The sequence below is a fragment of the Lampetra fluviatilis genome, chromosome 10 (genome assembly GCF_964198595.1).
Source record: "Lampetra fluviatilis chromosome 10, kcLamFluv1.1, whole genome shotgun sequence".
Taxonomy (NCBI): domain Eukaryota; kingdom Metazoa; phylum Chordata; class Hyperoartia; order Petromyzontiformes; family Petromyzontidae; genus Lampetra; species Lampetra fluviatilis.
Window position 1 is genome coordinate 15,185,702 of NC_136284.1, and position 119,361 is coordinate 15,305,062.

Consider the following 119,361-nt stretch of genomic DNA (forward strand, 5'->3'; position numbering starts at 1 on the left):
CGTGGATGATTGCAGCTTTCTCTGTCGCCTATTCTCTGCGATCATTGCCACAGGCCCTTTGCCAATCAATCTCTGAACATAGGCCTCCCTATGCCATCGTGGTCGTCAGCACTGATTGGCCATAATGATTAGCAACGCTGGTCAATTTTTCGATTTAAAGCTTTCGTGACTGCAGGGATTCATCTTCTTGGTTCTTTCGGTGAAGTCACGTAGAATGGAAATAATAAAATAATAAAAATAAAACATAATAAAATAATTCTCGACAGACCTGTTCTTCACCTGAGGACGGCTACTTGCGTTGTGGCCGAAACGTCGTGAGAATTATTTTATTATGTTTTATTTTTATTATTTTATTATTTCCATTCTACGTGACTTTACCGAAAGAACCAAGAAAACGCTGGTCAATGTCTCCTTGTGAAGTAGTTGGGGGCCAGGCCTGGTTCAGATGCCACTCGTGTGGGCCACGGCCAGATGACGGCACGACCTCTGGGAAGAAGCCAGCGTTGCCGGCGCGCACTGCGATTCTTGATCGTGACTCCCGTGTGGGTTCTCCCGCATTCACCCTGATCCACGGTTCTATTGAGTGTATAATCCAGGAGCACAGCACGTACCCAAGTGGGTGATAAAATAACCCCCTGCTAAGCATTGATCCTGAGCTCAAATCACTTTATTTCTCTCCTTGTAGGTGGACAAAAAGCCTGATTCACATTGCACAAGGTTATCCAACAACTCAAAGAAAGTTAATTTAGCCCTTCTCTCTCGACACAATCTAACGCTCTCTTGAAGTCCACGAAACAAATCCCAAGCTCCCGCCCTTAAACCCGGTGGCTCTGCCAGTGCCTCGTCGCACATCCATGCCCATTCCGAGCACTCGCGCCATGCTCCGGCTGCAACGGGACAGGGAAGCGAAGCTTCTGGACCGCGGTCCACTCGGCATAGCAGTGCATAGCAGCCAAAATACTGCACACATTATATGCATCGTGATACCGTACACACGATAACAGGTAGTGATGGGTTTTCCGTTTTGAGAGCTGTACTTGACAGTGGATGTTGTATGTAGGCTTTTCTTATCACACCCACAAAGAGAGAGAGAACAAAGGGAATTGTAAATGAGGTTTGTTGTCGATGCCAATGTCACCCTCTGATTTCACTGAGCAAAGGCCTCCCCCATTCTTCCCTCTTCTCTCCCATGTCTCTCTTTCCTCGACTGCTACTGTCCAGTAGTTCCCTCTGAACTGTCTTCCTCGGCTTCTCTCCCCCTTCGCTGGGTCTCCACTCCGCAGTTAACTTTGTCTCTCATCTCTCTGATGGCGGTTCTCATGACGTGCTCTGCCCACTTAATTTCCTTTTCATCGCTGACTCCTGTTCTTTTTCTCACGAGGATAATAAAAAAAGGTTTAATGTCACGTAAATCCACTTTCTGTCGGTGAGTCTTCCCCAACTTCTACTTTCCTACCCAACTCCAGCCTTCTTATCTAGAATAGGAGATAAGAAACTTTGTGATAGATTCGTGTTGTTTGTAAGTGAAACGGGTTGATTGATACCTGTCTGCAGGTGATTCTCAGAGATAAAAATGGCTGCACATTTTATGGATCACACGGTGGTGGGAGAGCAAATTCATTGGGCTTGAGTCATTGATGAGATAGCTCGTGTTATCCTAATTGATGAGACAGCGAGTGTTACCCTGATACAGCGTGCGGAATCGTTGGAGCCCCATTCGGAATAAATTCAATACAGCCACGGAGTTTATATATTCTTAGTTCTTTCGGTAAAGTCACGTAGAAGGGAAACACTATTTTTACTATTGTATTGTTTCCCTTCTACATGCCTTTACCGAAAGAACCAAGAATATGAATCCCTGCAGTCATGAAAGCTTTAAATCAAAAAGCCACGGAGTAGGTTGGGAAATGCCGATGGGAATCAGGTCTGCGCATGTAGTGGATTGATTTGCCCCTGTCATAGGAATGTGGAATTTCCACCACTAATGCAGAGCCGCTATTGGGATGAACAACACCCCATGCGTTTTATAGCAAGGAGGCACGTTGACATGTGACTCATTGTATTTGTATCTCAAGTACCGTATTTTCCCGCATATAACCCGCAGGGTAGACCACTTTTGACAAACAAAACAAGACCCTGCGGGGTATATGGAGGTGCGGGTTATCCCAAAAATATTATAACTCGTTTAATTTTTTCATGGTAGGACTATCCACCATGCAACACTTACCTTTGACTAAAGCACTGCTGAAAAAACACTCACACTAAAATTGCACATGTTATCACATTTTAAATGATTTTAATTGTTTGTACAATGAAACGACAATGTGTGAAGTGGGCGCACTTTGTTTACCGTAATACTTTCAGTGGCTGTAGGGCTGTCCGAAAGTTTGAGCTGAGGCTCTGGATTGCACAATGGGAAGGGCCTTAACAAGCGTCTACCAGACGCGGAATCATAATTGCCGAGTCCTTAGGCCGCTGCTATTGGCTGAGCACTATACAGTCGCGACCATGAGCTTTGTTTCAAACTTCCAATGGCTTTGTTGCCAGGAGGCAATGGCGTTACCGTAGTGCCGCTATTGTCTGCGCAGCGCGCAATCTACCAGTGCTAAAACTACAGGGGTAACTACCGGTCCAGTAGCTGTAATATGATGAGGTCGCATGCTGGTAAGCCTAACAGTACGCTTACTTACTTGTCTACCAGTTATGTGTTACTTATTTATTGGATATTTACTTTTGTTACTTATTTACTGTTTTAAGTTCATTCGTTTCCGGTTAGTTGGTTTTCTTTGTGCACGTTGTGATTGTAATGTTAACAATTGATAGTGGCATGTATTACAAATGTAAATATTATATTTATATGATGAAATTAAGCTGCGGTAACGACGTTAAAGATATGAATGCATGCGGGGTATATGACGATGCGGACTATCTGAAATTTGTTTTAGGGGCCGTCCATAAATGACGTCATGCGATTTTGGACGATTTTTGACCCCCCCCCCCTCGTCACACGGCGTCATAAAAAGTCAAACCCCCCTCAAATATGACGTCACAAAGCTCTGCCTCCCCCCAAAACCATATTTTCATTTTGAAAATAAAACATGCTTCAAATCGCTTTAAACTATTGTCATTGTAGTGCGTATTTAATGTGGCGCTGCACTCTGATGTTGTAGGAGTGTTGTTTTAACAATTAGTGTTGTTATAACAATTCTATATTTATTGAAAGTTTGCGCATATTGATGTGACGTCACATTTCTCCCCCCCCCCCCTCGTCACACATCGTCACAAAAATCTGATCCCCCCCTCTAGGTGCGTGACGTCATTTATGGACGACCCCTTACACAAAACGCAATTTTTGCGGGTTATATGCGTCTGCGGGTTATATGCGTATGCGGGCTATATGCGGAAAAATGCGGTAGTATTTGTTCAAATAAAACAACCACAATTTATAACGGACTCTTGCGTTATAGTACGTAAATTTCATGGGCCTTCATAAAAAAAATGATGTTCCAATCTGCATTCTCCCCATTGTTTCAATCATAGATCGATAACAAAGCTCAGCCTGATGTTTCTTATCTCACGAGCAAGTGTATGATTCAAACACTGGGAACGTTGTATCAGCTTCCAATGTATTTACTTTGACAGCGATGCAAGATATGCGTTGTTTATTTATTTAGCTTAACAGAGCTGTTTTCTATTGTAGAATAGTATTAGCTACATCTAAACCTGTGGCCTCCCCATACGACTCGATGTGCTGCTGTATAATCTCGATGCCATGCGCGATATGTAATAAGGCCACACGTTGTTCCCACTAGTGTAATTTACTTTAGCACACAACTTTATTTAGGTTTTGCAGGGATTGCAGAACAACATTGCTAGACACTGGGTGCGTTTACTGGGAGGGAAATCTGCAGAGAAAGTCTGTTTGGATTTTAAATCCTGGCATTGTTTTTATAGACTTTGTTGTTTTAAAGCCCAATGACCTCGACTCTGTCACTTCTCATTGTGGCGCTGCATTATGGGAAGGACCACGAGACAATAATACTGGGACATATTTATCGATCCACGCATCAATGTACAGTTCATAAATGTAACTCACGTGTTTTATGTGTTGCACAGAACCCATTCTCTGTTAATATTTGTCGGAACTGCGCACGGATGGGAAAATATCGTGGGTCATTAAAGGTCACCTTAATAGAATAGTACAGAACCCGGAGCTGCCTGGTTTGAATGTGATTATAATGTACAGTGGACACTATGTTCCAGTTAGTCGCGTCTGTGCTGGTGCTATTCTGCTGTACTCTGCAAGGTGACATGGAATCATGTTCCCAATACATCGCTATGTAACACATCATGCACAAAACCTGTCTAAATTCAACACAATGGTTAAATTCACATTACGTACACACCTTTTCGTGAATAATCAAAAATAAACACGACTCATTTGACGTAAAATTTTGGAATGTCAATTAATCGAATACTGTTAAATCACTGTTACATTTATTTTAAAAATAATAATTTAAGTATTTTTTTTTCTTCAAAATATACTCTTGCATTATTTAAAGCGTACACGTGTTTCTTTCTCTCTGTAATAAAACCAAGACGTCTTTTTAAAAATGCAAGCCCAGCTGGGTCTTGACCTTGTGACCTTTACTACAGCGAGAGCAGGGATCCTCAAACACGGATTCGCTACGGGCCATCGGCAGAACAGCAGAAGATTGTCGATTGCTTGAGCAGAGAAGCGCTTTCCGAGAAGGCCATGAGCCCGTGCAGCGTTTGCGTGAAGGGGCCCAACAGCCTGAGATCTTCGACACCAGGTAGTGCTGCACCGCAAGGCCGTAGCCATGGAGTCAACATTGAAGGGAGGACAAAATCTTCCAGGGGGTCTAGGGGTCCCCCCCCCCCCATAAAAAAAAATCTAAATTTGAAAACGAATTTCCTGCCTAAAATATAAAAAAATTCACTAACACGTGAGATTGACTTTTCATTATTATTTTTTACAATAATGTTTAATAGTGTATTGTATTACATTGCTCTGTTTTTTCTTTTTTTACCTTTTCTTGTTTCATTGTATGTAATGGCAGAGATTAGGGATTAATAAAGTACAACCATAACCACAATCATATAGACAGAAATCTATGCATTGTTATATGAAGACAAGTCCAGATATTGTGGCCAAGGTTTAGCAAATTGTTTACATAGCATAGCAATTTTTTTTAATATTGTTTTAGCAATTTATTGGGAGGGACATTTGAATATTGGATGTCCCCCCCAATATATATTATAATCACGGCCTTGCTTGCTGCTGGCGTTCTACATGGAAATGCATTCATCATCGCACGATGCTCATCGTGCCCTTGCAGTATGATATGCAGAAAAGCACCTCAAATGGGAAACAGGAGTAATTAAACTATTAAAATCTGTATATGAAATATGGATGTACTGATACCTGTCAAAGGAATGTGGGATTCCTGACATTGGCTCAAAACCATCATCAAAGATGAACAGCACCCAACGCTTAATTGAAAAAAGAGAAAGGATGTACTCTTTTACGGTTGCCAGGGCGGGTTCAGATCTAATTTGTCACTAATGTTGGCCGTTGCTAGGAATCCATCCCAGGTTGCCGGGTTCACAGTGACGTGTGCTAACCGATCACAACCACTGCTTCACCCCAGAAGCGTATAATAACAAGGGTATTTAATTAACGTCGTAGTTTTTTGTAATTTTCTTTTAACCTATCTACGTGGCCTTACCGAAAGACCCAAAGAATATGAATTCCTGCAGTCACGAAAGCTTTAAGTCAAGACTTACTTAAACTTCAATATTTGGAACACGGGAGCCTAACGCCGTGTTTAAACGTGAAGAGCGAATGAGGAGGTCACCCGACTGTGCCTCGGACAGCCTTGGACAAAGAACTGCAGAACGTGTGCACATGAATGCCCTCGTCATCCCTGGGTAGATTTGCAGAGGTATTACAGCATTTCACATACTCGAGACCAATAACGAAAAAAAATCATGAATGTTCATTAAATGTCCATATTTCCAATCATTCAATTATATATATTTTTTCGTTGGTGGATGTATCAACTTCTTTGACCAAGGCATTTGCAAATGATGCAGCAGCTTTGAACGCGCACGTCCACAAAGCCGCGTGGCCATCTGCTCATTGCCGCAGCAGTCAGTCTCCGGCAAAGTCAAGAACCCAAAATGTAAGAAGGACGATGACTCGCTGGAGGCACGGCGATCCAGAAGCGAGCACAAGGGCCGTGTAAACACGCACAGACGCACCGCTGGTCGTGAATGCAAACCCCGACACGACAGCGCTCCGTCGTTATCCCCGCCGCGTCTGGCTCGCCCATATCGCCGCTCCTCGCACAGCCACAAAGAGCCCCCGTACAGCCTTCACAGACTGAATGGTGCAAGTGATGTTAGCGAACACCCCGAACGGCACACGAGGGGGTGGTGGTGGGGGGGTAAACACCCCGCCCGTCCGCCTTTGTGCCCGTAGTCACGATGTTTACGCATCGCACCCAGCGACTCAATTGAGGCTGAGTCGACCTAGGGGAGGAGGCCCAGGACCGCTTCAAAAAATCGTCACCGGTGTTGGCCGTGACCGGTAATCGAACCCGGGTTTTGCCGGGTTCGGAGCACAGCGCTCATGTCCCCGTGCACAGCGCGCACAGGAGCAGCGCGCTGCTGGAGGATGCAACCCCCGAGTGGAGCGCGCGCGCGCTCCACTCGCCCCCCCCCACCCCCCAACCCCCCTCCGCTCTCCCTACTCCCCCGCATCCGTTTCCCTATGGAAACCGCGCTGCCATGGCAACCGGGTAGCCATGGTGATAGACGGAGCAGCGGTGCTGCGGGTTTGGGCGTCGCTCGACCAGTCGCATCTCCGGCACGGGGCAAGGCGGTGAGCGGCGGTGCCTCCTCGCTGCTCCGCTCCGGCACTCGAGCGAAGCGGCCCGGGAAGAGAAACACCCCCAAACCACCACCCCCCATCCCCCCAGCGAGAGGGCTGCTGCGTCGTCTGCTCGGCGAGCGAGGAAGAGAGAGAGTGTGAGAGAGAAGGGGAGAAGCGGAGAGAGGAGCGTAAGGACGGGAAGAGCGGAGGAGGAGAGCGCTCGGGCAGCAGCATCAGCAGCAGCCTGTGGCGAGCGAGTGCGCCCTACCAGAGGTGGGTGGTGAGAGGCGGAGGATCTTTGTGCGGCCGGGATAATTTTCGGGGGGTTTTTTGTTCGTCTTTTGATACGAAAGAACGATCCTTCAAAATACGCGGGGCTTATTTTTGTTTTCCTGTTGTCTCACTGTTAACATACCTGGACCTGCTCTGAAGTATTACGGTGAGGATTTTAACTGTACGGTCGTGTCATTGCAGTGTACGGAACCTGGCGTTTTATTTCCCTACATTTCGCTGTCGTCGTTATTGTTGTTGTTGTGTCGTTGTTGTTGTTGTTGTGTCGCATGCAAAGCGATGTCGTTCATTAAAACAAAAACCAGCGGGGATCGTCGTCGCGACCCGAATCCGCGCTGCGCCGCATCGCGGACGGGAGGCCGAGCGCACGACGCAAAATGGGACCGGCGGTGCCGAGGCACCTCCGTGCATGCTAAGCAGCCGTCGCCTTTGAAAACAAATGAACTCTGGCCATTAACACACACACATAAACAGCCTATTCATCATAGAGCTCGCCAGCTAAGCTCCGCAAGACATGCGCCCTGGAGGCATTAATGTGTCGAAGCTCACGTGCAGCAGATATGAAACCAACTACTGCTTTCGTGTGTGTACGTGCCAGAAATGTAAAGGAAAACTTGACAATTAATGAATGCTATGTGTGCATATATGCAGTAGATATTAAACGTGGTGTCTTGAAGTGTAAAATACGAGCACGCTGTGTGCTTGCTGTGTCGCTCAAATTGCTGACATTGCTTGATGCTGGCGATATTTCTTAACAATATTCACACATGCACACACAGCTTATTATATATTGTCCAGTAACATCGTCGATTAGTCGGTGTGATACGACGAGTTCACATTTAACACATGGTTAATTTCAGCAGCCCACATATGGTTTCTATTTGATCAATCAAATAAATGTGTTAAAATAAATATGTAGGGTAATCACAAGGTATAAAGATGGAAATATGTCTTGGAAATTTTCCATGCTTGCAGTGAGAGCTCATTTTCCATTTAAGAGATTCTGCTGCCCGAAGCTTTAACCCAATCTAGGCGAGCAGACAATAAATCACCCAGTGGTGTGACCGATTCAGCTGGCTCTCCTGTGTTCCACATCTCTCGCACTTCGCACTCGATCTTAATGCATTACATTTGCTTCTTAATGATTCCTCAACATTGTTTTCCTGTGGTTGCTTTACAACGTCACATGGAGGGAGAGAAAAAAAAAATAAGCACCGAATTATTCGTGGTGTTGTGTCGTCAATTAGGCTCAAAGGCGATTGGTGTAAATTATTGCGTGCAATGCACCTTACAACACTCAAAGTTATTCCGTGGTAAATACAGAAATATCAGCTTCAAAACTGATGGCACAACAGTTAAGAGATAACCATCTGTAAAGGCCAACTCTGTGCAATACTCTTAAGCGTGTGATTTAAGCTTGGTTTGTGAATCCTATGCTTAAGTATTTTTCACTAGGCAGCAACATTTACAGGAATGACGCACTGCATATTCGTCTCGCCCATGTTGCTGGCTGTAAGAGCCTGGTGCGAGAATCACACATGGGAGCCATTAACTCATAAGATAAATTCTTACCAGATTCATTCCCTTTGTCTGCTCCCCTCCCCGAACAATCCCCGTTAGCACGTGCCACTTAACGTTTCCATCGCAGCAAACGAAACACCGAGAAGCCTTTCATACCAACCAACGGTTGGCAATACGAACAGCAGTCCACGTATTTAATCTGCTATGTTTAATACAAAAAAGCGAATGTACAAAACAGGAGTGTGTGTCTGAAAATGAAATTTGTCACGGTGTCATAAGGCAGACGCTCACACCAGGGCCGCTGCTGCGTACAGGAGGTGCTGAAGCATCTAAATGTGGGGGCTCTGTGCCCTGCCAGCCACCAAGAGGCCCAGCACTGGCCACTGAACAAACGCAATGCAGATCCCTTTAATTGAGAAAAGCCTGTGAGAAATCTACTGCAATTCAACCGCGCACGCATCGGAAGCCATGAATTTGGCCGGTTTATGGCAGGAAGGAGCTCTCGACTCTCTAGTTGCTGCATTGAGTTTCACCACCCGCTGTTTGCTGTTGAGCGCATTTTCCCTAAAACGGTGAAGTGGTCTATCGGGTATTTATTTTTTCATTTCTGTGGAGGTTCAAAATTTTCCCATTTACTTTTTGTAGAAAAAAATGAGAGCGATTGCACAGTTCATTTTTATTTCTGTAATTTTTTAAGGTAACGCCAGCCATGAAGTATGTTGTGTTGAGGGTTGTGCAAGACTGATGATATTACGTTGTATCAAGAATATATTTCATTACATAATTTTCTGTATACCGCCACTAGAAATAAAATGCAATATTTGTGTTGTATATTGTAATAGCAAGTACGTAGTGTTTTTTTTTTAATAAAGCAACTAGATCGACTTTTGTAGCTTTCAAATATATATAAGTGCTAACATTTACAATTAGTTTCAAGCATGCAGATATTATTTGTAGCTTATTGGATTTGGATATTTCACATTTAAAATGTATTTGATTTTTTTAAAATATATCTGTGGAAAAGGCAAATGTTATATTTTAAGGCAAAAAAAATTAAATACCCGTGAAAGCAAAATATCACTTAACCAACAATGATGCAATAAAAATACAATGTAATGAATATAAAATAATGAAAATGCCATATCCAAAGAAACGAAATCAGTAACTGTATATTTTGGTATGTCCATCCACCAGTAGTTTAACATTACATTAAACAAATCAAGTGTATTTAAATTTAGATATGCATTAATTCTAATTTTGCAAAGTCGATCAGCAGACGAGACAGCAGATGTACAATGCATTTGCTCAGCATCCAAATCGTGACTGCTTACCATATCTTAGCTTCAACAATGTGTGGAGACCATGTTCTGAGAAAATATTGTTTTGAATATATTGTGACTAATTTAAGTATACCTCTGAAACAACTAAATTCTCCTGTATGGATGCTTAATAATGGATACAAAAAAATCAAAACACAGTTCATACAATTTACCAGACATGTTCTATTTGTATGATTATTCATGCAATGAAATTCGAAAGCCGAAAAATTATGGATGAGGACAAGAGTTGGTGTGTGATGCTTGCAAGCCCACGGCTTAGCAGGAGGCATTGATGAGTAGCCGAGTGACGGGAGGCCGTCGAGACGAACGACAGTGCTTCACCACAGCAGCAGAGTCGACACAATCACTCTCCCTGCTCGAATGAGCAAAAGGGCTCATTCACTTACATGCAGTGTAGAACACGTTTACAAAATAACTGTACATATCATCTACCTGATTATATCAGTCTCTGCTGACTTGTGTTTGCTCTAGTGTCTTAGCCTGCATCCTCCGCGTTTTATTCTTAGGAGCCATCCAATCCTTTATTTTTAAGGTTCTTGCATTTTACACATCTTATTTTGTTAGAACGTTTGCCCATTTTTGTATTTATTGTTTTCACTGTTGGACCGAGCACATCTCTGCTGGTATCTCGAACACTGCTGTTTAATATCCTTCCCATCGTGGTTCTGGGTCTGCTTCAAATATATTTTGGACTGCAAGAATGCATTTTCTGAAGTTGCTGTAGTGATTTGGCATTTTGTCAAATTCGATTGGTCAACATACCCAGACTCCTCTCATTCACCACTCAGCTTGATTCGGACTGCCGTAATAATAACTGGGCTGCGATCTGAGCCTAATTTCTGCAGCCTTTAATATGTTCATCTTTAAACAGACAGAGCGTGCTCTTGAAGAAGTTACTATTTCATCTTTCTTACCATCTGGTGGTGCAGTTTGCGTGCCTTTTCTGGTGGAAATGTATAAACGAATCTATTATCACTGCACACCTAATGCAGCCTTGTTGGGATATAAATCGTGGTTATATTCCATACTGGTCTTTTTGCTCAGGGCGTTGTAAGAATATAGCTTTATAACTACTTAAGGATAAAAAAAATACATTGAAACAGAACATTCAGTCGACTGTGAAGTCATGAAGGTTTAATGGCTTGTGAACGGGAGGATCTGCATGACCAAACGCAATCTCGCTGATAACTCTTTCCTACTGCACATTCGAGCCTTGCTACGGCTTGGCCGAACCATCTGGGCACAGCTCAGGAGGTGCCAGGTTGTATTTCCACTGCAGAACCCAAGCCATGCCACCGATGTTACAAGCAAGGATTATCCTGATTAACCCCCGCCCCTTGGTCTGGCTTGGCTGGGAGGCCGATTCAGATGTCTCGTGAGGCCGGAATTGGCTCTGGCTCGGCTCTGGAAATATCCAGTGGAAAAAAAACACCTGTATCACACCTGTATCGCGAGTCCCCCATACTTGCGTGGCTAGGATGTGCCAGTGGAACAAGTGGGCGGTGGTGAGAAGTTAACTCCCTCGCATGAAATACAAGAGGTCGTGGGTTCGATCCAGACCCTGATGCCTATATATTTGGAGTTTGCGTGTTCTCCCCATGGTCGTGTGGATTTCTCCCCGGGTCCTTTGGTTTCTTCCTCCACATTTAGAAACGTGTGTGTAGAGTGTTTGGCTGCTAACAAATGTCCACGTGACAAGCTGCTTCGTTGAGCTATCATTTGTGGCCAGGTGGCTTCTGGAAAAGAACTATATAGCTCAGTGGGTCTTACCTGGAAAAAAAAAATGTTTAGTATGAGAGGCATCAAGCAGCAGTGGACGAATAATTATCTGCAAATGGCAAAGAATACTGACGAGCTGGAGAAAAAAGTAACTCTGTTTGAGGTTAAAAAACTGCAGCAAAACAGCTGAATCTTCGTAAGGGAGCAGATTTAATAATGTGGAATTGCTGCTAATGTTTTTTTTATGTAGCCAACATATGGTAGAAGAACTGCACAAGATAATGTAAGCTGCATGGAGCCGTGTACAGTTGTCAAAGGACTTGGACAACTTCATATCATTACATAAGAAAATCATTAAAGGATTAAAAGGAAGATCATGGTAATGAATGGGTTTAACAAACATACCAAAGTGTAATTAAATGAAAGCCAGTGTAGGTATTCAGCAGGGAGAGGTTTATAACAATGGCATTGTATTGTTGGAGAGATGAGCTGGGATTATCTGAATGGCCTTTACATTTTTATCATAGACTTGAATCATATGATTTTCTCCAAACAGAACATTCGGCTTGCTTTGATTAGCCTTGTCCAAACCACGAGCTCGTGTAGTGCAATGTAATGGTCACATGACATGTATTCCATGCGCTTTGAGAATTGTGCCTTCCTGCTGTTTTTGAGCATCACACCTTTGCATGCTATTTGTTTCCAGCCTGCACGCATTCCCCTATTGTGATGGGTTTTCTCATCATTTGCAGACAGTGTTGCTTTTGAAGGATTCAGCACAAATAATACATAATATAGAGGGTATTATATGTGCTGGGTTGAAAGAAGGTAAGAAGGCCAACACCTGTACGCTATTGCATTAGTAGCATGTGTTTTGATTGTATCTCTGTTGGTCGTTTTGAGTCGGTGGTAGAAAGTCCATACTTCCATTTCAGTTCCTGCACAGGATAACTACAGTGGTACTGAGTTTTATCCCCCACGGGTGGATGATGAGATCAGTTGAAACCCGAATTTGGAAATCACAACCTTTTCATTTGCAATGTAAGCATTCCGTGGAAATTACCATCTGGATCCATACATTATTGCACGAGCAATGCTGTAGAAAGAGCAATCGTATATATATTATACCATTTCTAAACAATGTAACTTATGAAAGTACGGTGATTTCAAAGTGCCAATGGCATTCCTTGACAGGGACTCGTACATGGCCGTGTTACCACGTAGCCTGAACACAACGTGCATCAATCCACGTATACCCTGTGAGGACGGGTGAAAGAATGGCGCGGGTTATCTCCGTGCACCAATCATCAAATGGGTGCCCCGCGTAATAACACGATATGCATACCGAACGGAGGAGACGAAATCAAAGTGGAAATATGAACTGTGTGGCAGGAGCGAGAGAGATATGGCGTTCGAGAAATCCTGCTTTCGATTTTGGCTGGGATGGCAACAAAACAGGCGGCAGCCGCTGTTATGATAACGTGACAGCAACACAACATTCATCTGATGAAATGAAATTCGTGGAAGCACAGAAATCGTGTTGCTTTGGAGATGACACGAACGGCACGTTAGAATTTCGCAAATCGTTTTCACGATAAATCCTTTCCAAGCCGGCCGCCACATGCACGTCACTGCAGAGCCATTCAGCAGAATATCAGAGTCGTTTATCTTTCAACTTGTCTGAATTACGAAAACACATTCACGTGGATGCTGAGATTGCTTGTTCTTTTTTCATTTGGCTATGGCCCAATCTCGATTATGTTGATTAAAATTGTCAAGTTTGTAGAATATTTGGACCATTGTGAATTAAACAAAAAACGTCTTTATGTATTCATAATGTATCTCTTGCTTGTAAATAGCAACGCTGTGTTTAAGTCGACATCTTAAGTGCCGAATTGTTAATTCTGAAGATCTTTTATTAAAACTGCATAAAGTAGGCAACACAAAACTATACAGTACTGTATGTTTATTGGACCAAATATCTTCGTGCTCATCATCATCATGTTTATTATGGAGTCACTTTCATGGCAAGTCCAACCAGATACTGTATACATTTGTATTCGCTAGAGCACAGTACCAGAAAATATAGTCTGAAAAGCTAATGTTGTGTTTGATGCGTTTTATGATGTAGAAAGCCTTTGTGCTGAGATGGGGAAGGTGATTCATTGGTTCTGCTTCCGACAGTGCCATGGCTGCATGTGCACAATGCGCCTTTAATATACAGCACGTAGACGCTATCAAAATACCTGTTTACCACAATACGCCTTACAAAGACATAACCATTGCCGTGCATTACCATATAAATAGATTAGGTATGTTTTGGAAACTCCTTTAAAATGAACTTGCCTTCCCACACCGAATCCCATGGACATTCTCCACAAAACACTTTCAAATGTTCATCCCAATCCTCACGTTTGTTGAATCGAGGCAAACATCCCTGTCTGCAGTCGCGGGCACACGCTCCTGCAATCGCCACGCTCCAGTCGCGATCGCATCACGCGCAACTGACGCCTCCCGGAGGGGTCGGCAAAGGTCAATCGTCGGCGACGGCCCGCGGACGAGTCCCAGAATGAGAGCCGAGCCGCCGCCACCGCCGCACATTTGCGCAGAGACTCGCGTCGTAACATTTCGTGTAGCTCAGAAGCGTGGCGAACGGGGGGGGGGGGCTTCTGGCGAACTCACCCCCCCCTCCAACCACACCACACCGGTGCCGCTGTCTGGGCCGGATTGAACGGATTCCGCGAGCAGCCCCAGGCCCGCACGGATGGCGACGCAGCTGGGGCAGGCGCGGCGCTCTCCGTCTGCAGTCGCCGCTCGCTGCTGCTGCTGCTGCGCGTGCGGGGATCATGGCACGCGGGGTGGCGCCAGGCTCAGTGCACCCTCGCAGGAGGAGGGGGGTGGGGGGGCATCAGTGCAAATATACATTGATGTGTCCAGCCGCCGTGATTTGAATATTTACCGGAACGTTTAACGTATAATTAGCGTACGTTGAGAAAGGTCATCTGAGCAATTGAGCGAAATTGAACATTTAAATAATGCACGTTTAATAATATACTGTATATATAAATGTTGGAAATAACGTAACGTGCAAAGTCTAAATTAGTATATATGGAAATGAACATAATAGTTAAGATTGTTTTAAGGATTTAATACAACAGCATTACGAGCTTAATCCTGTGTTGAGACGCCATTGGCACGATCGGGATTTTGTTGAAGAAATCTTGAAAACAAATCTCACAAACACAAGTGCTGATCACTGCTCACGACCAGAGCTACTCGCAGCGTGCCCAGTGCTGGTTGAACGTTGGCCACGTTCCACTTGAGGGATGGACACCAGATGGATGCGCAGGTATTGCTAAAGAACAGCGCAGCAGAAGAGGGACCCAGCCATTGCCTGCAGTGGACCACTTCGCTCTGTCCCAGTGTGCCTGGCTAGGATTCACATCGTTCTGCCTAATCATGCCGTCCGTTGTAAAGGCTATTGTGCTGAAACGGTAATGATCCTCGATGCAGTTATTAGGTGTCCATCATTAAAACAAGGAGTTTATGTTTAGATTATTCCTGCTGTAGTCATACGTGTGTAATACAGTTGTTTCATTTGCCCGTTGAGTATGCACCATTAGAGGGCCGTGCATGTGCGCGTCCTGTGAGGAGTCCACAGAGATTTCGCATCCTGCATGTTTATGTCCAATCTGCACAACTGAAGTGAATCAGTGTGCGAATCGCCACGGGAGCGCGAGGGAGCAGTCCAGATAGGGGGGCTCTAGCCCGCTACACGGCCCCAAACAATGGACGGAGATACACCGCCTGACGATGTGGGTCAAGGCGAGAGCCATGGGAGATGGTGCGACAGCGTTCACGAGTAAGTGGCTGTGAGCTGTTGAAGACGGTGGGAATGTAAATATTCACTGTTAAAGCCTCATGACCACATGACCCACAATGATCCAAGCTTGTCAGGTCTCTGAAGCTAAGCAGTGCTCAGCATGGATTTTGCTTGCATGAGGAACTGCCATGCACACGAGGTTGTTATAGGCTGCTGCGGAGCTATATTGTGGGAAACAGAAGGCTGTGCAGATAATGACGTCGTTGTTACTGCACTACTATGCACACACAACACACACTGACCAGTGTGGTGAAGTATGGTCAAATAACTCCTCTGACACAGTGGCGAGATGTTAACTCCCTCGCCTGGTATACAGGAGGTCGTGGGTTCGATCCCGACCCTGACGCCTGTATATTTGGAGTTTGCATGCTCTCATCGTGATCACGTGGATTTGTCTCTGGGTCCTCCGATTTTTCCTTCCACATTTAGAATCAACACCACGCGTTTAGAATATTTGATTGCTTTAAATGTCCACGTGATAAGCCACTTCGTTGAGCTATCATTTGTGATAGCCAGGTCGGTTCTGAAAAAGAGCTGCAGTTATAGCTCATTGGGCCTTTACCTGATAACATTCAAGAATATAGTTTAAAGGTTCTAGTTTAACACTTGTTATGCTAGCAAAGGCGCATTCGGCACCAAGTAGCTGTGAGCAGCTGGTCCTCAATGTAGCTGAATGTGAACGTCGCCAGGGATGGCTGAGTGCTGGTGGTGGTGGTCGATGACAGATTGGGAGACTACTGCAGTGTCGACAATTTGTTTTGATGGAAACAAGTTCGCGACAATGCCAGCTTCATCCCGACATTTTGTATGATGAGAAATAAGTTGCTGCATGCATTTATATATTGCCAGAAGATGACGACATGATGTGCCACTTTCTCATCCTGTCGATAGCACTCAGTGAAGGCCACTCAGTGAAGCCATTTGTGGCTGAGGCTTGTAAGTGCTGGTAAAGACAAATACTCGAATTACTTGATGTACAAACTCCATATAGCATCTTAGTATCAAGATGTTTTACAAATGTTATGCTAGACTGTTCAGAATCAGTCGGCATAGGATTGTGGAGTTTCCACCACTGGTACAGTACCGGAGTCCCGAACGAGATGAGAGGCACCCAACGTTCACACGGACTTGGGAACACTTTCACTTTTTAACATTTCTACTTTTTGAAAATCGCACTTTGCTATGCGACTCCAGCACCGTTACGTAACCGAATAGGCATTAAAAGCTGAAATCCATTGGATGTGGTTGCTCGCCTAGGTGAATGATGCCCCTGAGAGAGAGCAGCCGTCTCGGATCGCTGAACTGGCACTGCTGAGGTCCTTGCATTGAATGAGGTGAGCAGGCGACTAATGTCCTCTAACACGAGTTCTCGTGAGTACCTTGAGCTTCATGGTCTCAGTCCTTCTTGCCAATGGCTGAACAAAACACAACTCAGAAAAGTTTTCCAAGTAGATTAATTCGAGGGGTGATTGAGCATGCCTCAAATGCGGCAGTTGGGATGTGCAGTTTTGGTGGATTGTACAGACATCGTTGCATGTGTAAAAAACGTCTCCGTCATAGTCCCTGTGCCACTGACCCTAACTATATCGGTACCACACCAGGGTCGCAGATGCTAAGAGTGATTCATATTCTTGGTTCTTTCGTGAGTTGCTTTGAAGCAGGCTGTCTTTAGATCACAATTATGTGCGAGAGTCACTGTGGTAGTTTTGGATGAGACATTTTTCATGAACGAGTACATTTAATAGAGAATATTGGATTTAAAACATTTAATATGAAACGTTAGTGCTAAAATGCATCGAGTAAATATCGGAGAGTATCTTGTGATATGGCAGTACAAGCACATCTTGCCGTGTGCACTGGCAGCGTACGTAAATGTGTCTATCCGTGAGCTGCTTTCGTTATTACTTGGCACACGAGTGTTTGTCTGCGAGAATATCTTGTGAATGACTTAACGAGGTTTGAAATGTTGTTTACTCTTGCATGGCATGGGAGACATCTTGGCAGCGGTCACTTTCTTGTGACGATACGTTGAAGTTACATTGAAGGCGTATTTATGTTTGAGAGCGAACGGGTTCGGTTCCTCAGTAACAAAAGCTACGTAAATAGAGGTCTCATGAATACATCTGTACTATGAGCAAGAGTTACATTCATTATTAAAATTGTATTTGAGAAACTATTCTTGGTATAAATAATACCATCCGTCAATGTTTTAGCAGAACGAACATTCGTTATTGCACAAGAGTGAAATTGCCCAAAGAAAGTGGAAACATCACTTCAGGGATTGCAGATTGTTTATGGCTGGGGACATAGTACCAACTGCTATTGCTTTTAATTATCAATGATACTCAAGTGTTCGAGTTGTAAGTTGTGCCTAATGTAGGAGTTCAATAATATTTGTGTACGTTTTTGATGCATGCGCACGTCGCCTCATCTATTGTAATGGGGTCACCAACATAATTCACTCTCTTTTGCATCTTTGACAAGCCATTTATATTATCTTGTCAATTCTTCTCCCTCTACTGTGCATATTAAACCCTTTAAACTGCAGACTGCAAGGACATCATGCACCGATGTCTGATTCATGCACCGATGTCTGATTCATGCATCGATGTCTGATTCATGCATCGATGTCTGATCCATGCATCGATCTCTGATTCATGCACTGCTCTCTGATTCATGCACCAATGTCCGATTCATGCACCAATGTCTGATTTATGCACGATCTCTGATTCATGCACCAATCTCTGATTCATGCACGATGTCTGATTCATGCACCAATGTCTGATTCATGCATTAATGTCTGATTTATGCACGATGTCTGATTCATGCATTGATGTCTGATTCATGCATCGATGTCTGATTCATGCACGATGTCTGATTCATGCATCGATGTCTGACTCATGCATTGATGTCTGATTCATGCATTGATGTCTGATTCATGCACAATGTCTGATTCATGCACGATGTCTGATTCATGCATTGATGTCTGATTCATGCATTGATGTCTGATTCATGCATTGATGTCTGATTCATGCATCGATGTCTGATTCATGCACGATGTCTGATTCATGCATCGATGTCTGATTCATGCACGATGTCTGATTCATGCATTGATGTCTGATTCATGCACAATGTCTGATTCATGCACGATGTCTGATTCATACATTGATGTCTGATTCATGCACCAATCTCTGATTTATACACGCACCACCTTTGTTAATGACGGCACCCCTCCTGCTCTCATCCGTCACCCAGTGCGTGATGCAAGGAGGGATGTGACAATATAGTTATGTTCGCCTAGGTTATGAGTTTTGCGTCCGTGCAATAGATAATTTCGAGTGAAAATTGGACATATTTCTTCTGGAGTAGATTTTGAAATCCAGTTGAATTGTTTGACCCAAGTGAGCCCTGAGTCACGTGAGTGATCTGATAACGCTTTGTGGGCATAATGCGTCTACATTTTTCTGCATTAGCAATACATTCCGTTATGTTGTTTGAGTGATTCAAAATAGTAATAATTAATTTTAAAAAAATGGTATTGGCACTTTTGTTATGATAGCGCAACGCTATCACGAAGGCCCTGTGTTTCCCAGACACGGTCTGTCGGAGTCTCACTTTCGGTAGCGATGTTGCTGTGTGTGCTCTCAATTGAGTAATTCGCAGGTAAATTGTATAATTTCCACTATGACTCCAGCACACAATGGCCTCCTCTTTTTAAATGACATCACGGGATCTTTAACACTCACTGTAGGGCAGACGGTGCATATTGTCCAGGTAATACACCGGCAGAAATCATTAATCAGGGCGGCCTCTCGGATTTGTACCCCGAACATCTGCAACAAACAAATAGTGAATGTTCTACTGCCGGGTTGCGCCATCATATAAACCTAAACCAGCAAAGTACCATCGATAGGAAGTGGTTCCTACAATGACTCTCCACATGTCCAAGACATTTCAAGAGGTTACATATCGTACAATTAAACTGACACTATAAACCAGTTTTTCATCTGCCACTACTCTCATTGGCTCCAAACAAGGACCATTGCCCAAACATTTTATTGCTCAGTTTTAAGTTATTAGGCAAAACTAATTGCAACCATGGTGTAATTTATTGATTACCCTGTGCTTACGTCTATAAAGTGTATTCCTCAGCACGTAATTAGTTACATGCTCGAGGAAGAGCACGAGTTGACAGACGAGTGACACTGAGCCCCGGAATATATCGTTGTGTGTATGATGAGTTCCTTTGGCAACAAGAGCATGATAATTATTTGTTATCCGTCTGCGTTTCACACAGCTGCACACGGAATTATAATTAGTAGCCTGAGGCAGTGCTGATGATAGCCTTGCCCCGTAACGCGGGGCCTGATTGGATTTTGGGTGATGGAGGTCAGGCTGACTGCTACGGTGATTCCCATGGTCTCTGGAGTTTGGAGTAATTACCATCTCAATTCAGCCAAGCGTTAAAATGCCCAATGTCACTTCCACACCTGTGTGTGGCAGGCTGACAGATAGGAGGGAAACCCAAATGCCAAATAAACTCCCGGATCCACAGGAATTTGCTGCGCCTCAGTGCCAAAACAGTGTTAGATGTTTTCTCTTTCATCACGCTGGTGCACTCGTTAGTGTTACGAATGAAAAGACTGCAATCGTCTTTCCAGTGAATATGTAGTAGATATGTGTAAGCTTTTCCATGCAGGTACGTTATATGAACCTTATGGCGGCACCCCGGGGTACCATAGTACCCCGGCTCTCGCACAATGTCCGTGATGCAGTCATTGTTAGTCTGTCGATGGTCGGCGATGCGGCAATCGACTCATCTCGACGAGCTGTACTCACGATGCACCACTACGGTGCGTACCGCGAGCGTTCGGGGTTTCAGCGCAATCGTCCTCGCTGCGTTTCGACATCGCGACGTAGCACCGATTTCGGATTGATTGGTACCCCAGTCGCAGAGTGAAGTACACCCCTGCAAAAAATAGTGTCCCAGAAATACAATATTTAATTGCCTCGGCCATTTTGTATTGTTTGGTTCCCGGGGTACCGCCATGAGGATCATTTGTGGGTGTTGCCATGGTGCGGCGCTAAGCGCACTGCACTATGAACCCGGTTATCGCAGTTCAGTCACAGGCCACGGATAATACTGTCACTAGTGGCAAGTGATATCTTTACCAACGCTGGGCCCCCGCCTTCACCAACTCACACTAACCAGCAGGGTGAAGTATGGTCAAACAACCCTCATGGAAAGGGTTTTTGACATTGCATTATATGTACATAATTCATCACCGTCATCAGTGAGTGACTCTCCACTGCAGGATGAAGGCACCCAACACTCCGGCTGCCATTTCCTCACAAGTCTATCCTCTGCTTTTTTTACCCGATCAAGGCAATGTTAGTGATGAATTAGTTGCGTTTTTGTTATGCATTACGTATGATTATTGAAGTAGAATGACATCATGCTACAGTTTTAGGGACCATAATTTTGACGAATTTTCCATGTCGAATGCATTTTTCCTGGGACTGTTTAAACGAGAATCTGGGTGAAATCTGATTGAGATGCTAATTGGATTTGTATGTTTTTTGCAGGATTCAAGAGCTGTCACCCTCGTTCGTCAGCGGGTGAGTTGTGAGCAAAAGTTGCAAACGGCTTACACCCCGGTGGGCGTCGTGTATGAGTGTACTTATTTCGTGCATCAGCCACACGGCAACCCTGCGGAATGATGTGCACACATTGCACAAGACGAGCTTCTAAACTATGTTAGTTTTGCTTTAATTTACAGTCTGTAAGGTTCATCTTCACAGGTGAGATTCCATTGAAAGTTATTTTTACGCACGTGAGCTGAATGCCGGTAAAAAAAATTGGATAAGTAATTAAAACATCGTACAAAACCCCCTGAAATGCAAAGATCGTCACATGTATATGATACAAAATATAGCACGACAATAAGCATGATTTCAATATATCTGTGGTATAAAATGAACGTATAAACAAATATTCCACTTTATAGCATTCGTATTTTCCCGTTTGTTAAACGAGGGTATCATCTTTTCCCTCTGCGCATTTTTTTATTGGAATTCTCCAGTTCTGTCCAAAATCCCAATCATTTGGAAAGGGACTGTAGCTCAGGGGTGAGGAAACTGGCCCCGCACTCCAGAGACCTGTGTTCAAATCCACGTTTCAACCACCCCTGAGCGAGTTCACAGTCCCAGCCGGTAGACAATGCCTTCACAAACCCATCACATTCAACTGGACTTTTCACCTAACTTGGAATACATTCCAGCCCTGTCATGCAATGCACATCTCTATGTCGGCAGAGCGTGTGTAAAAGTGTGCCCTCCACGATTGTGCAAAGAAAGGCGACGTGAATAGATTTCGGACAAAGTCCTGTGAGACAGAAATACATCTGCTTTTGCAAGAGTTTCCGAAAGCCTTCTTTGGCTCATGACGTGCCGCCGACAGCACAATTGCCAATTCAATTTGAAGGGCAAAACAAGGTGCAACCTCCCAATCCTCGTCATGGGACTGGGTTAAAGTCATGGGTGAGTGTAATGTGAAAATGGTCTAGGTTGGTGAGACCCATAGCGCAGTAAAACTACTAAAAGGCAGAGGGGTCTCCGAAGGGCCAATGGACTTAACAGCAGGAGAGTGGGATCATGGGTAATCATAGCAAGACCAACAGAGGAGCTTCGCTCTAGGCAAACGTGTCTAACTTTAGCGGCAGGGAGGTCATCGCTCAACGTGCTATCAGCCACTAAATCATGACGTTGCAATGGCTGTGATTGTGTCTTGATCGTTTCTGAGCCTACTTTAATTTGAAAAAGCATAGGAAGTGAAGCTGAAGTATCATTCTCTTATTCCTTAGAGGTTGACAGTTTTTTAAATGGCCCTCACTCGGTTCAGGATTGGGGTAGTTTATAATATTGAGTATTGTGGAAGTGAACTATGTTTTGTTTTATAATGTTGTACACAGTACAGGTATAGGCTTCTGTGGCATGCTTAAACCAGCACGAGTTCAAGTGCTAATTGACGGTTCAAGATGACAAGGATGAAAGGAGATATTTTCTCCTGAGTCTAAAGAAAATGCTCGACTGTTGCTTGTCACAGTTAAGTAGAGGGTGCCACAGTTAAATGTGTATAATCTTTAAATGTGGGGGCACAAGATGGAGGGAAAAAATCTATTGTCGATGTTTTGCTCCTAATAATAAGAATTTTGTATTGTGCAGCAAGCACTGTTTTACTTTAAATTCTTTGGTCAAATTAACTATACATTCCATACATTGCATTCACAAATACATTATTGCATTCATATAAAGTAACACTGGGTGTGTTGTACTCCGAATGTATAGTCGATGGTGAAGTATTTTTATTTTTGTTAACAATGCTGCCCAAGCATTCCCTGACAAACGTATTGAACGTGATGAATCGTCAACAATTCTAGAGAGAAGTTGAACGTGTCGTGCCGGCATCGGGTCCGTTATTCTGTCGCGTGAATGATCTTTGTAGGGCAGGGTAGCGTGTGAGGTAGGTGTGTGTGTGTTTGATTCGCAGCCTCATTTTTTTGTTATGCTGCCACCATGGCGGTGTGCTCTGTGCGGCTCCTGGCATGGAAGCTTCTCGAACTCGTAAGGGACGCAACGTCCAGACCCTCACACAGGCTCACCAAGCAACGTGGCCCCATTCACAGTCTATGGATGGCTGATTGCAAGGTTTCTGGAGTGGATCGTAGAATCGATTATTGATTTATGAATAGATGGAATCAATTTTTATTTAAATCTCCCCCCCACCCACCTTCCAAAAAAGAACCGGCTATGATCCTTTTGTTGTAGAATGCATGCACAGTGTAGTGTTATAGCATACATTGTTGTAGAATGTATTGTTGTAGACGACATTGTTTTTGGATTAATACAGCATGGACAGTTCAATAATTAACTGATGAAAACTAACTACTGTGCATACAGAAACAGAATATTTCGGGTACCTACATATACATGTATTTGAAAAAATAACAAAATATTAGAATAATAACCAATAAATAATCACAATTCATACAAAAATAGCTACTTTATTACAAAAAAACTAACCAGTAAATGGTAGTAATTTAAACTTGTTTTCCCTAACCAAAAATTATCATAATTTATGCGATCATTATTTTAATACAAACAACCTCACACAATTGTATCTCCTTCCACTCCAGACTGTAGAGTCACGTTGACTGCTTCCTTGAGTCGTGAGGGTCTCTTTGAACAACAAGGGGAATTTATCACAACTGCTTAATTAAATTAGGGATTTTTAACTAATAAAACAAACTGTTTAATTTCGATTAAATAATTGGGAATCGATCCTGAGGTTTGGAGTCAACTCCATTCATTCCCAAAATTAGAATTGATCCCACACTTTCCTTCCACGGTATCGTCAGTCGTGGCGTCTTGCCGAGGTGCTGGCTGGAACGGCGCGACAATGGCGCCACTGACCAACCCCATCCCCATCCTCCCACCATGCCGAGCGAGGCTGCTGCTGCAGTAACAGCAGCAGCAGTGGAACACGGATTGCCTGGGAATTGCTTCATTTTCTCCATGATCGGCTAATTGGCATTTTTTTTTCAAAAGCTATGTCGATCTGCTGCGGCAAATACATTCATCTGTTTACGTAAAATGACTCACGGACACCTGCCAGAGGGCATCAGCCAGCGCTTTGCACGTGTAGACGCATGACTCGTTTGATTCGTGTCATAAGAATGTCTACAAAAGCATTGTTTTGAGAGTATGCATATGTAATTTGCATAAAAGGCTGAGGGCCAAACCAGCAGCCCTGCCAATAGCTGGCTCGAAGCCCTGCTGGCAGAACAGCCTTAACTAGAGGGAGCTCTAGACAGCCTCTCTGGAGGGTATTTAGTCCGAATCTGCCATACTGCCCCCAAGTCTTGGAAGACGTGAGAGTGTGCTGAGCAACTAGCAGAGATATTACATTATATTGGTCACGTGAGTTCGTGTAAAGGGTTAAAAGCCTGTTGTAGAATAATGTGAGCTTGTGGAACTGTAAGGTGGGTCTGAGTGAAGAAGGGTAGTAGACATTGCGTGCCACGTGCGTTGCTTGGAAATGGCTGGAATCGTCAATGACAGGCGTCGGGACAAATTGCTTATTAGAGATGCCAAATGTAGACGCTATGCAGTTTTATTGTTGTTGCCGATGCATGCATTGTTATTTCAGGCACGCGGTTGTGCAGCTCCCCCATCAAAATGCCGAATTTAATTTCCGTTAGCTATTCCCGACACCCAACTCTTTATTACGGCTTAAGATCCGCATGCGTCGCTGCGTAACAAATGGAAACGTGCACTGCATTGCTAGCTAACTCACACGTCACTCCGGTGTGTGAGATGACAACATCGCCAGCCTGTTTGTGACAACTTCTCACTTGACAGGATGAGTGGGCCAGGGCGGCTAGAATCGAGCACCGCTTGAACGTTTATATAGAATGTTTTATATAAGAATGTTTATATAAGGACTGCTCTCCCTGTTGCATGTCTAATTGTATTCAAGGATTATTTCGTTCCATGGTAAACTAATTTGATGTTCGTGAATGCATGTTATATATGTAGACGATTTGAAATAATTTTCTAGAACATAACTCGATATAGAATTTAAACATTTAATTTGTCTTAGTGCTGTTGCGCTTTCTGTCAAAAGCAACATTTGAGTGGTAACAATACATGACGTCAAATAGGTGCTTTTTAATGTTTTATTCTGGAAGAAATTAGGGATATCACAAGGTTAAGTAACCCTCTCGTGCATGAAATAGTAAAAGCAAAACAGCGTGTTGAAATATGTTGATATTATTTTTTACATTTGCATTCGCAAAATTGCGATCAAGTCCGCGACAGTTGTCACAGAAGGAGGTCATGCACAGTAAATCTACGACCTTCATGTCACACAATCACCTGGTGGACGAGGGCTCCCCCGTTATTTGCAGGTTGTAGATTGTTAACCGCGCTTCACCACCCTGGCCAGTGCACGTCGGTGCAGAACACCAACGGGGTTTTTGGTTTGCTCAGTCACCCCAAGTGCTAATGAGGCTGAACCTGCTGCGGTTCGAGTTCTGATTAAACCGGGCACATTGCGGGTGATTTGGCCGCATGCTGCCAAAAATAGTTTCGGCCTTTTCAGCACAGTATTGTAACGATCTGTATACAGGAAGGGAACAAATGATTGCATTCGCATTTGGACCACTAAACGTCTCATATGTCAAAACTGCTCCAAGCTTGCTTTTCTTAAACAAATGTTAATTGTACGCATTGAAATTTATTGGCCCATAGGCTGGTGGATTAAATTGTATTTGTTTACATCACATTAGCATTTTTGGCATGTAAAACAAAAAACCCTTTCCAACATTTATTTTTGTGCATTCATTTTGCAGAAGCGTAAAAACGTTGTGTCTTATACAAGTTCATGAACACATTTGCCAAGTGCGGTGGCACAAGCGTGCCTGCCATCCAGTGCTTTGGACACACGGAATTTGTGATGGCCACGTGGAGCTTTTGTCGACTCGTTGGAGTGTGTGAAGTCACCGGTGTGAAGTCATTTGGTTCACTAGCATGTCCTTGAGTTGCTATTCTTCCTTATATTCATGGGTTGTTTCATTCTGGGTACACTGAGTAACGATGAAACGTACGAAACTTTCCCAACGCAGGAGTAGCCCAAAGTGTCCGTGTCGTATCACGACAGCAGTCTCACACAGAACCGTCAACAATTGCGCCACAGCTGGCCACGGCATGCAGCACACACTGCTGGAGAGCGCTCTTGACTCTCACAATCGGGAGACTTTTTCAAATCCCAGTTTTAGTTCCAATTCACTAACCATGATTGTCATGTGAAGAGCATTGCTCCTGCCATGGCAATATGACATGACCATCTGAATACGTCTAGCAAACAGAAACTGTAATGGGATCAGCCTAAATATGACTTTATGTTGTAATAAGATGCAAAGGTGAAGCCCTTCAATAGCTTGCTCACGTCGCTGATGACGGAGGAGCCTCCGCTAGAGGGAGCCCTAGAAAGCCCCCTAGATGGTATTTGGCCTACTCTTCCACGCTGGCCAGATGTCATTGAATAGGTGGAAGTGCGCAGACTTGACCCCACTTGCCAATCGACTGACTGTGGTGGACAGAGGTGGAGGGGAAGACTTCAGAAACGTGCCCCAACGTTTCAGCTGCCACATGGAGAAGTTGAATCGGCGACCTCTGGATTGCAAGTTTGCTGTGCTTGCCCGTTCGAATGCTGTGGCAGCATCCCGTCTTCATAGCAAGGCCGTAATTATAATATGTATTGGGGGGGACACATCCCCCCCAATATTCAAATATGCTCAAAATGTTCCCCCCAATATATTGCTATAAAAACATTTATTGCTATGTTATGTAAATAAAAACAACAATTTGCTAAATCTTCTTCTTGGTTCTTTTGGTAAAATCACATAGAAGGGAAATAATAAAATAATAACAATGAAACATAATAAAATACAATTCTCACGACGTTTCGGCCACAACGCAAGCAGCCGTCCTCAGGTGAAGAACAGGTCTGTCGGAAAGACAGTGTCTGAATGTTGCTGTCTTTCCGACAGACCTGTTCTTCACATGAGGACGGCTGCTTGCGTTGTGGCCGAAACGTCGTGAGAATTGTATTTTATTATGTTTTATTTTTATTATTTTATTATTTCCCTTCTACGTGACTTTACCGAAAGAACCAAGAAGATGAATCCCTGCAGTCACGAAAGCATTAAATTGCCAAACCTTGGCCACAATATCTGGACTTGTCTTCGTATAAATCAATGCATAGATTTCTGTTCATATGATTGTGGTTATAGTTGTACTTTGTTAATCCCTAATCTCTGCCATTATTTACAATGAAACAAGAAATGGTAAAAAAGTAAAAACATAGCAATGTAATACAATACACTATTCGACATCATCGTAAACAAAAAAGTCCATCCCACGTGTTGGTGAATTTTTTAATATTTTAGGCAGGAAATGAGTTTTAAAATGTAGATATTTTTCTGGGTTGGGACCCCCAGACACCCTGGAAGATTTGGTCCCCCCCAATGTTAACTCCATGGCTACGGCCTTGCTTCATACAACAGAGTTATATAAGTCTCTAGTGTTATTGGGCAATGCTCCTGTGAAACATTCAACGGCAATGTGCCTGTACTTGGCAATGCTAAGGGATAATTAAATAGGATGGTCTGCTGCATCATAACTTGATAACCCAAAATCAAGTCTCGTTTTTTTTTCTGATGTCGCTATTTTTCATTTGCCCAATTCGCATGGAGAATTTGAAGGAAATAAAACGTCCGCGGGATAAACTGAATCGTACTGGCCCTGCTAGTTATTACCCTCTGGCATGCGTCAACAGCAGATCATTGTTATCTCTCGCCCAGGTAGATGATAAAAGGTCGCATTGTTACGCGTACGTCTCCTGGCCGGAGATAACGCCCTTCCTCGTGGCAGCGGTGTGAGATTTATTTCCCTCCGGTGTAAAAAGTGAACGTGTTTCCCGATGCGCAGTGTCCTTGTGGAGAGTAGAACACGTACCTACTCTGGATAATGTTACACGTAAAAACCACACACCTGAATGGACAAAAGAAAGAGATTTGGTAATTAACTATGTGTCGGGATTTTATATTTGTGATAGCGCATCGATCTTCCTAGACGCATCCAATCGCAGTCGTGGAATTGAAACATGTCGTGTACCGTCACGTTTCCTGCTACATTCCCAATGTACGTTGACAGTATTTTAAATAGCCTTAATGTGCATCATTTTCCAGCCTTCTTATTCCATGAGGGTTAGAGAGATGTGCGAGCGAGAAAGGAAAGCATACGCAGCAACGACCCGCTGGAGTTTGTTTCTTCCCAATCTGATGTCTGTCGAAGGAGAGGATTACCAGACACACTGTGCCCTTGCAATTCTGATCTTTTTTGCCACTGACAATTATCCTCACACGTGCTGCTATGGCGACCGGTGACGCACCTTGCACTAATCGGACAATCTCATCTTGCTCTGTGTCGCAGTGGCGTCATTTATTTTGGGAGAAAGGCGGTTCGGTCCTAACCGTCTCTTCTTAACCTCCCCAGGGATGCATCGCACTCTCATGGCACACACACACGCACGGGCAGTTCTGCAGACTCAACCGCTTCATGTGTGCGGCATAAACGTAAACACAAAAAGTGTAACAATACAAAGACACGCAATTCGTACAAGACGAAAGAGTTGAGTTTGTGTGTGGCCAAACATCGGGAATGTATTGCACATTCTGTCTTGTTTTTTCCCATGACCCTTGGTGAGAGTCGCTCCTCCATAGCAATGCCTTTTGGTTTGCATATCGCCATAGCAACTCATCTATCGCAACGTGCATGCAGGGCAGCTGTTAGCGACAGCACAGATTGCACCCTGGCTGGAAAAGCTTCGGATGTTTCTGGGATTCGTAGTCCAGACAGGGAGAGCGTTGCTAATTTACGCTTCACATTACACAACAGCAAAGTTGCAACCAGCCCGTGTGCAAACTGAATCGGTAATGGTTATAAATTGAGTGCCTGTGCAGTAGCAACACTTTTAAAAAGACATTAATTCACAAGCCAACGTGATTAATTGGGACATTACTCTAATTCTACTTTTAAAGTTCTAAAACGACTATACATTGTTGTACAGAGATTTAAAGGTGACTTTAGGCATCATGTCCAAACCTCTCAAGGGCCAAATGAAATGGCATCTGCCCACCGAGCCACGTGCTCTTAAGGGCAAATAATGCAAATAATGCAATACAAAGTACAATACAGGACTAAATGGAGGGACTGACGCAATGTAAACAACAATAAGAATGGTACATAAAAAAAAATGACATACATTATAATGAACTCAAATGATAATAAAATGCATAATGAACACGTGATGAAAAAATATCCTAAATATAAAACTAGCATGTGGTCACTTGTCTGGATTGCAAAACTGAAACGTGGGGATTGTACCATCAGCTGGCCGTACTAACTGCAAGGCGAGAGGTGCTGCTAGTTGCCTTCTAATTTGTGATCACCTGGGAGATGAGTCCCACTCGAATTCACAGGTCGGGCCATCGATTTTCCTGCCCGTTTTTATATTCATCGTATTTTTGGTAACAGATGACAGGTCACCTCTGCAGCATACGCTTTTTATTTTAACTTGAGTTGAAGGCGTTATTTTTTAAATGTATATATGCATAAATGTCACGAGCTATTGAATGTCAAACTGCAGCTATTGCCGAGAACAGGCCCCCCACACACCGCAGCTGTTAAGAGCATCCTGTCACAAAGTACCACTTCGAGAATAAGAGTTTAAACAATATGGCGTATTTTTTTTTATTTAAAGCTTTCGTGACTGCAGGGATTCATATTCTTGGTTCTTTCGGTAAAGTCACGTAGAAGGGAAATAATAAAATAAAAAAGATATAAAACAATAAAAATGTTTTATATTTTTATTGTTTTATTATTTCCCTTCTACGTGACTTTACCGAAAGAACCAATAATATGGCGTATCTTTATTTATCAGCCATACATATACTGAGTATGTTTATAGATGTGTGTGTGTGCGCATTGTTTTAGCATTGCAGTACTGCACACAAGCGGGGCACAATTCGATAAGCATTTTTGGTATGAGTGTTAAATCACGTATGAAAAGTTATCATCTAATTAGCTAGCCCATGAGGTGATCCAGCGTACTGCATTCATCACAATCATGTAAACAATGACATTACCTGTTTGATGCTTCGTCCTGTATCCAGATGCCTGCTTAAGTCACTCACTTGGCTCAGGCTGCAGGTGACGTCGCGAGTAGCCAAGGTCACAGGGGAACGTGCCAGTCGACAAAGCCCCCACGAGAAGATGCCAGCGACGGCAGCGTTGGTCTCCGTGGAATGTTCACAGCCGAGGATCTTTCCAGTTCAGGTCACAACGATGCTAATCCTCAGTTTAACACGCAGTAGGCTTTTGCGACCAATATTATTCATGATAGATCAGGCTATCCGCCTGATGATGCTAGTTGTACTGGAATGGTCAATGTTGTGGGTTTACTCTCCAACGCGCCGGTGTGCTGAACTAGTTACGAATTAGCATCTTTTGTTTTCGTGCCAAACCTTACAAACTGGCCGTGTCGGGTGGTGGCGGGTTTCACGACACATTCTTATTTACGCGATATGACCCAATAACCTCTATCGTGGATGATAATTCTCGTCAAACATCCTGAGAAGCAATAGTCCTGCGTGTTTGTCTCATGCACGAGTTCCTCTACCAAGTACGACGAGTGTGTGGTTGGTACATCTACTTTATTTCGACTGAATGATGAAATGTCTTGGAGTGAATCATTCTTGGTTGTGAGATCTTCATTATAAGTGTTTAGCAATTATTACCGAGGACACCACGTGACAGACCAGTTTGATTTAAGGGCGTCTGTAATACGTGCAGATGCTCACCACGTCAACAGCCTCGTCTGCTGCCGTGGTGCAGGCAGGCTGAGTGTTATTCTGTCACCTGTAAACACCTGAGGTCTAATTAATGCGCTGGTGGAAATATTTCTACAGTCAGCAACCCGACAAATATTTGCGGGAACTGTCTCTTTGAAAACAAATGGATTCGTCCCGCGGTCTTTTCGTTTCATCTGTGACAATTAAACCACCGGCATGGCAATACTGTATACACCACGTGGGCAACGAGCCAACGGAGCCACGTGTGTGTGTGCACAGAGAAACATGTCTGGAAAATCTTGGTGGGTCTGATGAAAAAAAAATTATGTTCACGATGATGGTTTAGGTTACTTCCTAGAACCAACGCAAGCGAGTGAATAGTGCATTTATCGCGATAAGTCAATGGTGAAAACATCTGAAAATACATTATAGAGTTATTGAAGGCTAACCTACACACCCATTGACAGACTTAAGATACAAATAAAGTTAAACAAGGTAGTAACATAGCAGTTGCCGAATACTACAGTATCAGCCGAGCTCATTTGCATTTCGTAAACAATATCTTTTGGAATTAAAATGACACTGTCCAGTGTGTAAAGGTCTTCTGAAGGTTATAATCTTGGTGGACTGTCAGCCTCACAACTCGCCACTGAATCCACTCCGTCATTGCTAGACCTGTGCCTCGTTGCGCCAGACTGCAGAGTTGCTCCGCAGTGCAGTCAATCCCCCAGTCGAGGGTTTGGGATTAGTCGAGATGTTGGGATTAGTCAATCCGATGTCGGAAAAATGAAACTATTCATGTCCCCCCCCCCCGAAATAGTAAATAATATATTTTCTTAAAATTGAATACAATTTTACTATAGTTAACCTTTAATCCATGACAATACAAATGCTACGTTGGATTTTTTTCCTTAGCCCTCAAACCATCGCACGCAGTGCTACCGTCAGACCCCTGCAGTTTTATTTCAATCAAATATCTCTCATCACATTCGGAGGCAACCACAGCGTGCCTTGTCTGGGTATGCCAGCCTTTGCCTTACCACAGTCCCTGAGCTGCGGGCCCACTGTAGCTTACGGTGCCAGGAATTTTGTCACGTCTTCAAAAGGATGATAAGCATAACGTGGAAAAATGTACTTCTTAATAGACCATACAACTTAACTAATCCGAGAGAAATAAAAAAAGTCTAAAGTGACGTTCTGCTCAATATGGGCATTGAGCTGGGCTTACCTCCCGCTTACAGCCATATGCCACTGGTCGAAATTTCACATTCGTAAGGCAAGGGAAAGTTTATTCATAGGACAACAACCGTTGACTTCTCCGCACAGCAATTCAAATTTTATCGGCCCCAGAGGGATGATGGGCTGAGTCAACCGCCAACCAAACTTTGAGCCGGGGACCTTGTGATTGCACGGAGCTCGCTGTACCACCGAGTCAGCGGGCAGGTCAAGGCCGGCGAGACGAATAGCGAGGAGATGATGACGGTTCCTCTGCTGGAGTGAGCATGACACCCTTTGACCTCAGCCTTAGCATTACCATAAAACAACAGCACAGGGAATTGACCACCCTGCAATTTCATGCGGTCTGGCATACAGATATTCCATCCGTTCACACAGCATATTCCGTCTTGTGAAGTGGAAGGTATTCAGTGTTGCGAGCTACATCGCCCCATATTTGTGTTCAAACGTATGTCAAATTTCATTAAACCTCTGGACATCAGATTGTCACATTTTATTACACCATGGGATGTATGTAATTAGGTTTCATGTTCTTTCATAAAACAAAAGCTCTTCCAAAATCATTTCAGATCCAATTTTCCCCTGAGACGTCCCTCGTGTTGATGCATTTATGAGGCAACCTCATGCTCTACCTTTCATACTTGTAAAGTTATCTCTCCTGCAGCAGGCTTTTAGCTTATTGCCGATCAATATTGCACCAATATTGCATCAATATTGCACCAATATTGCACCACCTATTACATTATCACACGGCCTAAATGGAAACCATGTGTGTGTGGGCAGGATGAGAAATATGCAACATATTTCATTTCACGGATAGTCGGGCATTCTCAATGCAGCAACTGAAAGGGGGCACTCGTTTGTGTGTGAATAAATATAGAAATATAATATTTGAGTGATGGATAGAAGTCCACTTTCCACACCTTAATTCAGCTGAGCACTGCCTTGCTTGGCATGGCTCTGGCTAACCGCACACTGTACGTAAAATGTACTTCATTCCTGCGTTTTTAGCAGCGATTGTAAAGGCGGTACACCAAAATTCACGTGTGTATCGTTGAAAGGTGCAACCTTAAAAAATAAATTATTGTTAATTAATAGTTTTTGCAACATGAAATACTGGATTACCATACGTTGGTCGTATAATAGAATGGGTTTTTCTTTTCAAATACTTTATGCTCTACATTACACAGTCATAAAATGATCCACTACAAGTTCTACCAATTCACTAATTGGTAAATCATCGTTAATAATTAAAAGGACAATGCTCCTTGATAGGAAGTGGCAGCTATTGTTTGATGTTCAGACTAAATCATTGTAGTTTAATCTAAAAAGTTTGAGTGGGTGGAATATATTTAACATTGGGATGTGTCCAGCTGTCTAGGAGCATTGTGAGTCATAAAAAAGAACCATGAATAAATTAAGTAAAGTGACGGCTTTGGAGCTTGCCTTCAGATAGCAATATATTTAACAATATATTTTTCTCCACTCACATTCGCTCAGAAAAACGGCCAAGGCCCATTCTGGAATGGGGAAGTTTGTGGATGTATGGTCCACAGGTAATCGAGTATGCACACATTGGAATGGATGTTTTCCGGCCTCAAAAGAAATGAGATTGGCATTGCCATTTCCACGTAGTCTTTCGCGACCAATATCATCCATAATAGAGGGGGGGGGGGGGGTTACCCACGATCTAACCCAAAAAAACAAACTCTATTATGGATTGCTGTTTCCATCGGCTTTTCTTCCCAACAACACTTTAAATAATTCCTAAATAACGTTTTTTTTTCTTCCTTTATTTTTGTCCGCAAAGCACTGTACAGTAGTCGTGCTTTTTACTTTTGCGTTTTCGACCGGTCCGCTCTTCCTGCGACATGTGAAGCACCGTACGTATGGTTCTCGCTGTTTTTGAACGGTGATTGTGCCGCTAAGATCTGTGCCATGTAACATCGCTACCGTCGCCAGACACCCATGAAATAGAGCTGAGCAGCTCGTTGGGTCTTTCCTGCTGAACCTATCTGAATGTTAGGATGAACTATGTCTGTGTTGAGTTGCCAGTAAACTCCTAGACATCTTATACGTGAGCACTATTGTTGGGAAACCAAATTGGTAGATTTATGAAGACTATATTGGCCCCCACCATAAAAATGTGTAATTTCCATGAATAACATCCAAATGAAATCAAACTTTACATATATAACACAATTTGTGCATTAAATGAAATACAAAGTGATTTACAAGACAAATTAAAAGGGAGTGACACAATTTAAACAACAATAAGATGAATACGTTAAAAAGATGTAACATTATAATGAACTAAAAGTATAAATAAAAGCACAATAAGCACACAATCAGGGCATCCTAATTAAAAGGCAATCTAAAAAGTGATGTTTTAAGATGTCGTTTAAAAACAACGCGCATGAGCACTGCGCAGTGTTCTGGTCAGCTGCCCCGGTCGTCTGGAACTTCCTCATCTCAGAAATCCGCGTTCTCAAGTTGCTGTTCCTCTGCTCACCTGCCTACGCCTCTTCTCTTGAATGCGGTGATGCGGCACGTCTCATTCGTCTCTACACCACTACGAGATGCGACTGCATTTGGACACTTTATGAATGGTGATTTATTACAGAGGGTTTGACCTGAAATAAGCAACATCCATTTCATTATATAACGTAAAAATCTCCCATTCATTTAAAATACAATATTACGTCAGGATGCTGCCATGGTGAAATGGGTTAGCACGCTTGCAATTCAGAGGTCAACCCATTTGATCTTCCAATGTGGCAATTGAAACGATGGGAAAGTTTCTGAACTGTCCCTGCTCCCATTACCACCCAGCTCCAGAGCATCTTCTTGTCACATATGGAGACAGTGCTCAGGATACGGAGTAATGGGTATGGACGCAGCCGTGGGAGGTGTTGGAGCATTACCGTGTCGTTTGCCAGGGTCTTCTCCTCGACACTAGGCCACTCTCCTTTCAAACCAAATGTGGAAAATAAAATGATCTGGTGCCTTCGTGTGTTTATAGTTCTTAATATAAATTAAATACTTTTGTACCTCATAAAATACGTTCTCTGTGATGTGATGCCAAAAATATAACTGTAGAATTTTGGGGCTTATTTCGTGTTTTCACCATTTGACATTTAATCTCATATGGGAACAAATGCATGCATAACAAAACCAATGTCAAAAGAGAATGCTATGCTTGTCTTTGCACAAAATACAGCAATTTAACGTCAAAAGATGAGATGGCATGCCTCTCATCGACGTACGGACTGGTTTGGGTCCTTTTAACAATTTTACAGCACATGGAAATTTCATTCGTACATCGCCGATGGTCCATAATAGGGAAATATAACATTGAACATGTTTTTAATTAACATTTTAATAACATGGGGCTGCTGGAAGCCTGTGGCATACAGTACACTGTTGTTTGTTTGAATAACTGAGTTTGTCAGTTTCAATTATCAATACGACAAAGTGGACGTCATATGCACACATCACGACCAAACTGTCTACCTTTTTCCTGTTTATTCTTTAAAATATATGGATAAAAGTTGGGGATATATGGTTTTTGAAAATAATTTGCTATCATATTTACTCAAGTAATTAAAAGATCATCCTCCACTCATTTTGCAATGTCAGGGATGTGACAAATAAACTATGAATAAGTAAAAAGGTCGCTTTTTTCTCGACATGTAGCTGCTAAAGGTTTTACAAGACCTGTAGCCATCACGCGTGTCTGTGCGTCGCCGCGGTACCAGGAGGACACTCTCTGTCTCCGGTCTTGCCTCGAGTTCCTCTTGGGGTGCCGTCTGTCTGGGTTTCCCCATCACAACCTCGGGTTTATGTTGTAGCAGAATGTGTCCATGCGCCTACACGGCGTGCCCTACTTTTGAATGCCGTGGTCTGGAAGTTAAAGTGCTGCGGGAGAACGGCACGGTCCCACCCGGGGAAAGGGGGATCACATGTCGAGCCAGGGTCGTGACGTTGCACAGGCGGTCACCGTTATGCCTGTAATAAAAACTGACAGAGATTTGACGTTGACAATTAGGTCCAGTGTTGTAATTGGGCCAATTAAATTGCCGTTCGTGCAATGGCTTTGCTGTGATACATTTTCAGCAGATTTTGCAGCATTTTGCTCCCCTTCTAAATGTTTTTGTAAGTTCAGTCTAGGGTACACACTTGGAAGGTTCTGGAAAATTACCAGTTTTTTAGTCATTTGATTTGTATAAATGACTCACTCTAATCAATGCATGGTATTCATAATTTACACCTATCCATCTGCTCTATATTTATGTACAATTGCCTTGTATCGGTAAATTATTTCACATTTGTTTTTTAGTTTTACTCCTTGGCAACGTGTCCATTTGTTCTTCATGGTGTGCCTAAAATACGTGCAGCAGCAGCAGAGGTGGACGCTAAAGTGGGCCCAATGGTCTGTGCACACGGCTTGGCAAGCCACCGTGCAGCCCACGGATCGTAATCTGCTTCCAAATATAGAGTGGTGCATGGTGGCGCCTTCTCGGAACATTAAAGGCTGCTACATTAATCCATTGAATGATGAGAAAACCTGGCACTGAAACGCTGTGTTGAGATTTAATGTGGGCCTAGTTTTGTATTGGAATGCCAGCAGGTACGACTGTTAAACGGCACGATGAATATTCCAAACGGTGAATGTGTAAATTGCGCAGCAATATTCATTGTCAATACCACATTGTGTTTTTTATTACAAGTAATGCAATTTGTATACAGCGCATGGATTATTTATTCATTGAAAGTATTAAATGTGCAAATATCATTAATTTTTTCATTTGGAATGTGAAAAAAAAATCGGGAATACTCTTCTATAAGATAATTGCAAAGTTATCTGTGCTTGAAAGAAGTAACCACTGGCAGTTAGAAAAGTATTGCCTTTTCGTATGCTAGTGTTTTCGCTGGGTACTCTAGTAGGCTACACAAACATATGCCATCATTCCATATTTGGAATCAGATTACGGCCACACATCAGAGGCAGGATCCTCCCTAAAATATGTCGTGATTCCGTGAGGCATTTATGAGTTAATAATCCTTCCATCTGGTTTGGCCGGACATAAAACAGCATGCGCTACACACCTTTCCCACAATGCCCTGCACGAGCAGAAGAAATCCATTTTGCCATAAGCTTTCACAAGGACACCCAAAGTCAAAGCTTGTTGAAAACAAGCCGGTGGTTATGGTATTTTGCAACAACACAAATCAATACCTAAGGCTTCAGCTAAATCCCTTGCAGTCAACAGCCTCTGAAGAATGGGGACAGGTAAAGGACTGTGGAGGACACCTTTGTATTCCCCCACATTGTCGAGAAGACATCTTAATTCCTGTGTCCTTGACCAACACTTTTGTCAGGAAGTCATCTTGCGGCCAGCTTAATATATGTGCCGCCATTCTATATTCGCATCATCAATCACTGCCCATCAAGAACCGACGTGATTCATCAACTTATGACCAATGCCATTACACGGATAAGTAACCTAGAAATATATTTATTAAATATATATTTAAACAATTCCCGTTTAAAAATCAAGTGCTTATTTCCGCAGCACGCCACACGGCAGAAGAGACAGACTTGTGTCTATCGCAGGGACGTGCCGTAGCTCGGGCTACTCATTTACAAAACTCGAGACGGAGTTCCAGCCTTCCCGAACTGGAGCCACTGCATATTCCTGGTAAATTGGCTGTTCTACAACGAGAGTTTCTTACAGATATAAGGACCCCCAATGTTTGTCGGCAGCTCCACAGCAAATACTCTGCTTCTCATGAATAATAGATTAGTTTACTAGAATTGCTTCTTGCACTAATGTTGCAAGCGTCGAATAAGCCGTGTAAGGAATACTAATTTCCAATATGTCTGCTTTACGTAATTGGTTGATGAAAGGCCCGTGACCTCTGTGCATTCTACATTGACTGGCAAAAAAAGACGAGTCGTGAATTGAATCATGAACCTGAATCGTGACAATTCATGGACTTGCTGAGAAAATAAATGATTACATGGCTTCTTGTTAAACATCCGTGGAGCTCCCTTGTCACGTGACGGATTCTGATTGATGGCACCGCTTGCCATGCGCCTCAGTGCTTGTAGCGCAGGGAAGGCAGCCTGGGAGAGGAGGAGTGTTTATCCGAAATAGGACAGTGCTATTTTTAAGCGGGCCATAAGAAATGGCTCTGGTTAATTCTTTGACAGCAATGGGAATCGAACTATCATCTGGCACAATGGCAATCTCCACGAACTGGAGCAATGGCAATGTTCACAAACTGGAGCAATGGCAAGTTTATTTAACCGCTGGGCTATGTGTGTGCCTCTGTCTTCACCGTGAACATCACCGTCAAAATCTGATGAGAGCCACCTTATCGTTTAAGTCTTGCGTGTTCACATGTCTGTCATTTGATTTCATATTACGATTGAAAGACAAGGTTAAGAAGCAATGCCCTACTATATTAGAGCATTTACTTTGGCTGGCTAGCGTCCTGGCCGGTGCACCAGCCTGGCTGTGACGTCACTGCGCACATCTGCGTGATGACGTCACCCACATCCCACCCACCCTCCGCCCTGGCCGTGCATTCAGTGCAAATGTGCAGTCAGTGCTGGTTTATAATAAACATCAATACCATTGGAACCTCCTTTGCCAGTAGCAAAATATGATAATTGTTTTTTTACCCTTTTATCTGGCAACAGCATCTTAAAATTTAGCCCATTTCTTTTTGTATTTAATGTCAGGGAACAGAGGACAGATCTATTGCTTTGTTTCACAATGTCATTCCCATTGTGCTACCATGCCACGAGACGACTCGCCTGTACAGTGTTCACACAGCAGTGCACCACCCCACGTGTTAGAGAATGGCCTCTGAAGGAGACGTCAAAGAACTACTTCCGATTGCGTGACATTCCTTCAAGCAACCTCTTTTATGCAGACACGAGAGAGAGCACTTTTCCACATGCCCTGCGATTGTCAGAAATGTTTGTGACATGGCAAACTGATATAAATATTGATATTTTAATACTCAAAGGTAGAATTTAGTACGATTAAGTAATATGTTGTTGGCAATCTCTACCCAACAAATGGTTGTCCACCAACTTTCCGGCATCTTCTCATGAGAGAATTGTGATGAAAGCACTGCACTGTTGCCAGGGAGATGTGGCAGAATGAAAAATATCAAAGCTCTGTCTTGTAAAAGTTTTTCATTCTCATCAGCTGATTGCTTAATAAAATAATGTTTTTTTTAAGACTTTGCTCTTAACTTGTGTTTTTAGAACATCGTAGGTTGTCTGGAGGCTGGATTTAAACTAAGCTTTCAATATCACAAATAACTGCAATATAAATAAATATTTTGTCTAACTTTTACACAGAGTTCGGAAACTTTGCTGCAAACAGAAAGTTGAGGGATGCAGAAGCGCTTATATTTTTTAACTCTCCTCACATTCGGAATACTAATCGTAATTCAGTTTGTATTCTCTCCCAAGTCCTGCATACAGAAGATAGCAAAAGCATTTAGCAACGCCTACGCATGTGTCCTTGACCTCTGATTATCACAAAACACAGTTTTTCCAATATTACTTAAAAATAGTGCACTCGCTGAAAATCAATTATACCCTTATAGCCATGGAATTAAGGTAAAGATGTGGAATTAGCCCAATTTAGAGATAAACACATTTTTTTAAAGTGTGATCACGATAACATAAATCAGAGGGGTTTCATCATTTCCTCTGGGATTTTGTTTTAAACAGCTTTACTTCTATAAGGTATTGGTTTACATGGCATTATTTGTATTTAAAACAGAAGCAAATTGTCAAATAATTAATATTGATTACACTTCCAATCTTTCACCGTGTGTATGAAATTTATTTGTAATAATGTTTTCCCCATAGTTTGCATTTACTCAATAATATTGGACATCTGCCAATTACAAACAGTAGCTGATAAAGAACGGGCAGCCCTGTGATGTTCCAGCCACAGGCTCTGTAATTAAGGATGCATAACAACCTGTAATTTCGGGCAGGGTGTTTATTGCTGGAACTGTACCGTGCATTGGAAAACTTGAGAAAAATAAAAACCCAGCCTGCAGCTGGAATGCATCACTTGGTGTAAAACAGTTGATCCCCATTTGCATAGAGTCTAGTTAAAGAAGGCCCACGGCCTATGTCAGACAGTCGAAAGTCCATTTGTCTCCTGATGTGTCCAAGTGTCCGAAATGCCACACAGCCACACTTCAGCGATCGCAGCAGGGTGTGTTGGATCTTAGATAGGCATGCCCCAATTCGAAACAAAAATCCCCCGTAAAAGCCTTTAACATACCTGTTTGGTGCAAGTGCTGTTTGTGAGCACTTACTAAGAGTCCATCCATATAGTACGTACGCATTGGCCTTTAAATGAGTTAGTTAGTCCGGCGGTGGACTATCTGTTTGCTTAGACACGTTAATATTATTAATCCTTGATCGTTTCTGCGTGGATTAAATATCGGCCGTTCTATAGGATTGGGGGGGGGGGGGGGTGCGTCAAGCGTAAGTACACAGGTAGGGGGGGGGTGTAAAAAGTCCGCGTGCGTGCAGGGAGGGGGGGGTCAAGTTTTTACAGATTTTGGCGTACCTACTCAATGCATGGCCCCTAAGGACGACACTGCACACGAGACAGTGGGTGGCCAGCACCATACCCGACCGCCTCTGTCTCCGCAGTGCTGATGCTTACACACCGCCCCAGGTACTCATTTCAGGCTGAATTGACCTAGGGGAGGCCAAGGACCAGTTCAGATATTCGTCACTACTGTCAGTCTTGAGCTGGAATCAAACTTGGGTCGCTGGGTTCATAGCGCAGTGCGCTAACCGCTCCCCTACAGCTCGTGCTCCGAAATACGCATATGTCTGTTGTTGCACTTACAGGTACACAGCCTCAAATGTGTACATACCCGGCCATGCATACACATAGCATTGCCATTGTCATCAGTGGCTTCGTCTGGCTGAAAATCGTATGATCTTAAAAACAGAAAAGGAGACATTACTGCAAGGCATATAAGACAATTAACATTGAGTGCAATGCTGTGTTTACTCAATAAATATCTTGTATATGAATTCCTATATTTTATTATTATTCAAATTCTACGGGATTGGATTCCAATAGAATTGTGTGCCCACTTGATGTGGGCCGCGTCTTACGGCGGCTTAATTTGTTCCATGTTTATTTCCTGGTAGCGTACAGAATGCTTTTGACATGAATTTGACTGGGGAAAGGGGACAGGGAAATGTGTTTTGGGAAACGTCTCAGAGTTATATTGTAGAGGAGCGGTGTGAGTAACCATGAGGGGGCGAACAGGAGGAGGTGCGAGCGGGTTGACAGCCAAGGATGACGCAACGTCACGGGTGGTGCAAGGGGGACCTTCGGGAACAAAGGCGGGTCCGAGCTGGGGGGAGGAGCCGCCCGAGGGGTTCTTAAGGGGGACCCCGTGACGAGGGGGTGGTCGTTGTGGGGAGCCAGGGCAAGGATCGGCTGTAGAGAGAGAGTCTCTCCCTCCTCGTCGTGGAGCGGTGTTGGCTGAACCCCCGCTCCGGCCAGACGAGTGGGAGAGCCAAGGGGATAGCCGAGGGTCGGGTCCCGTTGTATTCAGTAAGGGTCGGCTAGGAGAGGGTTCCTCTCTCCTCGTCGCGGAGCGGTGTTGGCTGAACCCCCGCTTCGGGCAGACGAGTGGGAGAGCCCCAAAGGATAGCCGAGGACAGGACCCAGATAGTATTCAGTGTCCTGGGTAAAGGACCGAGATCGAGAGCACCTACCCCTGGTGTGAGCAGCGTAGAGTGCTGAGTGTAAAAGTGTTTCATTACGGCAACAGCCCTGTTAGTGTTCCTCGTCTACGCGTGGTTCTACTGCACAACAATATTATAAGTGCCAGGAATAGGATTTGTTTAACCTCTTTCTATCGTCTTTAACGTTACACTCCACAGGAGGCAAATCACTTGGTCCATTGATGATGGTGGCCATACACATTTTAAGTGTTTAGAACTTTACGCTGAACCTGCCCTCTGAGCGAAACGAATCAACCTCTGAGCAGTATTTTTTGGGGGCGAAATTGGAAATGTTGAATAATTATTCTAGTCGGAGGCATAGAATCGACTACATTTGTTCCAAATTTCGACGTTCTGGCTCTTCTGGAGCATTATTAAAGTTGACATCAGTCACTCGGGCACAGCCATCTACATGTATTTGATAGCAGTGGTGAGTGACAAAACACAGAATCTTAAATTAAAGTTTCTTCAAATTTTCATACATTTAGACAAAAAGCCAAGGGCAATGTTGAGTTTTGTTTTTATGAAGCCAGCCACAGAATTAGTCCTAAGTTGGTTTGTGCTTTATTGTTTTATATTTTGCTTTAAAATGCCACGTACAAACAAAATACAGGGTATATTTATAATTTATATAACGACTGGGTGTGCTCTGTGCCGGATTTAATTGTTGTTTTTCACCAGGGTCACAAATTAAGAGACTTTGCACCGTTGACACAATGGCGGAGCCAGGATTTTCAGGTAGGGGGGGCAACCCCTCCAGCAATGAAAAATGATAGAGGAGTTGTTAGTAAGTCAGGAGTTGTTAGTAAGTGAGGAATTGTCCCTTGCTTTTTATTCGACGCGTATGCGGCGATGGCACAGCCATCGATCCAGGGTCGAATTCCAACCGCGTGTGATCGGCATCGCGCTCGCTGAAGGTGAATGCCTTCAGGGAAGTCGTGTCCTGTATACGCAACTGCGCACAATTCTGAGTCACTTATAACCGCTTTGCCGTTACTTATTGCCAATTATGGACAAGACTATTGTCCTATCATCTCATAGAGTCCCTGGCACATAATAATATGCTACACAGTGGCAGTGTGGGTTGCAAAATACCGATTTATTATTAATAAACCCCAATCATCCGATCGAAATTAAGGATTTCGATCGGATCATTAGGGGGGCAAGTGCCACCCCCCCCACTGGCTCTGCCAGTGCATTGACAAATTCTGCTGACTGTTATCAAAAATAAAATTGATTTGCAAAAAAATTACTGAGCTGCGGGAACAGATATTACTGAGTTAAGTTTACTGATAGGTTACACCAGATGCCTTGGGGGCTTCGTAATAAATTGCATGCAAGTTGCGTTCATTATCCGGCAATGACGGCAACCAATAGAGTAAGAAGATCACTCGTGGTGCCCCGCATGCAAGCCATGTTCGCTATGCAGCTTTATGTACTTGTAAATGTTTTCCCCATTTTCTTTGTCAATATCCATGTTGTTGCTGATACATATATCATCATCATCATCGTCATCAGCAGCAGTAGCCATAGTCATTCCACTGCTGGATGAAGGCTTCCCTTTGTTGCAGCAGCTGGTCCTGCTTCTTTGACGATGTCCACGGGCATTCCATCAAGTCCAGGAGCTTAATAAATGTTTATACAGTCGTTTTGTTTACTTCCTGGGATGGGATTGTTCATCTCCAATGGTCACATCACCCGGAATGCGTCCGATTTTGTCAGATGTCAGGAGCCGAGCAGGGTTCGGCCTGGATTGTGCGTGGATAAGAAACCACCTCGCACAATGGCTGTTTTTGGCTGCAGGGCTACATTACACTGTGCGGCACTTCTGTAGTGAGTTCAACTGAGTTGCAGACATAGACTTGGAGGCAACACATTTATTAAACTCCAACACACGCGGTAACTTCCCCTTCACAGAATAACAACCTGTGGTGGTGACCACCAGGATGACCGAGACCAACAACTCGGGTCCAGGTCCACGTGTTGGAGACTCGGAGCACGTAGAACGTAGACGAAGGTTTATTCCAGGATGCACAACAACCCCGGTCGCTCTCGGGACCCGGCTTATATTCTCTGCGGCGTGGCCGGCTCTGCCCTTGGCCTACGACCACCTTCCAGAATCCTCGGCAAGGATCTGGGTCCCAATAACGTGACCACCCCTAGCCCCCACCTGGGGCCCCTTTGTAGACTTAACTGGTCACGTGTCCTCCCAGGTCAACCAGAGTGCGATGACATGTAGTAACCTCATCCACGGCCGGCACTCACGCACCCTGTCCTGTAGGGCTGATACTGCACGCCAAGCGTGGTGCCATCCAGCGCTATAAATCAGCGATCACCGGGCCCCTCTAGGGCCAGTACTACACCCACATCATCGTGGTGTCCGCGATGTCGTTACACCGCACGCCGTGCATCTCTCGGGCCGCGATGTCACTCCACTTCTATACTCCCACGTCCGTGCTCCCTGCCTTCAGCATGCCGCGCTGGCCAGCGCGCTGTGAAGTAAATACTCATAAAGAAAGGTCTTTGGATGTATTGTGTAAATTACTATGCTAATCCCCACAATAAGAAATGAATATGGAAATGTCTGTTGCAAGCCCCTGCATGGATAAATGTTGCACCTGCTTTAGGTTTTGATACCCTGATCATCACAAATCGCCGATAATGCCTTACCCGAATCGCTTTTCACACAGTAGAACAGTGCAGCAATTGTAAGTATTTTATTCATCTTAGCATTAAATTTAATAGTAATTTGCCATCTCACCTAAATGTTAAATTATATTCCAACTTACGTCACGGTATTTGATGGTCTATTATATTTTTGCTATTAATTACAGTTTGTTTAAAAGTGACATTTTTATTATTCCTTTTTATTATGTTGATTCTGTCTTAATTTAGTCAAATATATTTATTATCGTTTACGTCCTAATATTTAGGACGTATCATTCTTTTAATGTTGATATAATTTGGGTGGTTCAGATGTTTAACGTTGATTTGTTGCACTCAACCCAGCTTGTACTGGGTTTTTTATGTTTCATCTTTTCAGTTTTTGCACTCAAACTATTTTCAGTTATTCATCCTTGGGTTACTCTTTAAAATTAGACTTTTGGTCCCATTATCCATTTAAAGTTAATTATCTGCTTCGTATATAGGAGTAATTTTCCTTTAAACTGTTAAAATCCTTTTATTAGCCACGCATGTCACAAGGATATTAAGAAATGGGAAGCACTTTCCAAATTGGGATTAGACCTCTCAGTAAAAATCACATGCTCATCAATCACATGTAGCAGCTGATTGTGCGTGATACGTAGTAAAAATTTCGCTAATTGAGCTAAATATGCAACATTGCACATACTTAATTAATTACGCTGCCATGGAAATGCTTTCAGTACCTGTATGCTTATGTTGAAACCGGAATAACTGGAGACATATATAGTACATTATTAAATGCTTACACATTTCCCATGTACCATATCGTATCTTGAATGTCAATAACCAATCAATAACAAAGAACAGACTCGATATGATCAGTCACAACACATGTTGAGATACCTTGAAGTCCAACGGTCAGCTGCTGGCGCGGTATTGCCATGGAGAATATGAAGAGCAATAATATCCATACTAGAACAATACTATATCAGCTACTAACGGTTGGGATGAAATTACAAATTTGGCAAAGAGTTGTGGCTTACACAATAAAGTGAATGACATACATTCTGTATGTCTGCTTTATCTGCTGGTTGACAAATTTAAACGGTCCCAGCAACGCCCGAACTCACGCGCCAATTATGCGAACCCACTGCTTGCTCTCATCCGGCTCAGCGACACGCCTCGTCGTGCCACCGCCGCCACACGCTGCGGGATCAGAGCAGAGGGCGCTGTGAAGCCTCTCCTCGGGTCACTCAAAGCATGGCAAGACAAAGCATCCTCTTTGACGATGAATGGAATGAAATATTGCTGCACGAGACTATGATCCCGGTTCTCATTTCACTTTTGCAAACCGAATCAGATGTGATTTTAAGTCACGTCACTTGGTTATCCGACTCAATTATTCAGTGATAATCCAAGTTTAAACAGTTAAGCAAGTTACAAAACTGAAATAAAGTGGTATAGATGGTGCAATATCGAAAATATAGGCTCTGTAAAATTTAGTTGTACATTTATTTAGAATTTGAGCTCAAAAGTGGATTAAAAATATACACGTCAAAAAGCTGTTCTAGTATTTTTACATTGCAAGAAAAAAAACTGCAAATTTTAAACACTGTTATTTAGGTTCCTATTCAAGCTGCTCAACACCAATTAAACTAAATTACAGCTGACGAAAGCTTCCACTTTAATTCTAAGGCGCACAGCAGCCGCCTGGAGTGGTGGGAATCCTCCCGGGAGGGTGGAGGGCTCCGTCGTGACGGCTGGCGGCCCGACAGCCTGGCACTGGCACCCTGCTGCACCCTCATGCACCCTCCTGCACCCTGCTGCACCCTCCTGCACCCTGCTGCACCCTCATGCACAATCCTGCACCCTCCTACACCCCCTGCGCCCTCTTACATCCTCCTGCACCCTCCTCCACTCCGTACAACCTGCTGCACCCTGCTGCACCCTGCTGCACCCTCATGCACCATCCTGCACCCTCCTACACCATCCTGCACCCTCCTGCACCCACCTGCACCCCTCTGCACCCTCCCGCACGACATGGCCCCGGTTCAAATTTGTGCCTCGCCAGTTCCGACCACGTGCGTCCACTGCCCTGCGACGCTGCCCACCGACAGCCCCGGCGTTGGCAACGCGCACGCGCGTGCACACATCCATTCTTCGACGCTCACGACGGACGCAATTCTCAGAGGGCATTGCGCGTTTGCCCGCTGTTTCTGCGACGCGAAAGTCCGACAGAAGTACCCGAGATTGATCAATTCCATCTGACGTCGCACTCTGCTAATTCCATGCCTCCACCGCGCCGTTGTGTTCATTCCAAAGTAATATTGAAAACGAAAAGCGTGGCGCCTCAAGCCTGCCAGATCCCGTGAGCCTCGCCCCAGTCTCCCTTGAGAATTAAATGAAGAATGAAATTGAAGACGTTGAAAGGTGCACCCATTGATTTAGTTTTAATTAATGTAGCAAGCACAGCATTGTGATGACATCAATTGTGTGCTTGCTGACCCCTGTGATAATAATCATTGACGCGTTTCCTTCCGATGCTAGGTAGCCACTGGAACTATGCACTTTTAGATCTAGATTGAAATCTCAATCTTGATTTGAAGCTTTCGTGACTGCAGGAATTCATACTCTTTGGTTCTTTCGGTAAAGTCACGTAGGTAGAAAAATAAATAATAGATCACGCGTTTCGATCGCAACAACAATCAACTGTCTTCAGGTGATGGTTGCTTGTTGTTGCGATCGAAACGTCGTGATCTATTATTTATTTTTCTATCTACATGACTTTACCGAAAGAACCATAGAGTATTGAAAACTAATTTCTTTAGAAGTTCGTTTGTGTTTAGTTTGTTGGTGAGTAGGCAAAAATGACCTCTACACAGGCTCTCCAGAGTCCCCTTTACTGAAGGTCCTTTTGTCAGCGGTGGCATGAACGAGTAATTGCAGGGCTGCACCTTAACCTTTTTGTGGTTAGTTCGTTCTCCTCCCCCCACACCTCCGACTAGCGCGGCTGGCTACGCACATTGCGAAAAGGAGTTCAACATCCATGCAAAACGTACGAGCGCGCTCTCCGTAACTCGCCGTGACTGAAGTGAACATTTCGTGCGTGCACCTGGTGGTCCTCGCCGTTCTGCCGTGAGTTGTCTAAATATTTGTCTCCTTGTCTAAACTGTTTGGCAACCGTTCCCGATGCGTGTCCCATTTACTACCTTGTGTAATGAACTTTCGGGCTGTAAAGCTCATATTCTTTTCTGGCGGTCTCTGAGTTTACAGAGAGAGCGCCTGTTGTGTATAAAAGTCATGGGCAAAGTTATGGCAGCAGGCCAAAATGGGTTATAGGGTAGCAATGATCAACAACATAGATGGAAGTGGCAAGCAACTCCTGCACTGTTGTAAAATGTCAAGGTGCAGCCCAGAAATGTTTTGCTCATGCCACTGCTAGCGGAGCGGCTTCTACGAGAGGGAGCGTATTTGGCCTACTCTACCACGCGAGCCATACGCCTCGGAAGAGATGGACATATAACAACAATTTTAATCGTTCATCACAGATAGTCAGCGAAGGAACTTTGCGCCAAACGTGTTACCTCTTGCGACAGCATTAGCGTAAACTGCTCTTGCTGCCATACCCGGTGCGTGCCTCCCAGCAATGCGCCCAATCTTGTCAGATTCCGGACGGTCAGCGGGGTTGAGCCTCGATGGTGCTCGGAGAGGCAACCACCGTGCACAACAGCTGTTGTAGGATGCTGTGGGGCTGCGTTGTCGGGAGGAGGCAGTGCGTCCAATAGCAATTGTTGTGCTGTTCAATGCTCGAATGTCTACACTGCCTGCCTATCGTAGAGTCCCTGCACTCCAATGAGCACTCCACATTTAGAATCATGCGTTTAGAGTATTTGGCTGCTATAAATTACCACATGATAAGCCACTTCATTGGGCTATCATTTGTGGCCAGGTCGCTTCTGAGAAAGAGCTAAATAGCTCAGTGGGCCTTTCCTGGTAAAAAAAAAAGTCTGCATGGGATGGTGGTGGCACTGTGAATTCCAACAGGAGAGCATTGAACAGCAAATGCAAAGCAAATTCATAACTAAACGTGGGTTCCTGTTGTTTACAATAGTAACATTTTGAAAAGTTTTAACAACGAAACACGCGTCTCAGCTTGTCACCTTGAACAGAAACGGCTTTGTACAAAGTTCGACCCTCCCAAACATGTGCAGAGTCTTGGTTATGTTCGGTATTAATACAACAGCCACGACCGGCCTTCCATTATCATTACGGTCCTTTATGTCGCAGGAATGTGTGAGCTCCAGATTGCGGCCTCCTTGTATTGTACCTGGCTCTCATTCATCCCAAGGGCGTGACCTACAAGCAGCCATCGTAGATTGTTTCTTTCTCAATAATCAAAAACGATTCAGCGTACATGCTTAATGGACTCGGGTACAGACACACACAACCCCTGTGGCTTCGTCTGGGATATGGACACAAGACAAAAGAGATGTGATATTTGGGCCACTTTTTTTTCAAGTACAATTCAGAACAATTATTATAATAATGGTGGCGTTTGTGAATAATTGATTTGGCCAATATCAAATAAAATGTGTTTACACACTTTAATAATGTGATACAGTAGGACCGTGAGGAATGACCATACTGTTGGGAGGCCTTCGTCCAGTAGTGGATAGAAGATGGCTGCTGTTGATGATTGTAATGTAACATTCCAGCACACTCATTCAATGTTGTATTTCAACGCATTCTCTGGCGGCGACGAGCGAAGTGGCACTGCTGCACACTGTACAGTGACATGTGCACTATCGTAAACAACAGGAACCCACGTTTAGTTATGAATTTGCTTTGCATTTGCTGTTCAATGCTCTCCTGCTGCAATTCACAATACCACCACCATCCCACGCAGCCTTTTTTGTAAGTCACTCGTTTCCTTTGAAGCAAGACGTAAAAGATGTTTCATGGATGTTCTCGCGAATGATCTCCATCGGGAACAAGCTGGCACAGCGCGGTTCAGAGCGTACGCAATTCTCGTTTGCGTGAATGCGGCCCATAGCATCGTCGCTACGGTGTTCTTTTTTTCGTCGAAATCAACTGCCGCGGCCACAGTGAAAATGCCCTTGAAAGTGGCTATTTTTGCTGCGATACCAATACTCAAATTCCTGTTGCTGCTTCGAACAGTGTCGCAGTCTCCTTAACCATAGACTACAGCATCATTGCAGTGTCAGCTAGAGCAGCAATTTTACGCGGATGCCGATTAAAATAAAATTGCTTTGAACTGGTAACGGTTGACAGCTGTGGTTGTATTGGGGCTGATTTTGATTTGGCTTGGGTAATAGGAAGAGTGGGTTGAACGAGAGAAGATCTGAGGAGTTTCACGGGATATATAATCCGATACAAGACATAAGATAAATAACTTAATGTATTATTTGCAGCCCTTTGTCAAAACACTGCTGGATGAAGGCCTCCCCGTGCCGTATCAGTCGAGGGGTTTGTTTTTGACATACTTCACCACTCTGGTCAGTGCAGGTTTCTGATTGGGAAGGCCCAGAATGGGTTTAGATATTGCTCACCACTGATGTTGGCCATTGCTGGGTCTTGAAACCAGGTCACCAGGTTCAGAGCGCAGTGCAAATTTGATATTTTTTTACATTTTGGAGTGGTCGGCGCTTCCCAGATGCAACTAATTCAAGTGCACAGCTTTGATCGTCTATGGAGGTGAAGCGGTTCTGCTCAATGTAGCTGCTCGAGAGAGAGAGGGAGAGCTGTTCAACAACATGGTGCAGAATCAGCCCCTTTGTTAGTCCAAGTAATCTGAACGACGACTGCAACGAAATGCATCGTCAAGCACGCCCCAACTCGCGGCGTGAGTTTATGGTGGAACAGGGCGTCAATGGAAGAGGACATTTTGGCACAAATTACGTGGCAATGTTGACAACAATTGACACGAAAATGTAACGTTTCACCACCCGCAATTGGACAATTAACTGATATTACACTTACAGAGCCATATATACACGAGGCATGGTCTTCATATTATATATGGTCTATAACTCTATATATTCATATATTTCAGTATAAATATCCAGTTGCAGTTGTTCACGTTCTGCGTTATGGACCCGAGTTCGATTCCCAGCCGAGGCTTGCGTCAGCGGCGGGCGACATCTGAACCAGTCCTCTGCCTGCCGAGTCTTCGGCAACTTGCGCTGACCAGCGCGGTGAAGTATGGCCAAACAGCACAGCGGCGTGGGAAGACCTTCATACAGCAGTGGATTGACAAAGAGCGGCATTAAAAATACTGTCGTCCCAGCGCAGACAACAATACAAAGGACGTGCACAAGGGATATCAGAGCCATGCATGACTGTGCACAGTGGGTTAAGCACGGAGAGGTCCAACAGTGATTGCTGGTACATTGAGACACTCTTAACGTGCGCAGGATTGTAGATGTCGGTAGCAGCTCGTGCCTCCAGTGTTGGGAGTGCAACAAACCCCCGCGTTTAAAATTTTCCAGTTGATCGATTTGAATGCAGAGCTAATTATCACTCTGTGCCAAGTGCCGTTCCGGTTCCAATGGAAAGTGGCACGGGTTTACTGCACTGGAAAATACGAAACAAAGGTTTGCTCCCACCTGACAATTGCAATCAAAGGTCTCCTGACAGTGTGATCCGCAAGAAGCAAGACAATGCTCATGTGCCGTCATCTGGTGAACCTGTAACCCCACAGGAATCACGGGGGAGAACATTTTCACGTGAAGAAAAAGTGTGCTCCTCAGTGTGTTCATAAACAGCATACGTAGCACGCTTGGCTACGTATGGTGTGAAAGAAGCTCAACATACACATTCGTGCATACAAAATTCCTGCATAACGTAAGTTTGTTGGAAGAATAGCATCAAGGCCTCATTAAAGACCATTACGGCCAACTCCGATAGCGTATTCTGCCAAAACTCATGAGGGGCACTTTGAGAGGCATTATTATTTATTTGCTGTATAAATGCAAATCAAAATTCCTCATAATAAATTCCTGGGTCATTGGCTCCAATTTGAGAGGTAAGGCCCCTCTCTCAATTCCTAAATGTGGTGATAAATGACCTCTCTAAAGATATGCAAGCCCTTGATTTTATATTGCATGGGCGTACGGTAATGTGTAATTTGGCTTATGGAGAGCAAAGCTGAAGTAGTTGTTTGGTAGGTGACGCTAATACAACGGCGAATGAAGTATTATTTTAAAGATTGTATTCTAATTGTTCTCTTGGCATCATGTCATGGGATAAAAAGGCCATCGCTACTGCCTCCTGTGTGAGAGAAGAGGCCGCTGAAGGAGATATCGTAGAACTGCTTCTGAGAAGCATTCAGGTGACAACGTTTCATCCTCACGCTCAGGGACACACTTCCCCACACCCTGCGATGAGGCAAGGTTGGACTTCTGATGAGACAACTGCATGTTAAACCGGTTGAGAGTTTGCTTGTACTGAAGAAGGCTGTGGGGCTGACGGGTTTTTTACATGGAGAGACAGATAGATAATGGAGACATTGTCTGCTTCTCTACCCTGTTGTACACAAAAGATTATCCGAGGGCAGCCAAACTGTATATATGTATTCTCTAATAGCTGGAATGTACCTGAATTAAGTGTAAAACCAAATTGAATGTGATGGGGTTTTTTTTGTATGAAGTAATTGGTGACCGGGCTGAGGTGATCTACACTTGAGGATTAGTTGAACGCAGGTGGCTGACACTCGGATTCAATCCGGTGTCTCAAGAGCCACCACCTTGTTCTGACCCACGAGCAACCCAGAAAACTTTACAATTGTTTCCATAAATGTGTAATGTTCCACTTATTCACGGCTTTTGGGAAATGTCGACTGGCTTTAGTGCTAACTCGGCAAGAGTTCAGACACACAGAGCGGAATAGTGAACGGCCTCTGCCGAACAATAATAGGAATCAGATGTGTATGTTTTGTTAGCAACATCAGAGATTGTTGTGTTAACTTTATATTCTAGTAAAATGTGACTTATTCTGAAAACAGTTAAGTCAAAATACAAATAAACCCCCAATTTTTCGATTTAAAGCTTTCGTGACTACAGGGATTCATATTCTTGGTTCTTTCGGTAAAGTCACATAGAAGGGAAATAATAAAATAATAAAAATAAAACATAATAAAATTGGCTATAAACCCCCAATGTTCGCCCATCTCTGAGTTGACGTGTGGTCCTCCCAAATATGTGTATGTCAATATATCATCATAATCATCATCATACATGATTAGTTCCAACTTCATTACCAGATGAAGACTTCGCCATGATGATTAACATGCAAAGAAAACTCACATTCGTCAATAAGAAAATAAACAAATATAAGAGGTGACATAGCTCAAAAATCAATCTTGATTTGAAGTTTTCGTGACTGCAGGAATCCATACTCTTTGGTTCTTTCGGTAAAGTCACGTGGGTAGAAAAAATGAATAATAATTACTCGTAAATCATGTAAAGGCAGTGTTGTTGATTAATTGTGCTTTCTAGTAGATTGTTCTTGTGCACTACTGCCCACACAGCATCCCCAAATAATGTTTTGTTTTAACAGCATATGGTCTGCACGTAATCTCTCTCATTTTCACAAGTGCCCTCATCTTGTTGTTCCACTTTAACTCTGGGTCCCCTTTTGACCGTACATAATGTTTTTACTCATACATTATATCCACATAACATATTACATCTAGATAATATATAATATCTTCATAATATATTATATCTTTAACCTGTGACCCTGCCCCTGGTTCATTGTGTGGCATCCTCTTTGCAATCCTCATCTCCACTGGTAATGTTTTGCATCGTTGTACTTGAATCCCTTAATTTATCTTCATCTCTTAGAGTTACGGGAATCCCAAAGGGACATTGTTTGCCTGCAGCATATATTACATATTTGGAGCATTTAATAATGTGTATAATGATTTAATTACCGTTTCACTTGTTTTGATACGCATCACAATGGTGTTATCAGCCTTGTGGCTGATGGGGTCATTTGACTTGATTTAGCCATGCTGCTTAGTTTGGGTTGGTGAAGTTAGGGGGCAGAACTGGGTCAGATATCACTCACCCAGTGATGTTGGGAATCGCGAACCCAGCAAACTGGGTTCATAGTGCAGCGTGATAACCACTGCCCTACTGCTCCACTCCCAAAGCTAAATTACCTCTGAGCACATTGGATCTGTGACTGGTACATAAATGTGTGCACATGTGTGTTCATTCGTCTCTGTGTCTGTTGCGTATCAAAAAGAGTCAATCTTCATGCGACTGTTTATAATTTCCTGTCGCTTTTTTATCACTTTTTTAACCGAATGATTACATCAAGTACAACTTTATATAGCCTGAGAACAAATCACTTAGAATGTACCGATATAACCAGCCCGCACTGAACATCGCGATGAAGTATGGTCACGTAACTCCGGTGGCCCGTACAGCGTGCGGAGGCATTCATGAAGCATCGGATGGACAAAGGGGCCATGTGCGTAGCCGTCGTATGATGATGTCCATAGACTGCGTAACACGCACACTGTCAATTGACACGCAATCATGAAATACTAAATTAAAAATATGGACTGGGTGTCTACCTAGAATGTAAACCGTATGCTATTGTTTCGTTCTTGTTAATTTTGTTCATGGGATGCATGTCCCTTTGTCTCCTGCGTTGTTGGCGTGTTCACGGTGGCTTTGTAGAGGAAGCGCATCTCGCAGCTTGGTGGTGAGCACACGAGTCAGGGAGGACGCGAGGTCACCGCCCGGCGGTCCGCAATAAAATACCCAACTGGAATGACGCAATAATCATTCAACTGCTGTCACGCACCTGCCTTGGAAATACATTGACACGCTAGTTTCTCCAGCTCAGAATGAAATGTAGTGCAGAATATATCTCCTCTAACGTGTAACCCTCATACCCCCGACTCCTATAAACTGCAGGAGCTGTAGGGTCCATGAACACTCCTATTACCTGCTGCCCCAATTCTTCGTATAAACCAGGATGATCAGATAAGTGGAGTGAAATCTTGGGGAACCCTGTGGATGACAGGACACACGATGCCGATCCCCCTACGGATAATCAGTGTGTCGAGTCTCAGCCAATATCGACATTAATAATATTCAGGTGTAGTTCTTAGTGGAACGATTCTTGCACAGTAGGGGAGGCTGCTTTCATTAATAACTATCACCATTCGTATGCAGTGGCTTAATCACAAACATGTATATGAACTACTAGCTTTACTACCTGGGACTTGGATTCACCACGCCCGGCCGCCTTTGTCTCCCCTAATGGCGATGTTCACACACCACACCAGTTACTCGTTTTAGGCTGAGTCGACCTAAGGGAGGCCCAGGACCGGTTGAAATAATCGTCACAGCTCACTTGCCGTACAAAAACTATATGCATTATTGAGATCCACCCCCCCCCCCCCCCAAAAAAAGTGTATTTTCATAATTTTTGCATGGTGTACAGTCTGGAAAGTACCGACATGGAAAATTTCAAGTTTGTTGCATGTCGGGAAGTACGCTAAACATTTTGAACAGACACATTCACAACTTTGCCTTTTATATATATGGAGATAAACCGTAGCTAGGATTTGTGATGAGTCCGATTGAGCGTGATTTTTTTGTGATGTTTGCCTTTGTAGTCGAGAAAAAATAAAACGTGTACACTACGTACAGTACGCGTTTAAAGTTGTCTTTTGAAATGCATTAAATATAAGTATGCAACCTTTCAATGATCGGAACATTCGCTCTGCATTATGCATGTGCACGCTGCTCAGACTGCCACTGAATCTCATCACCAGCCTAGGCTGGCAGTTGGCACAATCTTCTGCCATCAGAAATAAATCATTGCCCACCCCTGCTGGGTTCATCGACCCGAACGCCTCGACTAAGTGTGCATGGAGAGATCTTTCTTCTGCTATTCATAAAAAAAATGAATATCGGGGTAAAAGGAAAACATTTGCTCAGTGTGAGGTCGGTAATGAGTGCAAGCTGTGGTGAAAACAAAGACAAGGCGAATCAAGACCAGGCCTGACTCCAGCTCCTCTCGGATATGGCGGGGGGGGGGGCAGTGCATCTGTTGTGGGGGGCCACCACAGCGGTGGTCCACCCCTACGCAGAGAGAACTTGGGTCGTGCCAAGTGAACATTGGTGGTGCAGGTCCCACACCAGTACCCCCCGCGAGTGCCAGCTCTGGTGGAGACTTTAAAGGCATTGGCCCTGAGACCTGGCTCTTTAAGGGAGCAAGCACGGCTGGATGTATGTTGAACTTCTTTTGCACCGTACGTAGCCAACTCTGGTAATCGGGATGGACAACAATCTAAACACAAAAAGGGTTGGATGGGGCCCATATTTCCACCAAGCTATCAAGGTTGAGGGAGGAGAGAGTACATTTAGGACTCATCTTTATATCATCTCAGTCAGTGTCAGCTTTCTGCAGGCCTACTGAGGATCTTGCAGTCTCTGTTAACATTGGCGGTTCCTTGATAAATCATGGTGTTTGAAACAAGATCCGTTGGTAAATTCTGACTTTATTCATCTTTATGCGTTGATGTAAATGATGTACACCTACAGCATAAATTACGGATGATATTTGCACACCTCCAGAGAGCAAATTACCATTACAGAAACATTACTCCTGCACCTTCAAATCATAGTGTGAGCCTCTTGTCAAACTATCACTGACGTACATAATTCAAAAGAATGCAGTCGAAATAAAACTAGAGATATTCTCTTCAAACACAATTTTCCTTTGTATTCTGATTTCTCATTCAAGTGTTTATTTTGTTCTTATTGAACGTTGTTCATTCTATAAATGGGGTGCTGTAGGTAGGCTAAGGCGTTGATTCGGAAGGACGATTTCGATCTCGAGCTTTTGTCAATTACATTTCAAATTATTTCATTTGTACCAGGTCGACATTGAAAAACGTAACGAACGTCTCCCATCGTCGTGGACTCTCAGTCGCATTTGCTCAATCCTCTGGGAGGGGATCTGCTTTGTAATGAAGGCTCAATGCCCCGAGGCATTGATATGGTCTGTGCCTTAATCAAGTCTGGGATTTTATGAGTCAGGTCAGCAGAGCCTTTTCTCATTTGAGGTTATGCCCATAAAAGGGCCTGCTGACCATCAATCATTGTGAGCCGTGGCAATGCAGTTTGAGCTTCCACTGTTTGGCGTCGACATCGCCACAGGGTCACGCTTTATCACGATGGCCTCTGAGGCCATTCGCTCATGACAGCCCCTGTTCCCTCGCAACTGCCCATGACCTCAGCTAAAAATGGAATATTCCGTCGGCTTAGGACAAAATGTGCGTTGCATCTTTGTCTTGCTCGAGTGTGAATGCTGTGAGTAGATTGTCCCTTGCAGAAATTGTTGAGAATGTTGAGACTCCCTTTGCTGTTTCTTTCCACTCACTCCATTACCCTCGTGCTCTCCTTATTAACACATTGACGCTCGTGACACTTGAAACCTGGCCGCCGGGAACCGGGAATGCCAAATTAATGGAAGATGAATCATGTTATTGAGAATTACTGCCCCATATTATTCATGAGCTGTCCGCCCATTTTAATGCTAACGAATGTAAATTACTAGCTGTTCCAAAATATAGGGTTTTAAATAAAAACATCGATATGTGTTTTCTTTAAAATACTGTACATGCCTTACATTGAGTGGGTATTTTTGAGAAGTTAAATATTGGTTCCTGGGTTAGCCGCTTGCCACAAAACCATTTTTTTTTTATCTGCATGGAGTTATAGTGGTGTCGGCCTTTCCTGTGCTTGGTAACATCGCACACGTGATGCACTACAATCTTCATATTGCTGGAAGATAGTTAGAATTGTTTTCGTCTTTAAACACCATTGACCACTATATAGCATCATCAGCATCATTATCAATGTCTTGCTCCAGATGGATTGATGAAATTAAAAGCAGAACATCTATTCATCCTGGAGAAATCCGATGAGCGATGAAGCTATTGTCCAGAGCGTGTTTTACTGTAGACGGACTGACCACGTCAATGGAACTTGTAATTTTCACACCTGCCACACAGGATATACACATTAACACGTGCTCCATCAAGAAGGAAACCAATTTTGTTTATTTTACAGTCGGAGTTATGAAATGTAGTCTTATCTACTCCGTTTCAGCCAAATGGAGAGTTTATACATTAATGAATTTATCAACATTATTACAGTCAAATTAACTTCAGAGTGGTACCAATATCTTGTTCTTTGCTAAGACTGCCACAGCTTGGGACAGGTTTGTTGGGATATTGTAGACACTGAGCCACGCGTTTGGTGTTGTTTGTCAAGAGACTCCAAGTAGGTGAATAAAATAAACAAGGCCTTCAAAGTAGTAGCAGGTAAATTCAGAGCCTCCCATAACAGCAGAAATTGTGTGCACACAGTTGCAATATATCTTTACAAACGATAATCTTCTGCTTGTAAAATATTCAAAATGTAGACGTTGAAATATTATTTAAATTTTCCAATATATTTTGAAACGTGTATTCCGATCCATTCACGAGAATATCCATGTATGTGTACACGTGAATATTGTACATGAAGTAGGGGAAGGCAGCACTGTAGATGGAAATACATTACACGAATCATACTTTCATGTGACGGCATTTAAAGTAAACTCTTGCCCGAGATTAAGCAGGTTACAGACGCTGAGATATAATGATACCCAAATCGGAAACCTCACTTTCTTACGTTTATTACATTCATCTGCATATAGATTGGTTTATTTTAATTACCGCCACGTTATCTGTGTATGCCTGGATAGTATAACGCTGTTACCTAAATCAAATTAATCCTTTACAGGCTTTATCGACCCACTGCTGAATGAAGGCCTTCCCAGCCCCGTTGACTGAAGCCCCAGACGAGATTGGATATCACTCGCCACCGATGTTGCTGTAGTTGGGAATCAAACTCAGGCCGCCTGATCCAGAGTGCGGTGCAATAACCATTGAGCCACCGCCCTCCACCGGGTAATTACACGTGGTTGCTCATGACGTCTGGATTGCCGTGGGGTTAGTGCATTGGTTCTGTTACCTAAAGAATTTTGGGTCACCCCACGATGGCCAAGCCATTGATTTTGTGTGCATATTCCATTCATGCTTTGAAGATCTAGACTTTAGTCCTTTATGATGTATTTCCACAATAGTTGATTCGCAGTTATGATTAGTAACGTGACCTTAACATCCATTAATGTGCCACGATAAATCAAGCATCGTTATCTTTACAAGACGCACCTCAAAGAGCTACAACTAAAGAGGTTATCGTCATCACAGTCCACGATCTATTCACTCGTGGATGAAATCCCCTCCCCAAGTCTCCCCATCCCTCACGGACCCCACGGTCTCGCGATGCAACAATGCCCACGATCTTATCGCTCCGTCTCCACGGGGGTCGGTCTCACGTGGGGGGGGGGGGGGGTCCCGACCTTCAGGTGGTGGCACCTCATCATTAATATCGACCGCCACTGGGCTGGTGGGACGATGGTTGACCCAAGGCCACTTGCCTTTCCTGGCAGCGTGATGAAGACATATTTTTTAATGCAAACTTGACAATTTTCGGCATTATTTGGCCAAATAATCTAGATTTCAAAGTACACTTTTATAGCAATAGATTCATTATTATGTAAACAAGGTACCGCATCAACTATTTGTGTGGTTTTCTAAATAAAAGTCCAAAACGCTAAGGCTCAATATAAGAACAACCGAATGGTCCATTCATAGACTCAGTGCATCTGAGGCCTACTTCGGAAATAGGATGTTGATGAAAAGAGGCAACTGTAATGCGCTATTAAATGAGCATTGTTACAGTTTTGTATTTTTTGCAGTTAGGACAATAACAACTTTCTAAAAAACACAACATACTTATCATGGCATTATCTGCTGTATTGGACGCACTGGCAATATAACAGAGTTGAAACTTGACATAATACATCGATGCCATTTAGTCAATGTCATTTCAGTAATCAAACACACACAGTGAAACATTTTCGTGATGTGTCATATGTGAAACATATTACATTCAATAGTTATTGGGGTAGAGCAGTACTTAGAACACTGCGTCATGAACCAAGAATATTTCATTCCATCTTGATCTTGGATCATGTCAGTTGGCGGGTGACATGTAAAGCAGTCCTGGGCTCGCCCCCTTCCCCAAGCTGCATTGACTAGTGTGGTGAAGTATGGTCAAAACATTCCCATGGAGGGGCCTTCATCCATCAAAGTACTGGCAAATAGCTAGAACACAAGTTCTTTTAGTTTTTATGGTGGCATTTTAGGAGTTACTTTCAAATGTGGTGGGAATGCTAAAACATAGTAATATATCGCATATTATTTTCTGATTTTGTTTATGTAACTCTATTCAGCATATGACCTCAAATATATTACTCATTAGACTATAGTTTCAACATAATTATGGACACTTTCCATCATTATTCATGGCCATAGCCAATGTTTAAGAAACATCTGCTCAGTCATTTTTTTTCTTCCCCATAGCATGGAAAGAGTGAATTAACGAAGCGATTGTGGTCACTGACTGGAGAATATGTAGCCAAGCCACACTAAACAAGGACTATAAACATTGCAGTGGGAATGATTCTCGTGCCCTTGATTTTCAGTCAAGATCGTGCCACATTCTCAAATCGAGTGCGATATTATCACCTACAGATGGGAGAATGTCGTTTTTTGATGTGGGCTGGCAACCAGGCAGTGCGTCCAGAACGTAAACAACACCTTTGCCCGTTTTAATCCGCTGTGTGCTTTTTTCAGTTAGATAACACGGCCATTGTTCGCCGTCCATCTAATTTGCATGCGGCCCAGGCTAAATAACGCCTCTCGGTTGGCCATTGTTCTTTGACAAAGTAAACTTTAATGAAGCTCCATCACGGCGGTGAGCAGACGAGAGGCGCAGCTGCCGCTCGACGTGCCCTCCGCTGCGTCCTTGCGCTCCGCCGCCGTCTCCTCGCATCGTCGCCTTTCCCATTTCGCCCGTCACACACAGACAATTTAGAACTCACTCCCCCAGAGGGGGAAAAAAAACATTCCTCGGCTTAAGCCGCTCGCCCAGCTTTGCCCGTAATCCTTGTTTAAAAAAAGACAAATAGCAAAGCGCTTGAGCCGCCTCTCTTCACGCCGCCGCTCGTTTATTGTAGTCCGCTGCGAAATACAGAACCACCGCAGTCTATGGATTCTAATTTAAAGAAGCACTTATCTTTGATGATTGCACCCAATGGATTCTATACCTATTAACATTTTAAGAGATACGTCTTATTAACCTTCACGGCAGGTGTATTACGGCTTTAATATATATTGCTTGGTGATGTGACTTGAATATACATTGTTCAGTTTTTATTTAAATATATATGTCAGGCAGGATAGAGATATGTTGGATGAGTGCACAAGATACCGATTAAGTGCGTATGAGGAGTTAGATACATTTTAAAATCACAGGATATGTTTGCATTAATCTCGACACTCGAGAGAGATTGGACATACACTATAAAGTGATGTATTAAGCAAAACACGTTTTGAAATTGCTGTATTTCAAAATCAAGTGAGAATGAATGTAAGAGGAAAATAAATGTGAAGAAGTAATGCACTTTCACCATAACTGAGACACTGTTATGGTACTATCTTAACATTCTTAATTTAGGAGCTTTCGTGACTGCAGGAATTATTATTTGGTTCTTTTCGGTTAAGTCACGTCTAAAAATAAAATAATAAATTAAAATAACATATTACGACGTTTCGATTGCAACACAAGCAATCATCATCAGGTATAAAAGAAATAGCAACAAAAATCTAACTAGAAAACTATAGACAGACATACAAGCAGACAGACATCACAACGGCACACAGCAAGAGGACACACATCGGCACAAAGAGAGGGGTCGTTTCTGTGACGGTCCCTTAAATATAGAGAGGGGGGGCGGGGATGGAGAGAGGGAGGGGGCAGAGAGAATTAGCAAATCAATGAGTGTACGGCCACGTACTCCTGTTGCAAGTAAGATGACAATGTGGAAGGGGCACGCAAAATTGAAAATTAGGAGACAGGCACACGAAAATTAAATAACCTAGCAAAATATCGAAATGTGATGAATTTTCGTGTGCCTGTCTCCTAATTTTCAATTTTGCGTGCCCCTTCCACATTGTCATCTTACTTGCAACAGGAGTACGTGGCCGTACACTCATTGATTTGCTAATTCTCTCTGCCCCCTCCCTCTCTCCATCCCCGCCCCCCCTCTCTATATTTAAGGGACCGTCACAGAAACGACCCCTCTCTTTGTGCCGATGTGTGTCCTCTTGCTGTGTGCCGTTGTGATGTCTGTCTGCTTGTATGTCTGTCTATAGTTTTCTAGTTAGATTTTTGTTGCTATTTCTTTTATACCTGATGATGATTGCTTGTGTTGCAATCGAAACGTCGTAATATGTTATTTTAATTTATTATTTTATTTTTAGACGTGACTTAACCGAAAAGAACCAAATAATAATTCCTGCAGTCACGAAAGCTCCTAAATTAAGATTGAACCACTTCTACGGGGAAGTTTTAAGCTTATCCTTTTTCTTTCTGGCTATTTGTTCTCTCTGCCCGTGTCCTCTCTTCGGAATTTTCACACTTAAAATTCTAACTTAGCAAATTTTGAAACACGTAATCAACCAGGTTATGCGTTAATTGTGTGTTAACCGACTCTCTGTGTTGTATTACATCACATTTCGATATTTTGCTAGGTTATTTAATTTTCGTGTGCCTGTCTCCTAATTTTCAATTTTGCGTGCCCCTTCCACATTGTCATCTTACTTGCAACAGGAGTACGTGGCCGTACACTCATTGATTTGCTAATTCTCTCTGCCTCCTCCCTCTCTCCATCCCCGCCCCCCCTCTCTATATTTAAGGGACCGTCACAGAAACGACCCCTCTCTTTGTGCCGCTGTGTGTCCTCTTGCTGTGTGCCGTTGTGATGTCTGTCTGCTTGTATGTCTGTCTATAGTTTTCTAGTTAGATTTTTGTTGCTATTTCTTTTATACCTGATGATGATTGCTTGTGTTGCAATCGAAACGTCGTAATATGTTATTTTAATTTATTATTTTATTTTTAGACGTGACTTAACCGAAAAGAACCAAATAATATCTTAACATTGTATAGCCCCTAATTATTCCAAAGACATTTTCAAAGTTAAAAAGTTTGAAAAAACAAGTCTACTATGGAAATACAGTACATTGTAACTACAAATTAACATGGCAAGTTCCAGTTAACAACCTTGAACAGACCACGTCTATAATTGTCTCCATGCTCACATGGGGATACTACAGGGCCCATCTCTGTTGGCTGAGCCAGTGATGCTCATTCCACATTCCCATGGCAATCTCCAATAACCTCAGAGGATATTCTGATCTTGACTTCCCACCAAGTGGTACTCACGTTTCTCAATGTTGTGTTTATGCATATGTGAGTTTATGTAAGTGTTATCCTATGTACGCGTGCTATTGATTGCATAATACATCTGGCAGCACCTTAAAACAAGTATGAAGTCAGCCACACATTTGGGTATTGTTTTACGATGAAAGTTTGTACTCTGCGCTAAAACCCTCCCATGCCACTAATTGCCTTGAGAGGAGCTACCTGGCCCCTTCATCGCGCGTAACGTCTGAAGCAGCAGCAAGCCGCAGCTGGGCTCAGCATGCCTTTGTGGTGGATGTTAAGTCCACAGACAATTCTACCCACGTGCAGATGCTCGGCCCTTTTTGTCAATCCACTGCTGGATGAGGGCCACCTCTCTGCTGTGCCGGTCGTGGGGCTCATTTGAACGTTACCTTGCCATGCGTGTGTGGCATTGAGTTAGCATCGTGTCACTTGAGTTGGGCGTTTAATTAAAGACCACCGGAGGAGGTGACGTTATGTGCTCTGTGACGTCGTGTGCTCAGTGACGTCGTGTGCTCTGTGACGTCGTGTGCTCTGTGACGTCATGTGCTCTGTGACATCGTGTCCTCTGTGACGTCGTGTGCTCTGTGACGTTGTGTGCTCATCGACCTGTGAATGTTTCCACTCAAAACCCACAGCGAACACGGCAATAATCCAGGAGACAAAGCACTGTCTATTAATGCTTGGTAATAGACAATGCTCATAATCTAGCCTATGAACACAGTTATACAGCAACCGCATGCACAGCCCTTTGTCAATGCGCTGAAGCACAAATGCCTCCCCACAGTGTGAGCCATGAGGGTTATTGGCCATACTTCACCACACTGGCCAGTACGAGTTGGTGAAGGCAAGAGGGCCATGGACGTGTGAGCCTAGATTGTCCTTACAGCCTGCAGACAATTTGTGTGCCCTGTGTTGTCCAAAACGTTTTGAACACTAACCAAACTGTCCTTTCTCATTTCCGTTACCCAGGCACATTTTCCTGCCTCAAGGGAGAAAGTCATCGGTGCAGTGTTCACGCCACAGCGTGCGCGTGAATAAATAGCGGCAGACACAGAGATAATAAAAAAGAGACGTCGGGAGGGATTACCGCTCCACTGCCTGCAACACCATGAGCGGGAACGGCCAACAGGGCCCGGACGCCCCACCCTCCTTCGCCACGTACGCACAGGAGGATGACGATTGCGACTCCTCTGATGCCGAGCCATCATCACAGAAAACGACGGATGCAGCAAAGGAGTGCGCCGCTTCCAGCAGGCAGCCGGCACCTGTCGTCCTTGACGACTGGGAGCTTCCAAGCCCCTCCGAGTACGAAAGCCTCCCGGCCATTCCGCAGCAGGGACCGGGGGCCTCCAGAGATGCTTCAGAGACCAAAGAGAAAGGCGGCAGCTGCGGCAGCTTCGGTGCGACTGAGCTAGCAGTGAGCCAAAGCGGCGGTGGGGCAGACGTGGCCTCACTTTGCTCGGACTCCAAGGCGGACTCCAGGGCACCGGCTGGGGGCTTCACAAACCAACTCTCATTCTCCGATGACAAACCGAGTCCCGTGACGCACAAAGAGAACAAATTTGACGTTGACAAGCCAGATGAAAACAAGGAAGCATCTGAAAAGACCGTGACAAAGACTCACTGTTTCCCGTGTGGAGATGGCGACGAGGTCGCACACCTCGCTCACGACAATATTCAGGGTCCAGAATTTCGACGGGATGAGCCTGTGCCATGTGACGCAGCCAGCACAGCAGCGCTGCCAAATGAAACTGACGGTGCTCAATTAAGCAAACCCGCCGCGCCAAATACCGAATCGTCCGGCAGTGCGGCTGAAAATGGCAAACGGCCCCAAACCGGCAAAGAAAGCCCCGAGCCTCACGAGGAGACTATAGCGGGATTTACAGAGCCTCAAGAATCAGACGGAGGCTCCTCTGCTGAGGCTCTGCATCAGGAGGGTTCAAGTGGGCTATTAACCTTGAAGACGAAACAGGTGACATTCAGCGAGGAAGTTTTAGTTGAAGAGAAGTTCGATGAACCTGGAAATGGCGAGAACGTTTTGAGCGTCGTGAACTTCAGTGCAATGCCTGCAGACGCGGATGAGACCTGCGCCTTCAGGTCGTACGAGGCCTCCAACAAGAAGGCATCAATGCTGCGATCCTACACGCTGCCCAACACGTACACGTTCGACTACAGGGGGGAAGACGACAACGACATTCCGGACGCGGTCTCGCAGAGTAAGACCCTGAAAAGTGAAAACCAAAAACTGGAGCGGAAGCTTTCAGAACAGTGCTTGGGACAGAAATCCGACAGTGCTTGCATGTTTACAGAGCAGGTGGTGGCTGCTGATTTGTCATCCAAACAGCCCGAGGTTTTGGAAATGGAACATAATCTACAGGAGGCAGATAAAGAAACAAAGCAACAAAACGATGCCCTCAATATCCATGCAGGCAACGTGGGTGTGGATGAGTCAAGTTTCACCAGCGTTGTTAATTTGCGAGCTATTCCTGAAGGGAGAGAGGCGGCTGATTTTCAGACCGATAAACCTCCGCCCACAGATGCGGGTTCTGCTCAAGACCAAAGCTTGGGCTTCACAGCAACATCGTTAAACCATCACTCTGAAAAGCCTACTCCGCAAAGAGATATAATATCCACAGATTTTCTACCGATTGAACAGAAAGCATCCAAAATAGTGTTACAAGGAAGCAGTTCTCAAAAGGTGAAATCGAGTCAAGGAGGAGAGAGCCAGGGTGCCATCAAAGGTGACAGCCTCGCAGAAGAAATAAAAATGCCCGAGGTGCAAACGGAGCAACCGTCCTTTCCAAAAGTGGAATGTGAAACCAAATTTGGTGATAAGAGGAGTAACGACGCACACGTGCTGCCGGCGGATGGTGACAAAACCTCTATAGAGAAATTGGAAGATGAAGAAAAATCTATTGAGGCGTCGGAATGCAAAGATATTATGAAGGACGACAAGAATGGAAGCGCGATTCCGGAGTTGAAATGTGCAGACGCATCACGAGCGGAGAGCGAAAGCGACACTTTGAGTGCCGGTCATACAAAAGAGCCAACACAACAAGGTCACGTCGAAGAACCTCGGCCCGGAAAACACGCCCCGGGTGACGCTGAGTCCACACCAGTGGAGCACGCAACAACCTGCTCCAGTTCAAATGGGAAAGACGCGGTCGCTATTGGACCGGACACCTCCAAAACCGACGTGGCCAGCATGTTGGGACCCCACGCGCAGTCCACGCCACTATCGGCGCCACCGCAGTCAGAGCTCGATTTCTACGCCATGAAAGCAATCGACAGCGAGTCGGACGCCAGCTCTGACGACGAATTGCAATGCAATGTCGTGGACCAATTTGGAAAGCCGACGTCGGGGGACTTTCTCACAGCTGGAGGGGCCGGGGAAGATGGCCAGAAGTCAGCCGGCCATCACGGCCACTCGAGGCTCTCGCCGTTGGAGACAGCTATCTTGTCTGAGTTTCAGGAGGACAATAGCGACGAGGAACAGTACTTCCCATCCGAAAAGGCGTCTGCGGCAAGCGCTCGGCAAGAGTTCCCTCCGGAGCACGCCAGGCAGGAGGAACGGAAGGAGAGTGACTTCAGCAGCTTTCGCTTTCACTGCATCGACCCGCAGGATGAATCTGCGTACTACGAGTATCCCCCCGACGCGAAAGGGCACGGACACGACGTGGAGTATATGGAGCTGAACACGGCTGGTAAAGAGGCCCTCCTTGCTTATTCCAAACAATCGGCAGAAACGAAACTGCTGGACCAAGCATCAGGAGGCACCCCAGAAATAGATATCACGCAACACATGCATCCAGAAGAGGAGGAAGAGGAGGAAGAGGAGGAGGAGGAAGAAGAAGAAGAAGAGGGTCTGGTTCCAAGGTCTGACACAGAGGACACCTCCGCAGAAATGAAGCGTGTTGAAGCAGATCCGTACAAGCCGGATTCTCTGTCGGTGGACAAAGACAAGGATTTTATTTTCAGTTCTCCTCTAATGAAATCCGACCTCCCCGTGCTGAGCGCGCGGGAGTCTGAATACCACCCGGCCGGTGTTCTGTTCGAGAACGTGACCCCAACGCGGTCACTCTCCGGTGCAGACAAGCGTCTTGGAGGAATAAAATACTCGCTGAGCGTCGACGTGAGCAGCGTGCTGCGCCACAATGACGGCAGCGACGATGAGAGCGACAAGGGTCACCACCACCACGCTCGCGTGGCGTACGAGAGAGAACTGCCGGGCCTCAGCGAGCAGGAAAAGAGCCCCGATTCTGAGATCGCGCCACTCAAATTTGCCGAGGAGCAGCTGTGTCCAGCGCACGTTCCGAGAATATCAACAACGCCGCCGCCCGACGACGACGAATACAAGCAAGACACCCTGGGCGAGGGAGCTGCGGCTCAAAAGGACGCAGCGTTCACTGATTATATTCATTCAGAAAGTTTCAGTCCTAAAAAGAGCATACCACACGCTGAGTGTTTGCCTCCAGCAAGGGAGAAATCTCAACCGGATGAATCGATCAAAACAGACACAGCGGCAAACGCCGAGCAGAAGGAAGATGCCAAGCACGCCACAACCACTGACGTTCAAGTAAAGCAATCTGCCGACTCGGGCTCCGAAGGTGTCGCTGAGACACAACACCAGGCGGAAGACGGCAAAGGCCTCTCCGAGTCGCAGGTGGAAGTGTTTGTTAACGAGGGTGCCGAGGGACAGCAGCGAGATTCGAAACAACAAATCAAAGACAAGGAGATGGAGACAGCGGAGGAGCAGCTGGCGAGGGCAGAGGCACGGCACGGCGCTGAGAAGGATGCCAAGCCCACGAAGCCACATTCAACAGCGAGCGGTAAGGTTCGCATTGAATCAAGCGACAGATGGCGTGTGGCGAGGTATGCACGTATGTTGAACTTCTTTTGCACCGTACGTAGCCAACCCTGCTAATCGGAGGTGTGGAGGGTAAGAGTGGGCTAATGCCACCTCTTCTTACACGGACAATTTAATTTGGTATTCGTGATAGCTTTGTGTTGTCTGGGTATGAAATGGACGGTCGAATACAGAAAACCCAGCAGGGAAGTTCGGTACAATTATATATACCAACGTATGTTTAATTTGAACATCATCATCATCATCATGGAAATACCGCAGATTATCCACGTACAATCTCCAAGTGATATCCACAAAGTTCATAACGTTGCCCTGTGGAGTCTTGTTTTGTGTGATCCATAGAATGTAAAATTGGTGAGCAACTGAAAATATCCAGAATCATCGGTGTTCTCAGGCGAATTAGCATTCAGCACTGTGCACGCACGCATGTGCTGGTTGTTACAACACACACGACATGCTAAGTAGGATACATTACACACACTCGTTAGGGCAGTGGCACAGTGGTTAGTGCACTGCACTACGAAGCCAGCAACCTGAGTTCAATACCCGGCCATAGATACTACCAGTCGTGAGTGACATCTGAACTGGTTCCTTCCACTGTCAGAATGAGAGTGACCTATGCAACCGACGTGATGGAATTCTAATTGCAACCAGCACTGCATTGCACTTTGAGCAGTACCACCGATCCATACACACAGATTATGACACTTCACATGTCAGTCACTGGTGAGTGTCTCTTGAGTTTATTTGGTGAGTAATATGTGAGTGGTGAATGTCCTGGTGAGTATCTCGTGAGGGTCAGGAGTCAGATAAGTATCCACACATTTGTAGGCCAAATATGATCAATGTTACACTGCTGAAAATTAACTGTTCCTGTGTGACTCTGGGCAACCATTCCTCATTTTCTGAAGAAAAAAATCCCATTGGCCTCTCCGATGGTTAAATAAAGGAGCGGGATATGTGGCGGTTTGCGCAACATCTAAGCACATACCACTATCAATGCAAATGCACACGACCGAATCAGAACCAGAATATTAATTTACACTGGAGTTCATAATCATCATATTTGCAGTTCGGTTAGCACGATTAAACGCTTGGTATAAACCCCCCAGTCAAAAATATTTTTACGTGAAAATGAAGAAATGGAAGGTGATTTATTTATTTAGCGAATGCTTTTACGCGTGACCGTCATACAGTTAGAGCGCCAGATATGCAAGAAAAGCAAATAATGTAATATTTGTAGAATGTTATATTGTGTGTGAGTGGACGTCAGGCCCACGTAGCCACAGAGCAGTGTGACAGCCTCCTCCTCCATCCAGCACGTGCAGGGCGAGCTGGAATGGAAGGCGATTTAGCATGAATGGCGGCTCAGGCTGATGCCACCGGCAACCGGGGGAGGCGAGGACATGGGGGGGGGGGGTGGAGAGGTTCGTGGACGAGACGCCAGGGAGAGAGGGGGCTGGATGGCGCTGGGGGTCTCTTTAAAAAGCCACGCGAGTGCTGCACTGCTGCACCCACGGCTCGGATGCATTAACCAGCGGCGTGTGCACAGTTGATTACGCGCGCATTTCACTGAAATTAAGTCAATTGGGTAGCTACTAAATTTTAATAGCATCACGTGTCACGTGTGTTGGGAGCTGTGTTTAGTATAAATACGCCCCAATTACCATAGATAAGGTGATATTAATTATTCTCCTCAATCCTATGTATTTGTATATATTGGTTGTTTCTAAAAAAAATGTTTATCTCTGGCAACCTAATGATTGACCTTAAAATCATCTAGGATCCATCGCGTTGCCAATGGACATCTGAAGTTCAGATAGTGAACAATTACACTTGAAATTTCCAACATTTTCAGTGACGAAGCATCGAGAAATTAGGTATTTGAAAGTTAACTTAAAAAAAAAATTCCGTGGGGTTTTCACCCACGCTTGTTTGTTGACCCTGCAGGCTTCAAAGAGCCAATTGTGCACCAGGAGGCCATCGACGAATCGGGGGACACGGTGGACACCGACACCCCCCTGAAAAGTCCCAAGTCCTTGCCCGCCGAAGATAAAGCTCACGTCCAGACGGAGACTCCGCCAGCGGAGACACAACCAGCGGCTCCGGCAGGGGTCGAGGAGGCTCCGGCTTGGGGAATGGAGGCGGTTGCCAGCCACGAGGTGCAAGCGAGGCGACCCACAGAGGAAGAGGAGAGCATTCAGCCCGAGAAGGTTCTTCAAGCAGAGGAACGGCACATCGTCGGGGAGGAAGACGCAGCCCACGCTGCGGCACAACAATCGGAGGGCGACAGGAAGCCACCTGTAGAGGCAGAGCAACCTGGTGACGTCGAGAAGCAGGCCGCAGCTGAAGACACCCATTTGGAGAGCCCCTTAGCCGCCAGTGAGAGCAAAGGGGCCACAATGAGCGACCGAGACAGTAGCACGTGCACACCAGATGTTGGGAGCACGGTAGACGTGGATAGAAAGTTAGACACCGTGTGCGAACCTGAGGAAGCGGTGGAGGTAGATGTTCAACACAAGCATGACGAGACAAATGTAAAAGTTGAAAGCAAGCCGCAAGAGGAGAGCCAGCCAGATGCTGTGACAAAGACAGACGCAACGGATGTTCCAGTTATTGAGAGCAGCTTAGAGGGCAGCGGGCCAGATACGGAGAGCAAAGGAGAAGAGAAGAGCACTCCGGATACTGAGAGCAAACTTGAAGGGACGAGCGTTGCCCACATTGACAGTGAACTGGACCAGAAGAGCATTCCGGATGTTGAGATCAAGCTTGAAGAGAAGAGTCTTCCAGATGTTGAAACCAGGTTAGAAGAGAAGCACATTGCAGATACTGGCAGCATGCCTGAAGAGAAGAGCACTGCGGATATTGAGAATACGCCGGAAGGAAATACAATTCCCGAGGATAAGCCAGAAGCAAAGGGTGATCCGCACAAAACAGAAGATGATACTAAACCAGATGGTGATGAAAAGCCAGAAGAACAGATCCAGCCTGAGGCTGAGAGCAGAGCAGACATTGAGAGCAGAGCCGACGTGGAGGGGGGAGAAGGAGAAGAGGAGATGAGCGAAGTGAGTAAGGAATGCGTCCCAGAGAGCGAGTTAAAGCTGGAAGAAGAGAGCAGCAAGATGGTGGAGGAGGAGCCGGAGGAGGAGGAGGAGGGGGAGAGCCTCGCGGATGTGGAGATTATCGTGGAGAGGAGAGACAGTGACCAGGTGGGGAAGCGATCCCTTCCCAGCTCTCCAGAGAAGAAGTCTCCCAAGAAAGACGCAACGAAGCGCAGAAAAGGTTGTGGATTGGGAACTCTCATTGAAATATATTTAGAGTTCATGGGGTCGGTGATGTTTAGTGTTGTGCTGTCCTGTCGTGTTGGTGAAGTGTTCAAGGGTAATTTGTAATGTAGAACCATATCTAACTTTGCACCAATGAACATGATATGTTTAAATGGCTAAAACAAGTTAATGTCGTTGATTAAAGTTTATATTAAGGGACATGACATGCAATTAAACATAATTCATAGCCTTTAGGCAATTGAGGTGTATCTCCCTCACCTTGCCAACCCTGACGATGGCTGTTGTATATGTGGAGGCCGCGTTTTCTCTCTCCCGGTGGTGGTCACGTGGATATTTCTCCAGGTTTTCATGGTTTTGCCCTCCACATTTAGAATCAACATGCATTTAGATTAGTGTTTTTACGTGACAATGTTTAAATGTTCTAAATGAACGACACATTTCATTACAATGTACGGACAAGTTCATTCGTTGAAATGAGTTAATGGATTGTCTATCCTCACGAAATTAGTTAATGGATTGTCTATCCTCACGAATGCACGTTGCAGGACCTTTCTACTTCCCCACTGATCGTGCTTTAATGGGTTCATTCTGATTGATGCTTCTGTCTGCCTCTGCCACTCATCCAACCATCTCCCCGACTCTCCCCACCGACCTTTCGCACACCCTCCTTGCGTGCTCGGCTGCCCTGCGGCCGCCCAGTGGGTAAGAAGGGAGACCTGACCAAGCGCGCCGAGCTCCGCTCCCCCGTGAGAGCCAGCCGAGCCACGGAGAGGCCCCAGCGAGCCTCCCCGCACGCCACCGGCAAGAAGCGACAGAAAGGTGACGCCCGTCCAGCCATCCTCCCCCACCCGCGAGGCAGCATCGTCTCTTGTTTCTGACTCTGCTGATGAGACACCGCGATTCGAAGCAAGTCCGTCCGGAGTTTGCTTGCGTTGACGCAATGCTGCTGAAATGACGTGCTTCTTTGGCCAGGGCGGATATCTAATGTTTGGATATGTGTTCTGGTACTAAATATATTTAGAAATCCTATTATATAAAGGAACTATTCTTTGGAAGTTTTACAATCATATGCGAAGTGGCACAAAGCTTGAGTCTTAAAGTATGAAACTTAATTAGCAAGCAAAATATTTTAACCATAATTTGCCTTGTTGCCTCAAGATGAAGCCAGTCTGCCCATGAGCACTGCGACACGACCGCCACTTCGTGGCGATTGGCGGTCGCCACTGTCGCTGCTGGTGGTGTTGGAGGGCCCGTCACTTTGCTTTAGAGGGGAATCTCGTCTCGGCTCCTTCTCACTCGCTGTGGATTTGTGACCATTGTAAAACCTCATCTTCGCCAAGTGCAGGGGGGACGCGTGGTTGCCGATCCAACCTCGAAATAATGACGCGGGGAGGTGGCCAATGGCGCAGATGTTGGACGAAGGACCAAACAGGCCATGAGCGTGCTGCGGTGGCCAAGAGAAGTTAACTTCCCCGCCTGGTGTACAGGAGGTCGTGGGTTTGATCCCGACCCTGACACCTGCTGTATATTTGGAGTTTGTGTGTCTCTCTCCCATCATCATCATCATCACGGTGGCTCGGAGAGATTGTTGATTACCCCGCTTGTTATACAGGAGGTCGTTGGTTCGATCCCAACCCTGGATATTTGGAGTTTGCATGTTCTGCCCGTGGTCACGTGGATTTTTTCAGAGTCCTCCAGTTTTTCCCTCCACATTTAGAATCAACGTGCGTTTAGAGTGTTTGGCTGCTAGAAATGTCCACATGAATAGCCACTTCATTGGGCTATCATTTGTGGTCAGGTCGCTTCTGAAAAAGAGATATGTAACTCAATGGTCCTTACCTGGTAAAATAAAACATTATTTAGTTTCAAAAGAGCTACCTCCTTCTGACAGAGCCGGCCTACCCGGGCTTACGGGAAGGGAAAATCAAAACGCACGTAACCGACCGGTCTGATTCTGTGTCTTGTGCACGACAGCTCCTCCAAAAGCGGATGCAGCAGGAGTGGAGTTGCCTGCTGCAGGACAGCAGACATTCAGCCCGAGTGCCAAGGCCAAGGTGAGGTGACGTGAGACACCCATCTCTGTGATACTTGCTGATGACGCCAGCGATGGAAAGCTCTCGGATCTGTCTCTGCTTTGACATTTCTGAGCAATGTATTCGAGAAGCTGATCGTTTCATTAGAGCATCAGATGGAGTTGGGGAGGGAGATGGTCCTGGACTTTCAAAGGTTCGAGATGACCACAGATTCTAAGTAGTACTCACACTAATTGAGAAAACACTTCATGTTGTGAGGACTAAAGTTAGATTATGGACTCGTGAGTTATTACAAAAACACAGTGCCCCCCGGCAAAGATTAGGCACTCCGATTGTCTCCAGGTCTGCTGAGACCACTTCCCATCTCATTCCAAACAATTGTTTATTGATTTTAATCAGACATGCGAGCTGCACGCTCTGCAGTGCGTAGATGGAGAGCGTGCGGCGGAGTGCAGCGACTCAGGGGCCCAGCGGTGGCATCAGCGGTGGCATCAGCAGCGCCGCCTGCCAGCGCTGCGCAGTTTCACGTCCTGCCCAATCAGGGGGGGGTCGGCTCTTTTTCCTTTTTCAAAGTAAATTTGTTTTAATTAACTTTAACTATTAACATTAGATTTTTTTGGTTAAATGTCATTAATCATATTAATAATAAACTAATATGGTGATGCTGCATTGGCGGTGGTGCACAAGCACAATGAACAAACTCAACACGTCCTTCAACATAATTTCTTTAAAAATAAAGATATAACAGGTGACATTCCGGGCAGTGATCCTGCAGCAGGCAACGTACGTGTCGTCGTGTCCATTTAGACTCGATTTGTGAAACGCGCTCACAATGACGTTGATGCGTGTGCTGTGATCAAGGGACGTCGCCCACAACGTCACCTGTTATATCGGTTTTTTTATTATAATGCCACAGTTTTAATGGCGAATGTGTTCAGTTTTGTTTTAGTCAGTTATGAATGCTTCAGTTTTCCATGTGAATGTACACATGGACTGCCATTCCATATATAGTTTCATGCAGCTCCGTGTGAATGAATCAAGGTACCTGGGTGAATCATGACCCGTTCGAATAACTATTCGAATTTTAGCACATATATGACATAAGAGCCTTAGACGTTTTGCCAAAGAATACATATATATAGCGCTCTGGTCTTCCCAATCAGACAAAGTGGTTTAATCCTCTTACCCCTGAGTTGTATTATCACGGGTGCTGTTACCTACATCTTGACAAATAAGAGGCGATGGTACTGAAACGTGTGGGCCTCTACTCCCCCATGGCGAGCCAATGCCAGCGTGCTGTGGTGGGCATCCCTGAAGCCGCTCCTTCTCTGCTGCTGACGCTTCGGTCGAGAACCGTCCCCCCCCCCCCCAGCCGTCCACGCCGCTGGCTCCATCCCTCTTTCCAATCCAGGATGATGACCTCCCTCTTCTCCTTTGCCTATGCATGGCCATTTCTATTTATTCAAGCGCCGTGATCAATACAGACATCACCTTCCTGCTCTCCACAATGTCCCCCTTCACCTAAAGCAAGATCCCCATGGGCCAGCAACGCACGTTACAAGACAGAACCACGTCCTCGCTGTCATCAGCAACTCCTGCGTGTCACCTGAGTGCCCAGCTTTCTCCTTTGTCTTTTACATCGCGTATGGCGGCCCTCTGTTGTCGTGTCTGTCACGAAGATCCACATTTGTGCTGTGATTCTCTAAGCCATTGTGAAACCTCCTTCCCCGGGGGGCCAATAAGTTACTCGGGATGTCTCGCGTGCCCTCTTCACGAACGTCCGCACGTGCGTTTCACTGACTGCCGCGCGCCCTCCAAATCTGCCCTTAAATTTGTGTCCAGGAAGGCGGTGGGAGAGTGGGGCTCTTCTGGCAGCCGTGGTGTGTGCCTCGGTGATCGAGGCATGTCCAGCGGCACTCTCCATCCATTGGCCACTGCTCTCGATGTGATGCCAATTGTTTGCCTTCCATTTGAGTTGATGCGTACGCTGACTCGGCAAGCCACTAACCACCAGAGTCGTGAATAATAATAATGATAATGCCAGAGGTGGGACAAAGTCATTGTTATGCAAGTCCAAGTCGAGTCGCAAGTCATCAAATTCATGACTCGAGTCTGACTCGAGTCCAAGTCACATGACTCGAGTCCACATCTCATAGGTGGGACAAAGTCATTGTTATGCAAGTCCAAGTCGAGTCGCAAGTCATCAAATTCATGACTCGAGTCTGACTCGAGTCCAAGTCACATGACTCGAGTCCACACCTCTGGATAATGCGTATGCCCGACATCTCCTGCACAATCAAAGACGTGTTATATCTTTTAAATCGCAGTCACGCATACTTTGTGAGCACGATGAAGTTGATATTAAATCACTTTACACCTCATTATCAGTGTTACCAAAGCAGTCGTGTCATTTATACTGCAGTGTTATTTTGTACCATCAATGAGATGGCGACAATTGGAATCCTCCTGATATTTAACAGAGAAAATACGTCGACGAGAGTTTCTGCGCCTTCCGACTTCGCAATCGGACATCGCGTTTGATTACAGAAATATATTTTTAAAATCCGCACGTTATAAAATCGTTCTTTATTATTATTTATTAACGTTGGGCCCTATTTAAAAATCTTGACATTTTACGCCCCCCTCCTTCCCTCCTCCCGCGAGGAAGCCTCTAGGTCCGCCTCTGTGTCACACCCTTAATTCTATTTTAATAGAGTAATAGATGGCTGACACAACAACAAACCCTCAGCTGGTGATTTATCAGGTTTCTGTTGGCTTGCCATTGCCTCCAGCATTGATCAAAGGCACTAGAACGCATGCACGGACCATTTTGTTAAGAGCTGTTGATCTCAGCCTGTTTTGTAATAGTCCACTGGGTCCTAAAATCAATAGTCCTTGAGCGGGAACAAAATTAGCTCACATTCGAAAGTTTGCATTGCTCAGTTGAAGAGTTCACCAATGGGCCGACATGGCCTGATATTCGAAGATATCAGCAGAGCTGCATTCTGTCTCCACATTAAATCTTTTTTATTTATCTTACACCATCAGCCTTTTGACTATCCAGACCTACATTATCAATCAGCAAAATTTGCTTAAAGTAAACTCTGGACCGGTTTTGGCCTTCTGGGTCTCATCAGCAGCCAGGCTTGGCCAGCAAATGCTGCTGGATTTTCAGAGGTGATTGACAAGTTTACTCCGTATCATGTTGTATACACAATGATTACGTATTATTCATTATATACAATTATTCGTTGAAATGTGTTGGGAAAAATACCTTTTATTTTATTTTATTTCACATTCTGCTGTGTCTGCAGCCCTTAAACCATCAACGATATTATGAATCCACATTCCGTCGAATCACTCTTGCACCCTTCTGACCTTCCGACAAACATTCCCCTCTCAGCGCAGCCCTTCCACGGGTCTCTGCCACCCCTGCTGCAGCTCCGAGCCCTGCGACCTTTCACCTGTCCCCTCTTCCTGCATTCACCCTCACTCGAAGTGCTCCATCCTCCCTCACCTTGCCCCCTTACAAAAAAGGACAAAGATCGGCACCCCCCGCCCCCTCACATCATGGAACCTCTCTTGCCAGTATCAAAATATAAGAATAGGATATATCCTTTCTGCCAATAAAACAGTTGTGTTAAGATGTTAAAACACCAAACTGAAACCTTTTTTGCAAGTATATGTGGTTAATGCAGATATTAACCACATATACCGCAATTATATGTGGTGAATGCAGATATGATTCCTTGCGAAAGGTTTCAATTTGGTGTTGTAACATTCTAATCCCCCCGCATAGCCTATAGAGGCTGTTGGGGCAAATGCTGTTCGCGAGTAGCACCTATGAAGGCTGACACAGCGCATGGAGGGGTGGTGTGGCCGGTACCACGCCCGGCCGCCTCTGTCTCTTCAGTACTCAAATGTTCACACGCACCGCAGCAGGTACACATTTCGAGGTGAGTCGACCTCAGGGAGACCCAGGACCAGTTCATATAGTCACCACCGATGTCAGCTGTAGTCGTGAATTGAACTCGGGCCACTGGTGTTCGCGGCACAGTGCGCTAAGCACCGGGCCACTCTCCCCGCGCTCTCTTCACACTCTCCTGCCCCTGCGGTCCTTCCACCATGACAACGAGTTGGGTCCACAGCAGCCTCTTACGTAACAAGTCTCGACTACAGCGCCAGCAGTCACCATATTTACGAACGCCCCCCACCGTCTCGGAGGGGCTGAAGCAGCCACTGAATCGTGCACTCACGCATTGTATGTCACAATGATGAAAGCGCGCTTAAATCCTCTTTGTTAAGGTTAAACAGGTTTGTGATGTGTTTGCTGTTAAACGCCTTCAAGGAATGGGATTACAATTGAAGGTGGAGTTGAAATCATAAGTGGCCTGCCATGAGGGTGGCAGGGTGGCGCTGCAGTAAGACTTTCAACTCTCAGCAAGAAATTCCGTTATTTTATTCCCGACTCGGGCAGCTTTTTGCGTGGAGTTTGTGTGTTCTCCCCCTGTTCGGCTCGAATTGTCTCTGGGTTCTCCGGTTTCCTCCCATAGCTAAAACACCATACAATGTGAATGGTATCGGCCAAACATCCCAGTGCTAAAAAATGAAAAAAATCACTCAACATGGATGACAATGCGGTAGCAGAAACATCGGCCCCGGCAGGGAAAACTTGGCAGGGAAAACTTGGCAGGACCCTCCTGGAAAAGTCTTGAGACTCAGTGAAGCTTTTCTGGGTAAACAAGTGTAATAGAGGAATCAAATACAGTAGCAGTATTAATAATAATGAGCAAGCTTGTGCACGTGATGGGAATTCTAAAAACAAAAGTAAACATGTCTGCGCCGTATTTTTATGGGAATTCACTCCCAACGCGGCTGTGCTGCAGCCCTTCCGCGTGGGGCTCGGCTTGTGTGCACAATAATCTGTCGCTGCCTCTTCTGAGCTCGCAACGCGTCTGTTGTTATTTGATTGGACATGCAAACCCAGACGTGCCCCCGAACCACGCAAATTATAGTTGCCGTGCGCCTCGCAGGCAGATGGCGCAGCTGAAGCCGCACAGAATGGCCACTCAGCACAATAGTAATGTCGTGAATCAAGACGCGAAGTTAATTCAAAGGTGCAATGAAATTGCGAGCTAAATATAAGAGTGGCTCTATAAACAGACGCGATTATTACTTTGAAAATGCAGAGTAAACGTTCAGTTATTAGTCTTACGAGGCAGACTTCCGCATACAGCTGTCGTGTTCATTATTCCGGATTTGTCACTTCTGGTTGTGCGTGTGTGTGTCCCTGGCTTTAATAAAAACATCCTGGCACCCTGAAGGTGGAAGGTGAAGAGGAGTCGAAGTAATTGCAGATCTCCACAGGGAGCAGGCTTGGGGTGGTGTTGACGTTTAAAGGTCTATGCCAGATACATTCAGCGCAAGTGCTACACTAGGAATTGCAGGTTTACTCAAAGTGACACAAGTCATATGTACTTGAGCTTAGGACATAATTTAAGCATTTAGTTGGGCCCAAAATGTATTTTTTCTGGGTACAGTATTTTATTATATTTCAATTCGGAAAGTTGTGTTGTTGATGTCATCCAACTGTTAATAAGATTTGGCCTGGGCAGGACAGGTCGTTAGAGGGCAGTGATGTCAGGTGGCCAGGGATGACAATAGTGAGCTTATTATTATTATAAAGATAATAATGGAGTCACAACCAAGGCAGCACGTCCAAGACTACATCCACCGCGGAGATGGAGTGATGCCATCAGGATTATTATATCACGGCTTCATGAGATGGTGGCAGCTTAAGCAGTGGATTGACCAAGGCTGATTGCTGTTGACAACGATAGATGTTTTATGTTAAAGTATCAAAGTGTAAACACAGACACGTGAACAAATAGTAAGATTAGTTTGTGATTATGCTGTTTAATCAAGGTACATTTATCTTTAAATATATGATTGTGTGAAATGGTAGTTTCAAGTTGGCTTTTGTTGGTCGTCACGTACAATGCAAACGCAATTTTAGTATAACTTTTCTGCTTTCCCTCTGCAGAAGCTGCACATTCTTCAATTTATTAGCCTAATTTGTTGTTCAGGAGAAGAATTGTGGCTGACACTTAGGAAAGGTCACACGTCTGTAGCATATCTGACGCATCACAGATGAACGGTTTTCAGAGCCTGCAGTTAAAGTCTATTGGCTCAGCTCTCTCTTTCTCTCTCTGCCTTTCACTGCGTGAAGCTCTCCCCTCTCGTGCCTGGAGGCCAGAGGATGACAGACACAGCGCAATAACACAAGTCCAAAAAGCCTTCCGTGCAGCGTTGCAATTGGGGATGGAAGCCTGTAGCCGATACAAAGCAACGTAATGGCCACCGGAAGAGCAAATGCCACGCGCTGTCTAAAAGTCTTTTTGAAATGCATTCACAGATATAACCCCAAATCCCCAGCCACTATTTCGCTGGCCTCCCGCTCTTACGCTGTCCGTGCTTCGTCCCCGGAGTTCGTGTCCGTCCATCTGCATGTCAATGAAATATTTTACTTCCCCAACATAACGTCGTCAACAGCCTATCATAAGATGCAATGACAATCATAGCGGACCACGGTCGTAGTTGGTTAAAGAAAACGTCCGTTATTACGTTGAATTCGCCTGCCATTCCATGTGTGCATATACGCACGTGCAGCGATTTTGTCAACACACTGACAGATGGGGGGCTCACCTCGCCACGCTGGCAGTGGGGGTTCGTTGACCGTGCTTCACCACACTTGGGCAGTGCGGGTTTGGCGAAGCTGTGGAACATTGAGGTGCAGTACAACATTGTACGTTGTTGTCCAATTCCCTCTGCTGCCCACAGTGTAAATACAACTCTCCAGCAGCCTGGCGCGTACGTTGCTCACCCATCCATGTACTATCCAGGCACAACTCCTGCTTAGCTTCCAATATCTGATGTGGTCTGGCACGTTGCGAGGGAGTTGCGTGTTGGTTATTTCATAAATATGAATGCGTTAATAGTAAAAAAGAACTGTCTCCCTGCTGAAACCATCATGGGATGATGCTGCTGCTCATGTACTTGAGCAGCAGCAGCCAGTGGAAAAGATGTCACGCTTGTGATGCCTCTCCATGGGATCACCGCTGCTCAAGTCCCACGAAGTGATATTCATTTCATCGCCTCATCCAGAGGGGATAATTGAGTCAGCCGCCCCACTATGATTTGAACTCGCCACCTTGTAATCGTGAGTCAAGCTCAGTGGCACAGCACCGCCACGGTGTGTGTCCGCTCGTGTGTCCAGTTCAGTGTGCGGAGCGGTGGTGCAGCGGTTAGCGCGCTGCACTGCGAACCTGGTGACCCGAGTTAGATTCTCGCTCACGGCACAACACTGCTGACGATTATCTGAACCGGTCGTGGGCCTCCCCTAGGTTGGCACAGCCTCAAATGAGTACCTGGTGCGGTGTGTAAACATCGGCACTGGGGAGACAAAGGCGGCCGGGCGTGGTGCTGGCCACCCACCCCCTCGTGTGCTGTTCCGGCCTTCATAGGTACTCGCTAACAGCACTTTCTCCAACAGTCTGCTAAGGCTACACGGGGAATCTTTGTCTTTGTTTATACAGTTTAGTACATAAAGGGTGAAGGCGCAGCCCTGCAATTGCCCGTTCGCGCCACTGCTAGTGGAAGAGCATCTATGAGAGGGAGCTCTAGAGGCCATAGTCTACAATATTTTATTTTATTTCGTGAACGCCATGTTGTGATATTTTTGAAATGCATTTAATGAATATTGCTTGACAATGTCAGGATTAAAAAAAAAACTATTTGATTACAAATGTGCCCATGGCACATCAGATTAAATTGATGTAGAATTCTTTAAGGAAAAATAATGTCAAGTTGCAGTTGATGACTTATGTCCGTATTCGCCCAATTCTATTTCGAGTGCAATCCATCGTTGCATTTGCTTTCACTGTCCTGCATTGGAGTATATTGACATATCCCCATCGCACATTCATACAGTTCCACTTCAAGTTTATTGTCAATAATTGAGCTACGAAATGAATTTTCACACGTGGACAAATTGTTATATGATCGTCTTGTTACTAGGTGACGTGTGTAACAATGGCACTCAAAAAATCCTGACTATAACTCAAACCTTAACACTTAACTTTAGCTCCATTCTTTACCCGAGCTGTAATAGTAACTCACGTCTCGCATCGACACTAATTCTAAACCCTAGAGATAACCTTTCCATCATGCCTTACACAGAATCATCGTTATTCAGATGATGGAGACGGAATGATTGTCTTGGGAAACGATTGTCAGCTGACACGCAAGAGAAGCAAATGTGCCCGATGATGGGTTGTGATTCAGTGATCTTGCGATAAAATGTATTTCAAGATGAGAACAAAATTCTATTTTAAAAAAAACCGGAATGATCAGATATCATTTCGTGTGTGGCTTGAGAAGCAGACAGCTTGATGACAAAAATGTTAACTTTTTAAAAGCAATTTTCAGAGTGCTCATTATGGGAGGGTTGCCAGACTTGTGTGCTCTCCTTTGTACCACTCAACCTATTAACAACCCACCGTGCAAACAATCTAGCTTGCCGTTCACTTGTAGATCTTGCATAACCACACGGCTTAAGGGTGGGTTTGCATTATTAAATGCATGACTTTATCAAAGCAGATTTATTTTTAATGGAACAGAGATTTTCATACTTTTGGAATGGCAGATTGCAACAGAAGAATATTTTAATTGATGGACATTTGAGCAATGAGAAGAAAGAAGGCTGCTTGGCAGCAGGCCGTGTCCGGGTTCAAAGGGCAGGGCAATGGTGGCACGCTTGAGTTCAAGGGAACGCGACCTCAGGGCCTGGCTGATTTTTTTTTATTTATTTCTGACTTCTACCGTTCTCGTTTTTTTTTAGCGGGGATTGAACTATGATTATTACCTGGAGGTGTCTGGCAACTACTCTGTTCCATATTCAATGCCTACACCCTTGATACCGTCCTGATTAATCAGAAATACCAGTCGCTACGCATGCAGCGGTGCAGACAGTGAGAAGCTGTTACTTTGGGGCTCTTGTCTGCTCTGTTAACACAACAAACTGAGTGATATCCTAAACCTGTAGATGCCCCATGGTATTATTAGGTTTTCCCAAAATGCTGGATGTCTTTAACCTAACTCTGTCTCCATTGACAAAGCAGGTTGTAGCCACAATATGATTACTAAAATAAAGAAAATGCTAAATTAAATATATTCATTAGCAATGCGTGAACAACTCTCTACCCAGAAGGCAAGGGGATCATTCTGGACAGTGAGCTGGAATGGTATAGAATTGTGATGAGTGGGGTCAGTGAACGAAGATTAACAACACAAGTGGATTGTGTACAACCGCACTTCACACCTGCCTCGTTGGAGCCAATATTGTCATTGATCATCGCTAAATTAGGTTTGCGTGAATCTCCCTTCAGCGCAAGGCGGGGCGAGCCGAGATTCGCATTCACTTGAGGGCTTAGTGGTGGAGGTTTTTCAAATCTGGTTCAAGTCACTTTCCGAATTCATATCCAGTGGAAGAGGGCTTTATCGTAATAGTTATGTTTAATGTCTTCACATCATTCCATAGCCTTGAGTTCAACTGATCGATATACCTGCTGTTGAATATAAATCCCACTTCTTCAATTCCCTCACTTGGATCGCGAACACGATGAAGGATTATATTCCCTCTTCTTCTTCCATTTTTGTTGATCGCTCTTATCTCTCCTTTCACGTTTCCACCTCATGGTCAATCCCCACGTTCGACAGGAAACTTCCATGATGGTGCTGCTCGCAGATTCATAATGGATGCAACCGATGTTGCTCTGGCTGTAGCAATGGTCTCTCCGCTGTCCGTTATGCTGCCAGCCATCTCCTTTGATCTGACCATGACTCCCTCTCCGGGGGCTCCCTGACCTCGACGTTGCCTTTTAAACCGCTGTGGCATTCTCTTTGATCATTTCAAACATCGCGTCGGTTTCTTTGTACGTGGTGTATGCACGTCGAACTTCTTTCGCACTCTACGTAACCAGCCGTGCCAATCGCACGCGCTCATGTTTCACAACCTGCTCCTCTTCTGGGCCATGCTGAACCGTTTCTCTCCTTCATGCTCATTCTTTTTCATAAAATGAAACAAATATATCCACGTAGTGACCCTTGTCCATCCACTGCTGGATGAAGGCCTCCCCGCACTTTGCTGATCGTCGAGGTTATTTCGACCGTACTTCACCACGCTCGCCAGCGCCGGTTGGCGAGGTGGTTTTGGCAGGACCGGTTTAGAAATCGATCACCGCTGATGTTAGCCCCTACTGGGAGTCTAACTCAGGTTGGCAGGGTCATCGTAGCGCAGTGCACGACCACCGCACCACCGCTCTTACCCTGCTACATCTCGTATAATGTGAACTTATAAAGAGCCACTTGAAGCGAAATCGGCAGACGAAGTGTTTAAATGTATGATATTTGTTGCTCCTTTGAATGGGCGTTATTGCCACTGTTTCTTTCCCAGGAGCCTCTGAACCAGTGCACAGGCAAGCCACAAGCAAACAATACACATGCGGTTTGATCTGTGGCCATTGATTGATGTCATTTTATCCCGGTCAGGGGTGCACACGCATCGTGCCTCGAGCCAAAGAACGTCAGCCAACCCAGAAGGAATTGGATGAATGTTTTACTCAATGGGTGGGACGAGCCTGTGGATGAAACGTCGTCCGCCCTGACACGAGAGGATAAATAACCCCGTACGATGGCGTAGCTCATTAATAATGGCCCTGTAATGAACAACGCGTGAGCAGATTTTTTTATTGCAGCCATAGGCAATTTGGTCATCTCAGGTTTGGTGATCAGGTAGGAGGCAGACATGAAGCCAGCATATCAACAGTCCATGCCCTGAGGCTAAGCTTGTCACGTTATATATATTTTTTTAAGACCCGCACGTGAGCAGAGCATTGCGTGCTGAGTGGAATAAATAAAAGAGATGCAGAGTTGAAAAGAAACAACTCTTCAAGGAAAAAGCCTGGGAAATTACATTGGCTGTTTGTATTCTTACATCCTAGACACAAGGGCCACGATCCAGACCGGTTGGATGAAACCAAAACAGGCGGCGGCCTTGCCATGAAGGCAGAGGCATGCCATGTGACAGAGCTCACCTGTCTCCGGGAGCCCGCAGCAGCAAAATGTCTACGCTTTCCAATTATAGTTGCCATGTTGATGAGCCCTCTTTTAAGACCCTTCAACAAAGGGAGTCTTGTCTGTCAAAGCCCACTTATCAAGCAGCCAGAATCAGCTGTTTTGTAAGTCTGAATTTTTTTTTTATCGTGCACTTTTATGAGTCCAGTCCGTCACGAATGCGCCGCGGTGATCGCACACAGTGAGCTCTTTGGAACAACATTGCTTTAGGTCCAATGCAAAACGGGCTCAGACTCAAGGATAGATCGCGAACATCTGCCGCCGGTAACCAGGTCCAGGTCTTCGGGCCAGAGACCCCCCCCCTCCCCCGGTGAGACTGCGCTGGCCGTATCGCTGCGCAAGGTTTGTGCGTGGGTCCAGCAGCATCATCAGCAGCAGGGTCACCGCGGGCTGCGGATGGTAGCCGGCGTTGATCGACGTCCACTGTAGCCGGCACTGCGCGCTGCTCGGCGAGACAAGACTGACCGGAATGGTGCCCACCCGTTTAGGCAAGGATGCGTGGATTGTAAATAACTCGATATTTCATCGGCAGCCAATGTAACTCACCTTGCATTGAGGTTATGATCGGATCAGATTTCCGCTTCCGAATCATCAGGTGAGCCACAGCTATACGCATCACGGGTAATTCCTTGCAGTGTCCCAAGTTTTCATAATTACATGAAAAATATTAGTCATTGAAAAACACGATGTCGTGTTTCGATTTGAAATCCTCTGGATGGTATAAATGGGTACCACACAGTCGATCAACAGGTCGTGTGTGGTGGGGTAAAGTGTGGGGTTTGGCAAGTGGGAAAGAAAGGCAGAGAAGGCCCATCTCTAAAGCTCCCTCGAGGAGGCTGTTCCGCCAGCAGTGACGTGGGCCAGTAATCGGGCGCACGTGGAAATCTGTCGTGCTTCCGTAATTCACATCGATTCACAGTGCCAACAGCACAAATAGCATGTTATATCAATGATTTGATTAACGATGTCACAAATTGAATTATTGGTTACGGATAATTGTATTACGCATCACCAACTACTTTTTATTGAAGTCATCGCAGACATTGTCGATGCACTCAAGTGACACGGCAGTGTTACTGATTTAAAAAAAATCACTAATGAAGCTTGCCGAGTTTTCACAACCCTTCAGACCTGTCAAATTGACGAAAATGAAGTGTCCTTTATACAGAGATACGTTTACCTCCCAATACGCGCATGCAGCTTTATTATAATGCCAAGGCCTCAATTGATAGGCTTTGCATTTGATCAGACGCCACAAATCCAGGCTTGTCATAACTGGCCGGCACCTGTAGTGTGGACTTCAGTTCAGTCCATGTCACCTGGGGAGACACATGCAAATTGCCACGTTCATCCAGTGAACTGGAGGTGGAAAAAAGTTCCTGGGTGGAATATATTTGTAGGTGGAATTGCTGTCTGTTAATACCATGACCTCGACAATTTAAATATTCTTGTTTTTTTAATTTTGTACTGCATGGAATTATATTTTCATCAGCACTTCCACTTCAGCTTAAGTCATTAATTCAATGAATTGCCACTGACATTTCATTGGTACAGTACATTTCTAGAAATATTGCTTCTGTCCTGGAAAAATGTCGCCAATAAGGTGCTTCTTTTTCACAAAATAAGCCCTCAGCACTGCTAATAATTCTCCCGTGGTTTTGTTCCATAAACGACTGCTCGCAGAGTGGTATTTAGTCAATACACTACGATGTTTTTCACACTGATGGAGGTTGCAGATTTGCGCTGATGGGCACCTGGATGATTGGGCAAAGTGGAGCACAGCTGTCCACGTACGGCCATTTACATGCAATTAGACCTCAGGAATGCACTCAACGTAACGACGATGGCAGTCATTTTGTTGGAAATGACGTCAGTCGTTTTGTGTTGTGGTAATGATTTTGCTTTCTGTCGTGGTTGTCATGGCAGTGAGCCATGTCGGGCCAGTTTTATGCATCCCCCCTCACCTCCGTCAATCCGCAGTGTAAACGGGTTCACCACAGATAGCTGTAGTCTGCAGGGTCACGCGTGGCGGGTTGAAGCGTGGGTACTTCCACCTCGTCCTACACATCTGTCCAGCTCCCTGTACCAGAGGCTCTTCTGCCAGGCCCAGGCGTGGCAGAGACAGGTGGCTGCTGTACCTTCACCTTGCATTGAGATGACAGGCGAGGCGATACTGCTCCAAGATGCCCCAGCATGAAGGGCGCTATCTAAAACATAAATAATGATCATGGTAATTATGATCATTATTGCAAACAATTATATCGGCGGAAATATTTTGTCGTGTGTTTATGAGAAATTTGCTTTAAAAGGGACTGTTGTAATGCATATCCTTCGTGGGTGCTGTGGAAACGAAAATTTATGGGTACACTCTTGTCAAATGAAACTGTCTCCCAGTCCCGAGACAATGCTGCGCTACAGAGGGCGATGTGTGCGTGTGTTCATTATCCCACACGTCTGCACGCCACAACAATGCTCGATTTCCCAACACAAAAGAAACCCTTCTGAGCTCCGCAGTTCCACCGCAGCTCAGATTTAGCAGTCACTGAGACGGGCATCGCGAGCATATTCAGCATCTCTGCTTATGGAAATGAGTAACGCTGTTTGCTTTTCACGTCATTATTTTTGAATTCATGGTTTATTTGGCATTTTCATGCGTGATGTTTTTTTCCATAAACCATTCGTGCCCATGTGTTTGTCCTCAGCAATAACGCTTTTGAGCAGTTAATGTTTCAAAATTATTTTCTATGATGATTTACGAACAGTAAAAGAGCACAGCGGTGCTATTGTTCAGTATAATTCTGACAAAAGGGGACAATTTTCTGTCCGTGTCTCTATGTGTGATGACACTGTCTGGGCAATACACCAAAGCAACGAACATTGACGATTCCTTATTCCGCCTCGTGACGTCTCCACTACAGCACGGCGATGGCAGCGTCGCGTGCGACGCGTGGGACGCCGCGGGTGGCACCAGGGAGGGGCGATCGCACTAACTAGCGGGTCCACTAACTAGCAGGTCCACTAACTAGCAGATCCGCTAACTAGTGGGTCCACTAACGAGAAGGTCCACTAACAAGGGGGTCCACTAACTAGCGGGTCCACTAACTAGCGGGTCCACTAACTAGCGGGTCCACTAATTAGCGGGTCCACTAACTAGCAGATCCGCTAACTAGTCGGTCCACTAACGAGGAGGTCCACTAACAAGGGGGTCCACTAACTAGCGGGTCCACTAACGAGGGGGTCCGCTAACTATGGGATCCACTAACTAGCGGGTCCACTAACTAGCGGGTCCGCTAACGAGGGGGTCCGCTAATGAGTCCCCTAACGAGTGCGTCCCACTGCCCCAGGTGACAGAGGCCGCCAGGACCGCAGCTCCCAAACCCAAGGCGCGCTCGGTGACATCGTCCGTGTCCCCTGCCAAGACCACGACGGCGGCGGCGACGACGACGGCGGCGGCGACGACGGCGAGCAGGCCGACCAGGCCCGGCAGGCCTGCCAGGCCCTCCGCCGCTGCCAAGACCGCGTCGCCGGGCGGCGGCGGCGGCACCAGGACCCAGACGGCGAGGGCCGGCGCGGCCTCCTCCTACTCCTCGCCGCGGCCCTTCAGGGCGTCCATCCCCACGTCTGTGAGCGCGCCGCGGCTGTCCACGGTGGCGGCGAGCGCTCCGTCGCGTCCCACCAGTAAGCGCGCCCAGCACGCCTCGCAGCCCCTGCACCTTTGTTGTTGCTGTCCTTCCACACACCTCCCATTATCGCAGTTGGCTGCGTACCGTGCGAAAGAAGTTCAACATACATACGTGCGTACATACCTTTACCTCTTCCCTGCACCAAATTCGTTGGGATATGGCATGAGGTTTGATTCAGCTCCATTATATTGCATATTAATTGGCCTATTTGCATTCTCAGAGCTCCAGGGCACAGCCCAAGATGCGGAGGGATCTTTTTGGTGCTAATGTGCACCATTAGATCTTCATTTGAGGGTCTCTGTGGTCATTGGGCCTGTGCAAGACCTAATGGAGCCTTCACTGAAAGGATTGCCTGAGGAGTTACCAGCCAAGGCCTGGATGTAGACGACACCCAAGCAAAAGCCACCCAGATCCGCATATCTTTCCAGGGACATTTTTAATGCATTGAATTTACGAGGAAAATGTTCTTTAAAAAAACACTACTACGTGTGCTTGTATTATTGATGTACCTTCATTCATTTGTGGATGTAAATTCCAGCCCTTTGTTACTCTACTCATGGATGAAGGCCTCTCTTTGTTTTTTGGCCATGGGAGTGGTTCGGACCCTACTTCACCAGGCTGGTGAAGTAGGGTTGGTGACGTTGGGGACCATGACCACTTCAGATATCAATCACAAATGATGAAAGCCGTAGCTGGGACTCAAACTCAGGTCACCGGGTTCATAGTGGAGTGCGCTAACCACTGCCCCACGGCTTCATTGCCATTATGTTGTTTACAAGTGAACAAATATTGTTGAATTAATTGCAATCGATTTTTTTTACGTTGTTTTTGAAAAAAGAATCAGGTACTCATTCATGAATTATTTGTGGTGGAGCTGTGGCATGGCTGTTAGCATGCTGTGCTATTATGAACCTGGTGAGCTGAGTTCAATTCCTGACCACGGCTAATATCAGTGGCAAGCGATGTGTGAACCGGTTCTGTGGCATCAGAGTCACCAAGTCGACACTGTCCAAGTGGGCCAAAGACCGCTACAAACGCTTTGACTGCATTCATAGCTCGTAGTGGAAATTTTTAAAATCGCTGTAAACTAACTTCTCCGTGAATTGGGGCACCTAAATGCATTCTTTGTCCATCCAACGAGCATTGGAGCAGCACACAGCTCCGTCGACAATCCCTGGGCCATCGCGAGAAATTCTGCATTGCCATTGGGGGAGCTCGTTTCTCTCGTGGGGGGAGAAACTGTGAAAATGTTATTGCGTTTGTAGTTTAAAAAAGAAAAAACTTTTCTTCTTCGTTTCACAACTGCAGTCCTAATTTTCGCACTGACTTCTGGACACCCATGGGAAAATTTCGCCCGAACTCACCATGCATATTTATGACATCCTAGATGCATCAATTGACCTATAAATGTGCACCAGCAGTAGCAATTAACAACATTTCATACATTTGCAAACGGAACGTTTCCGCTTACTCCGTTGCTTTTTTATCGACAAGTGAATATTTTGCAAATACAGTCATTATCTGGCCAAGTAGCACTATGGTCGTGAGTTCAAACCCTGTACCGGGGTCAGCCCAATCCCATCGTCCTGCAGGAGTCGATGCGTTAAGATTTAGCGTGCTCGCGGTTTGATGCCCGACGGCCACCCTGTTTAATCCTGCGGCTGCGTTGACTGTGGCTGTGCTCCGTCTACTTCACAGGGGGTGTTCAAGGATCCCGGTGGGATAGTGGGGCCACGTGCGTCATGATCCAAATTTCCTTAACTCGATAATTACTCGCAAATAACCAAATTTGTCAAAGCAACAGAAGCAAAATCGTTCCCTGCTGTGAATCTCCTGCAGACGATACTCGTCGTCTGAAACAAAGAACCTTCCTTCACTGTAGCCTTGCTCTATAAAAAAAAAACGGAGAAGAATACCAAATGTACTCATGGTTTGATTTGAATTTGTGGGGAGTCGATGTTGACCCTGCCGTGACTCCTTGGCCCCAGCGCTGAGAATGAAACATTTTCCAGCACTGGTTCAGGGCAGCCATCACAGAGAAACACCGTACACGATTTATGTCATTATTATTATGATGCTTGTTTGGCCAGGAGTGCCTCACTGAGTCTGAGGTCTCCTTTTTCAGCAGGGTCCTACTAAGTTTTCACAGCACTGGGTGACCACTGCTATACATTTCGCAACTGAGTAATTTGTGGTAGTTTTTGGAAATTACTCAATTGGGAATAAACGCAGCAACATCGCAGCATGCTGCGAACGTTTGGCAGAACCCTAGTGAAAGTCTTGAGACTCAGTGACACGACACGCTTTTTTGTTCGTCCTCTCCGATTAGCACGGTTGGCTACGTCCGAGGCGGAAGAGATTCAACATACATGCATCAAATACCCATTTGAGCACAGAGATCCTTTGACTTTGATGTTGTAAAATGTTAACTGCGAGGTCAACGCAAGGTTGGTTGGCGTCCCCGTGCTGCCCAGTCCACGGCACATCCGGTGCCTGTCGCCCGAGGCCGCGTGCACGTTAGCATCCTTGCCAGTGGCTGCCATGGACTCGCCCTGCACAAACTTCTGCGGGAAACTGTCCCGGCACGTTTCGTAACTTAAAAAAAATGTTTGCTGCCAAATGTTAACTCGGGTCCCACGGGCCCGGCCAACCAATTAATTCTGTCGCGAGGCAACTTGGGCGCACGTCAGTGCCGTACCCGGTGGGGTCGGAAAGCCATCAACCGCGCCAGGGCATTGAAACCAAATAATAATGTCCACGGTGCAGATTATTGTAGAGCCGTCTAAAGAAGCCTCGTGTTATAAGTTACTTTGCCTGGGGTGTGTGTGTGTGTGTGCATTAGCAATAGTGCACTGCACTGTGAGCCTAAAAACGCAGCAAGTGGTATATTAAATTGGCTTGGCCTTCCTGAGGTTGACTCAGCCTACAAGGGGTGACTGGCTTGATGTGTTATCATCAGCACTGGGGAGACAAAGACAGCCGGCTGATTGTGTTTGTTATGGCCCACCGCTCCCCTGCTTGTCATGCTCACGATCGTGCAGCAGCGGTTGCTGCCTTGTGCAGAAATGGGCCCTTCAGTCTCCACAGCAGCATGTGGGACTCAGTAATTCCCTTGGTGTGCGTTAACTATCACCTGACTTTCATGAATACAAACAAAATTAATCATAAGTAGGTAATCCCCTTTATTTTATTTCCAACACATTGTTTACGTGTAAGAAAAGCTGCATTATTTTCCTAAATAAACACGAATATACAGGATTGTAATTTACGCACCTCCGATTAGCACGGTCGGCTACGTACGGTGCGAACGAAGTTCAACGTACAGGACATACATTGTAAATAGTTTCCGGTATCTTATACTCTTAGGTCTTTTCGGTAAAGTCACGTAGGTAAAAAATAAATAATAAATATAAATAATAGAAATAATATAAATAAATCTTAGCAACAGCTATTCTTCATAGCAGACAGACGACGAGGACGATGCTGACTGAGTTGGGTTTCTTGTTGTTTTCTGCCTGTGCTCCACAGCCACCAGTGGTGAAGTGGATTTGCCCGATTGTAATAACATCAATTCAGCCTCAGCAATAGTGAGAGATTTGCAAGCAATTTTGAAGGTTTCTGTGCGATCCCAGAGCCACTTTGTGGCTTGTTAATTGATCTCAAGAGAGCACGTGTCCCAGTGTGCTGGAGGAGGAGGAGGAGGAGAGAAGAGAGGCACACCGCCCGCTCATCGGAAGGAAAGCGCTCTTACATTTAGCGACTGTAGAGGTTGCGAGTGAGTGCAGCCAATCGGCGCTTTCCAGCTTGTGAAGTTTCTGTCAAGCATTGCAATAAGCAGACAGGCCCTTGTGATAGCAGGAGGAGCATCGACCTGCTATGAAGAAGGGACATTGCCTGGAACTTTGCGTAATTTCTACGTTGGTTTCCTCATATATAACACGTGTTATTGACGAACGTGTGGAGATAGTGAAATCTTGCGTGAAATCCACCGACCCCCGTCTCCAACAGTGCTGGCTAACACATCGATGGCCACCGCAGGGTGAAATCTGTGCACTCCGCGCCGCATCTGAGTAATGGGACTTCCCCAGGGCGGACGTGGTTATGACACTCAATAGCATGAGTGTGGTAGACCTTCACAAGGGGATGGTGTATTTATTCAAATTCCACTTTAAAGGTCCGATTGTTGTCCCCTCTCCTCTGTGAAATATAAAATAGCCCGACTCCTTTTGACTCTTGGAACGCCTTTGATAATGGCATTTTGTGAGTTCAGCTGTTCTCGGGCCAACACATCCAACGAAAAATAAATGAAAGGGTTTTCGCTCTGTCGTGTGTGAAATATATATATATATACCTACATGCAACACTTGAACGGATCGACAAATACATTATAAGCTCGGAACCTGAATGAGTGATACTCACATGGTGTAGATAAGAAGAACTAGACTTAGATAGAGCTGGGCCATGTCCGATTATATATTTAAGTCATCGACCACTCTATCGATTATCAGTTCAATTACTCGACGAATTGGATAACACGAAAATAGTTTGGGGGAAGAAAAAGTGTCTCCTCTGTTCTCGCACGTGTCGCTGAACGGGAGGTTATGAGCGCGGCTTGGTGATGTCGTCGGCATAATCAGCAGCGTCGCGCTGGGCGTGGCTTGTGGGGGTTTCCTGCCTTCGGGAGGACGTCGGGTGGGCGCCCATTTGATTCGTATTATTCTTAATTTCCTCCTCCGACAACGTCGCTGCTGCTGCCGCCCCCTAGACGGCTCCCAGGGCAAGCCCGGAGGGGGCAGGAAGAGCGGCTGCACGACGCCCGGCACGGGCCCCCCGACGCCTCCCACTCCGCACGCCCAGCGCGGAGGCAGCACCACCCCCGGGGAGAGGAAGAAGGGGCCCCCCCGCTCGCCGCGCTCCCCCACGGGCCTCGTGGCCCCCTCCAACCTCAAGGCCCTGCGCTCCAAAGTGGGCTCCAGCGACAACCTCAAGATGTCCGCCGGGGCGAGCAAGGTGAGGAGGACCGCTTCGTGTGCCCCGCCCGGAGGTTGCTCCATCAGGTTGCTCCATCAGGGCTGCCGAGAGCGTTGATCCGCCTCGCTCGGTGCACAGCGTGATTTTGATTCGGACCTTGGTGCCTGCTGCTGTATAATTGGAGTTTGCGTCTCTCTCTCTCTCCCCGTGGTCGCGTGGATTTTTCTCCGGTTTTTCCGTCCACATTTAGAATCAACGTGCGTTTGGAGTATTTGGCCGCGATACATTTCCACGCGATAAGCCACTTCGTTGTGCGAACATTTGTGGCCAGGTTGCTTCTGAAAAAGAGCTACATAGCTCAGTGGGCCTTACCTGCTAAAATAAAATAGTTTAGTTTCTGGTTTAGTTCATACGTATCCTGCATTTGTCGAGCACAGGCCTGTAACGCAAAGGGTCCGGCAACCCCTCACGGCGTAACACCAACGCCGTCTCGTGAACTGAGCATGGCCGTCGGGACTTGGCAAAAGAGTCGACGGGTCGGGAAGAGTTCCGAAAGCGACGACGGTGGCACGGCGCGACGACAGCGAGCGTGGTTCTTGCACCGAGCGAGAAGCGACGGCCGCGGGTGGCTGTCGCTCCAAGCCAAAGCAGCAGGGACAAGGCGCTCGTTGATGTCCTGCGACAAGCTCGCCGGGCACTCTGCGGGCCGGAGGACACAGCCAGAGCATTGTTGTTAGTATATCGTCACGCTTGTTCGCCAAGGAAAGTCTGGGTCTCAAGACCGTTATTTCAGGAGGATTCCGCCAAGTATGGGGCGATGTTGCTGTCATTTGCAGGTATTCTTCCAGCATTGGGATGTTTGGCCACCACCTGTTACGGTGTGTTTTGTGAGCTCTGGGGAAAAAGCGTGGAACCCCGGGGAGCATACCCACGCAGAAAGGCACCCGAGTCGGGAATTGAACGCAGATGCTTCTTGCTGCGAAGGCACCGTGCTGCGTTAAGCATCCCCCAGCCCCCAAGCATCCCCATCAACCCTCAGTATGCTGTGTGATCGCAAATTGGGTTGACCTATTTCCCATTAAATTATCCATGCAGTAGTGTGTAACTTGAGCTAACACGCGTTCTATATAATCAATGGGCAACGGCTCTTGCCATTAAGCAAGGCCACCGAGGTGAGATTCTGCATGTCTAATGACTCCGCTTTATTGGCACAGGAAGCCATACATTTATTACATGTTTGGTCTTTGAAAAGATCTCGTTTTGAATTTCCCTCAAGAGTGATTGCGAGCAACACTCTGAGAGAGGCAGGGGCCCCAATCCGTCACTGCTCCGGCCTGGCACGACGCCCAGCCGTGGCTGCTCCAATCAATATCTTCTCCCCGCCATATATCTCAGCACTCGATAATCATAAACGTCAAAAGGGGGGGGGGGGAATATTTTTTTATTTAAAGGAAAATCTTTAATCGCCAATGCCTCTGGTGACGCCACTGTTGGCCAATGACTGCATTCAAAGACGAGTCGAGAGGCAGCAGCAGCACGGGCAGCGTTGCCATGGTGAGCCAATTAGTGAGCCATGCGCTCAGCAGCACTGCACTGGGCTTGCGAGACAAAAAAAAAACAAAGATCCCCCGTGAAGTCTGAACAGACTGTTGGGGCAAGTGCTGTTAGCGAGCACCTATGAAGGCCGGCACAGCACACGAGGGGGTGGGTGGCCAGCACCACGCCCGGCCGCCTTTGTCTCCCCAGTGGCGATGTTTACAAATCACACCAGGTACTCATTTGAGACTGAGTCGACCTTGGGGAGGCCCAGGACCGATTTAGATAATCGTCACCAGTGATGAGAAAGAGCACTATCCCACAAGCAAGTGCTGAAATACTATCCAAATTTGTAATCGATAGGTTGCCACTTCATATCCTGACTGGGGGTTGACTCAGCCCATCATGTCTCAGGGGTCGATAAAATCAATACCAGTTTTTTGTGGTTCAGTCAACAGTGGGTGTCCTGTGGATATACTCACCTCCACCATACGACTGTGCAATTTCCACCGCTGGCTCGGGGCTATTAACCGGTGATAAGCACTGCCCCGATGCTCGTTTGAGCGGGAAATCACTTTGGTGATTGCGCACGAGCAATTTAGGAACGCTGCCGTGCTGTGATGGCGAGCACACCTGACTTGCAATCCAGAGGCCATCGCTTCCATGATTCGGTGCGGCAGTTGGAAAAAAATGGGGCAAGTTTCTTAAATGCCCCCCCCCCCCCCCCGCCTCTGTCCACCCAGCGGTGCTAATGGCTTCACCACGGCGGCAGAGTGCGAGTCCTCCAACCTCTTTCAAGATTCAAGGCGAGCATGGAAGAGTAGGCCAAAACCCCTCTGGTGGAGGCCTGTCCGCCAGCAGTGGCATGCGCAAAAAATTACAGGGCAGCCCCTGCACCTTTACAAACAGTTACAATCATTGTTGCTTCAATATTGGGGCTCCTCTAAGCCTGGTTTGAATGTAGGTCTGGTGTGGAATGACACAAACCCAACAATGGTCCGTAATCATCTCTACAGTATTCATTTTCCTCCTTGACTGAAATCGCTTGGCGGGGCGCAGCAACCCCCCTCCCATGGCTTATGAAACACCTCCTTAAATAGGCTCAGCAACAAAAGAGTCGCATTGCTTTCAGACATCGCCGGCATACGAACAGGCTGCTCTCGGCTGATGCGGGCAGCATGTCAAATGCCTCACAGTGTGAAGCCTGGGCATAGCACGGGGTTTTTTTTTCCATCTAATTCATCCAAGTCTCCGCTTTCTTCCACACGCACGTTCTCTCCGACTCTCCATGATCATCTCTCTCTCTGGCCCCTTCGCCGTTTGCCCAAAGTGGATTGTTGTTGTCGCTGTGGCATCGGCGGGGGGGGGGGGGGTCACTTGGGGATGTGGGCGCTGCAGGATCCTCGAGTGTCGCGATCCTCCACGGTGCCCGGGCACACGACGCGAGTGCCACGCACGGTGCGCACGGAGCGGCAGAGGCAACATTGCGAAATGTGCAGCCCTTCCTGCTTTCTCTTGCCACCTTCTGGCCAAAGTTGGTGGAAGTACCCACACGTCACCCCACGGCGCGTGACCTGCACGTCTCAATTGGGGTGGGTCCGAATCGAGGCGCTCTATCCAGGGCTCCCAATGTGACAGCGCCGTCGCTCTGCGTGCGTGCGTGCGAGCACACGCTGTGAGCGAGGCCCATTGCTTGACAGAGGCAGAGCAGGTGCAGCTTCACCAGTGCAGCTCCCCATGTGCAGTTCACCTGTGCAGTTCACCTGTGCAGCTTTGCTGTGCAGTTCACCTGTGCAGCTTCACTTATGCAGTCCACCTTTTGCCGTTCACGTGTGCAGTTCACCTGTGCAACTTCCCCTGTGCAGTTCACCTGTGGCGTTCACTGGTGCAGCTTCACCCGTCAGAGCCACCGCCCGCCCACTCCAGCTGACACTGCGATCGTGTGTGAACTGGACTGCATATCCCAAGTGCAAAACAAACATTGATAATACTATAATATGTGACGGGTGCAACTTTTAATGAGGTAGTCTAGATTGGGGCTTGTCCTATGTCGACTCTCGTGATGAATGTATGTGCTTCACTTGTATATCACAGTGCGGGGTGTGACAATCCATGCCCCAATGGATCGATTTATTTGAATACAAAAAAAGCAAAAAAATTACATTGAGGTGAACGTAGCGGCCACTCGTGGTTGCAGAGGTAACGGAAGCCATTACGGGCAACATATATCGATTTTAAAAAATAATACATTCTCTGGTACCCTTCGTACTCAAATGCAACATGTATGAGATCTGGCAGAAGGAAGGAAGTGATGGCATGGTGTGGTGACATCGGCGGCCATGGCTGTAGTGACCACATGACCTTGTACTTTGTGCAAGGTGAATTGTTCTGACTCATCACGGAGTGACGAACTATGTCAGCAAAGCTGCAAATAGATAAATCGATTTAATTTTACAAGCCGCTCATAAACATTCCACTCTTAATCAGTGTTTGGCTTTTTGCCTCGATTTCATCATGAGATTAAGTGGCTCCACCTGGCAACCTTACAAGAGATAAATGGAAAAAATAAACAAAACCAGATACTAATAATACCGTGCCCTTTGCCTACCCAGGAAAGCCTCTCCCTCTCAAGACTTAGTTTTTTTTCAGGCGGGTCCTACATTGGAACGATTGAACAACTCCAGTAATGTGGTTCCAAAACTGGAGCACCTGGACAAAACGACACGAATGAGGGGATCATCCTCAAATGGTGGCTCCTGCCTCCTCGTGGCCCAGCAGGCCGAAAGTTTCATGAACTTGAAAGAACCACGGCGCTATAAGCCAAGCCACCGATTCCCATTACACAGCACTCTCCCTGAGTTGGTTTTAAGCAGCGCTCTTCATCGCAAGGCTCGGGGGCCACTGGGGGCCCCTGGGGGCCTTTAGTGCGACCCCTGACCTGCGGTACCCCGACAAGACACAACACCACGTGACAACATCTCTCCCCCCTCGTCATCATCGTGCTTCTGTCACCTCCCCCCCCCCCCCCAATGGTTTCAAATGGTGTGGCGGCCCTCACGCTGATGATGTCTTATCGGCGAAGTGCCCCACCTCCCTCCGAAAATGAGTGAAGGACGCTGGTATAAAGGTTTCTTGAGGGAAATGTGCCAATTACTGACGATGCTGGCGAAGAGTGGATGCCCCAACCGAGACGATTTTCTTTTCTGTTGTGTGAATGCTGAAATCTATTGGTAGTGCAACAGAGTTTGTCGAAAAGATGTAAACTTGATCTGCTGACACGTCTTTCACGTACGCTGCAGTGGCTTCCTTAATATGCCTTGGGAAATTGAGATTGTTGACACCGCAGCCCAAGGGCCAAACAAATAAATTGTTGCTGTCAAACTTCATATTTTGGATGCGTGATCCTAATTGGTTCGAGAGGCCTACCTTGGAGGCTACCCGAGCCCAACTACAATAAGTCCCAAACAGCACTGCTCCCTCAACGGATGTGTATTGATATTTACCAGAAAAACTAAAATTCACTGATGCTTTTAATGTATTTAATATATGCCTTTTAAAAAATATATATATTTAAATTTCATAGAACAAAAAAAACTGATTGGGCATAATTGCATATAGAAGCACGCAGCACGTGTCTCCTATGTTATCAGATAACAGTTTTAAGCTTCACGAATGAACGTCTGGATGGCAATAATCAGCGTTGACGCGTTCTGGGGTCGCCAGTGACGTGCGATTGATCCCCGCGACTCGCGCCGACGGGCGAGCGCCCAGCGAGTTGACACGGAGGATGTCGCGTTTGCAAGGTTTAGGTGTCAGCTGTTCTTGTACCTTAACAGCTGCACAGTTGTGGCCTCCTTGCAACTTGGAAACGTATCCACGGCCGGAGGGTAAAATCGCGAGAATGTCGGCCGGTGACCGTGCACAGGGCTCCCCCCTCCCTCCCTGACCTTCGCCCACAACGGCATGGCACTGTGAGCCTGGCTGCGCTGACGCTCAAATACAGCCGCTTCTTACAGGCCTAACCCCTCTCATTCGAGATTCAAATGATGAGACGTTAATTTTATGTATTGCAGTTAATCTGCTGTGTGGTTGAGAATCAATAGTTTTGTGACATCAAATAGAACCATGACACAAACGTATGCAATTAACTGCTGTGGACTGCCATGTTTAATTGTGATTAATTAATTGTTGTTTTTTATCTCAAACGGTTCCGTTTCATTTTTACCTCGTTGTTGGCAACTTTGCAACCGTGCATCATCCAAGACGCTTTTCCTATTCCATGTTTTCTTCCACGATGTCAAGTGGTTCACTTCTCTGAATATTCTCAATTCATCTGGTTCCCATTGTATTCTAATTGTATTCTTCCATTCTGCTCAGAGGAAGTGAGGGATTTCTTTATTGGCACTTTAGAAACATCGTGGCCATGATTTTCATTCGTCAGTTTCTGTGACTGTAATGGATTTACAACCAATCTGAAAGGTAATTTCGCATTTAGGTAAAATATGTAACGGGCTCAATTTACAAGGCATCACGGGATACTTTTTTCGGTCAATCTAATTTCGGGAAAGATTATTTCACATAGCATTTACTAAATAAAAGTGATAATTTTTAATAACTGTATGATATTCTTGGTTCTTTTGGTAAAGTCACGTAGAAGGAAAATAAGAATTGTTTTAACCTTAATTTTAGAACTTTCGTGACTGCAGGAATTATTATTTGGTTCTTTCGGTTAAGTCACGTCTAAAGATAAAATAATAAATTAAATAATAGAATACGACGTTTCGATTGCAACACAAGCAATCATCATCAGGTATAATGAAATAGCGACATAATATCTAACCAGAAAACTATAGACAGACATATTAGCAGACAGATATCACAAGATACATACATAGCGAGAGCAACACAGGTGACAGAGAGGGGTGATCGTCTCTGTGGGGTGGCCTTAAATAGACAGAGGGGGGGGGGGCGGAGGCAGAGAGAGGGAGGGGGGTTAGAAAAAATTAGCATATCAATGAGTGGTCCAAAAGAAAACGTGGTGCTGCGAGTACGATGGCACAGCAAGCAAGCCTGAAAATCAGGAGAAAGACACACTAAAATTAAATAACCTAGTAAAAAGACCGACCCTCTGTGTTGAAACACGGCAGAACTGATTCTTCGGCCGTTGCCGATCATTGCTACAACTCGGCGGGCTCTCATGATATTGTCTTTTCCGAGACCAAGGTTCTCTGCAAGCCTCCTGGCTACCATCAAAGGTTTGTACACGAAGCCATACAAATATACAAACACAGACATAATTTCAACCGTGATGATGGGTACAAACTCAGTAATCACTGGAAAGATGTTATTAACCACGCAAAAAAGACTTAATTACACTTTTTGGACCATCTTATCTGTCAGGCACTATTTTAATTTACTTCACCGAGTGTTAACATCCCCAGTTATTTTTTAACAGTACTCTCTTCATTTTTCAGCCTGCATTGGTATAAACATGGACATTTTCGTTCCTTTGTTCTATCATGTGTATCAGACCTCCCCTCCCCCCTTTCTGCCCATTGTGTTGGCGTGCGCAGCAGCCGCGTCCAAGCCGTCGCCAAATGTTTTGTTGGCTCCCTCCCCCTCCCACCCCCCCCCCCCTCCCGATACGTTCCATTCATTGGCTACCACATTCTGATGAACTCCCCCCCCCCTCTCCTCCCCCCCTTCAACTTGCTTATAAGGGATTACATTTTGAATCATTGCTTCACTTGATGCAGCTAATCTGGCTGTGACGGTCCCACCTGATGACGGAGACTTGTGTTGCCTCCGAAACGTCGTGAATTTTATTTTTATTTTTGTTTTGTTTTATTTTACTTTCATTACTTTTAATGTTTTACCTACGTGACTTTACCGAAAAAACCTGAGAATATGAATCATTGCAGTCACGAAAGCTTCAAATCTAGAATGTATTACATTACATTTCGATATTTTACTAGGTTATTTAATTTTAGTGTGTCTTTCTCCTGATTTTCAGGCTTGCTTGCTGTGCCATCGTACTCGCAGCACCACGTTTTCTTTTGGACCACTCATTGATATGCTAATTTTTTCTAACCCCCCTCCCTCTCTCTGCCTCCGCCCCCCCTCTGTCTATTTAAGGCCACCCCACAGAGACGATCACCCCTCTCTGTCACCTGTGTTGCTCTCGCTATGTATGTATCTTGTGATATCTGTCTGCTAATATGTCTGTCTATAGTTTTCTGGTTAGATATTATGTCGCTATTTCATTATACCTGATGATGATTGCTTGTGTTGCAATCGAAACGTCGTATTCTATTATTTAATTTATTATTTTATCTTTAGACGTGACTTAACCGAAAGAACCAAATAATAAAGAATTGTTTTATAATTAAATATTTTTATTATTGTATTATTTCCCTTCTACGTGAATTTACCGAAAGAACCAAGAATATGAATCCCTCTCCACTCCAGTGCTGTGGGTTTAGAGCAGCAGGGGCCTGAATTATTATTATTGTTAAAACATAATAAAATAATTATTTTATTATGTTTTATTTTTATTATTTTTTTCATTTCCCTTCTATGTGACTTTACCGAAAGAACCAAGAAGATGAATCCCTGCAGTCACGAAAGCTTTAAATCGAAATAAAATTATGAATGTTGTTGTGTTGTTTTTCATCCTCTTTACCTGTTAGCATCAGAACCGTGCTTAAACATGACGCCACAACGGATCGCTTCGATAGTTTACATGCGAATACACGGCATGATTTTCATACATTGTCAGTCACATTCTTCGTCTGATTACATATCTTCATTATTGAACGTCACATGCCTTTGTTGGTTGTGATACAAGCGAGGACTCTACATGCATAGTCATGCCAGTATTCTCTTGAATTACATTCATCACAAATCACTCTTCTCCCACAACTCGTAATTGGACGCTGCACCAAGCACTGCACCACAGTGGCCGGCGCAGCATCAGAAGAGCCTCCACTAAGCCTGACGTGCGGTTTCGCCTCGTGCCGTGCGACGTGTGTAGGTCTTCAGCAAGAAGCTCGACTTTAGTCACGTGCAGTCCAAGTGTGGCTCCATGGCCAACATCAAACACGTGCCAGGAGGAGGGCGCGTGAGTATTCTGGCGCTCACGTCTCTGGTTTCCTTCCTGCTGTGATCTTGCGTCGCTTCACCTGAGCCCATGGCATTTCCCACAATGCTGTAGAACAATAGAGTGGTGTGTATTGGTATACAGATGTGCCATCATTCCTGTTGATCCCCTATCATGGTTCCTCCAACTTGGAATATGCTTTTTTTCTGACGAAGCATTCAATTTAAAAATCATAACAACACAGACCTCGGGCTGTGTTTTTTTTCAGTTTCGTACAACACATATGATAGGCAGTGTGATGTCAGCGCCCTAGTAACAACACTATCTATGTATTTTCTTCAAACTTGGCATCGCTTGAGCATACTTATTTTGTAAATTGAATGCAAGACAGGCAGCTGTCCTGGCCGAGTGTTGCACTGCTGCTCCGCTTTACGTTGCGTTATCACATCCCAGTCACGGCCTCGTGAGCACGTGTGTCCTTGTCGACCCGGGGAAATGGCATGGAGTACAGCTATACCCAGAACTGGAGCTGTGCGTGAACCTATAATTATATCTTTTTTTGCCATTCTACCGACGTCATCTGCCCAAATGTATCCCGCCTCCCGTCCTGGCCGAGGGAGACTGGCCACGTCATGTGTGCGAGTCATCTCTGGCATTGCTTTGTTCCACTGTTGTGTCCAATGGATATGGATTATTCACAACAACAAACGGGATGAACAAAAAATAACAATGTGCTGTGCCTCATATTATGGCAATTTAATTGTGGCTAGTTTACCTTTGATTTGTAATATTATAAATTATCTAATAGCAATGTCAAATTCATTACCAGTATTTTTTTTCCAGCTGATATTCTATATGGACGTATTGTTAATATGCTTATAACCTGTATTACCTTCTAATTTTTGTGAAAAGTCTTGATGTGGATACTATACAATATTGAAATGGTATTGCATGTTCACTTTGTTAAGGAGAGTAAACCATCACGCAAACGCCGGTCATTCTCGCAGCAGCAGCTGCTTTTGGCTAAGCCATCAAACAAAGGCGGTGGTCACCGCATCGCGCAGCGCTTTCAGATACACTTCTGCGGCCGTCTGGAATGCTCTTCCTTCCGATATTAGCAAGCCACTGGAGCTCTGAGCTTTTAAATCATCTACATTGAAAACTCATTTCTTTAGAACTGCTTTTTGTGTTTAGTTTGTAGTCCTTCCTTATGCACACATAAATACATGCGCCATCACGATAACCAACACCAACTGCAGAAGGCACGCACCCTTAAATTCCCACTTTCAACCACGTCCCCACCACTCCGAGCAGGTGCAGATCGTGACCAAGAAGATCGATCTGAGCCACGTGACGGCGAAGTGTGGCTCCAAGCACAACATCCACCACAAGCCAGGTGCGTGGGGGAGGGAGTACTCAGGGCTCACACCTAGAGCTCGTTTTGTCGAAGCAAGTGAGAAGTCACGAGACCAGGGGAGACGCTCCGTTGCAAAGCGGAACCTGGGTCACCAAAATGAAGCGGACAGAAATCAGATCAAAAACAGCTGTGTCACGTGACTTGTGCACCTGCGACAGCCAGCTTGGTACCCGTGAGGCCTGGCTGTACACTTGCACACCTGTGCACCTGTGCACGTGTGCACGTGCACACCTGTGCACCTGTGCACGTGCACACTTGTGAAAGTACAGCACTGACCGACCGTGCGCCCCACAGGAGGAGGGAACGTGACCATTCCCAGCCACAGGGACAAGAGCAAGGGAGCCTCTCTGGAGAACGTCCTGGGCGAGGTGGGGAGCAAGGTGAGGATAGCACGATCTGCCATGTCCTCGCCAGTTACTCGCGATGCTGACCCTGTGAGCCCTCCTCGCACGTGTGTGTGTGTGCCTGCAGAATGAACCACGTGCACCACGGCTCTTGTGACACGTAGCCTGGAATTAACCACGTATATGTATTTTAAACTTCTTTCGCACCGTACATAACCAACCGTGCTTATCACAAGTGCGAGAGAAGGACAACAAACTAAACACAAAATGCAATTCTCAAGGAATGAGTGCTCAATCTAGATTTAATATTGCATAGCTCCAGTGGCTTCCTAATGCCGAGGCGCACACTGGAACGGTGTGGCCACTGGACTGGAAATGCAGAGGGTGGCCGGTGAAGTTCGATCTCCCAGACATTTGTGGTGCATCGGTGAACTTGGCTCGATTTGCCTATCAGAGACACCACCACTGTTGATATTATCTCTGTTGTACATTTGTAGTAGGTGCTGGTGTTGATTCGTTTTAATGGTTACGTTGAAATTCGTAGAATAAAGTTTACATTTTACTAAGCACAAGTGGAATCAAAGGTTGTGCATGGGAGTCAAGCAATGAGGAATGTAAATTAAAAAAATGAATTATTTGTCTGACAGCCATGACAAATTGCCAAATGAATAGTTGGGCTTTGTTTAGCGATTGCTTTATTTTCGTGAGAGTGGTGGCAGTAATGAGGTAAACTTCGTTGTACGCTCCCCGAAGAATTGCTTTGGAAAGAGGCTTTTCATCTTCCCAGAGCAGGGAGACAGCGTGTGGCGTTCCATTTATTCTCAAGCAGATCCATACACGGGTGATGTCGATCCGTGGTGTGGCAGCTTGATTCATGCACAGAGAAAAACAGAGAATGCAATCAGCGTCTGCGTGAATTCAACAAATACGTGCATTCGACAGAACGCATTGTGGACGGTGTAATTTGATGCTCTTGACGAGTTGTGGCATTCCACCTAAAGAGCTATTGGAACACCGCGATGTTACACGTAACCTTAATGAATGGGATTGGTGAATGAAGAAGAGCTTCAAACGGTTAATGTGAAGCGTATTAAAACATCATTAGGACAGCTTTACAGTATTTATTTGAAGACAGGGCTTTAGAGTACACGTATCCCTCGATTTACCAAAGGGATGTGTTTTTTAAAAAACGCGCATAAAATGAAATTTCGTAAATCGGAATGGCTTTTCTCATTAATTTAATACAACACAATTCGGGATGTGTTTCAGACTCACTCCAACTCTACTCCGAACCTAAAATATAATAAACCTATATCACTTTTCACAATACAAAAAAATGATAAAGAACATACATATTGAAGCGATTGAATAGTAATTAATGTAAAACAAAAATAATTAACCTTTTCAGGGAACTCACCAAACGATCTGCATGTTGGAATGAGTGGCAAGGTGACGTGGAGACGTCACTGCTGCCCTGCAGGGACACGTGACGCTGCCCTGCAGGGACACGTGACGCTGCCCTGCAGGGACACGTGACGCTGCGGCCTCCCGGGTGGCACTTGTTTGATGACCTCGTGCCGCCTGCCGGAGTGAACTTTCTCTCGCGTGGAAATTCAATTTCGTTCATCAAAAAGCGTCCATGATTTGTTCAGTTGCGTTGATGCGATACTTCATAAACCGAGCGTTGGCAAATCGAGAGATACCTGAAGAGTATTAAGCAAGGCACAAGGATGTTATTCGCGTTCGTTAACAGTCGAAGACAGTGAATGATGAGGACGACGCATCTGTGCAAATTAGTTTGTTCTAGTAACCATCCCGTGCTGTGCACATGAGTCTCTGTAAATATAAACATTGTTTATGCACTGTAACTGCACTTAATTAGATTACCAACTTAAAGTTTGATTTAAAAACACAACCAGGATTTCATGATTTTAACAAAAAAACAGTAAAGAGATTAATGAAACAGAAAATTGGTGTGAAATTGATCCAATTTCCAGAAAATCACACCTGTCATGTATGCCCAACTATTATGTAATGCTTAGTGTGGTGGGACATTTTTCCAGAGCACTGGTTGGTTAACTCTTATTTAACTACATAAATTACATTTTATTTCAACCATGTAAGAACCCATTGAGACAACGTTGTTTAACAAGACACACTTGGGAAAACGATACGGGTTTAACAATAGAGCAGACTTGTAACGCGTGTTCATTTAACGCGTGGTTTTCTCCGGATGCCCCGGTTTCCACCCCGTGCGTATAAACTCTCCTTGCTATAGAGAGAAGACGGCAGAACTTGGACAATTGTTCGCGCCGTCTTAGCGCCTGGTTGCCTTCCAGCTTGCCTATGCTTGCTCAGCGATTGTGAGATGCGATATGCGTACATGACGCTATGTAAAACTCATCATTATTTTAAAGCATTGTAAGTTCGGGGAGCAAAGGTTAAGTTGAAATAAACGTTCTAAAGCATTATAATTAAAACTAAAACTTCCATTACAAATATAGAAGTTGTGATAAGTAGTGTGGATTATTTTTCAAGTATAATTAGAATAATATTCTTATAGCAATTTAAAGCTTTCGTGACTGCAAGGATTCATATTCTTGGTTCTTTCGGTAAAGTCACGTAGAAGGGAAATAATAAAATAATAATAAAACATAATAAAATTGTATTGTTATTATTTCCCTTCTACGTGACTTTACCGAAAGAACCAAGAATATTCTTAGAGCATTTAAAAATTTATATTATGAAACGTTTCAGCTTATTCTAAGCTAGAACTCAACTCGATGAGCCACCTGACTGCCCAACTGCAAGCACAGCCAAGGCCCAAGCTGCCACTGGCTTACTGTGTATTAAATCTCTGCAGATTGAAGACTGTTCCACAGTGCTAAAGCTACCTTGGGTTTCTGCACACTGAGGAAGACTCATTTATCAACACCCTGAGAGGGGGGGAGGATCTCTGCGAACAGGGCCGCCAAGCAGGGTTTGACTGGGCTATCAGCCAACAAGCCGGTCCTGGGCTTGGGCCATCACACACTCACCCATATTAAACCCTCAACTTCTGTCCATTAGCAAATTAAATTCATTTGGAAAAGTGTTCAGCAACCCAAGCTGCAATGATTCGGCTTTGCCAGCAGATGCCAATCTTGGAGCTGGGCTACTGCACACAATCATGGGGTAAGGAGGAGGCCACAGCAGCAGAGTTAAATCCAGATAATCCTTCTATAGGCCTCTGTTGGAAGGAAACATCATAAGTATTTATTCTTGGACTAAAGGTTTCGGGTTTTTTCTATTATGCATATGCATATCCAACCAATGACCACGTTGCTTAATGATTGATCTTTTTTTATTGTATCTCGTATGGAATAGCTTGGATGTATCTTGTGTCTGAGCCTCGTCTGTATGCCGAGGAAGCAACACGACAACAACTGTCGCTGCCCCACAGACCGACTCGCCGCCGAAGGACACGAGCGAGGCCCGGGCGGAGAGCCGCTCGCGCTCCCCCAGCGCGTCCGGAGGGCCCTCCCCGCTGCGCATCAGCAAAGTGTGCTCCATGGGCAGCCTCTCGCAACCGGACGGCCTCGCGCAGTCCGAGCCGCCGGCCAGCCAGCTCGCCGCAGTGCTGGTCCAGCAGGGCTTGTAAGGGGCCCAGCCCCTCGTGCCCCCACCCCCCCCCCCTTCCCCCCACGTATCACGGGCCAGATTTTCTGCGATCGGCGTAATGGTGAACAGAAACGTTACAAAGTGCATTTTGCTGATGAAAGCATGTAGTCGCGTGGTACTCGTGTGGTGTGATCGTAGGCCTTAAGTAACCTCGCATTTCCTTTCTTTCGTGGCTTTTAAAGGAGTGCGATGCGGCGCCGGTCCTGTCGCAGGTTTGAGATGTACCCAGCCGCCGCTCATAGCTGTGCATTGACGCAGCTTTGATATTTGCTGACACAGAGCGCAAGTGTGCGAAAACGACGAGAGGCTGCCACACACCGCTTAATGCACGCACAGCATGCATTCAACGTAGCGCCGCAAATGTCGCGCGCCCCATGATGTAGACATACCGCATGAACTTAACACCGCAATCTCGCTACAAACGCAGAGCCACGCGGCATCTGTTCACCATTTTGTGATCGTTCACAATGGGGCTCCTCGTGCAGAAGATCGGATATTATATGAGCATGCAATTCATGAGGTCTATAAGACCGTGCATAGCATTGTGACCGACAAACGTTCTGACGGACTTTGTCGTCAGCAGAAAGCATTTCCTATGAAATGCATCCAACGTGATTTCCAATTTAGGCAAGTCATATTATTCTTATTAACGTATTATATAAGTATACCCCTCTGTAAATGGCTCTAGCTTAAAGTGGCTTGCCCCAACGTCTGCCACTGCGCAGATAAAATATGTTAGAACATTCTCATCCACGACTTTTAACCCTTCCACCAGCAGACGGATTTGCATTTTTTTCATCCATTTGCATCGTCCAATGCTACGTTTCAGGGAGCGCGCTTGCACTAGGGATGGGACAGGATTATGACGACACAGCCAATGTGCTTTGGCTCGGCAAGAGGCTGCCCTTGCTTACGCAATGGATATGCTTTTCTTTAATGTGACATTACTTTTGCCAAAAAAATATGAAGCTATATTTAACAGTGACTAAAACACAACAGACTCTCCTGGTTTTACTCAGCAAGTAACCACAGCAGGACGATGTTATATGCTACTAAACAGCTGGTCCTTAGCAGTTTGCAAAGCCAAGGTTGGTTTTCACTCGAGTCGATGTGGCTTCAGCTTTCTCAATTTCCCTTTACGGGCGAAACCCAAAAGCTATCCCGCACAGTGAAACTAAAGTTATGCATTTTGACCATCTCTGGTTTTAAGCAGACTGGAAAACCTTGTGTTGGTTCAGTCTACTAACCAATCATCAGTGATGCCAAATGCAAAATGGAATTGGTCACACTTGCACCAGCAAGTGTGACCAAGCAAGTGAAGTTATGTTTTGTTCTGTTTGGAGTCTTCCGCTCTTTGTGCAAATGAAAGGACATGCGATTTGGATTGTTCCACCTTGTGCTGATGCTGGCGATTCCATCTAAAGTGTACGCATTTGACCACGTGACAAAGAGAGTGAGAAAGGATTCAAACAAGCCAAGCTAATGCGGGCTTTCTAAACAGTAGATGGAGTTTTGGTGATAAACAAAAACACTGCTCAGCTCAACCACAATGCCATCGTGTCAACAACAGGGTTGAAGGGTGACAAGATACACAGCGGAAACTCCAGTAATCCGAAATATGGGGGAGGGGTCATATCGCGGATCCTGTAAGCCGTGGCACACCGCAGCGGTAGGTTTTGTTATCCACGGAAACAAGTCGTGCCAGTACGACGTGCCACAGGTTATGGGAGCAATTGGCGACACGATTCAATCAATCTGCAAAAATATTTGTACTACAAGAAAACGGGTTTTCCGAGATCCATATGGCACAAATCTGCCATATGGGTCTGCGTTGGGGTAGATTTGTATTTTAAAGACTCGATATCCAAGTCTAATAAATTATAATTATGTTATATGAAACAAATCACGTGAACAAAGCTAGTTTGTGGTGATGTAAAACAAACATTTCTAAATTAAAAATCTTACCTCCGCGTGTCCCAGCCGATTGGCTCCTGCAGCTCCACATTGGCACACAACAAAGAATCCGCGAGTTACAGGCCTTCGCAGAATATTGGATCGCGGATTATTAAAGTTGTGCTGTAGCATAAAGTGGTAAATGTTTTGGAGCAATCCTTAACCATTTATAAGCTGTGTTTATTGTTAGGGATGCAGACCATTTGGCCCTCTGATAAACTGTAATGCGTTTCAGATTCCACATCTTTTTTTGTTACTGCAATGAGCTAAACATGAATACAAACAAAAATACAATAAGTAATGTTAATAGATGTGAAACTAGTTTTCACATTAAAATATCTGTATGTGTATCGATGAAATCTCTATGAAAAGTCAAAAATGTAGACAATTTATTTAGTTGCCACGAAAATACCCAATGCTGAAGCATCAAGAAATAAGTATAGAATATGTAATGGCTTCTTGCAGTTGTGGAGAAGTTTTTGAACATAATATTGATTAGACAATGCACGATGCGATGCCAATGTTACCCTCAATGCCGTGCTCATTATCTTAATTGCCGGAGGAAGCCGCAAGGCTTGCTGCTGCACTACTGCGGCACATTGGCTTCTGTACTCGTGTGGAACTGGAAGGCTAGCTGCTGTTGGGTGTGCCGTGCTTTTTAAATGTAGCGAGTCCACAATCTGTCCACGAAGCGTGCCGAACACTTTGGCTGAAATAAGCGTGGGTAAATCATCTCCAAGTGACCACTGGTCTATAAAGTAGCATTACCAAAAAAGTTCACCATAAGCAATTACACGGTAAAAAATCCAACTTTGCGCCAACGTTACGCCAACGTTGGCTTGTGGTTAGAACCATTTGTCCAACGTTTGGCCGACGGTTCCACGTCTACTGGGCATGCCCTCTACCCAAGTGGATTCAACGCTGTACTGTTAAGTGACCAAAACTGACCGTTGGTACATTTCATGGAATGTTACGGACTCCTCATCGGCACGGCGTGGAAGCGCGTCCACTCAGCACCCTGGCGGGGTCACCGCACGCCGCGGCAGCAGCAGCAGCATCTACGGCCTCCTTGGATTGATTGAAGAAGAACAAAAGTCGCATTCAATTATATAACACGTTTCAAAACCATTTCTCTCCCCCCCTCCCCCTCGCCATACGCAAGAAGACGCACAAACGTTTGAGGAAACTCCGCACGCTCGATCGTGGCACATGACTGGAGTGTGAAATCGCAACATATTTGCTGCACGCCAGCAGCATGTGTCTATTAAGCATCGCCGATGAGCACGGTTGGCTGCGTACGGTGTGAAAGAAGTCCAACACACACACACGTCCACCACCATGCCGTTATATAGAGGACCTGTCCAGTCAGTCGCCTACTTTATTGTAAAAGTGGAACATTCACATATTTTTGTTGCGTTTATCAGGATTTAAATCAAGTAAAGCAAGCACCAGACTTTTTCAGGGTTTGAGGAATTGAGTTGTCCATGTGATATATTTATATATATACACATATATATATATAAATATATATATACACACATATATATATAAATATATATTTAAATATAACGCCTGCACGTGATTGGCTGCATGCCACCTCTAATCAGGCCGATGGAATTATCTTCTTTGACTGAAAAAGTTTGGATTCATTCCACGCGTTCAACCCCTGTTCCACGACACCTGGCTTAAGACAAGTCAATCCGTCATGCAAACGAGCGCTAACACTTTATGTTAAATGAAAAAAAAGCAAAGTGCCACCTACTATTGGAATTTATTGAATTATTTATTTAAAAACCCGGTGTCTGGAAATAACTTTGAATTTGCTATGCAAATGCATGTTTGGTTTCCAGTACTGTAATTATATCCTTATCCAAGTAGCTTCTAAAATAGTAACTGACTAACCTGATTACAAATATCATTTCTGGTTACTATGTAATTGCTTAATGTCTGCGATTTATTTTTCTAAATCCCTTATCCCTACAAAATTGTCTTGGTACCATTACACTTCTAGTTAGTGAGTATTGCAACACAAGCACGATTGTTTTATCGCAAACAAAAACGTCTCATGCGCGACAATTATGAGGCACACTCGGAAACGTTACCCATAAACACTTTTGTTGAGCGCACTGCCAAAGCAAAAGACAAATCCCATCAGCATTCGTTTTTATCTCTTTACGGAAATTGTAATATTTGCATTGCAGCAAAAAAAGCTGGTTAAAGGTCAGAGTGAGTGTTTGCCGACGACTTTCTGTGAGGCGTTTGCGAGGAAATGGGCACGATACAATGCCTCATTGCGGCAAGTCTTCTTGAGGCCATCAAGACGTGAGTGATTTGACATTGGCTGGCTCGGCTCACCGAGGGGTGTCTTTAAGTTACCAGGAACATTTGTTTTGAACAAAAATGATGACTCCCCCTGACAGGATCACAAGCTATGGGCTTTCCTGGTGCCACGTGATGGCTCTGTTGGATGCTGCAGTTGATCAACGATCGAGTGTACGCACTGCCAAGGCCTGTTTCCAGACTATTCTAAGGCACCGATATGTTACGACGACTTAATTTATACTTATATTTGCGTTAGGTTTCTTAGGCACGTACAGCATTCAAGGTGGAGAGGGCTGAAATGATCCAGTCCAGGTTGCAACCCACGAACTGGTGTGATCAGTGCAGGTGAATGTAGATTATAGTTTTTTAATGCGAGAGAAAAACACAACAACACTGTGACATATGCAAACGTGAGACCAGATCAAATCAATTCTCTGACCTAGTTTGCTTATTATGCTTAAGGTTGTTTGTAATCGGATACTACACGATTTAATACATGTTAATTTAACTTTAAATGAAGTGTTGCCCAGCAAGCTGTGGCGAGCAAATATAAAACATACTTCTGCCTGTTTTGCTCCTCAAGGATTATTCTGCTGTTGTTACCCAGCTCAACAATGCACCTGCACCACCGCGTGTTTTGTTAATACCCTAGGCTATTGTAAGATTTCTCTACGTTACTTGTAGTAGATGAACGGAATTACGATATTATATATTGTGTTATGATAACTGTATTCTTTAGCCGCTTAACAAACAAAAAAACTAAAACAAAAAAACAGCCTTTAACATTCTATTACTTTAGAAGCGTACTAACACTACTTCTCTATACTCCGATATGGTTAGACCAGTTAGATATTGAATGAATTTGCATGTCTGTTTTGAGATTTAAGTTTAATGCTTACTAAACTTAGCACTTTAATGGATATGCCTGGACGAGTATAGCAACAAGGGACATACAGAGACAATGAAATGTGTGGAGACAGCCGTGAGCACAAGTGGAGTTGTGAATCACGCACACAGCATTCGGCTTGGCTTATGATGTGCAGTCACGTACAGCTTTGGATAGGCCAAGTGTCTTGTAATTAAGGTCTGTTTGTTGCGGGTTTACTGAGTTGAACATTTATTGAAACAAAAAAGAGAGAGAGAGATTTTTAAAAAAACACAGGGTAAAGAACATTCTGCAAATGTCTCCGAACTGCTGTGCCAAAGTTTAGGTTATCAGCAGAGGATGATGGTGCAGTTTGTACTTTTCAGGGCAAAAATGCTAAAAGAGAAAGTGTGTGCAGCAGGCCTGGCCAAGGCACTGCGTGCTCGCTTCACGCGAGACGCAGGGAGGAGGACACCGGCTACGATTTGACCCCCAGCGTGAGTTGTGGTATTTGTCCGTCTGAATTTGGTCGACGTGACACTAACCAGATAATATGATATCAGTTAAACTGGTTTGGGGGAAAAATACAGTGAATAAGAATATGACGTTATTTTTAGACATCCATTGGCTGACTACAATGTATAAAGGGTCCAGTGACGATGGCTCGTGTTCTCCCGATAGAGTGCATAGCGTAGGGGTCGAACAGTGACGACGGATGCTTGTTATTAAGTGCGATGTGTCAGGGTCCAGCAGCAGGTCTGCTGGGGTAATTGGGTGGTGGGGGGGGGGGCGATTTTTCTGTTACAAGAAGATAACACAAAATAACACTGGTCGTTCTATGAGCGTGCGTGTGTCACAAGGTGAAATCACAGCACCATTTATCAAGGCCTTTTAGTTTGGATACGAAAACTCTCCGCCCCCCACCACCACCACCACCACAAAACAGACCCCAGGTGCGGGAACATTAAATTGACTTATTTCCAAGTCGTGAACAGATTGTCAACTGGGTTTAAGTAGATTGTTCGGATATGGATGGAAATTGGTTTACAATAACGGAGGAAGCCCGGTGGAGCAACGGTGTAAATAAGAATGCCGTGTGAGTTTCTGCACAACAAGCAAGCTTACATCGTCTCCATTGCGTTCCCGCGGTGCTCGGGCTCGTTGATAATTGTTGTTGCTTCATATTTTTGGTTCTTTTGGTAAAGTCACGTAGAAGGGAAATAATAAAATAATATAAATATAAAACAAAACAAATTCTCACGACGTTTCGACTGAAACACGAAACCGTCGTGAGCATTTTTATTGTTTTATATTTATATTATTTTATTATTTCCCTTCTACGTGACTTTACCGAAAGAACCAAGAATATGAATCCCTGCAGTTACGAAAGCTTTAAATAAAAAAAAATGTTGTTGCACCGTGATAATTATTGCACCACACAGCGCTCAGTGTATTCCCAGTTACACACAACGCCACATTCTTCAGCCGTGCAAGAGGAGTGCATCCAAGTGTAACAGGCTACGGTGCATACGACCTCAGGTGCAGCTGCGATGGCGTGATTTACCATTTGCAGTGACCCCAATGGTAGCGTAAAGGTGCACCACCACCACCATATGCTGTTCCGCTCTTTATCTCTGCTGGCATTCTCGCGGAGACGCTGCATTATTCAGAGTAACAATTCGGGTCAACCAATTTCACCATTTTTCATCGGTCGCACTGGACATGCCTAATGGCGCTGTTCTATTTAAAGCATGAGCTCTCGCAGTTGAAATGAGGCACCTTTGACACAATGCTGTTGTGCCCGTACCACAAGACTGGCCATGGCATTGACAATTTTGCGTCCACATCGCCGCCGCGGATTGGGAACAGGTTGAGAAGAGCGTAACATTCTTTTTGAGAGGTTTATTTACCTCAGATCTCAACCCGATTCTCTCATGCAGGAATTTAATTGGTATAATTATTCAGCTGCTGCTGCACATTTATTACACCTCCCTTAGTCTGCTGCATTGCTACTTGTAGTACACTTATAGTCAAATATACTGATGTTTTCCATTTTAAATCTCTACGAAAAATGAATAAGGTCAACTATAAACTTCTACTTTTCTTTTTGTTGATTTATTTTTGCTTATTTCCCCCCCTGCACTGTTGGGTAAAAAATGTGAAATTTCCCCAGTGGATTGTGTCTTCACTCAGAATCAAGTTGCCCTGTTGCAGACTGTAAACATAACTCTGACGCAGGATGCATACTTATTGCAGACTAGGCACCAACAGACACAGCTCCCTGGGAGAAAACTCGTGAATTCACGATTGCAAACAAAAAACAACTTGCTCTGATAAAGAATGCTGGCAATCTGGTTACATAACTGTGAGTGGCCATTCATCTCTCCCAGAGTTTCAAATAGATGCTATATTGAAACCCAGGCTTTATTGGCTGTAATAACAAAATAACTGCAGCATAACAGAAGTACAGAACGTGTTTGCACACAGAGGCGTCATATTGATTTTAACGATTCTAGGGATGATGCTTATTCTGTTAACCCGTGCTGTCATAGCTACTCGTTTTAAAAAACAATTCTTTCCACCAACAATTTGGATGAAATGCTGAATCTCCACAATGAAGTCTTAACATTATTTGCAGCTTGCATCACAGGTAATAAATAGCGGGGAGAACGGGGAATTGATCCAGCTACGGTGTCAGGATTAACGCTCCTTTGATTTCCGTTTCTCACTTGATACTGTGGGCCAACACGTTGCTCCAAAAGCTCCTCCACCTGCGGGCAACCCTTCACAGCTCCCCAATGCAGCCATACGCGTCACTCAGCCCATGCAGGCGATTTTAGGAAACGCATCGCTGTGAGGAAAATCTGCTAATTCAGACTCAATCACTTAATATTTTCACACCGAAACGATGCTCACCGGAACATATAGCAACAGACAATGTTTCCTTGCTTGTTGTGCATCTGCAGCATTACTGTGACACCGGATAAAGGTCAACACACGTGAAATGTATGCCTTTGGTTGGATTGCAGAGAGCTCACACAACTTTGTTTGAATATGTGTTTGCCAGTGTGAGTGTAATTCACTGGCGTCACTGGGTTGGCTGAATGTTTTGTTTGATAATGGCAGAGTGCATTGTTTCACAAAACTGCCATATGGTGTACTTATCTCAAACGTGATCATAAACACGATTGCATACTGTTATAAATTGGTTGATGCTTTCTCTTATGGGAAGTTAAACGCCACGCTTGACGTGTTCTGTTTTTTAACACATGGCATCGCAGTCGACTTGTGAGTCAGTTCAACATTCGTGGGCAGCCTCGATGGGAGTTCTCGAAGACGAGCCCACGTGCTCTCTCCTCTGGTCGGCAGTGTAACAGATCTCGGGGGAGACAGGCGACAAAGCAGATGGACGATGTGGTTGCTGTGCTTTGCATTTGGGTTGTGGTTGTGCTGGCTCTTGCGCAACGTGATTCGACGTTTTGTTTCTGTCGTATGTAGTAGTGGCTCCGTGATTTCCAGTAACGTGTTTGCCGTTTCAGTTTTCGTGTATCTACTGTAGCTGCTCAATTTAGCCCAAGCATCAAATAAACAGGTTATTCTTATCTGTAGGGCTGCTTGATTTTGTCTTTTGTTATTTAAATGACGTCTGACGCATTTTGCAATGTGCACGTTTTAGTTTTCATCGGGAACACGAATAAATAATACAACAAAAACATTCAATTGTTTTTTTCTCGCAAACCTTAAAATAGTCGTCCCAAGCAATCACCACGACACAGGCTCACAGCCCTGATCAAGTAAAAACGATGAATTGTGATTTTGACCGTGTAGATTGGGGGCGACTCGAGTCATAGGCGTCTTGTGCTGAGATGTCGAGAGCCCACGTCATTATCCTGGGCGGATGCCACCGGCGGGAGCTCTCAACTCGCAATTGGCAAGTGTTGAGTTTAAATACCAGTCCAGAGTCAACACAGCCCATCGTCCATCCAGGATCAATACAATGAGTACAACTTTGTGATTCATTATCATCACAATCATTATTGATCAAGCATTACAATATGGAAAATGCGATTAAGTAATGAATTAGTCTTCTGATTATCGGTTCGTTTGACAATTCTGATAACAAACAATAGCCGTGAACATCTCACTTCGTCCCACGTGTGGTTCACGTTGGCCGTGACTTCAGAATCAGAATTCGTCCTGGAGAAATCCCATGAGCTATGACGCTCTTTTTCGCAGATGTCCAAACCGAGGGGGCTTCTTGCCTTCGGGAGGCAGGATGGCAGGGCGTCCGCCGTTTTGAAGGAGTCTGAGGAATCAACCACGTAAAAAGTAGTTGATTCATCAACTTCATCGACTAATCGTCCCACCTTTAAAATCATTAACTTGTCTCAGGGCCCTGAGGGGAGAATGTGGTATTGAACTCCCTGGCGCAGGGTTGTTGATGACGATGAGCATAGCCTCGTGCTGGCTTCATCAGCTTGAGCTCATGCAATGGAACTGGGAAGTGTGGAGTGGTCGTTTCCATGTGGCAGGGCCGAGGCCACCTCAGGGTGCTCACGTGGTGCAAAGCCGTGGCAACGATCGATCCCGTCCAGTAGAGGGCGCCCGTGAGACAATCTCAACCCACATCGCAATGACCACTGAAGCCTTCGTGGCACTGCACGATAAAAGATAACGCTACATAATGATTCGCTTCGTTGTGGAGAATATGACTAACAGAATAAACAAGCAGACAATCCGTTACCATCGTATGTCTATCACTCAACCTAAAAACAAGTATTGAATTAAAGCTTTCGTGACTGCAGGAATTCATATTCTATGGGTCTTTCGGTAAAGCCACGTAAATAGAAAAATAATAAAATTACCACGACGTTTCGATCGCAACACAAGCAATCGTCATCACGTGAAATAACATCGCGAGAGAGTTTCCTTTTTTTCCTGCCTCGGCAGCTCTCCCGCTATATTTTTTCATCTGATGACGATTGCCTGTGTTGCGGTCGAAACGTCCTGATAATTGTATTATTTTCCTATCTACGTGGCTTTACCGAAAGACCCAAAGAATAAACACAAGTATCACACCAGCACGTGGAGGAGTGCATCCTTTCAGCAGGACGGGTCTTGACATTCAGTCTCTCATCAGCAGTCAGATTGCTTTAATTAAACCAATCCTGGTGAACTGCCAAATTTGTAGAGGCATTGGACAATGGCCCTTATTGTTAGATATGGATCCTAGATCGACCCAAAACTAATGTCGTTATTCATACTCTTAGGTTTTTTTCGGTAAAGTCACGTAGGTAAAAATAAAAGTAAATAATAAAAATAATATAAATAATAATATAAATAATAAATCGCTGTGTTGTGATTACATAACACAATATTAAATGGGAGTTTCTCGCACGTGGGAAGTTAAATGGGTGTTGCTTGTCGTGCAGGCGGCAATGTGCCATGGGTCACAGGGCGTCCAGATTCAGCGCCTTTGCAGTGGAGCGTCTCATTCCGTGCGGTAGAGGGCGCCATCGAGACATTCCTCCAGACACGAGGTTCCTTGCTGTGCGGTGGGTAGAAGAATGGAGAGCGAGACTTCAATAAAGGCAACGCGTTTATTATAACAACAAGGGTAACCTTTACACGAAGGGGTAACGGCCCCTTCCTTCCACCCGATACTCTACGGATTTCTGTCCTCCGGGCTGACGCGCCTCGCACTGGGGAGGCAGAGGGCGACGCGACCCTGGCTGCGGTGCGGGTCTTGTCTTCAGGCTCCTCTTCAGGCTCCTCTTCAGGGTGACGGCTTCGGGTCTTCAAGTACACAACATACTCTTAGTTTTTTCGGTAAAGTCACGTAGGTAAAAAATGAAATTAAAATTAATAAAAATAAAATAATTTATATTATTATTTTATTAAAATTAATTAAAAAATTATAATAAAAATGAGATTTTTTTACCTACGTGACTTTACCGAAACAACTAAGAGTATGAATCCTTGCAGTCACGAAAGCTTCAAATCTAGAATTACACAACAACAGCTGGACCCGTTCAGGGGTCCGGCTTATATAGTCAGTCCCGGCTCTCTCCACCCCGAGTCACGCCCTCCTTCTCGAACCTTCGAGAAGGACCTGGGTCGTGGACACGTCATCCCCCAGCCCCCTTTTGGGGGTCCTGGGGTCCATACCTCCTGAGTGCCACGGCCCAGCTCGAGCCGGGCACTCTTCCACGCATCACCCAGGAATGCCACTCCACCTGTGGACGTCCGACAGGTCACCACCAGCCTTGGTTCAAGCGAGATGATGAGCCACTGAATGTCGAATCCGGTCCAGAGTTTGGTGTTTTTCGCTATTGTTTTGCTGCATTTCTCAAGCTTGAGAATTTATGTACGGTACTTGTGCAATTTTAACTTATATACTTTGTAAATGTGTGTTTAGTTATTTTTGTTTAGTTATTTACTTATTTTGGTGACTTACCTTTCTTATACTTTGCACTTCTATGGTTTGTTTTGTATTGTTTGTTTTTGTTGTTATTACTTTATAACACGCTCATCGGGATTCCTCCAGCAGTCCAAATAAAGATTCTGATTGTGTTGAATCAATGCAAGACCTCACAGAGAAATGGCTTGACGACATTCGACATTGGTGCCATAAAGATGCGGCTCTACTTGAGCATATTGGCACTACAAGACAGATGAGGAAAGTGGAAATAAGTGACGAAATGTTCAGTGGACACCTACGAGCTATCTGCCCATGGCTCATGAAAAGGAGCTTTATAGCTAATCGGACTACTCCAGTATAAATACATACAGATACGCCTCTACTTACGAACATTCGACTCACGAACTTTGAGAAGTAGGAACAAACCTGTCCATATGTCCAGTTTC

The 119,361-nt window shown here is 45.1% G+C and overlaps 1 protein-coding gene across 2 annotated transcripts; it reads left to right on the forward strand.

Annotated features, from left to right (window-relative positions):
* Window positions 1-6,849: 6,849 nt before the first annotated feature.
* On the forward strand, window positions 6,850-116,102 carry LOC144934615 (uncharacterized). 2 transcript variants are annotated; one of them, XM_078860623.1, is made up of 13 exons: window positions 6,850-7,171; window positions 21,239-21,271; window positions 58,651-58,817; window positions 64,234-68,093; window positions 70,082-71,413; window positions 72,118-72,237; window positions 73,393-73,472; window positions 87,989-88,322; window positions 93,093-93,337; window positions 101,868-101,954; window positions 103,248-103,329; window positions 103,645-103,730; window positions 107,137-116,102. In XM_078860623.1, exons 4-13 carry the CDS (start codon window positions 64,373-64,375, stop codon window positions 107,332-107,334), a joined length of 6,285 nt encoding a protein of 2,094 aa, XP_078716749.1. In that variant the 5' UTR covers window positions 6,850-7,171; window positions 21,239-21,271; window positions 58,651-58,817; window positions 64,234-64,372; the 3' UTR covers window positions 107,335-116,102. The 2 variants fall into 2 exon arrangements, with proteins under 2 accessions (XP_078716749.1, XP_078716748.1); XM_078860622.1 differs by lacking the exon at window positions 58,651-58,817.
* The last annotated feature ends 3,259 nt before the right edge of the window (window positions 116,103-119,361 follow it).

Coding starts and splice junctions, on each gene's coding strand:
- LOC144934615 (XM_078860623.1), top strand. CDS start 64,373: ATGAGCGGGAACGGCCAACAGGGCCCGGACGCCCCACCCTCCTTCGCC. Junction 93,338..101,867: donor TGTCCGCCGGGGCGAGCAAG/GTGAGGAGGACC, acceptor CGACGTGTGTAG/GTCTTCAGCAAGAAGCTCGA. Junction 103,731..107,136: donor TGGGCGAGGTGGGGAGCAAG/GTGAGGATAGCA, acceptor GCTGCCCCACAG/ACCGACTCGCCGCCGAAGGA.